At 34.7% G+C, this 144,179-nt stretch overlaps 4 protein-coding genes across 4 annotated transcripts in view; 1 reads left to right on the forward strand and 3 right to left on the reverse strand.

Moving 5' to 3' along the window:
- Window positions 1-2,406: 2,406 nt before the first annotated feature.
- On the forward strand, window positions 2,407-11,869 carry LOC115927311 (cholinesterase 2-like). The gene is made up of 8 exons (XM_030993071.1): window positions 2,407-2,560; window positions 3,505-3,582; window positions 4,137-4,255; window positions 8,275-8,439; window positions 9,009-9,296; window positions 9,717-10,036; window positions 10,635-10,828; window positions 11,261-11,869. Exons 1-8 carry the CDS (start codon window positions 2,419-2,421, stop codon window positions 11,350-11,352), a joined length of 1,398 nt encoding a protein of 465 aa, XP_030848931.1. The 5' UTR covers window positions 2,407-2,418; the 3' UTR covers window positions 11,353-11,869.
- Window positions 11,870-17,542: 5,673 nt separating this feature from the next.
- Window positions 17,543-30,001, reverse strand: LOC105441007. The gene is made up of 4 exons (XM_030992571.1): window positions 29,870-30,001; window positions 29,177-29,321; window positions 22,746-22,857; window positions 17,543-19,063 (listed from the first exon to the last, which is right to left on the reverse strand). Exons 1-4 carry the CDS (start codon window positions 29,966-29,968, stop codon window positions 18,811-18,813), a joined length of 609 nt encoding a protein of 202 aa, XP_030848431.1. The 5' UTR covers window positions 29,969-30,001; the 3' UTR covers window positions 17,543-18,810.
- A 1,016-nt stretch (window positions 30,002-31,017) lies between these two features.
- LOC115927649 (UNC5C-like protein) lies at window positions 31,018-73,146 on the reverse strand. Its single transcript, XM_030993773.1, has 5 exons — window positions 73,131-73,146; window positions 51,264-51,385; window positions 37,615-37,801; window positions 32,251-32,480; window positions 31,018-31,047 (listed from the first exon to the last, which is right to left on the reverse strand). Exons 1-5 carry the CDS (start codon window positions 73,144-73,146, stop codon window positions 31,018-31,020), a joined length of 585 nt encoding a protein of 194 aa, XP_030849633.1.
- Window positions 73,147-137,310: 64,164 nt separating this feature from the next.
- The window catches only part of LOC115927650 (calponin homology domain-containing protein DDB_G0272472-like), an 11,130-nt gene continuing 4,261 nt past the window's right edge, over window positions 137,311-144,179 (reverse strand). The window contains exons 5-6 of the mRNA XM_030993774.1: window positions 139,298-139,426; window positions 137,311-137,405 (exon numbers count right to left, since the gene is read on the reverse strand). Coding sequence (XP_030849634.1) covers window positions 137,311-137,405; window positions 139,298-139,426 — 224 coding nt within the window. The remainder of the gene's footprint in view (window positions 137,406-139,297; window positions 139,427-144,179) is intronic.

A 144,179-nucleotide genomic window follows, 5' to 3' on the forward strand; every position in this document is an offset into this window, starting at 1 on the left:
AATGTATGCAGTTAGGATTCTGTCTATTAAAATACTATTATTCTTATCAGGTGAATGAAATAGTTTGTATTGAGGCACTTCACAAAGACCTATGCATTAAATTTGGTTACATTACGAAAATGGCCTATTCATTCAGACAAGGGTTAATAGTCGAGAACGGTACAATAAATCGTCTTCGCGCGAGAGGGGGAAACTGAATTCAGATAAATAGGGCTTATTTAGAGTCGAAAACGGTACAACGAATCGTCTGCTTTCTCTAATAATTTAATTAAAACGTCAAAACTTCCGCGCTTTGCGCGGGAGGGGGGGGGGATTTATTCAGACAAGGGTACAATAAATCGTCTTCTTTTCCTAATAATTTAAGGAACGTCTAAGCTTCCGCGCTTCGCGCGGTAGGCCTATCACCCACACCCCCCTAATGAGCGCGCTTTGCGCGCTCTTTGAGTGATTCGCCTGCTCACTACTGCCCTCCCTAAAATGAGATCCTAGCTCCGCGCCTGTATTAAAATATATAGCTATGATGCTGACTAAGTTGACGAAATAATTCGTATATTTATGTCGTCAAGGAAAATGACCATTTGCGCATATATACGCAAGTACTATAGTCCGTAAGACAAACAATTTAGCCTTCGGCCCCGGGTATATAGGGTTAAATGTGTAAATATTGGGACATTTAATTTTGTCGGTAATTTGGGGCTAGTTTTGTCGGTAATCGTTGGCCTCTACACCCCCCCCCCCCACTAAAAAAGGTCTAGCGACGCCCCTGACCATTATACATCATTTTCTAAGTGATGGGACTCAAAATAAAGAGTTCGCATCTTCCTGACGAAATACTCAATCTTTATGTTACTACTTGAAAGTGTGTCGTCTTATTTCGGAGTTCATTATAATAAAACACAACAGTTTGCAGCTGTCAGTATTTCGAAATATGTCCAATTCTTTTACATTATGGTTGTCTAATTTGGCATGTGCGTGCATGTATGTATGCATGTATACATGTATGTACATGTGTTTGGGTATGTGTGTGTTTGTTGTGTGTGCGTGCGCGCGTGTGTGAGTGTGTGTGTGTGTGTGTGTTGTGTGTTTGTGCGTGGGCGATCGCGCGCGCTTGCGTAAATTAGTGTGGGCGTGTGCTCGTGCTAGTACGTGATGGCTATCACTGATCATCCCCCCACTCCTCGGTACGGATTTACGCCCCTGGTAGGGACTGTTTATTGTTAGCTATAATTATATAAGAGTGAGAGCCATCCTTCCCTCCCCTTCCCTACATTCTCCATCATTAAAAAGGTAGTACGTAAGTATACGCAGACTCGTATATAATGGCACAAGTAACTCATGAAAATACATGTATGACTAACCAGTGGTACCAGTGTTACGTGAACCAGTTAATAATGTATAAAATGAGAAAAGGGCCAAAGTTTTCAGTATTTTAATCAGTCACCAAAACTCCGTAATTCGACAGCTCTTGGTAACTAGTACTTTGAGCCTCTCGTTACAAATGTCATAGCATGTAGATGCACAAGCGCGTACGCAAAAGGTTGACCCAAAAAGGTGACCTTACCCCCCCCCCCCAACTGAACAAACTATCGGTCGGCTAAATTTTCAAATTTTCGGGACCAAAAAAGGGCTCTTATCCCCCCCCCCCCCCCGCGCTTATTCAGCGGCTGGCTGAGTCGTTGCGAAATTTTCGGCGCGATTCCCCCCCCCCCCCTCGAAAAAATCCTGCGTACGCCCCTGTAGATGTATATTATACAACATGCTCTCCTGAACCTCGTCGGCATATTACAGCACTATGACAATCATTAACATTTACATAAATATTACCTTATTCCAACTTACTATTAAATAGTAATTCAATGTACATACCAGGCGCGGATCCAGGATTTCTTAGGGGAGGGGGCCCACTTTTGTTTTTTCCTGCTCCCGAAACTTTGTAAATCGCGCCGGCCGAAAATTCGCTCAGCAACCCCCCCCCCCAAAAGGTAAAAAATCACGTGTTTTTACATGATTTCTTTCTCAAGGGGTGGGGGGGGGGGGCGGCCCCCCCCCTGGATCCGCCACTGGTACATACCACACATTAAGTACCAGATACTAGGTATACTAGGTATGGTACTATTGACTGATATAAATATGACAATAATCAAACATTGAAATGTAAGGGACATAATTCTCCTTGAGGGTTATAGGCCTAGAGGTTTATTCGTCATAAGTTTCTAGTACCTCCATCTTTTCGATAAACATTAATGTATCGTAGCAGCATCAGCCACGGTTTTAAATATCCAGAGTCGGTAACGTAGCTGTAATGGTGAGGATGTCTTTGCGCCGTCACCACGGGCAAGTAAAGAAACAAAAATGGCTAGGAAGAATCGAGTAACATCTATTTCTTTCGTAATATTACAGCCCAATTCAGCGGCTGTGATGGTGTGGATTCATGGAGAGGGGTTTTACGCAGTTGCAGGATCTGTATCTGAACAACTTCCTATACCATTATCATCTTATGGAAAAGTCATTGTCGTCTCTTTCAATTATCGACTTGGAATGCTGGGATTCTTGAATACAGGTGAGATAGGGCCTATATAGTGGAGAAGAAATGGACGGCGGGAGGAAAGAGGAGAAAAGGGAGATAGATAGATAGAGAGAGAGAGAGAGAGATATGGGGGGGGGGGTGAATTTATGATAATAACGATGCTGATACTATATACTACCATCACCGCCACTACTACTAGTACTAGGACTACTATTACCACTACTACTGTTGCAGCTGGTACATCTATTGTTTTCTAACAATAAGGACAACAACAACAACAACAATATTACTATTATTATTATCGTTATCATTAGACTCTATTATAGTTCTTGTCATTATTATTATTACTATTATTAATCTATTCAGTATCATTGTCATCATAATAATCATCGTCTTCATCATCATCGTCACCATTGACCATAATCAGTATATAAATAAAAGACGGAGGAGAAGAAGAAGGAAGAACGGGATAAATAGGAGAAAGAGAATAATTGGAAGAGAATGGTGAAGAAGAGAAGATTAAGGTTGTGGATTCGTCGTTTTGTATGTATATACCTATAAACCAACATAGGCCTAAAAAATATAAACATAAACAAATGATTATACTTCTCAGTAATAAAACAGGGGATAACTCTATTCAGAGCCATACATATGATGGATCCGTCCTTTCTATATCGAGGTCCAGAACAAAATGTGATCCGACACCCTCTCTATTCTTGCTTAGGAGGAGGAGGAAATGGAAACTCGCATGTGTCTGTCGTCCAGTCACAGCTCCAGGATTTGAGAAAAAGATTAATAAATAAATACATAAACAAAAATGTGGGGATGTCCCTCCTCCATCCCCTTTAAATCAACAATTGAACATCGTATAATCATTTCCTTTCACGAAGGTCATTTAAATGAAATAAAAGTGACATTTATATCTTCATTTTCAGAAAAAAGTTCGCCTTACTTCTAAATCATTCTGACTTTAACAGGTGACGGAGAAATTCCAGCCAACCTTGGTTTGTTTGATCAACGAGAAGCACTCAAATGGGTTCAAGAAAACATAGCAGGTATAAATCGAATGTTTCTATAACTATCAAAAGTGATAATATAATAAAACTGGAAGTATAATACTGGCTTTTCGGAATTTTAGATTTTCGAACCCATGGCGTTATACAGGAAAAAGATTAATGACTTAAACTGAATCTGGCGAACAATCAAATTCCATATCCGGCCCTTGGACTCCCGTGATCATGTTCCCGGGAGGAAAATTCACCCCTGCTTAGGAGTATATTTTTGTTTTTTTATCACTCCCCTCCCCTCCCCAATCCGAGGAAGTAAATTCGAAGAATAATGTCTGTGATCTCTGACGATCCTGCATTGATCTAGCCTTTAAACAAGGTCACATGTCTGATAGACTAAAAAGAGACTAATCGCGAAAAACTCGATCGCGCGTTCACTCTGGGTCTCTCGGTTCATCTCAGCCGCTGATTGGGGTGGAAAATAGCCAGAGTCACGAGGCCTTGTCAAAAGGCTAGCATGGAACCGACCATTCAGCCCCAGTACTGAGTTTGTCAAAGAACTTCATTTTCTTCTACTTTTATCAAACATTTAATCATTTCAGCTTTTGGAGGTGATCCAGGACGTGTAACTATATTTGGTGAGAGCGCTGGAGGTGCGAGTGTTAATTTTCATCTTGTATCACCGCTTAGTGCAGGACTTTTCAGAGGTGCTATACTGCAGGTGTGTCCCTTGCTCTCAGGGTGCTAGACAAGTTAATACTCCAGTCATACCAACAAGACCAACACCAAACCAAAAACAGATTTAACTAAACATTCCTTAGTCATCATTGGTCGGTTTGATGTCGGTTTTGTGATGTGACTGTGGTATCGTTATTATAATATTTTTTTAAGGCAGATTTATTTCTGCATTTATTAACAAAATCAAAATGAAATATACACAGAGCATTTCTTTCAATAAAATTAAAAGAAGAAAACAATGAAATTAGAACAGTTATACAATAATAATATATAAATGTGACAATAATTCAACTTGAATATTCAAAATAAATACATGCAGTAGACCAATCATAAGCAGTGAGCTTAAGCTGATGTAATATGTATATCGTAGAATGTTAAACGTATATATATTAATCAATAGAGAACGTTCTTATGCCAACTGTTGATGTGTTATTACTTAGACGACCCCTTTATTGCAATGACGACCTTCGTCATTGCCTTGTTTTCGTTCACATTCTGCCCCATTAATATTCTTGTTCTCCTCCTTGTTTTCCTCATCGTCCGGAAATCGTATTCGTTTTGCACGTAGTGCTTGTTATTCCTAGTTAGGTACTTTTCTCATGTCCTTTTCCTCTTAAATTTTGTAGGCATCATCTCTAGCATCTCATCAAGGTCACCTACTTTTTCGATTTTCGAAATCACTCATGCATGACCGTCAAGGCGCCATTTTGTCCGTTTCTGGTCCAATTTAAAGGCCTTTCTTTCTTCCTTCCTATCTCCTCTATCCTAGATCCTACACATTTGTAACAAATTCCTCTAGATAGTCTAAGAGATGTTCTTTCATCTGCGACGCATAACCTGCCCTTCAAAATGCCATCTTCGTACTCAAAATTCAAATCTGAAACCGACACCGTCAAAAATCTTTAAAATTGACCCCTACATAATCTAAAACTGCCATAACTTTCTCATATAAATTCCGTTTTGTATTTAAATCACACAGTATCTTTATCTCATAATTGCACATAGCCATGCCAAATTTCACGCTCCAATGGCATTGCAAAACATAAAAAGTGCCCTCTAAAGTTCTGGGAATTGGCTTTCTTTCTGTGGCCGTATCTCCATTATGGCTCGGCAAACCCGTACCCTTTTTTGGATTTAGATACTTGAAGATATGCCCTTTCCAGCCATATACAAAATTATATACCCTAACATTGACCGACTTTGCGAAAAATGCCCTCCAAATTCGCCATTTTCAAGAAAATTGAGAAATAACTTCAAATTGCTCTAAATTAGCGATCTTTATACCTACATCAATGAAACTTGGCAGACATATGTATCCATATACGAAACAACTGTCCGCCAAGTTTTGTAAAATTCGAATATGTCAGCGCAAAGTTATCGCCAAAAATGATGAATTTGCTATGCATTACGTAATAGCGCGTTTAATGCGTGCAATACATTGCGCGAAAATAACAATGGTGTTAAACTGACCGCAATGAAGTGCCCTTTCGAATGATACCAAGTATAGTATATGTTCACACAGAAAATTGTGAATAAATCGCATTTGAACAAAGGTCACTACAAGAATTCCGCCGAGTTTCCGCCCGAATCTAACACGTATCGGCTATGACGTCATTTTTTCAGACTGCTTTTCGCCCCTTAAACGCCTTTTTTTTCCTTGAAAATTTGCAGTGACATGCCGAGTTCCAATACGCAGGGCACCTCATGGCCGGATTTTTAAAATGTGTCAATAGGGCCATTTAAGACGCCATTTTGTCCTATAAATCTATTTTACATCACGTGTTTCGATAGGATTATCATAGAAAAAAAAAGAGTAGTTTACAATAACAATCATGAAATTTTCTTTCTAATGATACCAAATAAGGCCCATAAGGAGACATAAAGAGAGAGAGAAAAAACAATTTAACTCCGGTCATAATACAGATCCTGTACGTTTTCCGCTCATGCATTACACGCATTGTCTATGGGGCATGTCGGGTTCACGCTTTTGACCCCCAGAACGATCTGTATTGCAATGACGAACATGCACCAAATCCCCTTGGTTTTTGCACGCAGTGCTTGCGAGCCCTTTCTACGTCCTTTCCCCTATCCCAATTTCTTTCAAACTTCGTAGGCATAGTCACTACCATCACATCAAGGTCACTGTTGAGGCCTTTCTTTCGCCCAACCTATCTCCAATATCACAGAAGCTACAGACTTCGTACATATTGCTGCGGATAGGGCGAGAGAAGCTCTTTCGTTTGACACGTAGAAACATGGCGTCATTGCACGCACATCGTTGTGACACGATTGCATTTCTAGTTCTTCTTCTGTTTCTTCATCTCCTTCTGCTTCTCCTCCTCCTGCTCTTCCTCTTGTTCCTTCTATCTTTCTCATTCTCTCTCGCACATTAAGTGATAAGCGCTTCATACAATTTGTTTATTAACATCATTATTACATGTATAAGTCTCATACGACAAATGACATTTATCCATAAAATCCATGAAAAATCGCTAAATATAACTATATAGTCAGGTGGCTTAGCGTCAATTTTACCGATTATCGTTACTTGCCGGATAAAAGCACCATTTTTGGTACAGGACTCCCTTGGGACCTACTAAACGATATTAGGCTGGAGCTCCCCGCAACAAATTAAATTTAAGGGTGTGGGGGCGGGGGCGTCTTTTGGAGCCCCCAAATAATTTTATAACATTGATTTGTTGTTGTACAAACGCCATTTTTGGTACAGGGCTCCCTTAGGACCTACTGAACGATATTAGGGTAGAAGCCCCCGAAAAGAATATCATATAATGATGTGGGGCGGGGGCGTGGTCTCGTAGCTCCCAAATAATTTAGAAGGTAATATAACATTTATTTGTTGTTGTACAAATGCTATTTTTAGTACAGGGCTTCCTTAAGACCTACTGAACGATATTGGGGTAATGCCCCCGGCACGAATATCATATAATTTTGTCGGGCGGGGGCATCGCTTCGTAGCCCCTAAATAATTTAGAAGGTAATATAACATTTATTTGTTGTTTTACAAATGCCATTTTTGGCTAATGGTATATTGATACCAGAAAGCACCAATATTCAACGCCATATCAAGAGCTTCATCATTTTTAGATGAAATACGTTGAAAGATGACATAATGTCGTACGGTACGGAATTGCCCTTTAGTGATCCCTCGGTTATAACGGACAGTACGAAATGTTGTCGTGGTAGACCTTTAAAGTATGTGTCGTAGCCAGACCCTGCGACATGCCCTAAATCTATTTTGAGTGGTCACAAGGGCTACGACACATTAAAGATGGTTTAAAGAAGGGGACGCGTCAGAAAAAAGACATGTCGTGTGTGTGCATGTCGCAAGACATTTCAGTCGTTCGACAGTCGTGGGACCGTCTCGAGTTGTCGGGTATTGTCGGCCGGGCTGTTTTCACGTGATCAGGTCGTGGTTCACTCTCCCAACTAAATAATGAGGCCTGGTCTGTTGCCTGTCAAGTTGCTCTCGAGATTTTTTTCAGTGGAAAACAGCTCTACCGAATTTGTACCCAGGATGCCTCCCAAGAAGAAATATGTAGCAAGACTAACGCAAGATCTAACGCACGACAGAATAGCAATGTCGTGCGAGCCTCTTACGAAATATAATATTCGTGAGACAATCTTGCAACTGTCAGTGAGACAGTCGTAGGATAGCCTTGCAACAGTCGTAAGATTGTTTCACTTAACAAATTGTTCTGGTATCCACGACTATATATTTATCGCACGACAGTCGTAAGACAGACTCACGACACCCACAAGACATAGATACCACCAAAAAAGAAAATCGTCGGACAAAAAAGGTGCATGTCTAATTTTGCCTCACGATGGCAAGTTGATGCCACGGTTCTCCCGATGACCCATGATTTGCCCAAATTGTCTGTAGTGTCGTGGCACAAATGCGTCATTTTTTTCGGTGTGACCACGCCTTTAAATGGGAGGAAATGTGAATAAGAAACTGCACGATGTTTAACTTTATTCTAGAGTGGGAACGCCCTTTGTGAAATTGGTTATGCCGACCTCGTCGAGAAGACATTCGAGTTTGGAAAAGGAGCCGGATGTGACTTCAACAACAGCAAGGATCTTGTGGATTGTTTGAGAGGAAGATCATTGGAAGAATTGAAGGATGGATATATTTTTATGAACGTGGTATGTACTGTACATGTATTATGAATACCCTGTATGTTTCTAGGAAAGTATTATATATCGTTTTCTATTCAACTTTTTATAAACATTTTTTACCAAATTTGTGAAGATATTTCTGACAGCTACACTCTATGGAGAGTTAAATAAGATATACCCAATATTAGGCGAAAAAGGGGAACATGCATGTTCGTTCGGTAAAACATCATCCAATATAGGGTTTAAAAACTTTTTTTATTTTAGTATTAATATTGGGTAAATCCAACAGTTTCTGGAGCACTTCTTCTATAGTGTACATATGCGAAATTTGTGTGAGCATTCCACAACTTTGCATTTCAATGTTGATTAGCTATGATTGTATTAATGACGATAATCATCTTTGAATGGAATGTGGCATCAGACTTGGATAGAGCTGGGAGAGGGGGTCCCATAATGCACCTGCATTCCTACCCCTTTTTTTCAAGTTCAGAGGGGACACCTTTTTTGATCTATTTAACGATATTTGATGGTTTTGCCTTTAAAAAAAACGCGATAATTCGACGAAATAATCACTATTTTATAATTTCATCTGATAGCACGCACGTCATATAGAATTCACCCCCGTTGTGGATGGGCACTTTTTACACGACACACCACTCAAGCTGATGCAGCAAGGACATCTCAACGTTGATAACGTCCTCCATGGGGACTTACTCAACGAAAGGTTCTGTTTCACCATCTATGGCAGACTCGCTTCCCGTGGATACTTCCCTCCTCCTGTTTTATCTCTCGACGACTTCAAGAATCATCTTGCGAACTCCTTCAAGATTGATGATCCGCTTATTCAAGATACGATTGTCTTTGAGCTCTCTGACTCGGCACATGTATGTATACATCATTTATGATCTCTCAAAGCTGAAGCATAATATATATCTATTCCCGGTCTCTTTAATCCACTGTCGATGTAAAATTTGTTTATCGGAGAAGTCTGCCACCAGCGGAAAATTTCAATTAAGCTGATAGGACAAAGTATTTCCAATAATAAAATCATTTTTTGTACAGGTATTGGATGTTAGTTTTCTCCTTGGTCACTGGTGATTTTGTTCGAACGCTTGCGTAATAAAGTAATTTCTCGCAATAGCATAGATAAATTTCATAATGATTACCGATAAATCCGGAATCTGCGTACATGACATGACAAATTTGTCATTGTTCCTCATATCAATCCCTGTGTAGATTATAAATATTAATCTTAACAATGATGCAATGTCTGTAACTGAGGCATATTTTTTTTATAAATAAAGATTACAGGAGATAAAACTGACTACTTTAAGGAGTTGACAGACGCTTTCACTTCTATACTCCTTTGCCCTGTTAATCCGTTCGCCAATCTGCTGTCAACGGCGGGTAAAACGGTCTACCGCTACCCTACGACACACCACCCTTCTCCTCCGATATGGGCAGGACTAACTGATGAAGATGATATCCCGATTTTTGGGGGCGGTCCTCTACTGCATAAGAGGGAATATGTTCCTAGGGGCATGTCTGGATTCTCCGATGGGGCCGAGGAGGCGGCCTTTTCCAGACAGATCATGCGATACTGGTCTAACTTCGCAAAAACAGGGTAAAACTTTTATGCTTCTTCAGCCCAAAACGTTTTAATTACTTTAATTGGGCTTATCTTGATGTAGGTATCGGAAGACAGTTTTATATAGACATAGTTCTTTCGCAACTTCATAGGTCTATAAGTATAGAATTTAAAGACCTAGATCTCACAAAATTGTCATTTGTCCGGAGGGGGGGGGGGGGGGGGGGGGGTTGAGGGGGGCTGATTAAAACACAGCTAATTAGTTCACTTGGGGTGCTGGAGTTGTTGGTGTGCTACTATAAGTTGCTGGGGTACTGGGTTTCTGGGGCCGGTGCTAGGGTGCTGGAGTACTTGGATACGAGGAACGTGCTGGGTTGTGCTCGGTGAATGCTGAGGATACAGTAAAAGTTATGTAAAATATTTATTTTTTAATCGAAAAGAAACTATATATATTATCCCTATTATCAAATATCCCTTTGTCCACCCTGCAGCAGCTCCAGTGAAAAAACAATCGTTCCTGGGTGCCTGTGGAATAGTTTCACGACTGTCTCCCGTTTTTTGAGTTATGAGGTTTTTCTTGAAGCCCCCTGTAAAACATGGTTGTCCCCGATTCTCTCAATGATCTCTTTACCAGGAATCCCAATTTATCAACTCAAGATCCAAAGGAAGCCAATAACCCGCTCGATCTTGAGGAATGGCAACCGTTTAAATATGGAGAACGCTACAACGAAGAATTGGATTCTGGATTTCCTACAAAGGAAGGTGTGATGAAAGCCAAGGGATGTCACTTCTGGACCACAATCTTTCCGAAGATGATGGCCCAATCATGTGGGTGTTCATAGATTACAGTGATTTCTTATTTGCTTTATTTTCTTTCTTCATAGATATGCTTCAATATAGCCATGGTAGTTTCTTCATCTCATGTGTATGCATAATTTAAGAATTTAAATGACATGGTAATTTCCATGATGTTTTATAATCTAAACTTTAAGACGTGTTTATCTTTTTATGATTGCGACCTTTATTATGATTGATGATAAACTTCCGCATTGCAATAACAATTATTTTCTTCTGTTCGACATCTTTATATGACAACGAATAAAACCATAATCGTATTTAGTAAAAGACAAGAACAAATTCAAGAGCTTCTCCCCCCCCCCCTCTCTCTCACTCTCTCTCTCTCTCATATCTTCTGTGTGTTTGTCTCCTATTATACACGACTTAACTGATGACATCATCACTCATTTTCTTTATTTCTAGTTGAGCTGTCGAAGCTGAAAACGATGTTAGCCGACCAAGTAGCTGCTCATAGCACTGGAACATGCGATGGTGATTCTTGTCCGGAGCAGTGATGTCCGAAAAGCTCAGTGGTGGGGCGGGGGCTTGGTGGAGACGGGGCGGGTGTGCATGGAAGAGGAGGGGTGGTAAGTGATGCCAGGTAGAGTTGTCAGGCGTATGTTTTGTTTAACTACCCCAAAATACGCAATGTACGAGCTGTTTAATTCATAATTTAATTACAAATGGTATTTGAATGACTCTAAATTAATAGATAAATAGCTCTTTTTTATTTGAAATAAACAAAATTAAAGAAAGCATTTCCGCAGTTTTGGTTACATAGATTAAGCTACTTATGTAAATGATTTTGAACACGAATGTGATATTTCGAATCTTATAGAAATAGAAACAGGGGATAAAGTGAATGCTTTTGTTATGAAAGTTAAAGATTACTATCGTTTGTTGATACATAGAAAGTCAAAAGAACCAAATGTCATTTACTTCTGGAATTCTTTTTTAGATGTGGATAATGACTTTGTTTAGAAGAATGTATTTTTATTTAAATTAAAGCATATTTGTAATAATAAAGTTAAACAATTTAATTTCAAGATGATTCATAGGTTTATTGCCTCAAAAGAAAACTTATATCAATGGCAAATTGTGTACACGTTGACTCAACTTTTCACTTTATGTAAAATTGCACGGATGTGACTTTGTTTTGGAAAATAATATGTAATTTGATATTTAACCTATTCCAAAAAGAAAAACAAATAGACTAAAAGATATTAGTTGTAGGTAAAGACATTTGAAACAAGAAATATTCTCTTCTGAATATTTTTTTAAATTATGCGCAATATGCAATTTATAAATGTTACGTTAAGAAAATTATTAATGGTTCTGTTTATTACCCACATCCTTTTTTTTTCTTCAACTCATTGCTCAGAATATTTTTTAAATATGAATGTGTTAGCAAAGACAATAACACTAAGCTGAAAGAATTGTTAAATATACTTTTTTTTTAGCCTTTGTTATGTTTCACTCAATCATTGAGTTATTAATGGAAATATGTATTGAAATAATGGAAATAAAAACCTCGCTTGAGTATAAGAGAAAAAATACACGACTCAAACGAGTATTTAATTTATTTTATTTAAATTGGTACAAGGGTCTGAAAATCAGAGTATTTACTAAAACGATTGCATTCCCTGAGATCGTTTCGACAACTAACGGTCGTTATTTTCCCTCAAAATGACGTTTTGAAGCCCTTTCGTTTTGAGGGAAGTACTAAATTAGTGTTATCTTTCAAAAGCCTTTGGAATTTAACCTTTTCATTATTTTGGCCTGCAAATGGCACAGAGTACCTTTAACCTTACCTTAGTCCTAGTCCAAACCCTAGTCTTAACCCTAATCCTATAGTCCTAACCCCAAATCTTACTCCAAGCATAACCCCAATGTGTGTTTTCCAGCTGTTCTTAATAATATGCTGCACCAATACCCCCTTTATGCCCAACTGAAGCATGATAGTGGGTATGTAGTTTAAAAGTTTGGGTTTACGGTGGTACAGCTACCTATCAAGTTTAAGTTCTAAGTTTGAACAGGATAATGATTATGATTATATATAAAGCGTTATTTAAAATTTTCAATCCAAAGTGTAGAGAAAAATCGGACCACAGCAACATCGTCAGCAATGTACTCTATCGAACTTAGATCACCAAATAATCTTAAATAAAAGAGTGCATGTGTGATGTCTTAACTTGAAGAACGAGATGAAGAAGAAGAAGAGAAAGAATAAATAACATAAGAAGGAAGAAGGAAAAAAGCTGGTTATAATTAGTTGCTTTACCCGAAAAACCTGCATTTCACAAATTTGGTCTTCACCTCTTCTACCATCAACATAACCAACATCATCATCATCACCACCATCATGACTATCATAATCATCATAACCACCATCATCATGACTATCATAATCATCATCACCACCATCATCATAACTATCATAATCATCATCACCGCCATCATCATGACTATCATAATCATCATCACCACCATCATTATGACTATCATCATCATCATCACTACTACCATCAATACTATCATCATCACTGCTATCATCATCACCACCATCATCATCACTACTACCACATCATCATCATCATGACCACCATCATCACTACTATCATGATCACCGTCATCATTACCACCATCATCACCACAATCATCATTACTAGCATCATCACTACCACCACCGTCATCACCCTTACCTTCACCATCATCACCTTCATCTATATACAGTAAAGTTTTCAATGAATTTGTCGGCCAAAGTTAGCTTTCAGTATAACATTTGATAACATAGGCCTACATATGCAAATCATGTTCCATTGAAAAGCGTTCTTAATGTTTTGGTTCATACTTTGAAGCTGTTAAGTGTTTTTGTTGTTGTTGTTGATGGTTTTTTTTTTTTTGGGGGGGGGGGGATATTACATATTAACAATTATACAGTCTGGACCATTTTCAAGGTGAAATGTTTTATAAGTTTTTACTGTTCGTATTACAATTTCAACACAACAATGTGCAAACATGAAAACAAGATATTTCAACAATTAAACTGTAATATTTTCATTCATTTAAAAAGTTTACACTTCATTTACATTTAACTAAATAATTAAACCTCTTACCAAGTTTCCTACTTTTTGTAAGTATGTAAAAACATGACTTGTCCAGATTGTGCTTCTTGAAAATGTACTTTACCAAAGGTTACATCTAGAAGTAATTTAAAAAGGGCCCTAAGTCCACCCTTCATTCTTGAGTTCAGAGATCCCCCCCCCGACAAAAAAACACATCACATTTGCGGGGAGGATGACAAACTCACTTGTTAACTGTATATTCTATAACTTAAACAATATTGTTAACATTTTTGGTAATACAGTGCAAAAAGGATATGTACATCCGTAAGCTTATTGACACGATGATGGAACTGGCATAGAATATCCATAACTAAACAGCATATATGTAGGAAAGTAGAAATCTTAAACATATACGTTTGTAAAAATTGAACGAACTGGATAATAATAAAAAAATCTGGAAATCTTTAAAATCCATTCCCCAATAATTGCAATTAAAGTGTTCTCTAGGTGTGATGTGATGAGAACAACTCTTGCATTTGCTTTTATTGACGAGAGAAATACATTACCGGATGATAAGTGAAATGTAATTGTCGAATTGTGGAAATTCTCTCTAAATGTCTATTAATTTTCGCTTTCTTTGCCAGTTAAAGTGAATAATGCGAAGAAGAGTAATGAATCAATCAGCAGTTCTTCTCTCTCTGAGTCCTCCAAACTATATTAGCTATATCAACTATTTTGGTTATCAGGGTTATGACGCTAATGAAGAAAATCAATGATCCGGTCGTTGCCTGAATGTGGGTGTTAAACTCGTTTATTTCTTCAAATTATATTTAGGGAAACGTGAAAACCCTGCGAATCAATTTGAAAAATGACAATCATAAATTCAAGTACATAGACTCAAATAACATGTATAAGCAGTCATTTTGCAGGAACACATTCATCATTGACAACTTACAAATACGTGAGGCAACCACAGGGTTAATGATAAATGACCATTAAGATTTGTGGTTATATTGTTATATTGCATATTATTGTAAGCGCTGTGATATAGTGTACTATGAATAGCGTAGGTAAAAGCCTAATAATAATAATAATATATCTGTTGCAAACAAAATAAATGTTCCCAACCCCAAAATACTGAGTTGACGTTTCTTGCCTTTTCTGCCATGAGACATTAACACAACGACCCTTTGGTGAGGTGAGATTATGTAAACTGTCACAATAATATCTTGACAGTACATGCATATAATACTAATCATCTCATGGTTTTACCATACCACATTATGATATATCCTTAAAAGAACTTGGTGACATTCTTCAGATGAGAGAAAATTAGATAGTGACTTCAATGCCAGATGTACAATTAAAGATAATTTGAAAGTTTAAAGGTAAAGACCAGTATTGGAAACGCCCCAATTTCAAAAAATGAAATGGAAGCTCTCATTACCAATCATGTGAAAGAATATGTTTTGACTAATACATGATGATAACAAATTTGCCGGGAAACCGCCTACTAATTCATATATTTGGTAAATTTGTTTCTCTCATGGTCGTGTGAGAGATATAGGGTAGTCCCATATACATCTTTCTGTGTATAGTGCTTGTAACTTTACGAAGAATGGGCCAAATTTCTTATCATTTTGATGATTCCAGAACCTTGCAGATGCTAGATGCTAGATGATCAACCTTTTCTGATCGATTCCACAACGTTTCTTTCACAATGCAATCGCATGACCATTACTGGTCTTTACCTTTAAGTGAAAACAGACCATTATTAATGATAAAAATTGGGAAAAAACAGATCAGATCGATTCATTACTTCTACAAATATATTGTTATAATTAAATACAATTTTAGGTGAATGTAAATCGTCACAATTAAAGCGATGAATTGGCTCTATATACCATTCCAAACATTTAAGTGTTTACATATTTTTAAAAGCCTGTTTTATGTCTTATTTTCACGGAAAACGTTTGGGAAAATTCTAAAATTGGTTGGGAAAAGTTATTGTTAGAGGTTGTTGTACAGTGACGCCTTCAAAGAAAACAATAAATATCGTTGTGGTTTTAGATTGTTTTTCAAGACTTTTTGTATTTTAAAGGGTGATTACAGTAGAATAATATACAAAATTCATACAAAATGTACGCATTTTTTCAAACAAACTTCAACAATGCAAAACGGTTCACTTTAAAGCATTTTAAAAGTATATTAATGAACATTAATTTCAACAACTCTCCAACAAATGATTGATGCAATTGAAATTGGACTCTAATCCGGTCATTCTCAGCTGATCACTGCGCAACACCAACAACCGTACAGCTACAACACATCCTCTAGCTCCCCAGATCACAAATCTTAATATGACGCAACAGTCTGCTGAACTCAGACTGATTTACCAACTGATCGAATGAACAGAAGTCCATGACAGTTCACATCATTATCAATAACTATAAAAAAGGATTACAACATTCTTACAATGTATAAAATGAAAATAATTACTCATCGAATTCCTCATTTATATAATAAATTATTCAAAAACGGCAAAATCCTTATACAAATGATACCGGCACCAAATCGTGCACACTAAATATACAGTATTCAGTAATAAAAACCGAAAGAAACTCCTAAAATCAAGGAAAACAAATTACTTTTCCCCAGATAAACAGGTGAAACACAACACTAGGGCAAAACTCAGAACACGGCCCTGCACACATAATATTACCAAACCGTGAACAGATGCACTGTGCGCATGATATGCAATCTGCTATATAGATCAGACAGATTTCCACCTCCTCTAGCAACTGTACCTATCACGACTACTCTAATCGAACTATCCCTTCTCTCCTGTTTTAAATACAAAAACTCTCTGAATTAGAACAACAACATATTGAATATTCATGAAAACCTTACCTACTCATTTGTAAAAACTGTATACAGTGTATGTCAAAATATCGATTTTTCCTGTATTTGACCATTGAATTGTCCAAGAACTCATGACAGTTATTTTGCATATTGTGCAAAACTTTGCAGAAAAATCTGTGCAAAATATATATGGTGTACTCATTAAAGATTCACTATTATAATCTGCAGACTTATGCATATTAATCTAAACTAAAAGTGTGATAATATTTAAGACATATTCACCGGAGAAACATCATGGACTGTGTAAATCTTATGAACATACATAATATATATCATATATACAGTTAGATGTGATGTTATTGACATTATAACATCAATCATAAAGTTAATGTAGATGTAATGAAGATTACGATTAATCCAGTAACGCTAAATTACATTACTAATGTCAATTGGTTTGTTGTTTGGTTTAACCTGGCTGCTAGGAAAGCTTGTGTAAGTAAGCAACCAGGGGACCGACTGCCTAAAGTCCTCTTCCAAGGACTTGGTAATGAGAAGTAATGCCATATCAAAAGGTGCCTGCGCGTCGACTTAGAAAGTTGGATCTTCTGGTTACGAGACAATTTATCTACAACTGAGCCATCGCACACTCATTCCCAAGAGTTAATTTTTTAGTAAAACATATTTAGGATAATGGAAACGTATACATAACAATGAATCAGGGTAACTTGAAGAGTTTCTGCAATGAAATCCAATTCCATTTTGTGGATATTATTGGGCCTGCACAATAACATTTAGATTGAATATTTAGCGTAGATATGTGGAGTTACATGTAATTTCACGAAACTCGAAAAGCTGGATTGTGGTAGGGCAAACGTTCGATTTACGATCGAAACGAAAATCAAGGCTGTGGAGATTTATACACCTTTAAGGCCTGTTCCGATATGCCGCGGTAAACAAGCGCTACAACCACACCGCCCCCAAAACCGCGGATCAATGACAAGTATGTTAATGAACAGGTAGCTAGCTCTCACCTCTGTGTTATAAGATACGGAAATGTGAAGCGTGTTACACTTCTTTAATAAAGAATGATGCCGCTGTTTAACGCTTCATACCTGAACGAGGCTTCATTAGACTACAATACATGACATGATATGTAAAACCAGAAAATTAAATTTAAAATATGAAATATCGTAAAATGTTGTACAACTATGATTTATAATATAATTCTATTAATAAGAATGGATATCAACGCTAAATTCAATTCAATTTTGAGCGTTGATATATTTCTTGTTAATTATTATAATATCATTTTACTTTACGTTCGTATAATTGCAATACCTGTTAACTCCCCTTTTACAATGATGGTCCATTTATAACAATTACGTAATCATGGAATGTACAGTACACCTGAACATGTGGCCAAGTCAAAAGTGAAACGTTGCAAGTGCATTGTTATTGTCATCAGTGAATTCTTCATTTGTTTTGGAGGATGGACTAAGTTTTGGATTACAATCTCCCAATCAAATACGTCTACCAAAAACAGCACATTGTACTTCATGAATGATAACCTAATCAAAATCATTCAAAACATGTCTCCTTATCAAAGAAAAGGAGAATACAACGATGACATTCATGCATTGACGCATCAATATATATTATTGTCCAAAACCTGAAGAAGCTTGATGGGCTAAATATTATTTAACCTATTATTTAGCAGAGGGCCAAAATCGAAAAGAAGGGCTTGCTTGCTACTACTTCACAAACTAAACACACCTTCTCCATACGAAAAAGCCGAAAGTGCTTTTTTCTTCCGTTTTGATATTCCCTCGACTACTTTTGGCTAGTATCTTGGTAATTTAACTATACGATAGTAACTGGACATTTAGTTATTATAGTTATCTATTGTGTTTTTGGTCGTATTCGTATCTCCTCCGTCGCCGAACATAATTTCTCTGAAATATACGCACATTCTAATATGCATTCATGAGTGTTTGTGTGTGTGTTGATCAACATTTGTTCCCCCACATGGTTTCCCTTTTATCGGTATTAGTTACAGTAAATAATTAAACCCCCTAGATCAACTGCTCTCAGAACTTCATGTAAGTCAGCAACATCACGGTTTGATCTATCCATCCATTTCGCAAGGCATTCCCTCGTTGCCTTCTCATAGTCGCTCTTATACTTATCCAAAATGTTCCCGGCCTGGTTATGCTCGATTCCAAGCTTTCCGCTAAACTTGTTGTAAGCGTAGGTTGGAACGTGTTGTGCCAAGCTATTTAGCATTTCGTCGCTCACTTTCCTGTGTAGTTATATACAAAAAACATATATGAGTAAAAACAATTAAGATCGTAACGTTTTAACACATAAGTTACCTACCTATGTTTACAGCACTAAGTTTCAATGCAGTTATTTGTATTATTCTGTATCTTTTGGAGGGAATAGTTCAGTTCAGTTCAGTTCAGTTCAATTCATTAATTCTTTTCAAGAATTAAAACATTAAATCCGGAATGATTAATATATTTAGCTTTAATATCATAATATATACAACAATGGCAAATATACATAGAAAGAGAAAAAACGGAAACTACAAAAAAGTGTATAAAACTTAAATGGAGTAGTTCCCAGTAAAGGAAAAATACATGAAATGAACAATAGCAATAACAAAATACAAAATTATGTAGATTAATTAGTAACACACTACACCAACAAACACAAGCAATCATACAGGGAGGATGGGGGGGGGGGGGGTTAATTGTAATTGTAAATTTAAGGGAACAAAAATAATTTGAATAATCATCAATATTACCCTTTTCAACTTTGCTTTTATATTAGTTATATTTGTTGAACTCTTTAATTCCTCTGAAAGAATATTCCACACGCGTGTACCACTGTGTCTTCATGAGTTAAGTAAAATCTGTGTTTTAACTTTAGGATAATGACATTTTTACTTGAGCGAGTATTGTGAATATGGACCGATCTATTTATGTTGAACATTTAGGAAACATTGCAATGAGTAATATATTATGAATTGTACGAAACATTACTAATGCCATTTGCCATATCGAAGGTCGAGGGTTCGAATCCCGACACGGCAGTAATATCCTTTGGCAAGATATTCACCTACACCTGCTACTCTCCACCCAGGCGTTAAATGCCATGTATATCATTTATATTTAGGGGTTTTAAACGGAAGAATAATGGTCGTGAATGTGATCTAAAGCAAGAATTTGTGCATATTCTCAACATTTTCTTTTGTAATTTGTATAACGGTTCCAATTTCGTTGTTTCAACATTCGCCCAAAGATAGTGGAAAAAAAATCACGAACTTAACAAAGAATTCCTACAGTTTCTGAGACCTTGGAAAGATGGCTATTGAGACATAGTTCGAAGTCTAAGGTTACTCCAAGAAATTTGATTGTTTGGGAACAACTTAAAGGTACTATGTCCCTTTTGCAGCCAACCTCAAATTCTGTAGAACTTTGCAGGAATTATGAATATGTCATGTATGTCCCTATCTGTGAAATTTAAACGTTAGCAGTGTCCTCATATTCAAATAATGCATGGAAATCCATTTACTTGCTAGACTTCACTGTCAGACACTATTGAGTGACCGACTGGCTTTTTTCTTCTTTGGTAATAACATACATGAAAAGAGTTGTAAAGGGTACATGAGCATTTGTCTACATCAATTTGGCCAAGATTAAACTGATTGAATCTTTGCGCAGCATAAAACGTATGACCATTCAGTAAAATTGTCTGAAAATCAAGAATATTACTTTTGGGCTTTATAGCCCTAAAGTCGATTTGACAACTAATAGTCGTTATTTTCCCACTTGCAGACATTTTCATGCCCCACCTTTTTTAGGGAAGTTCTAAATTAGTATTATCTTTCAAATGCAGTTGGAATTTAACTTTTTCATTTTTTTGGCCTGCAAATGGGACATAGTACCTTTAAAGGGATTTGAATCATAAATAATCTTACATCGGAAATATTACGTTTTATATGTTCTTTACAAAAATACATAACATTAGTTTTATCATAATTTATCACCAATTCATTAGCATGAAACCAATTTATAATCTTAATAATTTCCTCATTTGTCTTATTTACAAGAATATCAAAATCATTATGAGAAGCAACTAAATTAGTGTCGTCTGCAAAGAGGACAACTTGGAAAAATGAGGAGACATTACATAAATCATTTATATTCATAAAAAAAGGAGCAGGCCCAGTGTCTAGCCCTGGGGGACTCCACACCGGACCCCCCGTGATGACAAATAACATTATTGTGAGGAGTATAATGAAAACGGTCAGATAAATAATCCTTAAACCAATTAAATGCAATACCACGTACACCGAATTCAGCTAACTTAGAAAGTAAAATATTGTGATTAATTACACCATACGCCCTACTCAAATTGAGAAATATACCAAGTGAGTGTAAGGTATTATTCATATTATTAAGGACATGATCACGAAGGACAATAAGTGCAAGATCACATGAGGAATTTGATAGAAATCCATATTGAAAATTATTTAACAGATTATTTTTTATCAATATGACTAATAAGTCTATTGTACATCAACATTCTGTTCCCGTTTGAAAAGACAGGAGAGTAACGTTATTGGTCTGTTATTTGAAAATATATGACGATCTCCTTTTTTAAATACCGTAATGATCTTGCCAGTTTCCATGTGTTTGGGAAATTTACCAGAAGAAAGTAAAAGATATATTATATGTACAAGAGGCTAAGTAATAAAATATATAACTTGTTTGATCTCAAACCCCGCAATTTTCCTTGATTTTAGCTGTTTAACAACTTTAATAATTTCGATTTCATGTGTAGGGCTCAAACAAATGGAGTTATGGCAATGGTTTGAAAGATAAGAAGAAAAATGATCAGTAGAAGCTTTAGCAATGTTAGATTTAATCTTAGTAGCAATATTCGACCAAATGAATTAAGTTCCTTAACTATGATTTGGTTGTCAGTTATTTTAATATCATCTTCCATAAAGTAACTAGTCAAATATATTTATATTTTTGCCAAGTACATCATTAATAAAGCACTTTTTTTTTGGTCACGCAATTTGTAAATTTGACCGATCGACATTTCGTTCCGTTGGGGGGGGGGGGGGGGGGGTAAGGTCATCCTTTTTACGTCACCATTAGCATAATTTATTTTATTTTAATTTTGTAAATAACAAAACACAATGAGGGAGGTTCTTCCAAAACACACACACACACACACACATTTTGAGGGAGGGTGGGGTTCGACCCCGACCCCCCCCCTCCCTGCGTACGCGGCTGATGATAGTAGAGGGTTTTTGAGGGGTTCATTGTTCACAGTATAAGTAAGTTATTTGAAATAAGGGCAGGTGATCTGTAATATAACTCTACAATATCACAGACTGAATTGGAGAAGCGTGTATATTAGTTAGGATATTGTCGATAAGAGTTGCAGATTTTGTTGTAATTCGTGTGGGCTTGTCTATTAAGGGACGGAACGAGTTATCGTATAAATTTTTCACAAAATTATTGACACAATTATCGGAACTAACGTTAAAAAAATGTATGTTGAAATCGCCCATAATACAAATATTCTTATTTTCGCAAGGATTTTTTTGAAGACATTCATCAATACTAGCATTTAAATTCTGAATAGATATACAAGGGTCTCTATAGATATGGACGGTATAATTTCGTCGAATTCTAATCTTATTATGTTCTATGTTTTTCCCTCTTGTATCATAACAGGGACATGCCCTTACACCTTTCGACACACATCAGAATTGTAGTCACAATGGGCGTTGATAGAGACAATACAAAACCGTTGTACCAGAACGCAAACAAATCTCGTTATACCCTTTTGATCTAGGCTGGCATATAGTTGATATTTAAGAACAATATCGATATTGTTCCCTAAGTTTTGGCCTATCCCATGAATAAGATTTTAATCAAGAATCATTCGAATGCACCAACCTGGCATTAGAAGTACATGCGGATGCACCTTGAGGAGAAATGTCGACTGGTGTGGATGCTGACGGTCTTGGAGATGTGGAATTTGTGATCCCTTGTGATGTCTCGGTTATTCCTGATTTTAAGAGTGGGTAAATGTGTTAGTTTCGTAAAACTATGTAGACATTATATGTTAATTTTATTAGTTGAGTAATCCTGTTGCATTATAAATTTACGTACGATTCAGTTACACACATTTATATTTTGCATGGATTAAATCTTCTTACCTTACATATAAACATAACCTATTTGTATATGTGCATGTGGATGTTTTATTTAATTCTGTATGTAAAGCTTGTTAACCTATGGTTATGTATGTTGCGTCTCTTACCCTTGTGCCAGAATGTGTATATGGAGAGCTTGAATAACGTGTTTTTTTTAACTTTGTTTGGCGAGGAAAAACCAAGATTAAAAAGAGTATTATGTTATTAGATTATAAACAGAGATGGCTAAAAATGATGCATTTCCCATCATTAATGAATGCCCATGTGAATATGGGAAAAAAAGGCCTTTTCAGGCGGAAGAGGACTCAAAATGAAAGCAGTATTTTGAAGACGCTACCAAACATGTAGAAGGTAAATATTTTTTTTCTTGTAATTATCTAATTCCCGTCATAAAATTATCTGTATCGGAATTAAACCTAGAGTTGTTAGAAACATCGGCAAAAACGAGGGAATTCGGTTGAAACTATAACTATATGGGAAAATATTTGTTTGAATAATAAGTTTATTCGAAGTGAGAAAAAAATTTTCATCATGAAAATGTTGGAAGTGAAAAACATTTTCAGTTAGATAGTAATGGGAAATTAAAGTCAGAAACAAGATTGGATAATGTAGATGTACTAAAAAATTAGAAACTATACCAAGCACTCGTTTATCCATCCATGAATGAACCTGCATTCAATCTGCAGATGTTTGAGATTTATTGTATTATTACAAACGCTCCTTCTATTCCCTTTCCTTTTCTTCTCTGCAAGTCACTCTTTAATATTTTTATTTTTATTGTTGTATCTAAGTTGAGGGCTGCGGGCACGTCAAGCTACTTTGATTATTTATGTAGCCCTCCTGAATCTAATGTAGCCTATGTATTATGTATTCAATATATTTGTTTAATTTCATTTATTATCTGTACACTATTAGATACACTTGAATATTGTATCTAACCATATTATGTGTATGAAAATATATGATGAAAAAAAGAAAAAAAAAAGATGCAGAAACCAATAAATCAAATCAAATCAAATCAAATTACTTCCTCGAAGTTAGAAGTGGAATATAGAAAATACAGATTTAGATAAAGAAAAACGTCTTAATGAATTGACTTTTTATAAATTTTATTAAAAATATTAAAAAAAGATATGTAGACACAACTATTTTCAAAATTATATACAAATAATTAGTTAAAGAAATAAGTGATCAGAGGCTGGTGAGGGATAAACTAAAAAATAAACATAATTGTGATTTTTTTTGAAGAAAAAAATCATAACTATATTCAGTGATCATTTGATCATTATTTCGAGGGAATTTCAATTTAGATTATTGCACGGAATTGAGTACACAATTTCTAACTTATATAAATTTAAGTTTATTGATACTAACTTATGTTCATTAGGTAAAAGAGAAGAATAAACTTATACGCACATATTTTATACGTGTGAATTTACTCGGAAGCTATAGGAAACGTGCAGTCCTTTCTTTGATTTTGTTAATTTGCGAAAATTAAACTGGGAAGAGATACAATTCGAAATAGATTTTCCCCGATGGAGGAAAAATATAGTTAGTAAACAATGTATTAATAATAGTAAAATATTTACTGTTTCTAAATAGGAAAATTAATATACAGCCTACCGAATATGATATTTTAATCCAGATTGAACTGGATAAGTTATCAGAAAACAAGATAGCATTTCTACGTAATTCTTTAACGCTTCACCTGACAAAGTGGGAAAAATGGAATGTGAAGTGGTTGTCATGTAGTAATTTTGGAATATGTTTGTTTATAAAGCTGGGAGTGTCATGGTCGAGTGGTTTAAGGCGCTTGACTGGAGATGCGAAGGTCGAGGGTTCGAATCCCGACAATGCAGTAATATCCTTTGGCAAGATATTCACCTACACCTGCTACTCTCCACCCAGGCGTTAAATGCGTACCCGGTAGGATGTGAAAGTCCATGTGGTTGGCCGAGCAAGTGTGCGCTTGTAAAATGGCAAATGGCTGGAATGCTCCTCAGGGAGTGGAAAAAATGTGCATACATTGTGTGCGGGTAAGCTTGAATCCGATGATCGGGGTAATAATATATCTGTAAAGCGCTTAGGCACATCGTTGGATCGATGTATTGAGCGCTATATAAAGACGGAATATTATTATTATTATTTAAGCTTGGTATTGTTTTTGTTTATATACATTGCTTTAAATTGGGATACTAATTCGGCTATTTCCTTTTGATTTTGATTCTATATTTATTTCTGGGTACTAGATTAATCTAGACGACAAAATGGGTTAACAAGAAATATTAGTAATTACGCATATTATCCACCTGAGACGCCCTCTTACCCTCACATTCAGGCTCTAAATGTCAGAAGCCTATTTTTCTTTTCACTAGGTAGTTTCAGAGGGAGAGAAGTTAGGAAGGGACAGGAGGGTTGGGTAGGAAGGGGGAGGAGGGAGTGAGACTAGGTTACTTAGGCAGAATGCACGCGGGGAGAATGGGGGGGGGGGGCATATGAAAACGTTTGCTTGGATTTGTCTCATAAAAGAAGTTGACCACAAACTGACTCCCACACGGTGTTGAGTGTTCAGGGGTCACGGGCCACTGGCTTCATCGGGCAGGTAGTTCCATTATGTGAATGGGTAAATTAACTATTACAAAATGAGGGGACACATTACATTGTACAATAGGGACACATATTGTTTTATTGTGCAGAACATATTGGCTCTTTTATTGTCTTACTTATTGAATGAAACTATAAAAACCAAATTGCATTTTGTATTCTAACAATTGGAGTACAAGGAATAATAACAGGTGAATGAAATGCATAAACATTATTGCAAAGTTGAAACTTTGATTTGATAAGGTTATCAAAATTCAATGCTTGGAAACATTCAAAGTAACAATTACTATAAATTACAAAACGCTTAAATACAGCCCCGGCATATCACCTGAAGAGCTCTCCGAACGCTGCCGAGATGTGTGAGATCACAGTATGGGCATGATTTGCACAAGCAGACTATGCCCCATGACATCTCACACATTTTCAGTGCCTCTTACTTTACTACCGTCAGGCCAATGTATAATATATTGCTTCACTCTAAACCCCGCGCATGGTTTTATTTTGATGACAAATGCAGCCATACAAAAATAAAGGAATCTGTCACTTGTAAATAAAGCAAGACGCCATTGTATATTCAGCTGCGCACACCGCGGTATGTTCGGCGTTTCAAGAGGGAACAAATGCAGTCCTTAATATCATTCCGGTTTTTTTTTCTTCAATTTTAAAGTCTGGTTTCTTTGATTTTTAATTAACCCCTATCCTGTGTATTTACAAGCAAAAGATTTTAGTTATCAGAATCGGGTCATATCCCCTTTTGAATGGTTTTACATGCCATTAAATTTATATACACTTAACTCATTGTAATTTGACGACTAATAGCTTTGCAATTATGTTCATTCTTTATGGGATGTCGTCTGCTTGGGCAGTATTGGTCCATATTGTGACGTCATTAAAACATCGTTATTTTTATGGCGAATCTCTCGTATATCCCAGCTGCTATCTAGTTGTTTGTATTTATATTTGTATAAATCACCCGATATGTAATTGACCTACAACTTGTACGATGGCCATCTGTTAGCTTACCAGTTTCTACTGATACATTATTTGACATATTTGTGATTTTCTTTGAATTTCACCTTTACCAACACGAACCCATTTAACAGAATGTCGGAACGTAAATTAATTTGGCGCGGTTGGAAAATGCATCTTTCTACCCTGCGACTTTAATGGTACGATCCAGTAAATTAAAACAGTAAAATGGCTCTTGTTTTAAAATAACTCATAAAATAAAACCCAAAACTTCAGTGATATCAGACAAAATATGTTATTTTTTACTAATAATTAAAAAAGATGTATAAACATTGTGAAAGTGTAGCATTTTACGATAAACGACACCGATTTAGCGAAGATGACGTCATTATTACGTGTTTATGTGCGCTTGCATCAGGGAATTCAAGGTCAAAAGGTCAATTCAGACGCTGATAAGTTATTGGTCAAGCCTTTTTGTTTCCTTTATTCCGACAAAATTATACAATCAATAAAAACAAGTTTAATACCAGAAGAAAGCAAACGATTAGTATTTTCATAAACCGCTTGCCCCAAAGTCGTTTGACCTCAGTGAAATGAGTGAGAGCTCGCGAGAGCGGCCAAAGTGTGATTGAAACTCACTATTTGCTCTTCTCCAACGCAAAAGAGACGACATTGTGCTTGATAAATATATTTTTTCCGACACAAGTACAGAAAATTTGCATATGGTCTTTTTATATTATACATTACGAAATGTTACCCGAGTGACTTCCGGGCACCCCAATGCTGGAAAGAAACGCACATTTTAGAAAACTTCACTTTTTCATGGAAACATGCTTATTTGCTCTATGCACGCAAGTCAGATTAAGCGGATGATACAACGTTTCCATATTGGGGGTCAGGGAGAACATTTTCATTTTTCATTTTCATCTTCCTTCAATGGTATGAGTTGTAATATATTTGTTGCTTTTGATATTTGAATGTAGTGTTTATAATTATTATGTTATAAAAATGAGAGGGAAAGGGAAAGAAAAAGAAAAGGAAAGAAAGAGAAAAGAAGAAAGAAAGATAAAACAAGAAAAAGAGGAAGGAGATGAAACAAAGGAAAGGAAATAAAGGAAAGAAAAGTAGCCAAGGACAAGAAGAGAAAAAGAGAAAAAGGAAACAAAAGAAACGGGGGTGAAAGAGAAAAAAAGAGAGAGAGAGGGGGGGGGGATGATGGATGGAGTCGCCACGTCCAGGGAGCGAGAAAGAAACGCATAGATAATTATGTGGCTGTGTCGGGTCCGCTGTGTCGGTATTCTTGCTCAATCATAGTGTATTATATCCTGCATTAAAAATTTGTTGGCTTTTGATTGGTTGAGAGCTCGTCACATGACCAGAAATGTTTGAACTATTTTTAGAAAGTACTATATGAGAGTACTATTTCGGTTTCCTATTTGGGAGGTGAAAAAAAGATTTAATTTTTTTTTTTAATTGAATCAATTTTTTTTTTTCAAATCTTAATTTAATGAAAACAAAATATTTTAAATCTTTTTCGATAAAAATTGACATTTTTTTTTGTTCTAAATTTTTATTTTTAAATATAAATTTTTGATGCAGGATATAAAACAAATATGCCATGCCTTCTATTCGAAGTACTGGTAAACTATGGGCCTCGGTGACTCCAAAAGTACCATTTGCTTCGGGGCTGCGCCCCTCAGCAAATAGTACTATTGGAGTCACCTCTTGCGCATAGTTTTAACCAGAACCTCTCAAGGCAGTGTATATTTGTATACTATATCAATGCAGCAGTTTAAAGTCGGTGAGATGTATTATGTCGGTCGGCCGGCAATATTTTTCCCTACGAACTGTGACTTTTTTGGGGGACAAAAAATTATTTTTGAAAATTTAGACAATGATTAAAAGTCGGTACAACGAAATCTTCTTTTTTCTCTAATAATTAATGAAAGGTCAAAGCTTCCACGCTTTGCGCGGGAGGGAGGGAACTGAATTCAGACAAGGATTAAGAATCGAAAACAGTACAACGAATCGTCTTCTTTCTCTAATAATTTAATGAAACGTCAAAGCTTTCGCACTTCGCGCTCGGGAGAGGGAAACTGAATTCAGACAAGGATTAAGAGTAAAGAACGGTACAACGAATCGTTTTTTTTCTAATAATTTAATGAAACGTCTAATCTTTCGCGCGGGAGGGGGCGGGGGGGGGGGATGAAGGGACTGAATTCAGACAAGAATTAAGAATCAAATAAAGTTCAACGAAGCGTCTTCTTTCTCTAATAATTTAATGAAACGACAAAGCTTTCGCGCGGGAGGGGGAAAACTAAGAATAATTTAGCTATAGGGTTCATTTTTTTTAAATTGGGACATTGACATTCGTATATTTTTCGGTAATTGTTGGCTAGTTTTGTCGGTAATCGGTAACCTCTACACCCCCACTGATGAAGAATGTCTAGCGACGCCCCTGGCCACAAAAGGAAAGATTGTAACGTTGCTATCAATGTTAACTACCACGGCAACATAACCCAAGAGTTTATCAAATGTACGTTTCCATGGAAATGATCATCAGTGGTTAGTTTTATGCAACGAGACCCAGATACGTACCAGAGTATTTCACACCGAAGGCATGTTCTTCGTTACAATGAAGATGCATGTTGATCTTGAAAGGTACATTGGCATCGCTGGTCCCCTTTACTAGGAAATTAACATTGTTTCGATCCAATCTATAGATATCATCTAGCGATACGGTCTTCATTGTGAAATGGAAACACACACAAAATACAGAAAATAAATATTAAAGATATAAGTCAATTAGAAAGAGCTATTCTGATAGCCTATGCATACAGAAATATAACTTTTGTTTAATGTAATTTCCCATTTTGTTTGTTTTGTTGATGAGAGCACGTTAAATTAATTCTCTTGAATCCTTGGGGATCGCGTTGCACCAAAAAACATAATTAATAACAATAAAGGTAAACAAATCTTTACGTTAGTTACACAGTTGGCAAATTCTCCTGTTTTGGTCACCATGAAGGCAAAGATTTGATCGTATGAAATGGCCTATTCGTTTTGCATTGGTATGACATAAGTATTGGGGGAAATGAGCGAAGAACATGATATCATAGAGCTTATATAAAATAATTCTAAGGAGTAAGGATTAAGAATCCAGAGTTTGTAGTAATGATCGATCATTGCTTCGTTCCTTTCACCTCCAACCTCCATTGAAGATCACATTATTACCCTGCATTTTAAATCATGCGTTCTGAAATATAGCCAGTGTATAAATTGTTCAAGTACCTTTTCGTTCTCGGTGCCATGACCGCTGTCGACCTCCCATCTGATCTTCAGCTCGCCTGTCTTCCAGAGCACGAAAAGGTTTTTTCTTGTCGGAGCCATCTTTTGATAACGGAGCCTTTTTTCTTGTTTTTCGATGAACTAATTATATCGTTTTTGTACAGAGAATAAATAAAAAATGGAAAAAAGGACGAAGGAGGAAGCATTAAATCTCTTTATCTTAACACCATCGACTACATAAATTTATCCTGTATTTCCTTTTTCAAATAATTTAGCTTTATTAAAAAAAAAAATTAATTTTTTTTTTTTTTATATCCCATTTCTTGTGAAATTCGAAACATAAGAATGAAAGGTGTACTGTTGAATAAAAACCTTTGTTGAATACGTTTGGGTATAAGCTTCAATATTTCAAATTCTCGAAAGGATATAAATCGGCACAAATCAATTCTTCATATATTTGAAGAAAAACTCTCTCTCTCTCTGTATTTAGATGTGTAACAAATGATACAAGAGAGAAAGAAAAAAAAAAGGCGTTTTAGACATTTCTGTTAACAGACTTTTTGTTCATATTGGGCTTCTTGAAGTTAATCATATTAAATCTAGATTTATAAATTGCTTAGATATGGAGTGCTGTCTCTATGTGCTTTACAGGTAAGTTCACTATTTGTACCCGGTCACCAGATTCATTAAGGTATATATTAAGCACGATTTCGATTCCCTGGCGAGTTTATCATCACCATGAGGACAAATAGCAATTTCGAGTTAAATCGAAATGCCATATAACAGAATTGTATCCATTATATCTGTATATAATACGCAAATAGTTCCATTGTAGTAATACACTGTCGCTAATATTTATAGGTGGAATATTTTTGTTTTACCCCAATTTATAGAATTATTTAAAAAATAATTTAAAAATGATAGATATAGATAAAAGTATACATTTTCAGATTTTATTGAATAATAATTTGCAAATGTGTGTTTTGCGTGACTGCTAAAGCATGTGTATGCTTCTATGCTTATCAAATAGGAGACCTACACCCTAGCATAAATGACAGCAATGAGTATTAATTCCCCACAAAAGGGCACTAATAAAGCACATCGACACGGTTTTGATCCTGGGGCCTCACAGTTACGAGGCCATTAATTTGTCACTGAACCATGATTGTACGCATCGGCGGCTAGGGTAGGGGGCAGTTTCCATAAATAAAAAAAAACAAAACAGAAAGTGCAATAATTTTTCAATAATTTATTGCATTTTACCCCGGTTCCCAACATTAAAAAATCCTCTGTGTGCCCATGCCTTGAGCCATAATGCATGGCCATCCAGAGTTTCTGTGTATGTTGGGGACCGGGGTAAAATGCAATAAATTATTGAAAATTTATTGCATTTTCTGTGTGTTTATTTATTTATGGAAACTGCCCCCTACCCTAGCTCCCGCTGCATAAAGTCATGGTTCAGTGACAAAGCAATGGCCTCGTAACCGTGAGGCCTCAGGATCAAAACCGTGTCGATATGCTATATTAGTGCCCTTTTGTGGGGCATTAATCCTCATCACTGTCATATATGACTTAAGGGCGTAGGTCCCCTATTTGATAAGCGTGGAAGCATACACATGCTTTAGCAGTCACGCAAAACACACATTTGCAAATTATTATTCAATACAATCTGAGAATGTATACTTTTATCTATATCTATTATTTTAAAATTAATTTTAAAATAATTCCATAAATTGGGGTAAAACAAAAATATTCCACCTATATGAACGACAGTGTAGAAGTATTGAAAAACAGGTAACATATCTCTGAATATAGGGACACGGGGCGGTATTAATTTCTCCTTACAATACAAAATGATGATGATGATGATGATAATAATAATATTGACGGTGACAATATAATAATAATTACTATAAATACTACTGCTTCTACTGATGATGATAATGATAACCGATTATGAGCGGGAAAGAAAGTGGGAATAGAAGGTAATTTGGAGTGGACTACAAAAGATTAGTTAAACAAAAATATTAAAACAAGCCCATTTCATAACTTAAACCACTTATAAAAATCATTTTTAAAAACAACTTTTGCTATTTATGTTTTATACTGAATGTATATTTTTCACAATATTATAATTAATAATAATAATAATAATAATAATAATTACATTTATAGAGCGCTTTATACAGACGTTTCTAAGCGCACAGGTGGTACTGTCTAACTTATAATTATTCAACATGTTCAAAACCGTAAAAGCAACAAAATACTACTAATACAATACAATACAATACAAATCAGTTGAATGGAATTAACTACTTGTGTGCGCCTCCAGTAAACTATAACTGATAAAAAAGGTGGGTTTTGAATGTTGGCAAATTACTCACATCTTCAGTCCCAGGAGTATCATTGTACAGACGTAGATGACAGTATTTTGAATGGAGGTGACTCATTGATTTTGGAAGGTAGGGCGTAGAAGCGACACGTTTTCCAATGAGGTTGTCAGAAATTACCATGAACATTTCACAAATTGAGAAATTTGTAATGTAAACTTCAAAGACATCCTTTCCTACAATGCACCTAGGTGTTCCAGTTGATGACATTTCTTTCTTTATGACTACAAACGTGCGGATGATGTAAATGGAGAGAGAGAGAGAGAGAGAGAGAGAGGGGGGGGGGAAGCATTATAAAAGAGTAACACGAATAAAAACATGACACCCATCACCATTAAATCATCACTATAAATAAATAAATAAATCGAATGAAACAGACTTTGAAATGTGGGTTCACTGGAAGATTTTTTTCTTCAAACCATGGTGCAGTGTATCCACACAACGTTTGCAAATGCGTTAACAGTATGTAACACAAGTGATGACAGTGCATTGTGTACCATTGTCTCAATAATAATGTTCGTATTATGTCCACGCCGGCCGCGAATTTGCGATTCCCAAAAGGAAACATTTTGAGCAACGTGATTGGTTAAAAAAGTTATAAAGACACGCCCACATCGACGCGAGCCATCTCATCATGGCGGTGCGAATGTGTCTGGGGCCAGGTCCGAGTGAACCATCAAATCTTCAAAATGATTTTCCAAATCTGCATGCAAGTAGATATTTAGACCCTGTATTTAATTATTTTATTATAAAGACGCCATGACCAGATCCGTGTCTATGACTTTTGGAAAGATGTTTGCATGAATGGGCTGCACATAAACAATGGATAACAGTGGGCCTGTATGTGCCTGTAGCTAGCTCGCGTGTGAAGTGCATTGTACCTAACAACACGGATACTTACAACACGGATACTTACAACCCCACAAACGACTTATATCCCGACACAGCTTCCTCGATTCTGTCCCACCACCTGAACAGAATCCTCCACCATCAGTCAAGCCCGTACTCATCAAAGGTCTTAACCTGAAGTGGCCGGAGTGGCAATGCCTAAATCGAATGCGGACGAGAATGGGACGGTGTAAGGTCAATATGGCAAGATGGGGCTATGCCCATGAAGGAGATACTCTCTGCGACTGCGGAGAGACTCAGACGATGGACCACCTCTTGCAGTGCGGCGGAACGGGTTGCACAGATGAAGACCTGTCCCTTGTTAATGAAACGGCCATTGCAGCAATCGAGCGATGGAAGAACTTAATTTAATTTAATTTACTTCTAAGTTAAGGAACTTTACATTACTATCTTGATCTAAGGAGACACGAACGAACGAACCTAACAACATAGCGTATGGGCAGTCCTGAGTGTTTTGTTGAGCCTAGCCATGCATTGTATGAACATAGACAATAACACAAGTTACATGTAGAGTTAGATGATAGATCTTTTAAGTTAGATACAAGTATGTTCTAATGAAATATAGATATCGATTGGGTGATTTTTTTTTTGTAGATATAGACCCTAGATCTATAGACCTATGATAAAAAAATAAAAAATGGAACATTATTTATTGGGGGAGGGAGGGGGAGGGGGGGGGGGGGTCTAACTTTACTAGTCTAGATGTCTATGTATAAATGAGAGCTTGAGTCTGAGGGGAAAAAGGGGTTGCAGAGAGGCCCAGCAGTTGTTCTAATAATCAGAGTTTGATGAAAGAATTAGGCATTACAAAATTTCCAGGTCAGAAATCCTCAAACAGATTAAAATGGTAAAACTAGAGAAAGTTTCCAAAATTAAATTAATTCATCTCGACTATACATGTAGATCTAGTCATGAGTATTGTTCAAACAGGATAGACTACAGGATATCACATTTTTGGAGGCCCCCCCCCCCATGGACTCGAGTGATCAAAATAACCCAATGGGATTAGGGTTAACACACACAAGCTTAACCTTCAAGTTCAGTATGGACCAGAATATGTCATGAAAGCAGCTGACATAGCAAACTGCCCTGACTTGTACTTTTGCCACAGGTACTGGTCATTTCAACAACAACAAAATCTACAGAAGTGCACATTTGTTTGAAATGAAAATGAAATTCTTTCAGTGTACATCAAACATGATCATATGCAACAATTCTACTGAAGGGAAAATGGCACTATTAAAGTACATTTCGATTTTTTTTTTTTTTTGGGGGGGGGGGGGGGACCTGTGCCTTTAATGCAAGAGGGTTTATGGTCTGATTTCCTAAAAGTTTGATATGAACTTGCCGACATATCAAATGAAATATGTGGGGCGGTCTAGGGACACCTACAATCACAACACTTATACTGCTGTAATTGCTCTAGGTGGATAATCATGACCTATAAGCCGAAATGGGTTTTTATTATTTGTTTAGCATGTATAACTATTGATTTTGTCAAAATTCATTTTCCAATGACTTTGTCATATGGCTTTAGCTTAGTCCCACCCCAGTGGGGAATAAAGGAAACCAAAACCCTCAGGACAACTCAATTTTAATGAAAAGAGGGGACAGAGAGAAGCAATTTAAAAAAGTTAATTCAAAATCTGTTGAAAAATGAGAGAGTTATGAAAGTTTGTAGTCTCAGTTGAGTTTCTATGGCGATCCTCAAATTGGCAATATTGATTTAAAATGGCAGGCTTTTGTGGACAACTCTCCATTTGTTTTGTATTACAATTTTCAGATTTTCTCCATTTTGTTTTAAGATGCTGCTTCTCTCTTTGTGAACCCAACATATGTTGTGTAAAATACATTTTCCCCATGATATATCTTGAGCTTAGGAGACAAGCTGTCCCTTGAGAGAAAATGGAGAAAATCTGAAAATTGTAAGCCGCTAAAATCAAACTCACTGCTGTTTTTGGTAGAAAGAGGGTAACATTCGCTGGCTTGTCCTCACCTCACTCACACAACCCAGATCACTCTCTCCCAACCATTAGTGATGATTGGTCAGCTCTTTTCAGACAGATTCTGCAGAGACTTGATGACATAGAAAAGAAGGCAGATGAATGGCTGCAGCTTTCTCCATCTTGCTCATGCTCCATGAGTCAGCCGAATCTCTCGAAGCAACCAAGCCATCCTTCAGAGAGAAACACCGTCCAGACCTGGTCCAGACCGTTACACAAACCACACCGCACCCAACATCTTTCTCATCAGTCGGTACTCAGACGACCAATGAACTTCATCAGACTAGAACGCATCGATCGGTATCCTCTGTAAGTCTGCACACCTATCCAGCGATGCCTTCTGCGTATCCCGATGATCTCAGCACTAGAATACTCCAGTTCCAGCAGCAAGACAAGGAGATTGAGCAGATCAAGCAAATTGTAGCAAGTCATCAGAAACTGACACCCAAGTTTATCCAACAATTTCATCCAAGAATTCGTCGATATCTATGGCAGCTTCCCCGCTTCACGGTCCACAACGGCATCCTCTCCCGCACGAAGATGGATGTGAAGACGAAAGCTATAGTCCACCAAGCAGTCATCCCTGGAAGTCTCATCCCGCATGTCTTGTCGCTCATCCACAATCATTTTACGTCAGGCCATTTCAACATACAGCAAACGCTAGACCAAGCCAAGTCCGAGATGTTCTGGCCATTCATGCATAGAGACATAATGAATTTCTATGGGTGCCTGCAAACTATGTGCACCCCTCCTCTCTCTTGTTTTCGTACTTCCCCTCTCTCTTTCTCTCAACTTGCATGTGCTCTTTTAAATTTCCTCTTCCTTCTCATTCCCGTCACTTTTTTTTTCTCGCCTCGAGTCTCACCGACCCATCTCTCTCTATGCGTTACTGATACACACCTTCAGTAGCAGAATTCTAAGGCATGTGAGTAGTTTGCAGGCACATATACAGAGTCTGAATCGTGAGACTACAGTAGGCCATTTCATGTAGATAGACTTCCCTCAGACTAGCCTTTAAACAAGGCCACGTGCCTGATAGACGCCGAGCGACTAAAAAGAGACTAATCGCGAAAACCTGAATGAACGTCAGTGCGAATTGTCCAGACCTGTGGACTTTATCAATCTGGTTTGGATTTCTTATGTTAACCCTTGTTTCCGACTGGAACTCGCTTCAGAAAACGTAGTGTCCAATCAGCGAACGTATCCTCGCACGACGTCAGCATATAGTATCCATCACACACACACACACACACACACACACACACACAGTAAACTCTACGTAGTGCGAACATGGACCTACCTGCCTACTATACGTACGTGCTAAGACCACTGACCTCTACATGGAACTAATCACGAACGAAGCCAACTGGGAGATCGCCGTTCTGATTGGTCTATAAATCCAAAGTAGGCGTATTGGCATGCTAATATGTATCTATGAATAATTCATGCGGAGCAGTGAAACCCACTTTGCAAAAGGCCTCGTGACATTCGTCACTCGGTCGCGCGTTCACCCGGGGTATCTAGACTCATCTCAGCCGCTTAGCCGGAGTCACGAGGCCTTGTCAAAAGGCTACCCTCAGACATGATATCTTTCGTAAAGTGTCAAATTAGAGTCTGTGCTTGCAGACTGACATTGTGAGTGTGTGTGTGTCTGTGTCAGCTGTGAGCGAGCCCGAGCGTGCAGTAAATGACGTAATATTTATTTCTTCTCTCGACCAATCACGTTGCTCATAAAGTCTCCCATAGCTGAATGGTTTGGGAATCGCAAATTCGCACCCCGGCCCCCCCCCCCCACTCAGAGGTCGGAATGACCGCATGGGTGTTGCCAAAGTGTCCGGTAAAGGGGTACTTTTCGTGTGACAATGTCCGGCACGAAAATTGTAAAAAAAAGGGGGTGTATTTGACTTTTCACCCGGAGATTTCTTTAAAAAGGGGATTTTTTTCTTCTTTTTCTCTCTCATCTCTTTGGACTCCTGAGAAATTATTCCGAATTTAAGGGGGTACATAGAGCATTTTTCCTGATTTAGGGGGGTCTCCAAGGCAGGAAAAGCCCGCGAAAAGCCCTCGAAAGTGGGTTCGAAAATGTTGGCAGTCCTCAGATAGGGGGTGCTTTCAAAAAGAGGGAACAAGCATAAGCGTACCCTAAATAACACTGAGTGGGGGGGGGGGGGGGCGGGATGGCCACACTCTATTTCACTCTCCTCAGATTGATTTCTTATTGTCTCCACAGTGTATTATAACTGTTTCCGAACGTTGGGTCTACAATGAGTGTTCCCATAGTTTCCAACCTCCGTCTTTCTCTATCCCTGATTATCCACAATACTAAAGTTTCCACACTGTGTACTGTTTGCCCCTTGTCCATACCTTCTTCACACTGTAGTATCATTGTTTCTGCGGAATGTGTTTTAATCGTTTTCACAGTTTAGAGTTAAGGTATTACACTCACTTTTCGTATCGCCATTAGTGAAGTGCATGGTGACTTTGGCTTTGGAGGGGTCTGTTAACACTGCACAGTGAGGGATGACCAACTTTAAAGGCTTCTCAAACGTGGTCCCCGATGGTTCACATACTACACCAGGAGAGACAATAGCTTCATTCTCGGCGAAAAGGACCCTTGACGGCTGATGCAGAACCTGAGAGATATGACAATAAATCGGGTGCATAAAAATAGGTATTACTAGTATATCTATCAAATCTTACACTGTTTTTTAGTATTCCAAAAAGAGATTTGTGATGACGTCATACTTTACCACTATGAGTGGTGAAGTTTGACGTCATCAAAAAATCTATTTTGTTCATAACATAAGGACCAGAGCAATTTAACACTGAGTTCCTACAGGAAATCTATTTATTCAGATGGTCATATCTCAGTCAATAGCTTAACATATTCAATTGGCTTTCGACATTAGGACATTAAAGAAAATATTGAGAAATTCAAAAATAGATTTGTATGATGTCACAGCTTCGGTACTCTATAGGCTACAAATATGAAGAGCTTAAATCAAGCAAAAATGAAACAAAACAAAATAGAAAAATTGGTATTACAAGACCGACAAATAGCAACGACAACAGATATTTTCTAAAGCTTTTTGTCTTGCCCTCTTCGGAGTAAAATGCAGAAATTAACAGAAATGTTGTTGATGTTGGAATAGAAATGGCGCTCTTCAATCTTTAAAAAAAAAAAAGCGCCACAAAATGTCCATATTAATTGCATCAAGATGAGTCGTTATAATCGTTTAATTCTGTCCCATTTTAGCGTTTTCTTTAGGCATCGAATATCTGGTCCTTTCCGCATCGTAAAATTGTATTCTTTTTAATTTGAATTTTAATAACTTTCTTCTTCTTATTTCCGGTTATTTCTCACTAAATCGTTTTATTAACTTAAAAGCCGAACAAAAGACAATACAACCGGAAAAGTCAAGAAAAGCAAAACAGGCGAAAACAGGGCTGTGACTTTTTGTCGTAAAAGTAAACGCAAAGCAAGCCGTTGATTGGCATGGGGCTGTAGCAACGCTAGCTAGAATAACACAAGGTTGCTTACGAACTATTTCTTATCCTTCTTTTTTCCTTCTCAGATTCAAGTGATAAACCCAAAGAGAAATAAAAAGAGAGGAGGGGGGGGGGGAGGTGACATCCCACCAAACGAGAATCCAGGATACACCTCACATTTTTGGTAATTATAAAATCATCTTGTACAGTCCAGCATAATATGAAGAGAGAGAACGAGAGAGGCAGCGAGAGGGAGAGAGAGAGAAAAAAGGGGGCACCTCAAATGTATGCCATTACAGCGTCCTATAAGGCTACGCAATACTTTCATGGTAATCCCTTTATAGTGGGGTACGGTTTGTCACTGAAACAGCTCCCGTAGGATTTTTGTGCCAAAGTTGATTTTTTTTTTTGCTGGTTTGGCCTCAAAAGGGTCCCAATTGGCCAAAAATGATGGGGTGCAAATTTTCAGACCCCTCCTTCATTTCCTGGGGGTCCTAGACCGGGAGTCAGGAGAGGGGGTCAACCTAGCTGGGAAGGAATTTTCATGTGTACAGTTGTAAAGATCGCATAGCTCCACATAACAAATTGACCGTCTGGCATGTTCTAAGTGGTGGGTGTGGCCAGGGGGACGCCCCCACCGAAAAAGTGGCCCTTTTGACGACAAAATAGTATTATGTAAAATATATTTTAAGGAAACCTTGAACCACCATAAGTTTGGTGTCATATAAAAGAGAGTTAAATTATTTACATTTTGATACCAATTTCAAAGAATTTGGGATTAATGAACATCGCAAATTTAAGTAAGAAACATTTTGATTTTTTTCGAAAAATTGAATTTTTAGAAGTTCTTCTCCTGTACTCTGGGATGTTTCAGGAAATGTGGACATTTGCAGTTGCCTCCCCCCCCCAAAAAAAAAAGCATAAATCATATGGTCTTTTTGAACATGTTGCTGAAATGACATGATTTTCTGTGATTTTTTCTCTTTTTGGGAGGTAAATTATACTTTTGTATGCCTTGGTTGGAAAATGACAAGTCTCCCAAATTTACAATTAGGCAAAAAATGTGCTTATTTAGAAGCCTTCATGTCAGGGCCTACAGAACGGTAATGCTCGAGCCCTCCTTACTTTTTTGAAAAAGAAAGAAAGGGAGAAAGAAAGAGTGAGTGACCTGCCAGTGTAACATAACAAAATATGCTCTTCTGACCGTAATTAAATACCTAAAACCCCTGAGCTTCCGGGGGCTCCACACCCTGGACCTCACCAAGGGCCCTAAGACGGGTCCCTGAATTCTCATCTGACCATAATTAAATGCCTTAAACGCTGAGCTTCATGGGACACAGCCCCTGGACCCTACTTCAATTAGTGACCTGCCAGTGTCACAAATAGCTATCGATTAGTTTCTGCCCTACTCATTTGTAAATGCTTGAGATATTAGTTGTTTAGTAACTATTCTGATATATCTACCAATCTCATATTGCTAAAATGGGTTTGTATGTAAGAATCGGGGATGACGGGAAATCCTTCAAATTCCCCCTTGTAGAAGAGGGGGGCCCTCTATCACTTGAAGCATTACAGTCAAGATATTCCTCTGCCAAAGGTTTGGTTTATACAGATGTTGGAGAAGAAGAGGTGATAGTGCCCGCGGTTGGTGGGGTCATCCGGCCCCTTGGACAATGGAAAGCGACATGTTATCGCCCTCTTTTCCCAGAGGAGAAAACTGATGGTTATGAAAGCGAGACAGTTCAAAACTTGACAAAGCTCTTTTTGAGGCCCCCACCTTATCTTGTGCTGGCGCCGGAAAAAAGACTTCCTAATTTTGATGGGGCAGGTGATGTCCATGATTTTGTTACGGCCATGGGGGATGCATTCAAACATTACAATGTTCCTTCGACTCGACAAGCCACCTTTCTTTTAGATTATCTTAGAGGGCCGAAGGACGAGGCCAAGGCCATTGTCAAAGGTGGTGGCAATGTCGAGGAGATGGTCGACTTCCTCAAGTCATCATACGCAGAAGTGATACCTGTAGGTGAACTGCAACGCCGATTTCTTGAACGGAGGCAGGGGACAAGAGAATCTGTTCGAAATATGCTGTCGACCTAGAAAGGAAGTTCCTGAGCTTGACATCAAGAAGCTCCTACCTGTATGCAAAACCTGACGCTTTGATTACAGAACAATTCGTTGAGGGCCTTAAGGACACATTCTTGCGTAACACCTTAAGAGATATGTATGAGGTGAAAGACGAGATGACCTTTAAGGAACTGCGAGAGCTCGCAATAAAACGCAAGCGCAGATCACATCCCTGGACAACGAGGTCCTTGAAGCAGTAAGGGCCATGACTAATGAAGTAATAAGGGCAGTAAGGGAGATGATGCAGTTTAATCGCCATCGGGACAGCTTGCAGGTGAAACCAACCTCTTCGGGGCCTACGCAGAGGGGTCCTTGCTTTAATTGTGGTGCCTTTGGACACTTCGCAAGAGAGTGCCCCCAACAGAAACGCAGGAGGGGCACCAACACAATGTTTTCCTGAAAGTGCTCCTCCGTTGAGGAATGAAGCAAGTCCATATCCATTCCGCAATTATAGACAAGAACGTCCTTTATACCCAATAGGACCTTTGATGTCTGGGCCGTACATGGTAGAAGGTCAGTATCCCACTTATTCAGAACAACGGATTCCTCTTCAGAGCTTTCTCAGAGATAATCAAATGGAAGGACCACTTCCTGGGCCATGGGAGAGAGGTGCCCCTCCGCATACGAGACCACCTAATCGAATGGAAGGATCGCTTCCTGGGCCAGGGGAGAAAGGTGCCCCTACGCCTACGGGACCACCCCGCAGCCAAGGCCCCAGCTTTGCATCTGGAGGGGGGCAAGATAATAGGCAGTGGAAACAGGAACACGGCAAAGTGGTTGGCAATGTTTCCAAAGTGAGTGCAACGGCAGGGGACGGTGAGGAAAGAGGATTCCTATCCAGGGCGGTTGGAAAGTGCTATTCAGTGGAAGTGGAATTCGGTACGGTTCAGGTTCCCTGTCTTCTTGATCCAGGATCACAAGTGACGACGGTAGGAGAATCCTTCTTCAACCAACACCTCGGGCCAGCAGGCTTTACGTTAAAAGATATCCCTTCTTCTTTCACATTGGTCTCTGCTGGTTATCAGGCCATCCCATATGTAGGATATTTTGATACTGATGTATCTGCCCTTGGACATTGCATGTCTTCAAGAATAGTACTTGTGCTCGCAGAAGTAGAGGCCAAGCGAAGGGGTCAGAGCCTAATGGGAATACTAGGGATGAATGTTCTACATGAATGCTGGAACCAATTGATAAGGGGCGAGAAAGATCATTTCTTGACAAGAATGCCGTGGCCAACCACGGATACAGCTTGGCAAAAGGCTCTTCAGGCAGTCGACGAACAGATGCAGTTGACTCAGAAGGAGGGTGTTATCGGTAAAGCTTATGTGAAGCCTGATTCATGAGTCGTAACATCAAGCTTCGTTCAAAGTGGGGAAGGAGCTCAGAGAGGCAAGAAGGGAGTCAAGTCATATGTTTCAGAGCACCAGTCACAGTTGCGAATGGCTAGAGACATTGCAACGAGGAACGCTAAGGCTGCGGTGGAGGCACGTAATGTACTCCAGGCCCGGAAGGTTTTTGAGAAGCCTCTTGGAGTAGGCCAGTATGTTCTAGTCCGACGACATGGATTAAGAGGTCGATCATATGGTGGTAAAGCAGCCCTTTCCAGATCGCCCAGTCTACGTAGTAAGGAGCCATTAGGGCAAGGAGAGGGTCTTACCTTACACAGGACCCAGTTGAAACACTGCCCCTGGCTACCAGGGGGAGATGTAGACAAACAGTTAACAGAAGATGAAACTGAATCAGAAAGCCAAACATCTGTTGGTTATGTCCTACACTACCGCCAACGTCCAGTTCAAACCGAATCTCCCAGGAGCCTTTCGGGAGGCACTAGTAGCTCTTGGGATTCCTCCTCTGGACCCTCGGGTAATGTAGATGAAAGCGCTTGTGAGTCTGAAGTCAGTGTCTCTCATGTCGCTAGTCCTTGTTTCAGTAACAATGGTATTGAATTGGAAAAAGTATCAGTGGTGGCACTGACCACCAATCCTTTGTCTCCAAAGGAACAACGGCTGGAGCACAGGAGGTACCCTAGAAGAGCTACCCGTGGCGTACCACCCCAGAGGTATACAAACTCCACTTACACTTAGAGGAGATTAATTTGACCTGGCATCGATCGCATTGAATTCTTCAACCTAATAACGAGGAAAAGGAGATACCTAATGCCTAGATTACTCATAATATAGTATATTATAATGTTGTATTGTAGTGTATTATAATTTAATATATTATATATTATATTATATTATATTGTATTGTAGTATTGGATTATAATATATTTTTGGTGATTATGTTTGTGTTCGGTTTCGCCTCAATACAATAGTTTTGTATACTAAAGACACGAGTGAAAGTCCTGCGTATGGAAAAGACCTTTAATTGTGACTTTATATAAACAACCAAAAATACACCTATACATGTATGTATCTTTCGAAAGGTAACGTGATAATTTGTTTCTGCATACTATAAAGATGTTGTTTCCATCTTTATTTGACCCCTCCTCACCCCCAAACAAAAAAAAAGTGGGGGAGGGGGGAGAGGTAGGCTTAATCTGAATATATTCCTTATTTATCCTTTATTATCTTAGAAGTAACTTTTGCAAGACTGTAGTGAATTTCACAGTTAATCTATTCCTGATTTATACATTATTATCTTAGAAGTAACTTTTGCAAGACTAGTGAATTTGACAGTAGGAGCTATGACTGATGTATTATTTACGTGTCGTGTATCATTCAAATGTCGTGTATCATTCAAGTATCGTATACCTTTGCCAGACTGTAGTGATTTTGACAGTAGGAGCTATTTTTCGATTGTGTCATGCAAGTGTCGTATACAGATTTGATATCTATATAATGCAAGCTGCTAGACAATTTTAAGTTACATATTGTGACAAGGGAGGTATATATTTTATGTATTACTTATTTGTCTTTCTTTGTTATTGTTGTTACCTAGAATAAGTCGAATGCTAATAATGTATCATTTTCTTGCTTTGATTAGAAGACTTAAAGCTATTATACGGAGTCTCTCCCATTCTTAGCCGATTTATATTTCTATGTTTTGTTATGAAAAAAAAGAAAGAAGGAAAAAAAGGTTGGTGATAAATAAACGAAACGAAACAAGCAAACATGCCAATTAGGACGATAGCTATTTTATAAAGTACCTCCCAGATTGATTGAGGTAGTATATAAATGTATGTTCTATGGAGATTATTCCTTTTAATTGATTTTATAGATATTGTTAATAATACATTTGATGTTGAGAAATGGTTTTTGTAGCATTATGAGTCATCAAGGGACGATGACTATTTAAAGCGGGGAAGGATGTAAGGAGGTCGTTGGTGGCGGGCTTTAGAACCGTGATTTTCACCCCGTTTCCACCCCGCTTATAGGTAAGCAAGGCTTAGTTTTTATGTGTGTTTAAATTGTTATATATGATAATATTGCTACTATGTTTTGTTCATATCCTGGTTTAAACGAATTAGTATCATTATAAGGCTTAAAAATATGTTCAAAGAACATGATATTTGTTAACAGAAAGGTGTAATTTAAGGCAATATTGTTGTTACGTAATGCTCAGAGGGTGTGACTTCTCAATGTACAAGTAGATTACACGTAGAGGAAATGGATGCGTAGGCTATACCTGTACGGGTACGGGTACGTGTAGAATGCATTTGTGCGTACGGTCAATTGGGCCGCCTTGGAGTAGTCGGGAACTTGGGCGCTAATGAATATGTATTCGTTTTTGGTGTAGAGAAACCTGATTAACGAAGAATTATGATCTTTTAAGTTTGATTAATTATGTAAGGAATTCGTTATTTATCCAGCTCATACACTTTGGGCATTTGCAATGTCTTAAATAAGTTAAAGTTAATGTCATTAACGATTCAAATGTTTTAGTGTAGTAAACACTGATTACCTATTTTTGTCATAATTCTGAAAGATGTGTCGTTGTTTATTTTTGTAATTGATAACTATCTATCATTAATTGACCCCGTTTCCACCCCGCTTATAGCGGTGTGTCCATACAGAATAAAGAGCACCAACTCTACTCCTCAGGCTGCCATTGTCGTCTGTATTGTCTGAGGTCTATCCCCACTCATTCCGGATACCCGTCACAATCTTCCCCCTACAAGAGGGTGGCTATTCATAACACGACATGCGGGACACTATTCATAATGCGTAATGAGGGTCTCTATTCATAAGGTTCATTATTCGTAAGGGTCGCTCTTCATAATAAGAGAAGGGGGTCGCTATTCATAATAGGAAACGAGGATCGCTTTTTAAAATAAAAGTAGAGGGTCGCTATTCATAACATGAAATGAGGGTCACTATTCATAATGCGTAATGAGGGTCTCTTTTCATAAGGTTCATAATGCGTAATGAGGGTCTCTTTTCATAAGGTTCATTATTCGTAAGGGTCGCTATTCATAATAGGAGTAGAGGGTCGCTATTCATAATACGAGAAGAGGGTCGCTATTCATAATACGAAATGAGGTTCGCTATTCATAATGCGAAATGAGGGTCGATATTCGTAATAGGAGTAGAGGGTCGTTATTCATAATAGGAGTAGAGGATCGCTATTCATAATACGAAATGAGGTTCGCTATTCATAATACGAGAAGAGGTTCGCTATTCAAAATACGATATGAGGGTCGCTATTCGTAATACGACTAGAGGTTCGCTATTCATAATGCGAAATGAGGGTCGATATTCATAATAAGATACGAGGGTCGCTATTCATAATACGACTAGAGGTTCGTTATTCATAATGCGAAATGAGGGTCGCTATTCATGATACGAAACGAGGGTTGCTATTCATAGTACGACTAGGGGTTCGCTATTCAAAATACGAGGAGAGGGTCGCTATTCATAATAGGAGCGGGGTCGCTATTCATAACACAAAATGAGGGTCGCTATTCATAATATGAAATGAGGGTCGCTATTCATAATAGGAAATGAGGGTCGCTATTCATAATAGGAGTAGAGGTTTGCTGTTCATAATACGGAATGAGGTTCGCTATTCAAAATACGATATGAGGGTCGCTATTCGTAATACGACTAGAGGTTCGCTATTCATAATGCGAAATGAGGGTCGATATTCATAATACGATACGAGGGTCGCTATTCATAATACGACTAGAGGTTCGTTATTCATAATGCGAAATGAGGGTCGCTATTCATAATACGAAACGAGGGTTGCTATATTTATAATACGACTAGGGGTTCGCTATTCAAAATACGAGAAGAGGGTCGCTATTCATAATAGGAGCGGGGTCGCTATTCATAACACAAAATGAGGGTCGCTATTCATAATATGAAATGAGGGTCGCTATTCATAATAGGAAATGAGGGTCGCTATTCATAATAGGAGTAGAGGTTTGCTGTTCATAATACGGAATGAGGGTCTCTATTCATAATAGGAGTAGAGGTTCGCTGTTCATAATACGGAATGAGGGTCGCTATTCATTACATGAAATGTGGGTCGCTATTCCTAATATAGCGTTAGGTTCGCTATTCATAATTCGGAATGAGCTTCGCTATTCATAATACGGGATAAGGGTTGCTATTCATAAAAATGAAAATGAAATAAGCAAATAACAAAATTTTAATCAGAAAGCAAAATAATTAATAGGGGACACCCCACGGCTGTAGCGTAGGCGGGAGGGGGCCACATGGCCCCGAATATTTGTAGAAAACATTAATTGAAAACAAATTGAAAACATTTCTGAACCAAAGAAAAGAAAAAGGCATGCCCCCCCCCCCCCACCAGTCCAACCATTCGGCCTACCCTCCCTGCAGTATTTCCGTGGTACAAGTACATATTACCGACAATTCTCGTCCAATTACTTCATAGATGGCGTAGGCTATATGTGTTTCACGGGGGGGGGGGGTGCGGTTGGGGTGTAGCAGTGTTGCCATCAAGGGGTTGATCTATCATGTCCCTTACCTTCAGCAAAGGAAGAAAGCGACAAAAGGGGGGTTGTAGGCAGGGGCGTCGCTAGACCTTTTTCATTTGGGGGGGGGGGGGGGGGGGGGGGGGCACCGAGTACCGACAAAAATAGCCACCAATTATATATTAACATAATATATTAATGCCAATGACCCAATGTTTACACATTTAACCCTAAAAATCCGGGGCCAGGAGCTAAATTATTTTCAAATCCCGCCCCCCGCTCCACGCGGAAGCTCTGACGTTTCATTAAAACATTAAAGAAAGAAGACGATTCGTTGTACCGTTTAATACTCTTAATCCTTGTCTGAATTCATTATTCCCCGCCCGCGCAAAGCGCGGAAGCTTTGACGTTTTATTGCATCAATATAGAGAAAGAAGACGATTCGTTGTACCGTTCTCGACTCTTAATTTTTGTCTGAATTCTGTTTCCTTAAAATATTAGCGAAAGAAGACGATTCGTTGTACCGTTCTCGACTCTAAATTCTTGTCTGAATTCAGCTTCCTCCCTACCGCGCGAAGCGTGGAAGCTTTGACGTTTCATTAAAATATTAGCGAAAGAAGGCAATTCGGACGATTCGTTGTACCAATTCTTAATCATTGTCTGAATTTTCAAAAATGTTTCTTTATCCGATAAAAAAGTTACACTTCGTAGGGAAAACAAATTACCGACAAAATACATCTCACCGATCTCAAACTTCTACATAAATATAGTATACGAGGATCGAGCAAGAATACCGACACAGCAACAAAATATCTATGCGTATCTTTCTCCCTCGACGTGGCGACTCCACCAAACGTACCCCCTCTCTCTCTTACTCCCACCCCTCTTCTCTCAGACTCTTACCCCCCCCTCTCTCTATTTCTCTCTCTTTCATCCCCTGTTTCTTTTGTTTCCTTTTTCTCTTTTTTCTTCTTTTTTTCTTTTGCTCCTTTTATTTTTATTTTTCCCCCTTTCTTTCCTCTCTTTCCTCTTGGTCTTTTTTCGCTTTCTTTCTTCTCTTCTCTTTCATTTCTTTCCTTTCTTTTCCTTTTCTTTTCTTAACCTTTCCCTCTCCTTTTTCCCCTCCCCCTTTTCTCAGTTTCCCCGACAGCAGCGCAATTTTACCGACAATATTCTGACAGGTGGGGGTGCGGCACCCCCACACTCCCTTTAGCGACGCCCCAGGTTGTAGGAGTTAGATTATATACAATATTCAAGCTTTTCGGAAATATACAATATTGCACGATTTTTTTTCTCCTCATAAGTGAGGAAGTAAGATTGTCAAGATTTTTAGTCAAATAAGATACGATTTTGCGACCGTAAAGCATTATGCAAACGGTGGTGTCCCCTATATTATGTCTTTTTAAAGTAGGCCTATAATTTCTTTTGAAGGTATTACACAGTTTTGGTATGGGTCATGAATTTAGTTCAAATTAACATATTGGAAGCCTATGCTTTCCTACAATATTCATTGATCGTTGTCACGGTTGAAATCAAGTCTAAAGTGATGAAATTATAAATTATAAACTCTTTATGTTGTATAGCTCCCTCTCAAGGTCAAGATATTAATTTAGCTATGAAACAATGTTTCTTGACTAAAATCGACCGATTAGCTATTCCCGTTTGGAAATTATATATCACAACTACATATTCTGAGATTTTCATGGTCGCAGCTACCATTGTACGGCCATAGACGCTATTTGAAATTTATCAAAATATACCGGGAGCACCGGTAAATGTTTATATTCAATTTTTCTCAAAAACAGAAGAGTTTTAGGGGCTAATTTTTTTAGTGCGTATTATACATCCACAGGGGCATCCAAATATATCAAAATTGTAAAGATTCACTATCCACCCAATTTTCAAAATTTCCCAAAACTTTGTTTTACCTTTAAGCTTTGATAATTATATTAAAATACATTTCCATAATCTAGGTAATAAAGGAAACATAACACACACACATAATCCTATCGTAATTTGTCCCCCTTGTGCGAAATCTACCCCCCCCCCACTCCTCCCCTCATCTAATAGTCAAACTTAAGAAAATTTACTTTGGTGACAAGAAAGACCATACAAAAAAGACAATAAATGCTTGATTCATATTCGGATTGTATTAACTCTTTGTACGATTCATGACGCAAAAACCCTCAAGGTCCGAAAGTGTTCGAGCCCCCTATCCCCCCTATCCGGACAGAAGGTAGGCTCGTGGTCCGGCCCAACCTTGCTATATAATGTGTAGGTTTATAAGTCCTACTAAAAGCTACTTTCTACTAAACATAAATGTCGTGTAAACAATGACAATTTCTGAAATTGCAAACTCAGTCCTCAAATAACTATGAAAATGGGCCTGCTTGGTCTATTTAATGTCGCATTGGCATAGACTGGATAAAGACTAGTCGGGGGCAAATTACGATACGAATATATGTGTTCATGTTTTCCTCTTGTCTTCGTTACCATAAGGGCGGTAGATGTCTCTACACAATTATCAAAGATAAAAGGTGAAATATACCTACTTAAAAACAAGACAAATATTCAGAGCCATGTGTCGCCTTGGGTGGGTCCTTCGTCCAATATTTCCCTTTGTTATGAGCATTTTGGATATTGCTTAGGCCTATTTCATTTTATGAATAACAACCCTCATCCCGTATTATAAATAGCGACCCTAACACTATATTATGAATAGCGACCCTCATTCGTATTATGAATAGCGAACCTCTACTCCTATTATGAACAGCGAACCTAGTTTCGTATTATGAATAGTGACCCTATTATAAATAGCGACCCTCATTTCGAATTATGAATAGCGAGCCTTTACACCTATTATGAACAGCGACCCTCTACTCCTATTATGAATAGCGACCTTCATTTCGTATTATGACTAGCGACCCGTATTTCGTATAATGAATAGCGAATCTCTACTCATATTATGAATAGCGACCCTCTATTCCTATTATGAATAGCGACCATCATTTCGTATTATGAATAGCGAACCTCTACTCTTATTATGAATAGCGAACCTCAATTCGTACTATGAATAGCGACCCTATTATGAATAGCGACCCGCTATGCCTATTATCAATAGCGACCCTCATTTTGTATTATAAATAGCGAACCTCTACTCCTTTTATGAATAGCGAATCTCTACTCATATTATGAATAGCGACCCTCTATTCCTATCATGAATAGCGACCATCATTTCGTATTATGAATAGCGAACCTCTACTCCTATTATGGATAGCGAATCTCTTCTCACATTATGAATAGCGACCCTCTACTCGTATTAGGAATAGCGACCCTCTACTCGTATTAGGAATAGCGACCCTCATTTCGTATTATGAATAGCGACCCTCTATTTCTATTATGAATAGCGACCCTCTTTTCGTATTATGAATAGCGACCCTCTTTTCGTATTATGAATAGCGACCCTCTACTCGTATAATGAATAGCGAACCCCATTTTGTATCATGAATAGTGACCTTCATATGAATAGCGATCCTCTATTCGTATTATGAATAGCGACCCTCATTTCGTATTATGAATAGCGACTCTCTACTCCTATGAATAGCGACCCTCTCGTCGTATTATGAATAGCGACACTCTCGTCGTATTACGAATAGCGATCCTCTTCTATTATGAATAGCGACTCTTAAGAGTAATGAACCTTATTTCGTATTATGAATAGCGACCCTGTCGTCCTATCATGAATACGGACCCCTGATTTCATATTATGAATAGCGGTCCTTATGATTAATGACCCTTAATATGATTTATGAATAACGACCCTCATCTCACGTTATGAATAGTGGTCTTCATGATTAACGAACCTTATTTCTGTATAAATAGTGACCCTCTTTTACCATTATGAATAGCGGACCTGCAGGTATGGGAAGTTCCACGTTACGAATAGCGGTCCTTATGAATAGCGGTCCTTATGAATAACGGTCCTTATAAATAGCGAATAGATCCCAGTGATAGGGTTATAATGAATAATAATGAACGTATCTTGGAGCCCATATAGTGTCGACCTATTGGCAGTCGGTCTAGGTCTTGTCTTAAAAAACATAGATTTAACCGTAAACCTTTTTTTTATCATATTTATATATCATATTATTATTATTATATATATATATTATATATATATATATATATATATATATATATATATATATCATTCCAAGCTCTACCCATATTTGTTTACTTCAATTTGGGTGGCTGTCGCAAAAGGATATCTTTCCATCATTTGTAAACATCAATAACACACTCTTTTAGTGGCCACAATTAAACTGATTGAACCTTTGCGCAGCACAAAGCGTACGACCTTTTGGTACAAGGGTCTGAAATTAGACTATTTACTAAATAGATTGCAGTCCCTAAAGTTGATTCGACAACTAACGGTCGTTTTTTTTTCCACAAAAAGACATTTTCAAGCCCCCTTTTTTTTTGGGGGGGGGAGTTATGAATTAGTTTTATCTTTCAAATGCCGGTGGTATTGAACCTTTTCATTCTTTGGGCCAGCAAATTGGACCTTGTACCTTTAAGAGAATCTCACTATTTACCTTTAGCGTAATCTTACAACTCTGTTGTAGCGCAAAGACGGGTATGCAGAGGCTGATTCCATGGTACGGTAGTCGGATGGTGCCCCCTCTTGAATCAATTGTCTCAGTTGTCACGCCTGCTCCTGGATATTAAAATTCAAAGTATAACAATCATCATGAATTATTTTGCTCTGTTTGATTAGAGTTTAATGTCTGAAAATTGTAATATAAACGTGAGCTTCAACTTTTGAATTCTGTAAAGAGATAACACAAGTTCCTATGCACTACACTCATGCTGTCATGCATTATGCACAAAAACGGGTCGTGAATAGACTAGTGACGCACAATTGTGAGTAATGATAATGCCCGCTAACACAGCCCATTTACATTTTTTTTCTCTCAAAACACTATTACTTTACATTACATGTATTACATTCATAACAAAAAAAAATTAAATGCCACCTCATTTAGAAATATCAAGTGAGCTATAGACTACTGCTTTACATTGCGAAGGGCAAAAGTAAAAACTTATGTATGATAAAATTTGTTTCTTTTTCTTTACTTTCAAGCAAGACACTTCTTTTCTTTTTAAAGTTTTATGTAACAATAAGTCATTTTATTTGTATCGTTCCTTCTTTTAACTCGTACGACTTCACTTAATAATTGACATGCTTCGTGAGTCCAAGCTTTATTCATTATTTGCCACCGACACCCATCAAATTAAAGAACTACAACACATATTCATCTAAGTAAAGTAATTCAATCCTGTACACACAATAATCATCCGTTTATAGAAGATGAATTAAAATTGTAAAATCGAGTTTTTGACTCAAATGAGCCGTGAAAAGTATTTTTCGATCCTACTTTTCCTTGTAACAGTGGCGGATCTAGCCGGCGGCAAGAGGGTTGGGGGGGGGGGGGGGGGGGGGGGGCGCGCCCGGGCCCTTTCGCCCCCATGGTTCTGCGCCTGCCTTGTTATTCAATTTAATTCAATTCATTTATTTGATATATTTATTTCTGTTTGATTTTCTTTTTCTTTATCCACTTAATATATGAAAAAAGATACATAATATTGCGTATGAACGCATTTGACAAATATAAAAAAAAAATGGACATAGTAAAAGTAGTTGAAAGCACAAGTAACATAAATTGAGTGGGAATCAGATTAAAGATCTCTTTAAAGATCTTGTGAATTTTACCCCATTGTGATATAAACATTGCATTTAATATTGATGCATGTAAAACAACAAGAAAGAGAATACATAAGCGGCTGGGTCATATAAAAACGAGAGAGGGAGATAGAGAGATAGAGACAGACAGAGAGGGAGAGGAATACAAATTGAGGGAGAGAAAGGCAAAATGAAAAGTAAAGTTAATGCATATGATGAAATTAGACCCAAATCAGAGTAATAATAAGAAAACCCATACAAACTAGGGGTATAACAGTTAACATTGAAATAAACAACCAACAATCGGTGACTAAATGTGAATAACAAGCAAAAGCCGTTTTTGTACTGTGTCTTGAAAACGTTCTGGGAGCGTGCAGTTTTTTAGATTAGCTTGCAATGCATTCCATAGTTTGGGACCTGCAGGGGCGGCTGAGCGAATTCCAAAGTGGGGGGCACCAACAAAAAAGGGCACTTTCTGGAAAAAAGGGGCACCTTCAGTGGGAAATCTCAAAGCGAAAATATACAATTTTTTTGACATTGGTATATACCCCTACATTGTGATTACATTATCAGGGATGATTTCAATATTTGTTTCTCTTCATACACCATACAAGATATCGCTTAAGCATCATAATTTACAGTTGGGTGTGATGTCTGAATATGCATTCACGAGCGAGCGAAGCGAGCGAGAAAAGTTTTTAAAGATCTGTGAGGTCGCAGTGCGAAAAATTACATCTTATAAAGAGGGAAAAAGCCAATCGTGATGGGGTTATAAGCACATTCTCATAACGGAAGACTGAAAATACCTTTGATAAGTAACATAATTATATCATCTTTAAATGCGAGCGAGCGCAGCGAGCGAACTTTGGGGGAAATTGCTCTTAGTCGCCTTAAAAAAGGGGCACGTTTAATGATTACATGAAAAGGGGACAATTATCGAAAGAAAAAAGGGGAAGTTGCCAAAGTAAAAGGAGCATCTCTCAGTTTTGAATAGGGCAATTATCAGAGGTGAAGGGGGCACTTATTAAAAGTGAAAAGGGGCACTTCTCGTACCTGAAAAGAGGCACTTACTAGAGATTAAAAAGGGCACTTATTCAAGATAATTTCAAGATTCATGAGAATGGAATATGGACACTTATTGCAAAGGGAAATGGAAACATGTCGAAGGAAAAGGGGCACGTGTCAAAAATAAAAAGGGCACTCGTCAGAGGTAAAAAGGGGGAAGGGGCACTTTTACTAAGTAATAGGGGCACTTGTCAAAGTAAAAGGGAAACCTTTCCTATGTAAAAGGGGCACATCTTACAAAATAAAAGGGGCACTTTTCCTATGTAAAAAGGGGGACTTTTGCGGTATCTGAAAAAGTGGGGGGGGGGGCGCCTCTGGGGACCTGCATAGTAAATGTTCTTTTAAGAAACTGATGTTCTTGCATATGGGATGTGAAATTCTGCATTTGATCGAGTACAATGGCAGTGGATTGCAGAGTTAATGGAAAATAGCGTGTCGAGCATGACAATATTGCAATATATAATGAAGGGATAAATGAGTGTCTAGTATAGAGATAACAAAGTATTTTTTTAGGCAGGTAGTTTAACTCGTTCATAACACCAATATTTCGTGAAATTGTTGTACATATGCAATTTACATCGTCATGCCAAACGCAATTTCTCATCAATTTGAATTCCTAGAAACTTTGTGTTAACTATCGTGATGTCAGAGCCTTTAAGATATACCTTATAGTTGGAAATATCAATATTTCTTTTGGTAAAAATCATCATATGAGTTTTGTTTGCAATAAGTAGTAGCTTGTTAAATTTGAACCAATGGGTGACATTTTCTAGTTCGAGGTTTAGAGTTTGAATAAGGTTTACTTCATCTTTGTTTGATAAAGAAATAGTAGTGTCATCTGCAGAGAGGACACAACTGATTTTGGAAGAAGATTTATGAATTACTCTTATAAATACATTAAAAAGAACAATGAAAATGCAATAATTTTTCAATAATTCATTGAATTACCCCCCCCCCCCGAGTCCCCAACAGAAGAAAAATTATGTGTACCTATGCCTTGAGCCATAATGCATGGTCGTACAGAGGATTTTTTATGTTAGGGGCCGGGGTAAAATGCAATGAATTATTGAAAATTTATTGCATTTTCTTTGTTTTTTTTATTTGTGGGAACTGCCCCCTACCCTAGCCCCCGCTGCGTACAGTCATGGTTCAGTGGCCAAGCAATGGTTTCGTAACTGTGAGACCCCAGGATCAACCCCGTGTCGATGTGCTTTATTAGTGCCCTTTTGTGGGGCATTAATCCTCGTTACTGTCATTTATGACGTGAGGGCGTAGGTACCCATAGTTGATAAGCATAGTAGCATACAAATGCTTTAGCAGTCACGCAAAACAAAAACTGGCAAAATTATTATTCAATAAAATCTGAGAAGAAAATGTATACTATTATCTAGATCTATTAGGAATAAATCACTGCCAAAATAATTCCATAAGTTGGGGTTAACAAAAAAAAAATCCAATTATATGAGCGACAGTGTATTAGAAAAAGTTGGGGGCCTAGAATTGACCCTTACGGAATTGCGCCCCCTTACGGAAGTGCCCCCCCCCCACGGGGGGGGGGGCACGGGGCGGCCTCCCTGTTTTTTTTTTTTGGTAAGAATTATAACCCCCCCCCCCCCTGAGCGAAAAATTGGTCGGCGCGATTTTAACATTTTCGGGGTCAAATAAAAAATTAAAATTATGCTAACTATCCCCCCCCCCCCACTGAACAAAATATTGGTCGTAGCGATTTTCGTATTTTTAGCCCCCCCCCCCCTATCGAAAAATCCTGGATCCCCACTGGTTTTTATTGTAAACAGTGAATTGCTTTCGGTCATCTAAGTAGCTCTGAAACAATTTCAAAGGGATACCCCTGATGCCTAAACATGAATAGCTTTGCTACTAATATTTCATGATTTAAAGGGATCGTTTAACAATGTTAAATCTGAGATACACGGCCCTACGCGTTATCAGTGTCTGTGATATGGTGTAATATTGAAGCCCTAAAAAAACTGCGCTTCAAAATGATCAAGAAGTGCCTCAAAAAAGTAAAAATCTTTGAGTGACCGGTTTTACCATACTCTTTTCCCCGAAAGACTGTAGTGTTATGAAAACCGTCCGGCGAACGGTTTTCAAAATTTGTAATTCCAATCATAAATATCTTGATAATCAGACAAGCGATCGGCTTGTAAAAGTCATGGGGTTCCTGACTGAGCTAAAGGTTTATAATTATTATTGCAGCATGAGCTAAATCCAGAATTTTGTTTAAGAATCTGAGACAAAGTTACCGGATCCCTTTAAGCAATCATTTGAAAGGTCCAAAAAATAAAAAAGATAGATATATCTTTAGCCCCCATAGCTCTTGTAATGGTATGAATAAATTCAATAAGAGCAGAAGAGGTTAAGTGTTTAGACCTGAAACCAATTTGATTAGTGAAAAGCAACTGAAATCTTTCAATAAAAGTGACAAGTCGATTGTACATGCATTTCTCAAGAATATTTGAAAATATAGAGAGGAGAGAAAAATGGGCCGATAATTTGAATACAAATGATACAACTTTCGATTCCATGTATAAGTTCATTAATTATGAACTCTTTCGAATTGTTTGATGAAGTATTAAATATGAATACAAGTAAAAGAATTTAGAAAGATGACCAGAATATATAATGATTTAATAATTTGATTAAGATGTATACTTACGACCTATGAACGAAGACCAAGTGCAAAAGAAAGTAAATAAAGATAAATATCAGAGTGACCTATATAAACAAATGTTGCTAATCTGTTTAATTTCTCTGTCTATGTGGGGGAGTAAAAAATATCAGTTGGAATAACGATGTCCATGGTTTTATTTGTTTACCCGACATTTCTGTTTACAATGGTTAGTCAAATATTTCGTTATCATTGTGCACGAATATTGCGTCATACCAAAACCACTACACACCTGTTTATTAAAGGGATCGTTTAACAATGTTAAATCTGAGATACATGGCCCTACGTGTTATCAGTGTCTGTGATATGGTGTTATATTGAAGCTCTAAAAAAAATGATCAAGAAGTGCCTCAAAAAAGTAAAAATCTTTGAGTGACCGGTTTTACCATACTCGTTTTCCCCATTAGACTGTAGTGCTATGAAAACAGTCAGGCGAACGGTTTTCAAAATGTGTAACTCCAATCATAAATATCTTGATAATCAGACAAGCGATCGGCTTGTAAAAGTCTTGGGGTTCCTGACTGACCTAAAGGTTTATAATTATCATTGCATCATGAGCTAAATCCAGAATTTTATTAAGAATATTAAGAAATAAGAAAAGAGGGGGAACAGAGAATTCCCTAAAATGTATGAAACATATTTATTATAAGAACTTACTTTCAAAGCTTTCATCTGTAAACGAAGATCGGTGAAAGCAGTGAAAGTCAAGAAAATTAGTATGTTTCCGTCACAATTGTCAATAATGATAATGCCCTATTATGAAGCCAATTTACATCTTGTTTAAATACACTGACCTAAATGAATATATGGTGCTCATGACAATGTCCATGTTTTTTTTTTTAAACCTGGCATTTATGATTTCAATGGTTTAACAAACATTTCATTATCATTGTGCACGAATATCTATTCTTAGTGAAGCACTACAGCTGCTGTTCTCTAAAAGGTAACCTTTTTCTAATTTTATGCATGTACTAGTTATTGACATGTTCTATGTTTCCAAACTACACTCATTATTTACCACTGACACCAATCAAATTAAAGAACTACAAGACATATCCATCTAAGTAAAATGAATCAATTATATACACATAATAAACATCCATCAGAAAAAATATGCAAATTGTAAAATCGAGATTATGAATCAAATGAACAATTCAAGGTATTTTTAAAATCAACATTTCCTTGTTATAATAAACCTTTCGGTTAATTTATTCATGAATTATAAACACATAATTTTAAAAGTATTAGGAAACGTGAATACAAGGAAAACAGTTCAAAAACATGACCAGAATATATATAAAAAAGCCATAATTGGATGAAAAGTTATACTTACCAACTTTGAACGAAAAAACAAGGGCAGAAGAAAGCAGATAAAGAAAAATATTAGAATGACCTAAATAAACTTATGGTGCTCATGACAATGTCCGTGCTTTTTTTTTACCTGGTATTTATGTTTTCCATGGTTTAGCAAACATTTCTTTATCATTATGCACGAATATCTGTTTTTAGCGAAGCACTACAGCTGCTGTTCTCTAAACATTAATTTTTTTCTAATTGTATGCATGTACTAGTTATTGACGTGTTCTATGTTTCCAAACTAGACTCATTATTTACCACTGACACATATCCATCTAAGTAAAATAATTAAATTATATTCACATAATAATCATCCATCAGAAAAAAAAAGTGCGAATTGTAAAATCGAAATTATGAATCAAATGAACAATTCAAGGTATATTTTTAAATTCAACATTTCCTTGTTATGATAAACCTTTCGGTTTAAATATATATAATATTATATATATATATATATATTTATATACATATATATATATATATATTAATGAATTATAAACTCTTTCATAATTTCAAAATAATTAAGAAACGTGAATACAAGGAAAACAGTTCAAAAAGATGACCAGAATATTTGAAAAGGCCATAATTGGATAAGAGTTATACTTACGAGCTATGAACGAAAGCCGAGGGGAAGAAGAAAGCAGATGAAGAAAAATATTAGAATGACCTAACTGAATTTATGGCGCTCATGACAATAACCATGCTCTTTTGTTTAACCGGGCATTTATGTTTTCAATAGTTTAGCAAACATTTCTTTATCATTGAGCACGAATTTCTATTTTTAGCGAAGTATTACAGATGCTGTACTCCAAACTGTAATCTTTTTCTAAATTGTATGCAGGCACTAGTTATTGACATGTCTTATGTTTCCAAGCTACACTCATTATTTACCACTGACACCAATCACATTAAAGAACTACAACACATATCCATCTAAGTAAAATAATTCAACTATATACACATAATAATCATCCATCAGAAAAAAAATGCAAATTGTAAAATCGAGATTATGAATCAAATGAACAATTTAAGTTATTATTTATCAATTCAACACACTTCCTTGTTACAACTAACCTTTCGGTTAATATATTCATGAATTATAAACTAATTCATACTTTTAAAAGAATTAGGAAAGATGAATACAAGGAAAACAGTTCAAAAAGATGACCAGAATATATGAAAAAGCCATAATTGGATGAAAAGTTTTACTTACGAACTATGAACGGAGACCAAGGGCAGAAGTAAGCAGATAAAGAAAATATTAGAATGATTTAAATAAACTTATGGTGCTCATGACAATGTCCATGCTCTTTTTTGTTTACCTGGTAGTTATGTTTTCAACGGTTTAGCAAACATTTCTTTATCATTATGCACTAATATCTTTTTTTAGCGAAGCACTACAGCTGCTGTTCTCTAAACTGTAAACTTTTTCTAATTGTATGCATGTACTAGTTATTGACATGTTCTATGTTTCCAAGCTACACTCATTATTTACCACTGACACCAATCAAATTAAAGAACTACAACACAAATTCATCTAAGTAAAATAATTCAATTATATACACATAATAATCATCCATCAGAAAAAAAATGGAAATTGTAAAAACGTGATTATGAATCAAATGAACAATTCAAGGTATTTTTCAATTCAACATTTCCTTGTTATAAAAAACCTTTCGGTTAATATATTCATGAATTATAAACTTATTCATAATTTTAAAAGAATTAGAAAACGTGAATACATGGAAAACAGTTCAAAAAGATGACCAGAATATATGAAAAAGCCATAATTGGATAAAGAGTTATACTTACTAGCTATGAACGAACGCCAAGGGCAGAAGAAAGCAGAAAAAAGAAAAATATTAGAATGACCTAAATAAACTTATGTTGCTCATGACAATGTCCATGCTCTTTTTTTAACCTGGCATATATGTTTTCAATTGTTTAACAAACGTTTCTTTATCATTGTACTCGAATATCTATTTTTAGCGAAGCATTACAGCTGCTGTACTCTAAACTGTCATCTTTTTCTAAATTGTATGCATGCACTACTTATTGACATGCTCTATGTTTCCAAGCTACACTCATTATTTACCACTGACACCAATCAAATTAAAGAACTACAAGACATATCCATCAAAGTAAAATAAATCAATTATATACACATAATAATCATCCATCGGACAAAATGCGAATTGTAATATCGAGATTATGAATCAAATGAAAAATTCTAGATATTTTTTTCGATTCAACATTTCCTTGTTATGATAAACCTTTCGGTTGATATATATATATATATATATGAATTATAAACTCTTTCATAATTTTAAAATAATTAAGAAACGTGAATACAAGGAAAACAGTTAAAAAAGATGACTAGAATATTTGAAAAAGGCCATAATTGGATGAAGAGTTATACTTACGAGCTATGAACGAAAGCAGAGGGCAGCAGAAAGCAGATGAAGAAAAATATTAGAATGACCTAACTGAACTTATGGTGCTCATGACAATGTCCATGCCCTTTTGTTTAACCTGACATTTATGTTTTCAATGGTTTAGCAAACATTTATTTATCATTGTGCACGAATATTTATTCTTAGTGAAGCACTATAGCTGCTGTTCTCTAAAAGGTAACCTTTTTCTAATATTATGCATGTACTAGCTATTGACATGTTCTATGTTTCCAAACTACACTCATTATTTACCACTGACACCAATCAAATTAAAGAACTACAACACATATTCATCTAAGTAAAATAGTTCAATTACATACACATATTAATTATCTATCAGAAACAAATGCAAATTGTAAAATCGAGATAATGAATCAAATGAACAATTCAAGGTATTTTTCAATTCAACATTTCCTTGTTATAATAAACCTTTCAGTTAATATATTCATGAATCATTAACACTTTCATAATTTTAAAAGATTTAGGAAAGATGAATACAAGGAAAACAGTTCAAAAAGATGACCAGAATATATGAAAAAGCCATAATTGGATAAAGAGTTATACTTACGAACTATGAACAAAAACCAAGGGCAGAAGAAAGCAGATAAAGAAAAATATTAGAATGACCTAACTGAACTTATGGTGCTCATGACAATGTCCATGCCCCTTTTTTTTTACCTGGAATTTATGTTTTCAATGGTTTAGCAAACATTTCTTTATCATTATGCACGAATTTCTATTTTTAGCGAAGCACCACAGCTGCTGTTCTTTAAACTTTATTTTTTTTTCTAATTTTATGCATGTACTAGTTATTGACATGTTCTATGTTTCCAAACTACACTCATTATTTACCACTGACACCGATCAAATTAAAGAACTACAAGACATATCCATCTAAGTAAAATAATTCAATTATATACACATAAAAATCATCCATCAGAAAAAAATGCAAATTGTAAAATCGTGATTATGAATCAAATAAACAATTCAAGGTATTTTTCAATTCAACATTTCCTTGTTATAATAAACCTTTCGGTTAGTATATTCATGAATTATAAACTAATTTATAATTTTAAAAGAATTAGGATACTTGAATACAAGGAAAACAGTTCAAAAAGATGAACAGAATATATGAAAAAAAAAACATAATTAGATTAAGAGTTATACTTACTAGCTATAAACGAAAGCCGAGGGCAGAAGAAAGCAGGTAAAGAAAAATATTAGAATGACCTAAATTAAGTTATGGTGCTCATGACAATGTCCATGCTCTTTTTTTTAAACATGGCATGTATGTTTTTAATGGTTTAGCAAACATTTCTTTATCATTGTGCACGAATATTTATTTTTAGGGAAGCACTACAGCTGCTGTTCTTTAAAAGGTAACCTTTTTCTTATTTTATGCATGTACTAGTTATTGAAATGTTCTATGTTACCAAACTACACTCATTATTTACCACTGACACCAATCAAATTAAAGAACTACAAGACATATCCATTTAAGTAAAATAATTCAATTATATACACATAATAATCATCCATCAGAAAAAATGCGAATTGTAAAATCGAGATTATGAATCAAATGAACAAGTTAAGGTATTTTTTTCAATTCAAAATTTCCTTGTAATGATAAACCTTTCGGTTGATATATACATGTATATATATATATTTATGAATTATAAACTTTTTCATAATTTTAAAATAATTAAGAAACGTGAATACAAGGTAAACAGTTCAAAAAGATGACCAGAATATATGAAAAAAAAACATAATTGGATTAAGAGTTATACTTACGAGCTATGAACGAAAGCCGAGGCCAGAAGAAAGCAGATAAAGAAGAATATTAGAATGACCTAAATGAGCTTATGGTGCTCATGACAATGTCAATGCTCTTTTTTAACCTGGCATTTATGTTTTCAATGGTTTAGCAAACATTTATTTATCATTGTGCACGAATATCTATTTTTAGGGAAGCACTACAGCTGCTGTTCTCTAAACTTTAATCTTTTTCTAATTTCATGCATGTACTAGTTATTGACATGTTTTATGTTTCCAAACTACACTCATTATTTACCACTGACACCAATCAAATTAAAGAACTACAAGACATATCCATCTAAGTAAAATAAATCAATTATATACAGATAATAATCATCCATCAGAAAAAAAGGCGAATTGTAAATCGTGATTATTAATCAAATGAAAAATTCAAGGTATTTTTTAATTAAACATTTCCTTGTTATAATAATTCTTTCGGTTAATATATTCATGAACTATAGACTAATTCATAATTTTAAAATAATTAGGAAAAGTGAATACGAGGTAAACAGTTCAAAAACATGACCAGAATATATGAAAAAGCCATAATTAGATAAAGAGTTATACTTACTAGCTATGAACGAAAGCCGAGGGCAGAAGAAAGCAGATAAAGAAAAATATTAGAATGACCTAAATGAACTTATGGTGCTCATGACAATGTCCATGCTCTTTTTTCTAACCTGGCATTTATGTTTTCAATGGTTTACCAACCATTCTTTATCATTGTGCACGAATATTTATTTTTAGGGAAGCACTTCAGCTGCTGTTCTCTAAAAGGTAACCTTTTTCTAATTTTATGCATGTACTAGTTATTGACATGTTCTATGTTTCCAAACTACGCTCATTATTTACCACTGACACCAATCAAATTAAAGAACTACAAGACATATCCATCAAAGTAAAATAATTCAATTATATACACATAAAAATCATCCATCAGAAAAATATGCAAATTGTAAAATCGAAATAATGAATCAAATAAACAATTCAAGGTATTTTTCAATTCAACATTTCCTTGTTATAATAAACCTTTCGGTTAATATATTCATGAACTATAAACTAATTCATAATTTTAAAAGAATTAGGAAACTTGAATACCAGGAAAACAGTTCAAAAAGATGAACAGAATATATAAAAAAGCAATAATTGGATAAAGAGTTATACTTACTAGCTATGAACGAAAGCCGAGGGCAGAAGAAAGCAGGTAAAGAAAAATATTAGAATGACCTAAATTAAGTTATGGTGCTCATGACAATGTCCATGCTCTTTTTTTAAACCTGGTATTCATGTTTTCAATGGTTTAGCAAACATTTCTTTATCATTATGCACGAATTTCTATTTTTTAGCGAAGCACTACAGCTGCTGTTCTTTAAACTTTAATTTTTTTCTTATTTTATGCATGTACTTGTTATTGACATGTTCTATGTTTCCAAGCTACACTCATTATTTACCACTGACACCAATCAAATTAAAGAACTACAAGACATATCTATCTAAGTGAAATAATTCAATTATATACACATAATAATCATCCATCAGAAAAAAAATGCAAATTGTAAAATCGTGATTATGAATCAAATAAACAATTCAAGGTATCTTTCAATTCAACATTTCCTTGTTATAATAAACCTTTCGGTTAATATATTCATGAACTATAAACTAATTCATAATTTTAAAAGAATTAGGAAACTTGAATACAAGGAAAACAGTTCAAAAAGATGAACAGAATATATAAAAAAGCCATAATTGGATAAAGAGTTATACTTACTAGCTATGAACGAAAGCCGAGGGCAGAAGAAAGCAGGTAAAGAAAAATATTAGAATGACCTAAATTAACTTATGGTGCTCATGACAATGTCCATGCTCTTTTTTTAAATCTGGCATTTATGTTTTCAATGGTTTAGCAAACATTTCTCATTGTGCACGAATATCTATTTTTAGGGAAGCACTACAGCTGCTGTTCTCTAAACTGTAATCTTTTTCTAATTTTATGCATGTACTAATTATTGACATTATTATTATTATTATTATTATTATTTATTCGACCATAAAAACACATTCAGCATGTACAGTGTATATAGGTGTATACAGAGTGAAATAGGAAAAATACAAAGTAAGATAAAGAAGGAATAGCATGTGGGTCAGGGTGCACAAAAGCGAAATTCTTCCCTGTTGCCCGGGGGCATGTGCACCCTCACATGCCATTCCGAGACATAATAGAATATATTGCAAGGTTCACATTATATAAGTATACAAAATAATTACAAACAATCATTCAGAAAATCATGATTAAATTAAATTTCGATAAATGCATTAAGAGGATATGAAGCTGCAATGAATAGAGTGCTTTAAGATTTGTATGCAGAAAAAACTTAAAACTTAAAATAACCAGAACACAATTAACATAAATCGTCATTATTCAATTGATCCAACGGTGTCTCATTCAAAGAAATTCTAATTAAAAAGAAAAAAGAAGAGATGTGTAATTGTTCAAGGTAAATCTGACCAGCAATTTCTTGTATATAACAAAAATATACATATGAATAGAGCGTAAATATTGTTTTGGGCTATACAGTCAAGGAAATTATAAAACGTCATGTACCACAATAATGTACAATTTTTGCAGAAATTAAAGGTGCAATAAGCATTAGGATTGATAATCATTCACAAAATATTGAGTAGGGCCTATGGTGTTATCATTTAAGAAGAGTGGCATAATGTGGATATGAAGCTATCAATGTGGACCATTGTTCCAGGTTCAATTAATATAATCATTGTATCATTGAAAGAGAAAAAAAAAAAAGAAAAAAAAAAATTAAACAAGTAACATTCTGAATCCAGTGTTTCAATAAGTTCTTGGATATTGATAAACAATGATTATTAAAGAAAAGGAGGAATCCCCCACTCTCAGTGAGGAAGCCCCTCTCAGTTTGAAAATTAGTTAGAATCGAGAAGGGACCGATTCATAGAGAGTAGAAAGGATGAAAGCGAGGAGACCACCGATGCATCCCTAACCTCTAACGGTAATTCATCCCATACCCGAGGAAATCTCCGGGAAGCGGACAGGGACAGGGCCTGTGTTCGTGATTGCTGATGAATGAAGGACAGTGTAAAGAGGCGTCTCTTGCTAATGGCTATGTTTTCTATTAGTGTTTCACAGTCACAACAAAAGTACAGACATTTGAAGGTAAATGAACATAAAAGATAATCTCTACGAGCTGACAAGGTAGACCAGTTGAGAACCCTTAACCTTTCTTCATACGGCATTTCTCCTCTTCTCTGTTTAAGAGCAACGCGCGTTGCTATACGTTGGATTCTTTCTAATTGTTGTGTTTGTTTTAGGGTATTGGGATGCCATGCAGGGATGCCATATTCAAGTATTGGCAGTACCAAGGCCTTGTAGAGGGCAAATATAGCAGAGGTGGACGAACCACGGGCTACAACTCTTATAAACCCAAGAAGACGACAATTGCATCAACCTGAATGTTCCAAGAGAGGTTTGAACCTATTACAATACCAAGATATTTGTAAGAAGTGACAGAAGAAAGCAGTGTGTCACCCAGGGTATAGACGGCATTTTGGATGTTCCGCTTCCTAGTTATATGCATCACTTTCGTTTTGGATGGATTGAATGACATGCCATTTGTAATTGCCCATTGATGGAGTGAGTCTAAGTCATGTTGCAATTGCATTTCATCATCGTGTGAACGAATTGTACGAAACAGTAACATATCGTCAGCAAAAAGAAAAAGATCGGAGGAAACATCAGAGATAACATTGTTGACAAATAGATTAAAAAGTAGCGGTCCAATTACACTACCCTGGGGCACACCAGAAGGGACATTACTCCAAGAAGAGAGAGAACCCAGGAACATTACTCTTGTTCTATGTTACCAAACTACACTCATTATTTACCACTGACACCAATCAAATTAAAGAACTACAACACATATTCATCTAAGTAAAATAATTCAATTATATACAAATAATAATCATCAATCAGAAAAAATGCGAATTGTTAAATCGAGATGAGGAATCAAATGAACAGGTTAAGGTATTTTTTTCAATTCAACATTTCCTTGTTATGATAAACCTTCCGGTTGATATATATATATATATTTATGAATTATGAACTCTTTCATAATTTAAAAATAATTAAGAAACGTGAATACAAGGTAAGCAGTTCAAAAGATGACCAGAATATATATATTAAAAAAAAGCCATAATTAGATGAAGAGTTATACTTACGAACTATTAACGAAAGCCGAGGGCAGAAGGAAGCACATAAAGAAAAATATTAGAAGAACCTAAATGAACTGATGGTGCTCATGACAATGTCCATGCTCTTTTTTTAACCTGGAATTTATATTTTCAATGGTTTAGCAAACATTTATTTATCATTGTGCACGAATATCTTTTTTTAGGCAAGCACTACAGCTGCTGTTCTTTAAACTTTAATCTTTTTCTATTTGTATGCATGTACTAGTTATTGATATGTTCTATGTTACCAAACTACACTCATTATTTACCACTGACACCAATCAAATTAAAGAACTACAACATATATTCATCTTAGTAAAATAATTCAATTATATACACATAATAATCATCCATCAGAAAAAATGCAAATTGTAAAATCGTTATTATGAAACAAATGAACAATTCAAGGTATTTTTCAATTAAACATTTCCTTGTTATAATAATTCTTTCGGTTAATATATTCATGAATTATAAACTAATTCATGATTGTAAAAGAATTAGGAAACGTGAATATAAGGTAAACAGTTCGAAAAGATGACCAGAATATATGAAAAAGCCATAATTGGATTAAGAGTTATACTTACGAACTATGAACGAAAGCCGAGGGCAGAAGAAAGCAGATAAAGAAAAATATTAGAATGACCTAAATGAACTCATGGTGCTCATGACAATGTCCATGCTCTTTTTTTAACCTGGCATTTATATTTTCAATGGTTTAGCAAACATTTCTTTATCATTGTGCACGAATATTTATTTTTAGGGAAGCACTACAGCTGCTGTTTTCTAAAAGGTAACCTTTTTCTTATTTTATGCATGTACTAGTTATTGACATGTTCTATGTTTCCAAACTACACTCATTATTTGCCACTGACACCAATCAAATTAAAGAACTACAAAACATATCCATCTAGGTAAAATAATTCAATTATATACACATAATAATCATCCATCAGAAAAAAAAGGTGCGAATTGTAAAATCGAGATTATGAATCAAATGAACAATTTAAGGTATTTTTTTAAATTCAACATTTTCTTGTTATGATAAACCTTTCCGTCGATATATATATATATATTTATGAATTATAAACTCTTTCATAATTTCAAAATAATTAAGAAACGTGAATACAAGGAAAACAATTTTAAAAAATGACCAGAATATATGAAGATCCATAATTGGATGAAGAGTTACCCGTAAGAGCTATGAACGAAAACCAAAGACAAAAGAAAGCAGATAAAGAAAAATATTAGAATGACCTAAATAAACTTATGGTGCTCATGGCAATGTCCATGCTCTTTTTTTTTTACCTGGTATTTATGTCTTCAATGGTTAAGCAAACATTTCTTTATCATTATGCACGAATTTCTATTTTAAGCAAGCACCACAGCTGCTGTTCTCTAAACTTTAATCTTTTTCTTATTTTATGCATGTACTAGTTATTGACATGTTCTATGTTTCCAAACTACACTCATTATTTACCACTGACACCAATCAAATTAAAGAGCTACAACACATATCCATCTAAGTAAAATAATTCAATTATATACACATAATAATCATCCATCAGAAACAAATGCAAATTGTAAAATCGTGATTATGAATCAAATGAAGAATTCAAGGTATTTTTTAATTCAACATTTCCTTGTTATAATAAACCTTTCGGTTAATATATTCATGAGTTATAAACTAATTCGTAATTTTAAAAGAATTAGGAAACGTGAATACAAGGAAAGCAGTTCAAAAAGATGATTAGAATATATGAAAAAGCCATAATTGGATAAAGAGTTATACTTACTAGCTAAGAACGACAGCCGAGGGCAGAAGAAAGCAGATAAAGAAAAATATTAGAATGACCTAAATAAAATTATGGTGCTCATGACAATGTCCATGCTCTTTTTTACCTGGTATTTATGTTTTCAATGGTTTAGCAAACATTTCTTTATCATTATGCACGCATATCTATTTTTAGCGAAGCACTACAGCTGCTGTTCTCTAAACTGTAATCTTTTTTTAATTGTATGCATGTACTAGTTATTGACATGTTCTATGTTTCCAAACTACACTCATTATTTACCACTGACACCAATCAAATTAAAGAACTACAAGACATATCCATCTAAGTAAAACAAATCAATCCTATACACATAATAATCATGCACTAGAAGATATATATAACTTGTACGATAAAGATTATGAAACAAATGAGAAATTTCAGATATTTTTCAATTCAACATTTCCTTGTTATGATAAACACATAGGTTGATATTTACATATATTCATGAATAATAAACTTTTTTTTATTTTTTTAAATAAACAGAAAATGTGAGTAAATGGAAAACAATTCAGAAAGATGAACAGAATATATACAGAAGTCATAATTGGCTAAAGATTTGTACTTACCTCCTATTAAAGAGAACCAAGGGCAGAAGAAAACAGATAAAGAAAAATATTAGAAAGACCTATATAAATGAATATTACTCATCTTTTTTTTTTTTTTTAATTAGTCATTTTCTTATAAATTTTACGCCTTTACTAGTTAGTGACATGTTCTATGTTTCCAAACTACACTCATTATTTGCCAACGACACCAATCAAATCAAACAACTACAACACATATCCATCTAAGTGAAATAATTCAATTATATACACATAATAATCATCCATCAGAAAAAAATACGAATTGTAAAATCGAGATTATGAATCAAATGAACAATTTAAGGTATTTTTTCATTTCAACATTTCCTTGTTATGATAAACCTTTCGGTTCATTTTGATATATATATATATGTATATATATATATTAATGAATTATAAACTCTTTCATAATTTGAAAATAATTAAGAATATATGAAAAGGCCATAATTGGATGAAGAGTTATACTTACGAACTATGAACAAAAACCAAGGGCAGAAGAAAGCAGATAAAGAAAAATAATAGAAAGACCTAAATAAACGAATGGCGCTCATGACAATGCCCATGCTCTTATTTTTACCTGGTATTTATGTTTTCAATGGATTAGCAAACATTTATTTATCATTGTGCACGAACATCTTTTTTTTAGCGAAGCACTACAGCTGCTGCTCGTTAAAGTTTAAGTCTTTTTTCTAAATTTTATACATTCACTAGTTATTGACATGTTCTCTGTTTCCAAACTACTCTCATTATTTACCACCGACACCAATCGAATTAGAGAACTACAACACATATCCATCTAGGTAAAATATTTCAATCCTATACACATAATAATCATCCACTAGAAGATGTATAAAAGTTGTACAATCAAGATTCTGAATCAAATTAGCAATTTCAGATATTTGTCAATTCAACATTTCCTTGTTACGATAAACATTTAGGTTGATATATACATATATTCATGAATTATAATCTCTTTCTTATTTTTAAAAGAAACAGGAAATGTGAATAAATGGAAAACAATTCAGAAAGATGAACACAATATATACAGAAGTCATAATTGGCTAAAGATTTGTACTTACCTCCTATTAAAGAAAACCAAGGGCAGAAGAAAACAGATGAAGAAAAATAGTAGAATGACCTATATAAATGAATAGTACTCATCTTTTTTTCTTTTTTTTTAAATTAGTCATTTTTTATAAATGTTACGCCTTTACTAGTTATTGACATGTTCTATGTTTCCAAAATACACTCATTATATACCACCGACACCAATCCGAAAAGAGAACTACAATCCATATCTATCTAGGTACAATATTTCAATGATATACACATAATAATCATCCATCAGAAAGGATATCGAAAAAACCAAGGAAAGAAGAAAGCAGACGAAGATCATTATTAAAGCGACCTATAAAAACGAATGATGCTCATCTTTTTCATTTTTCTTTCTTAGTGGGTAGAACGAAATCATCAGCTTGAAGCCTTAATGACAATGTCATGCTTTTTTTCTACCTGGTATTTATGTTTTAAATGGTATAGCAAGCATTTCTTTATAAAGGTAAACGAATATCGATTCTTAGCGATGCACTACAGCTATTTATCAATAAAGTTAGGTAAATAAATCAAATCCAACTTGTTCCGAACCCCCCCCCCCCCCCAAAAAAAAAAAAAAAAAAAAAAAAAAATATGTATTATTTCTCTAATATGTGCAAGGTGCTTCTCTTAATTTTTCATTTTAAATGATAATTAGTCATTAATTTTCATCGTATCTTTTTCTCACTTCAATGTCTTCGCTGGTATTTGACTTGGTCTTTTTTTTTCCAAAGGACACTCATTATTTAATTTCATTATTGTGTCCATATAGGTTAATTGTTAATATTTACCACCGACAACCATCAAATTAAAGAACTACATGACATTTCCATCTATGTTAAATAATTAAATCCTCAAAATATAATAATCATTTATTACAAGATAAATTGAATCTGTAAAATCGAGATCATGAATCAAAAAGGAAATGTAAGGTATTTTTTTAATTCAAAATGTCCTGGTTATAATAAACCTTTCAGTCATATATATTTTTCGATGAAGCATTAAATATGGATACAAGGAAAATGATTTAGGAAGATGACCAGAATATATAATTGGCTGAAGATTTATACTTACGAGCTATGAACGAAAACCAAGGCAGAAGAAAGAAGATAAGGAAAAATATTAGAATGACCTAGATAAACGAATGGTGCTCATCCTTTTTATTTCTCTTTCTTCGTGGGGTCCTATATGTAATCATCAGTTGGAAGCCTGAATGACAATGTCCATGCTCTTACTTTTACCTGGTATTTATGTTTTCAATGGTTAAGCAAACATTTTTTTAGCATTGTGCACGAATATCTATTCTTAGCAAAGCACTACAGCTACTGCTCGTGAAGGTTATATATATATATATAAGTTGTAAAGTCAAGATTATGAATCAAATGAGTAATTTCAGATATCTTTCAATTAAAAATTTTCTTGTTATGATAAACCTTTCGGTTCATACATATTTTCATGAACTATTAACTTTTCCTTAATTTTAACAGAATCAGAAAAAAATGAATACAAGGAAAACGATTCAGAAAGATGACCAGAATATATACAGAAGTCATAATTGGCTAGAGATTTGTATAAACGTCCTATCAACGAAAACCAAGGGCAGAAGAAAGAAGATAAAGATCAATATTAGAACAACATATACAAACGATTGATGCCCATCTTTTTTATTTCTCTTTTTGGTAGGGTAGTATGATATCATCAGTTGGGAGCCTTAATGACAATGTTCTTTTTGTATACTTGGTATATAAATATGTTTTCAATGTTTTAGCAAACACTTCTTTTTAATTGTGCACTAATATCTAATATAAGCGAAGCACTACAGCTACTGCTTGTTAAAGTTAAATATTTTTCTAAATTGTAAGAATTCACTAGTTATTGACATGTTCTTCTTTTCCCAACTACACTCATTATTTACCACTGACACCAATCAAATTAAAGAACTACAACACTTATCCATCCAAGTAAAATGATTCAATACTATACACATACAAATTATACAATACAAGACATATACACTATCGCTCATAACGTTGGATTTTTTGTTACCCAAATTTATGGAATTATTTTGACAATGATTTATTCTTAATAGATCTAGATAATAGTATACAATCTCAGATTTTATTGAATAATAATTTGACGAATTTTACGAACTCACTAGTTATTGACATGTACTATATTTCCAAACTACACTCATTATTTACCACTGACACCAATCAAATTAAAGAACTACAGCACATATCCATCTAAGTAAAATAATTCAATCCTATACACATAATAATCATCAACTAGAAGATATATATAATTTGTAAAAATCAAGATTATGAATCAAATGAGCATTTTCAGATATTTTCTTGTTATGATAAACCTTTTGGTTCATACATATTTTCATGAATTATAAACTTTTCCTTATTTTTTAAAGAATCGCGAAATGTGAATACAAGGAAAACGATTCAGAAAGATGACCAGAATATATACAAAAGTCATTATTGGCTAGAGATTTGTACTTACGTCCTATCAACAAAAACCATTTGCAGAAGAAAGAAGATAAAGATCAATATTAGAAAGACCTATACAAACGATCGATGCCCATCTTTTTTATTTCTCTTTCTTCGTCGGGTGGTATGAAATCAACAGTTGGAATGACATTGACCATTTTTTTTAACCTTGTATTTATGTTTTCAATTATTTAGCAAACATTTCTTTATCATTGTGCACGAATATGTATTCTTAGCGAAGCGCTACAGCTACTGCTCGTTAAGCTTTTTTAAATTTTATTTTTTATTTTAAGAATTCACTAGTTATTTACATGTTATATTTTTTTCAAACAACACTCATTATTTACCACTGACACCGATCAAATTAAAAAAACTACAAAACATATCCAACTAAGTAAAATAATTAAATCCTTTACACCTAATAATTATCTATTAAAAGGTATATATAAGTTGTTAAATCAAGATTATGAATCACATGAGTAACTTATTCATGACAATTTTTTTATGAACTACGTAACTTTACAATTAGACTAAGACTTCAAAATGGAATGGCAGAACTTAAATGACCAGAATATATGAAAAAGCCACAATTGGATGAAAAGTTATACTTACGAGCTATGAACGAAAACCAAGGGCAGAAGAAAGCAGATACAGAAAAATATTATAATGACCTATATAAACGAATGGTGCTCATGGCAACGACCATGCTCTTATTTTTACCTGGTATTTATGTTTTCAATGGTTTAGCAAACATTTCTTTATCATTGCTCACGAATATCTATTCTTCGCGAAGCACTACAACTATTGCTCGTCGAGGTTAGGTAAATAAATCAAATCCAATTACATTCCGTAACCTTAAAAAATATTTTAAAAATAGTAATTTCAAACTAGATAGTTAGTAGTTAATGTCGTTATGAGGTACAGTTTATACAACACCCATACATGTTTATAGTTGGAGCTTGGATACATTCATGAACGTTTATAATCCAAGTTTGTACTAAAGCAAACACTATGATTAAAAAAAAGAAATTTTAATGGAAATCCCCAACATTTATGCAACATATTCATCGTTAGGACTTACTTACATACTCGACCATTTTGAATGAGAACTACGTGATTACACTAATCGAATATTTGTTTCAACTGCAAGAGCAGATTTACAAACTTATGCGTGATACAATACGATTCTATTTCTTTACCTTTAAGCCGGTTGTTTATTTATTTTTTATTTTTTTAGATTAGTCATCTTTTTTCAATTTTACGACTTTACCAGTTATTGACATGTTCTAAGTTTCCAAACTACACTCATTATCTACCACTGACACCAATCAAATTAAAGGACTTCAATATATGAAGAATGTATAATTGACTGAAGATTTATACTAACAATCTATCAACGAAGACAAAGGGTAGAAGAAATCAAATAAAGATAAATATTGAGATGACCTATATAAACAAATGATGCTCATCTATTTCATTTTTCTTTCTTCGTGGGGAGTATGAAATCACAAGTTGAAAGCTAATGACGATGTCCGTGCTTTTATCTTTCCTGGCATTTATGTTTACAGTGGTTTAGCAAACGGCAGAACTTAGCGTTTATGAGTCAGACAATATTTTTCTATTTATTTGCTTGTTATCTACCTCTCTTGTTTTATTTTAGTTTAGTGTAGAAACATGACATTTCCTAATATCGAACTTCTCTCATTTTCATGAACTGACAAGTTATTGATATGTTCGATGTATCCAAATTTATTGATTACTTTAATACTACAGACACTCATCAAACGAAAGAAATACACTGCATGTCCCCCATGTTAAATTAAGAGGTCATTTATTCATACTTATAATACATGATAAGATGGATGCAACTGCAAAGTGCAAACACGAGATTATAAATGAAATAGTAATATAAATTTATTTTTGTCCCTTTGAATTGCCTGATCACTAAAATTCTATCGATTTCAATAATTTATGAATTTTAACCTTTTGCATAGGTTCAATGAAACAAAAATGTAATTAAAAGGAAAGAAATATCAGATGGACGATCAACATAATTATATAAAATAACCATGATTGGATAAATTTGCATAATGTAAACGAAGATCTAGAGAATTGAAAATAGAGTGAGGGGACAATTATAAGAATATTTTTTATTATATCTCATGGACACTAACGAATGTTCAATCATCTAGAGCCATGAAACCCATTTGATAAGATACAATAATCAAAATTATAAAAAAGGTTATCCAAAAGTTCTTTGAAAATCTCGCCCTTGTTATTATTATTGTTACTATTATCATTATTTTTATCATTATTATTATCTTTATTATGATTATCATTATTTTTTGAATGATGATGATGTTGACGATTATTATTATTATTATTATTAATATTCTTATTTCTCCACCTAATATCCCTCTTCTTCTCCTTCTTATCTTCTCTTTCGTTCTTGTTTTGCTTAGCTGATTTAAAGTTTTGTTATTTTCCCCATGTTTTCTTTTCCTGATCATTTTCCAATCATATTTTGAGTAGTTTAAGTAAAAAGGAATTAACCGCGGATTTGCTTGCCTTTATTATTCATGGGGACACTTGCTGCTTGTTCCTCTGCCATGCCTACATTGATGTGAAGTTCAGATGATAAAGGACAAAATAATGTTAGGCCATGTAGAAAAGCATCGTTCAACGAACAATTTAAGAAAGAAAAAAAACCTGTTATAGACTGAAATAAATGATTTATCACTGGCGGAACGAGGAGGGGCTAAATCGCCCCTCCCCTTTTGGTTGCTGGTGGCCTAAGAAAACGAGGAAACGAAAGAGCAACGGAATAAAAAAAGAGAAGAAAAAGAGAAATGAATGTAAATGATTAGAAGACATAAAAAGGAGAGATGTATATATATATATATATATATATATATACTTAGATTTGGTCTATTCCTCCATTAGTCTGTCTTATCCAATATATCGTCGCTGTTTTCACGAAGTGACGGTAGTGAAAAAAAATTGCATTCACTTTGCGTTACGATTTTCCTCACTACCGTCACTTCGTGAAAACAAGGACGATATATACGGCTGTCCTGGAGTAACGGGTGAACAACGTTTAGGATGGGATGGAAACCCCACCCTATATCAAGCTTTGCGTAACGCGTGCATACTAAATCAGTTGCGGACCGGGGGCGAATCGGAAAAAAAAAGAGAGAAAATAAAGATAAAAGAGGGTGAAAAACATGACAAACCATTTCTTAATACATTACATGCAACGCACCTCCACACCATTTTTATCCTGTCCAATAATACGAACAAGAAAACAAGTTTTCATCATGTTACAGTGCCTATAACAAAATGTACTCAAATTTGGTAGCCGTTATTAAAAAGCAATTTCCAATATGAATTTGAAATCTATTTCATGATGATGAATAATCTGTTTTCTACCTAATGATACGCTGTTCATAACATTTCTGTCAGGGGGTAACTGAGCATCAAAGTCTTTAAAAAGTGTTGTCAAAATCGCATTGTACCAAGTTTTGGCTAACGAAAGGAATATGGGTCAGGTCATATGCATGTACTTCTTTGGTCGTATGTAAGTTAAACTATGCCTCGTGTGTCAGTGCTTTATTGTTTCAAACGATGCATTGTATTTCGGCTTTTACACAATTTTGTTTCAACGTACTGGATGATCTCTTACTATTTTGAGCAGCCAACTAAACTTCTAGTCTTATAATATCTAAGTTCTCTCTGCTCACTTGTCTGATGTGCCATTTCACTTTTGTAAATATTCATTTGGTACTTAAGCTCCCACGTTGAGCTTTAAAATGGCCATTATATCAGCCCCTCCCCTTCACTACTGCATATGAATCAGAGACCTGTTGCAACAATGACATGAGTGTACTTTTCTTTACCTAGCTACCGCTCAAATTCATTAGGATTTTTTTGCAATACTTTTATGTCGCATTTGTGTGTAACTAACAATTTTGGAAACACAATGTTTTTGAGCGATAAAAATGTTATTGTGAGGTTCGCGGTGAAACCGCGTATTCTTTCGACAGGGTACAAGTTCTTTCAATTCGTGAAGATCAATGGTGATATTTCATTATTCGTCCGTACGTTAATACTCCGCTCGATCCTTGTATACAGCTAAGCTGGAAATGAAATGCACACTTCTGCTTGCTATTTTTATTTTAACAAACACGCTGTATTTCTTTAATCCTTGATATCTTGAGGATATTCTGAAATGTTCATACATTATTAGAACTGTTTCGGATGGCACGTGACTCACACAAGTATATTATTGATACATATATTCTCAGTAATTAATTGCTGTCCAAACCAGGGCTCGCGCTCCTCCGTTCAATTTGGTGTCGTTGTTTGTGTATCTCGCATGCATCGTGTTCAGCGCGGATGTATATCACTATGCGGCTGCAATGCGGCTTGTATAGTTGTACGAAAGCGTGAGGAAATGCACCAAAATATACGCTGTTTATTGATGTGCAACATTTGAACATCGGAACAAGTAAATGTTAGTTTTTAGCCTATTTTTTGAAAAAATTGAAACAACCCACGGCAAACTGTTAACGAAATCGAACGAAAAAGAGGCTTGGCCCACGGCCAAAATACATACACGGAGATATGGCTACTGTGGCACACAGTGTTATTAGTTGCACTTGAAATATAAGGCTACTTCGCGTGTTGCGAAGCAGGAAGCAATAAGTAAATAGTTGTGTTGACCAAAATGTACGAAAAACAACAATAAAATCAACAAGAATTAGTTCTAATGTATCCACTTAAATTTATTCTAAACGTTATTGAAGCATTAAGTAGTTATGCCTACCTTAAACACTGGATCTTCGTCTTTCAGAATGGCGCTTGTACTAGCCCTATCACCTACATGTACGTTGACAGATTATAATGATGTTATAGAGTTATAATGGAAAAGTTCTTCACAATTGTCATGATTATGCGCCTAAAGTTTGTAAAGACCGCATTGTGGGAGGTATTGTGGACGGTATTACGGAGCAGACGAAAAACACGTCGATTAAAACCGGTAACAGTGAACTGACACTTTAGGATTTAAAAAAAAAATGATTATGATATCTATAACCGTAATAGAAGATTTTCCTAATTGAAACATTTTGTATTTTACATTTATAAGGTTGGGTTCAGAAATGTACGTAAATTGGGGCCTACACTTCTTTATTTCTTGCCATTCCTCTCTATTTCTTTTTCACTCCCATCCCTTCTCTCTTTATCCCTCTCTCTCTTTATCTCTCCATCTCTCTCTCTCTCTCTCTGCTCTCTCTTTCTGCCTTTTCCTCTTTCTCCCTTCGTCTCTCATTGCTCCTCTCTGTTTTTCTCTATCTCTATCTCTCTTCCTTTCTCTCTCTCCCTCTCTCTGTCTCTCCCTCCTCCTCCCTACGTCTTTTTCTTCTGGCGATGTTTTACAATACAGCAGTCTTTAATTATCTGTTATTCTGACTGTGACCAATAATAGCTAAAGACTTCCAATTTTCTTCATGTGCAATATGTTTATACCTGTACTGTGCTCATGTCACACTTGTGATTAGCACATTACCAAGACTCTAATATAATACTTTTTTGGGGGGTCGGAGATCTAAACAGAAGAACCAATTCAACAAGATTTAACGATGCGGTTATACATCTTAACCAGATAGAACAAGTATCAGAAAGGGAGAAAAAGACAATTGAAGTGGACAGAGGAAATGAAACACAGTCAGATAGAGAGATAACTTAGTGTGTGAGAGAGAGAGAGAGAGAAAGTTAGAGATATGGGGGAGGGGCTCAACGCCCCATTGTATACTCTTTAAGCGGGACTGCACTACTTGTAGCTACTTGCGCCCTCTATATAGCAAACGATCCCTAAGCGGTACCCGTTGGTCCCCCATGACCCCCTTTTTCTTATGTTAATTGGGAGCTGATTTGATGAGATAACCACCTGTCAGTGACCATGCAGGGAGGTCTAATCCCTCCCAGCCAAACTAGTGCAGACAGACTTTAAATGCATGTAGTACGCGATTACCATAGTCTGCCCAGGTTCACTGGGAGGTCTGTATCAAGATATTGATAAAACTGTGAGATAATACCAGTGGCTTGTGTAGAAGCCTCCAGTTGGGCCACGATTTTGCGAATGAGTGGAAAATATCTCTGTTTTCAAAGGATCCAAAGCGACATACAATCATATAATAGCTGGTGTAACTCAGGCGATAAATTTCTGAGCCAGTTTAATTCCTTTGTGCTGTTTTTTTTTTTATTCCCGAGGGTCATAAACGAGCTGCTTGTCTATGATCGATGGAGAAAGAATGCTTTTATGTCAGCAACACAAAGGTAATAAAATTTCAGATTTCAGCTAGAGCATGACAAGTTCTTTGTCACTCACTTCACGGTTGAACTCAGGTGAGCATCCCATTTTTCATTCACTTGAAAGAAAATCCCTTTGGTGGTTTTGCTATTCATGAGTTTTATACGACAGGCTGGTAGTATAACAACCCATAGCAACGAGTTGAAGCCCGCGTTTTGCTAGATTTAGCAGGTATGAAAGCAACCGAGGACATCGGGAATTCTGGACAATAGGTTTGCCAAGTTTAATATTGACATTGTAGCGCTATTTACCACAGACGAGACGGCGAGACATTGTACCCACCAGAACTTGGGTTGAAGTAGTTACACAGTGTTGGCAAATAACATTGCAAGAAGTTGTGCCAAATAAAAAAAAAACTTAATTTGACTGTAAATACAATTGCAGGAATTATGAAATAATAACTATGTAGCGGATGACTACAGATTCAGAAGGACACTTATATGTGTTAGTTATTATATATTCATTTGTCATGGCAACACGTGGATAGTTAAGCCATTTCCGTATATTGTCGAAATACGACAAATAATCTTTGCAAGATTATATCCATATTTAAACCATTTATATAATTTCAAGAGATTTCAATATAGCTGCCAGAAATCATCTTGACAATTATAATTTTAACAAAACATATGACTGCATGTACTATGCAGATCGCTGCAGCGTGCTTCACTATGTGAAATATTGTAGCACTACCCCCCCCCCCCCTACACACACAAACACAAACAAAATGAAAAAAGGGCTGGATAATTTCGAAAATGTCTACAACTAAGGAAAATTTTAAGTACAAGATGATTATGATAGATTTCAGCTCTTAGTCAGTATAATAATAATACTCTGTTTTTATATAGCGCTTATTACAATCCCTATAAAGTGCTTCCAAACTAAGAGATTATTACCCCGGCTTTAGCTGTGCTGCCATTATCATCGCTATGTACCAGCTGGACGCAAACTCTTCCAATATCTAGACCTAGGTTTAGAACAAAGAACAGTTTATAACAAATCTACTTCCCACTCTTGGATGTCTCCCATTTTTCTTTGCTTTAGTGTCTCTCTGGTAAACTTTAGGATTGTCTAAGATAAAAAGGTGTAATCTGTTTTGCATCCATGCCACATGCACCTACCCGTTTGTGCAGATCAGTGCTAAACCTTTAACAAGTAGTCGTTGGCCGCATAGTCAACCTATAACAGGTATACATGCATGCAGCCTCAGTGCGCCTAGTCATAGTTCTGGGGGAGTTTTAGGACATCTGCAGAATAAAGAAATGAGTGTTGCAGCGGCGTGAAACTTGTATAGCGCCATCAGTGGCGATAGAAAATTTGTGCAACAGAAAGCCTGGTCAAAGGCGTCAGACTTTATGTTTGTAACCACAGAATTCATGATTTAGCTCCGGATGACATTAATAGTTGTTGAGATACATAATTACTGTAGATAATTGATGTACTGTCAAATATGGGGAAATAGTTTGAACACCTAAAAAACCTCGAAGGAGGGGGGGGGGGGGGGGTAACAATCGCCCCTCAAAATCCAACAAAATAAAAAAAAAATGTTTCCTTTTTGTTGCCGGGGGGGGGGGGGGGGGATGCATAGATAAAACACAGATAAAGGGTGTCTTTCAAATTATAAAACACCCCCCTGTTTGCCAGTGGAGGGGTGTTTGAAAACCCCAAACATCCCCCTCGCTACGCCAATGCGTGTAAATTAGGCCTACATTGCAAAGGTTTCCCAACTACTTTCGAAAACTAATCTTAAGGCAATTCCAATGACCTTGTACATCACCTATTAAGATGTGTAAACATAAATTTCAACCTTTTAAAGTCACGGCAACCTTACAACAAATTGTAAAGTTGAGCGTCACCCCAGTCTCAAATTAATCACAGAAGATTAATTTTAAATCACGTTTGCTTTCTTCAACGGTCACATTTGTGTCTAAATTTTGCGAGCGAGCAAAGCTCGCGAGCCAAAAAAAATGACCTTTTTAAAAAAAAATATTAACACATTATTTTGTAATCAACACACAAGCTATGATATATAATGATGTATGCGGGCACTTCCCCACCAAATATACATTAATACACAAAAAACATATACTCGGTCACCTCGATGCACCTTCAATAATAATTACATTTATAGGGCGCTTAATTAATACAGGCGTTTCTAAGCTAATATTTGATATCGTGTAACTCAGTTTATAATTCAACATGTTCAATAGCTTACAACCAACCAAATAAAATACAATATTTCTAATGCAATACACTTCAGTTGAATGGAATTAACTACTTGTGTGCGCAAATTTCTCCATCTTATTCTTCTTGCTCTTCTTATTCTTCCCCTTTTCCTTTCTTCTTCTTCTTCTTCTCTTTTTTTTTTATCTTCTTCTTCGTCCCTTCACTATGTCTTCCCCGTCTCTTTTTCAAAATTACATCTATTTTTTCATCCTCCATAATGTTTTGTTTGTATTCACAATGTGAAAAGGTATACCTTGCATGTTTGTTTCCTTATTGTATCTGTTTTTCTTTTGTTACGATCATATATGTATCGCATACATTTCGGGGTCAAAGTACTATTCGCTCTTGTCGACCCCACATTCTCATTATTTGTTTTTGTCTAATTCCTTTGTGATAGTTTCTATTGATGATGATCTGTTGTTCATAAATATATTTAATACGTTGTTTTGATTGAGAATGAAAATAAATGCTTTATTGAACTGATGATTGAATCAATGAATAAGCTTATCATAGAAAGGAATAAAAAAGGCAAACAAAAATTCAGTCGTTTGTTTGCCCCCCCCCCCCTTTTTTTTGGTTTGTTTACTGATCCTTAGCCGCTCATATAGTAAACAGGCGGTTTTAGCGAACATTTTTTATCTTGCACTTTTTCATTTCATTTGTACAAGAAAAAACAACAATTTTGATTTCTTTGTAAGACTGCATTATTTTCTGATAATCTTTGCCTTTTCTTTCGAAAATTGTTGATCAATGGTCCAAATCACTCTCTTTCTTTTCCTCTCTTTTACTCTCTCCTTTGTGAACATGCAGTTTAATCAGCGACCTCTGACATCATAAAATGGCGTCCAAATTTATGGAAGAAAGAGATGATGCTCAACTTAGACCCAGAAAGGGTCATGATAAGGCGTGGTCATGTGACAAGCACGATGAGCCAATCAAGTTCTATTGCAACTAGAGCCACGTGATACCTATATGTCATCCATGTGCAACCAAAGATCACAGTCAGAATACCTGTAAACTAGGGGATATTGAAGACGTCATTTTAGAGATGAAGGGAGAGCTGGAACATAAATTGTCCGAGATTAAAGAAGCTAAAGAGCGTTTAAAGGTCCAACTCGAGTCACTAAGCGACTCCCGCGATACTTGGGCTAGTAGCTATTTGCAAGCAATCGAGTACGATGTGCTGGACACTTTCGAGAAACGATTGAGAAAAGAAACAGAAGGACAGGGGGAGGAAATTCGTGGAATCAACCTAGAAGCTGACGAGGAAATCCAAATCATAAACGACAAAAGAGATGCTCGCATTAAGAAATGCAAGGAAAATGGTGAGCAACGAGAAAAAGATATTAAGGAAACTCGTGACAAAAATTTCGCGGACGTTGACGCGATAGCTACGACCGATAGGAACAGCATGCGCGATTTGAGAATAAAACACACGTTCACGTTCAACGCGGTTGAGGACATCACCCGCAAAATTACTGTGATACAGCGAGATGACAAAGTGATGGTAACTCAGAGCCCACAGGTCATTGCATCGCTTGATGAGATTTTGGATGTTTGTGCTGATTGGGAGACTGTCGACAGGCTGGCCAGAATGAAGGATGCCGTCAAGGGGGTCAGGTTCATCAAGGGTGATGACGTAACTGGGAAAGGCTACACGAGGATCGCTGGCTACATTGGGAAATGGGAGCTTGCTTACTCCGTCCAGCTTCCCCCATCGGTTGAGGATGCATATCTTGATGGTATGATCTGCGACAATGAGGGCGCCACATCAGCGTTAAATACCCGTGGATTGTACGTGACCGACTTCAGCAAGGGCCACACTGAGAAGGTGATCCAGTTGACAGATGCTACGTGCATAGTATCGTGTGCTCCCATTTCTCCTGACTTGGTAGTGTGCGGCAAGTGGTTAGACCTGAGAAATCAGCCATCACAGGTTCACATTTCACTGTACGACAGACGATGGGAACTCGTCCGGAACATCGACATACCGAGAAACACATCTGATTGGTGCACATGGATTTTCGTTGATGTTGACCGGAACTGCATGATCCTTGCTGTAGAGCGATATCAACCAAATATCTTCGTCATCAATCCGGATGATGGTGGAATCGTTGACACTCTAACCGTTAAAGGCAAGGTCTGTGACCAGTTGAGGGCGCTGTCTTCAGGTGGCATAGCCTTGCAGACGGACGCAAATGAATACACCATTATCTCTCACCAAGGCATCCCAAAGGCCTCCATCAGCAGAGATGAGTGGGCCGAGTCTCGGTGCGGTGTTGACAGAGAGAGCAACACACTCTTCGTCACATACCTTGACGAGGAACTCAAAGCATGGTCCGTCGATCAAGTATCTAGCGATGCTGCAATTGATGCAAGGAGAATCGTATCTTTCGAGAAGTCGGACCGCACTCCTTACACCAGTCCTAGCTACGTCACACCATCGGGTAGACTGGTCTGTTGTAACGGTGACAAGCTGTTTGTCTACAAAAAGTCGTTTGCAATATAGATCCTCCATTAGAGGGAAATCGGGCGAGTGGTACGGTAGAATAAGGGAGTTTACAGATACAATCTGCGCATGGGCAGATAAAGGTCAAATGGTAAAACCCACAGAGATGAATACTGGATATGCGCTCATAAAAGTTATGTAACATTATTCATTTATGCACCAACGGTACATTCTATGATACGCAGGTGGACGTATTCTTTTCAAGAGGTCAAACAAAAGGTATTCATGAAGCATATCTAGGACTTTGGCAGTTATTATTCTAAGATGCTCAAAGTGGAACTTCTCCATGTGCAAAAGATCTGTGAATATTTGGGGTCATTTGTACCATGTGCTATCTGTAAACTCCCTTATACGACGTACAGTCGGTTATTTAAATTATAGTTAAGTTCAGTTTATGTTATGCTAATTTAAATATTGGTAACGACAACGTTTTATTATCTTGATAATTCGATATCGTGTGGAGGTGTCCCGTGGTGTAGTGGTTAGTTCACTTGACTCTCAATTCAAGGGTTGATGGTTCGAATCAAAGCTCGGCACTAATATCCTATGGCAAGACATTAATCCACTTTTGCTACTCTCCACCCAGGATTAATTCGGGGTAACCGATAATATGCTAGAGCGCTACATATTATTTGGCCGCCAGCTATGAACACGGTACTTATGCTGGAGCGCCCGGAATTCACAATTGTTATTATCTTATTTTGCGCCGAATTGTAATGTTCTTAATGTGCATTTCACGCATAAAAATTGATACAGTGGAACCTCATTATAACGAGCTCTGATAAAACGAGGTATCTGTTATAACTGATTTTGTTGGTCACAACTATTTTTTATTCTTTTGTTTGTTTTACCTGAAATGACTAGAAAAAGGGAGGGAACATGTCCAATGACGAAACCGACATAAATGCAATAATAATATTTGGAGTAAGCGAAATGTACGACAAAATACTGAAAAATAATAAATCAACATTAAAATACACATAACATCCCCCCGTTAAACTAAAAAAAAATACATATATTTATGTGTGTGTATGTATGTATTCATATATGGAAAGTTCAAGTTTTATTTTTGACCACGTAATTTCTTACCTCTGTTTAATGCTGTTCATCTTTTTACATGTAATATTATATATTTTATCATATATATATTTTGATTGTCTATTTTGTGATAGAAATACGACCATATACGAAATTAGTAGATCATTTATTGTTTTTTTACCATTACTATTAATCTCGATGTAATCAAGTATTGTAAAAGGCATTAGTTTTCCCATGCTCACCGTCTCCCACGAGTTTGGAATAGGAATAGGGTCGAGCTGTCGTGAACATCTAAATTTGGTAATCATAAAACATATATATATATATATATATATATATATATATGTATATTGTCTTAATATCATGTTATATACATATATATATATTTTGTTTTCTTCCTTTTATTTGAAAAGAAAAGGGGGAACAATTTGTATCAAGTATTACGAGTAATATAATCTATTCTCATCCCTATATCATATTTCAGGTGAGACTTGCAGTAGTATGTTCATTTGTGTCACTCTTGGTTATTGTTATCTTTATTCTTACTCTATATTATCTATGTTACACTATAACTTTGAAATTTGTTATCCAATGTACACAAATTGAGAATGATCCTATCTGTTTGGACTGAAATCAATAAAATTTGAATTTGAATTTGAATTTGAATACGCGTACCCTAAATAACACTGAGTTGGGAGGTAGGAGGGGAGGAGGGGGGGGGGGGCTCGCCATCGTTGTTTTAGTTTGCGCCTTTTCTGTTATATCATATAATTCGTATGTGCAAATGAGGGCGCTGCGCAAAAATAGACACTCTCGCATAATTGAAATTTCATCTGCAGCTAAATGTAATGATATATTATACAAATAATTCATGTTAGCGAGTGCATTAGCGCATATTATCTGTCAAGTCAAGTCAGGAGACATTATATTATATTTCAGAACAATTTCTTATTATTTACATATTTTCTCAATCTTCCCCTTATCTGTTTCTCTGATTACTATGCTTCTAGAAGTGGAGTTGCCCTTTAAAAATATTCAAAAAGTATCTTGGAAGATGTATTGATTTTCGGAAACATCAGAAGGATATTGAAACATACTGGGATGCAGAAAGCGAATTGCATCTATTAGTTATTGATAGGTAAGACAAACATCACGGATTTCCCTACCAAACAGCACGCAATTAAATCAAATTTGCATTCTGACTATTCAAATACTATTCTACGTGACAGTCTGACAGGTGAATGGAAACATGCGTATCGAGGCACTTACAAAATATGTATTTATTTTTTAAAGTCACATCAGGAGAATGGCTTATTGAAAGCATATTTGCGGAAAGTTGGCCTCATCTTGCCCGTCTTTCGTATTTGTATTTTGTGTGTTTCACTGTCAGTTGTCTCATTTTCCAAATTTTATAAGCTTGACAACAGTTCAAAATAAAAGGTTTTAGACTCGTACATTTTTTTAAAGAGAAAAAGAACAAGAACGTACAGGTTTACACAGTTCAATACGTTAAAAGATATACAAGTTTATTTAGGAAATGCTAAACATGCACTTACAAGTTACGTCACACTAAATCAAATGTTCTTGACTGATGCATTTTTTTAATGTAAAAAGAGTACGTACATGTTTACACAATTAAAATAAGTAAAAACATAAACAATTGTATTAAGGAAACGCTTAACATACGCGTACAATTAACAATACACAAACTAAATTTACTCGACTCATGTATTTTTTTCTTCAATACAAATTAAAAGAACGTACAAGTTTTCACAGATTTAATACGTAAAAAACATATACAATTTTATTTAGGAAATTATTGACATACACGTAGGCCTACATGTTACAGTACACTAAATTAAATCTTATCGACTCATTCCTTATTTGTTATAAATAAAAGGGAAAAAGTACGTAGAATTTAAAAGACAAAATATGTAAAACATATACACTTTATTCAAAAAATACTTAACATAGACGTGCAAGTTACAATACACTATCCTTTATTTATTGAAATTATATCCAGACCTTCCTATTTGATACCATTATATTTTATGTTTATTTCTACAATTTTCTAAATACGATACCTGAATGAAAAATAACATGTAAACGTAAGGTATAATAGGAATATGCAAACAATAATACAGTCACTTGGCATGTCAAAATGTGAGTTACATATAATATACATACACATAATAACGAACTTCATATTCTTATACTAAAGTCTTATGAATTTATAGTATTATCCTCACTTTGTGCATAAGTGCAGGAGACCATCATCGTAAGCTAGACTAGGATGGCGGCGTTATAGTCTGATAATATATAGACGTTATATTAAACAAAGGGATGGGGGGGGGGGCATTTCTCCTATAACTCCTTTAAATTAAAATATTGCATGCCTTAGGGAGACACTAACAACAACAACAGTTTTCCACACTACCGTTCACTACCAACCTACCTCCTCCCCACCCCAGATGCATAATTTGACCAAAAAGTCGGTAGGGAATGTGAGGTCTTGAGTGCCTAATGACTTCCAAATTTTATGTAGTATTGATTTCCAGATACTCAAATACAAACGATGACATACATTATACTGAAAGCATATAAACATGATGATGATGATGATCATAACGATACAAAAAGATATAAATCAACAACCACTGCTTAGCGATTTCCCCAAAGACATATTAAATTCTTTGAGGTCTTAAGTGCCTAGTGACTTCCAAATTTTATATTGTATTGATTTCCAGATACTCAACAACAAACGATGACATACATTATAATGAAAGCATATAAACATGATGATGAAAATAACGATACAAATTAGATCGAAAACAACAAGCAATGCTTGGGGATTTCCCCAAAGACATATTAATTTCTGGTTAAGGGCTCTCATCATTGGTTGCTGTTACTACAAAAAACTACTCCCCCCAACCAAATATATATATACAGAAATGTAACAAAATAAAGTTAAAAATGTGGCAGAGATAAACAAAAATAGTCAGATTGTTCAAAATATGATTGTACTATAGGAGGCATATCATCAAGATGACAATGTAAGGCAATTTCGACTACATATAATTATTGCTAATATGTTTCTATACAACCCCTGTATGAAACAAATCTATTTCATTATTATTAATTAAACAAAATAAATATGCAAGAGCGTATTGGAGAGAACCTCGCAAGATATGTCGAGGTGTCGCCAATTCGAGTTTCACTGATGACAACAACTCATAACATTCCTACTTTCAATCGAACATTGCTTAACCCTCACTGGTTTATTTATCTCGTTTTCTGCTTTTACAGAGACCAGATAATTATCAGGGCTCAAGGTTCAAAGTTCAAATATTTATTTCCGTTTTCAAGAAGCATGTGGAAGCACATGGGTAGAATTATGAACTACATGGACAAGATTATACAAAAGAAAAGAGATCAGTGGGTGTAGACCGCATGAATCAAGGACAGTGTACCTCTTTTCGTAAAAAACTTACAAAAATACTCTCAGGTGAAAACCACGAATTATAACCATGTAATTATATAATTGTATATAGCAACCAGTCTCGTTTTTTAAATTAATATTATACACAAATCTTATTTATAGGATTTGGAAACCCATCATGTATTTTTCAATAATCCTTATTTTAGGCTTTAGATAACGAGAGTCAGACTCGACTAGCACATGTGCTATTTTTGACTCTATTTTACCATCGATCACAAACTCATTGTAAATTGTCATTTATTGTTTTACTCTTGACACTAAATTTACTTATAACTATTTTTTAACATTTTTATAATGTACATGTATATCGCTGTAGAACATGTATTCTTTATAATTCATGTCATGTATTTATGTTGTATTGACATTGTCATTGTACATTTATATATATCTTTTGTTTCAATGTTTTCAATGGTGGTGAATAAATTTATTCAATTCAATTCAATTCAAAAACATAAGTAGTACATAGGAATTAAAAGTATAAGGAGAGAGGCTGAGCGCGCAATCTTAATTAACACCAATTTAGATCCATCTTGTGATGACCCGTTTGCTTATAAATATAAAACACCAAACCAACTATTCTTATAACGTTGCAATAAAGATAATTTATTTAAACAAAATTGAATAAAAGTGAATGTCTTATTTCTATACCAAGAGTGTTCCAAAATTCGGGACCGTCATAAATAATCGAGTTCTGAGCTAATAGAGTTATTAAAAGGGGCAAATGAATTTCATTCGACTGTCTAGTTGGTTAATTATGAACCGATTGATTACAACGAAAAAATCAAAAGCTGAAAGCTCTGGTGGTAACATATTATTATCGTATTAATACATAAATTGACCTAATTGATACATGTACAAGTTGTTAATCTTTAATAATCTATTATTACAAAAAAATGGGTCTGTATGGGAGCGTATAATAATAATGATAATACGAATAACCCTTTTCTATCTGACAACAATTCGTGCGTATTCACCCAAGCAAGAAGACCATAATTCACGTATGGCAATATTAAAGATGAGTATAACATAAACAAGGACGAAATTGGGGGATAAGTTTTTAATCCATTTATTACCCCCATTTTTCGCGAAATGGTTTTACAAATATTATCAATATGACATTTTCATGAAAGCTTATTATCGACAGTTACTGCCAAAAATTGAATATGAGGCACCTCTTCTGACACATTATTATCAACAAAACAATATTTAATAGCAAAGAATCTATTGATTTACTAAAAAGGGCCAATTTAGTTTTCTAAAAATTTAAAGATAATTTGTTAGGTCTAATCCACTGAGAAATCTTTAATAGTACAATATAAATATTTTCTAATAAAGTAAGTGGTTTCCTTTTGATAAGGTAACCAAACAGGAACACCATAGTCGAAAATTGGGCGACAAGGTGAACGGAACTATTTCTTAAGGATTACTGGATTTCGAGTATTGGCAGTGCGACTCAATTTAGAAAATTTAGTTACCATGCTCCTGTGTAATCATTTTCTTCGCAATCCTCTTCAAATTCTTTCTAGCCAGGGAAGAATCTGCCCCTCAGGTCCAACAGCTTAGCCCTGGTGAGAGCGTCCTTCAGTCTGCACTGTTGCTCTATTGGCGCTATTTCGGCTCTCCAGTTCGAGAGCATCTGATAGGTTCCTCTAGCCGTAAGTCGACCTTCCAACCTGTTTGACTCGTGACACCGTAACTGTGACCCTATTGTGACTTCCAGAGCTTGCATTAATCTGTCAAGGTGTTCATCAGTCTCGATTTCTTGGGCGATATCGTAGAGAAGTGTGTTCTCCAACCTTAGTGGGAAATATGGTAGCCTTGAGAAAACATTGGAATATAAGGGGGAAACTTAAGATTATGCGAGCAGGGCGAACTCCGTGTGATAATAAACTACAACTCGCCCACCCTTCTCATTCCATTTACTCTATAAAAATTGAAATAATGACTAAATATCTGTATTTAGATATCGTCCCATATGGGTGAAACTATTCTTATTGCGCAAACAAGACGGGTCGTCATATTTTGCATTTGGTGACTATTAGAAATACCTAAGAATAGATGACAGCTGATTTTGCAAGTTGTAGATTAAGAATTATTCTCATTTTAAAACGCCTTTAACAGTTATTTCGGTTGTTCATCGAAATATATAATTACACGAGACTTTAACAAAGAGACCATATCCATCTAAGATACTAAAAACGAGATAACACTTTTTACACATGTCTCTTTTAAGAGTCATATTAGTCCAGGTATTATTTTGGGATATACCGAGTCCTGTCCCTATATCGCTCGATTGATGCCTTAGACCTGTTTCTAACTCTAGAACATAATGCAATGGAATCAAACTTCTCCTTTAGATGTTGTTGTCGGCTAGGAAATTAAGGTTATTATTGGGAGCACTGTGGTATCTTGTTGCAGGCTCTTCACTCGCATGTACGAGAGGTGCTCAGTTTTAACATATTTGGATATTGAATTTTTGCCACATATGCCTCTCTTGACCCACATGAATTAAACGGATCGCTTAAATACTTTGGTGATATCAGTGGGGCAAGGCCTACTCTGACTAATTAAAGACCCTAACCGGGTTTTAAAGTTCCTCAAATGAAGTATCTAGAAATTATCTCTATCATTAACATGAAAGTTTGTGCAAAGCTTTACTTAGAAAATCTCCGTCGGTTTATATGTACGAGTAAACAAATGATAAAACGCTCATTTTGTATATAACACAAGAGGTGAACATATCACTGCCGTTGCAAAATTCTAATTTGAAAAGAAAAATGGCTGCAATATTACTTATAATGGATATATATTTGCAATGCTTTAAACAAAAGTTTGTCATCATATATGTTTTGTTCGCGCGTTTTTTTCCCATTTAAAAAAAAAAAAAAAATTTTTTACTTTGCGAATCTCTGCAACATCCTGTCAGACCAAAATATTATCATTACTAATACTGTACTTTTGTTATGACTCACTCTGATCCGATTCGTGCCCCATGTTTCCTCTTCAAAGACGCCGATGGCTCTGTAGACGAAGATGTGCCCCCCTCTGGTTCTATTGAAGTTGTAGTCGACGGCAGTTGACTGGAACAAAAAGACAGGTATTATTAAAGTTGGTTACAGTTTCCGAAGTATTATCCCTATCCCTATTCTAAATGATACCGTATTATATTTTAAGTGTTTAATTGCTAGGGAGCCTTTGCTAAACAAACCATATATTGTATGGATATGGAAGGCTGCCAAGGGAGCTGAATTCAAACCCAAAGGATTACTTGGTAACCCATTCATTGTTGCACGAAGTATTGGAATAATGTCTGGTAGATCAACATGACATGTTGAAATGATATCACTGCGACTGGAAACGGGCAAGGGTAATTTCAGTTTCAAGGATCAATCTACCTTACATTCACTGTCTTTTGTTTCACGCATTCAGCTACCGCACATAAAAAGGAAACTTTTCAGTGTTTAATACAGAGGTAAGATATTGGACTTGACAGCGAGATAGGTTGAAAAGTGTTATACCCTGTGGTACAGCGTAACCGTTAGCTCTCTGATTGTCCGCGGTGCGAAGGCGAAAACCTAAAGCCTCGGTCACAATTGCCATTACGAACACCGTACGAACGATTTTCAGACCTTGGAAATTCGGGAAGACCATGGAAAAACAGGGAGATTCGTACGAACCTTTGTGACTGTAGCATAAAATGCTGCCGAGAGATCCCTTTAAGGAGAGCTTACCATATAAGTAAGGAGTTAAGACATGCTACAACATAACATTCTTCATTTGTTCAAGGGCAGATGTACATAATTTGGGAGATTTAAGTTTTTTTTTTATCAAACGTGATTTTGTTCATTTTCAAGTTATCACGGAATGGTTTATTCCACAGTGTCAATAAATACTTACAAGTTAGTAGCTTTATCACCATCTGAATAAAGACAAATAAATACATGGCTAGATAGATTATTTAATAAATATATAGATAAATAAATAAATAGACAAAAATAGATTTTAAAAAATGATTATCGAAATTTTGGCTACAAAAGGAAAGATTGTATTAAACGTTGCTATCAATATTAACGACCATGGCAACATAACCCAATAGTTTATTAAATGTACGTTTCCATGGAAATTATCATCATCAACGGTTAGTTTTATTCAACGAGACCGAGATACGTACCAGAGCATTTCGCATCGAAGGCATGTTCTTCGTTACAATGAAGATGAATGTTGATCTTGAAACGTACATCGGCATCACCGGTCACCTTTACTAGGAAATCAACAACGTTTCGATCCAATCTATAGATATCATCTAGCGATACGGTCTTCATTGTGAAATGGAAACACACAAAATACAAAAAATAAACATTCAAGAAATCAACCAATTAGAAAGAGCTATTTTGATAGCCTATGCATACAGAAATATTACTTTTGTTTAATGTTATTTCCCATTTTTGTTGTTGTTGATGAGATCATGTTAAATTGATTCTCTTGAATCCTTTGGGATTGCGTTGCACCAAAAACATAACAAATAACAATAAAGATAAATAAATCTATACGTCAATTACACAGTTGCCCGATTCTCCTGTTTTGATCACTATGAAGGCAAAGATTTGTTCGTATGAAATGACCTATTCGTTTTGCTTTAGTAATACATAAGTATTGGGGGAAATGAGCGAAGAAAATAATATCATAGAGCTTATATAAAATAATTATAAGGAGTAAGGATTAAGAATCCAGAGTTTGTAGTAATGTTCGCTAATTGCTTCGTTCCTTACACCTCCCCCCCTCCATTGAAGATATAACATTGTTACCCAGCATTTTAAACCATGCGTTCTGAAATATATCCAATGTATAAATTGTTCAAGTACCTTTTCGTTCTCGGTGACATGACCACTGTCGACCTCGCATCTGATCCTTAGCTCGCCCGTCTTCCAGAGCACGAAAAGATTCTTCCTTGTCGGAGCAATCTTGCGATAGCCGAGCTTTTCTTCTTCTGTTTCGATGAACTAATTATATCGATTTTGTAAATGGAAAAGAGGACGAAAAAAAAAGAAGCATCAACTCTTTATCTTAACACCATCGACTTCATAAATTTATCCTGCATTTCTTTTTTCAAATAATTCAGCTTTATCTATAAAAAATTACAACAAAGTTTTTCATATCCAAAGTAAACTTGATTTTCTTGTGAAGTTCGTAACACAAGAATGCAAGGTGGACTGGTTGAATACAGAAATTGTTTTCCTGTTGGGGACCGGGGAAAAATGCAATGAATTATTGATAATTTATTGCATTTTCTTCTTTTGTTTATATTCGTGGGGACGGCGACGTACCCTAGCCCCGGCTGCGTACAGTCATGAAAGTGGCTAAGCAATGGCCTTGTTACTGTGAGCCCCCATGATCAAAACCGTGTCGATGTGCTATATCAGCGCCCTTTTATGAGGCATTGCTCCTCATTACTGTCAGTTATGACTTAAGGACGTAGGTCCCCTAGTTGATGAGCACAGTAACATACACATGCTTTAGACCACGCAAAACAAACAGTCACAAATTATTATGCAATAAAATCTGAGAATGTATACTATTATCTAGATCTATTAGGAATAAATCAATGTCAAAATCATTCCATAAATTGGGGTAAAAATTATTATTCCACCATTATGACCAACAGTGTGTAATTACAATTATCAAACAACCTTAATTACATCAGATTGTGAAATACACTACGTCTTAACATATATAAAAGATATAATGATAATAATGATACTAATTATAACAAAAATATATTGACGACGACAATATGATAATAATGACAATCAATACTACTACTCATACTAAAGATGAAAATGATTACAGATTATGAGCGAGAAAGGAAAAGAGAATCGAAGGCAAAATGAAGTGGACTAAAGAAAATTAATTTAAAAAGAAAGAAACAAAGCATGCCCCTTCCATAACTTCACCCACTTAATATGAATAATTTTTCAAAATAGCTTTTGCTATTCAAGTTTTATTCTGAATTCATATTTTTCACAATACTTCAAATGTTGGCAAACTACTCACATATTCAATACCAGGAGTATCATTGTACAGACGTAGATGGCAGTATTGCGGTTGAAGGCAACTCATTGAATTTGGAAGGTAGGGAGTAGAGGCGACACGTTTTCCAATGAGGTAGTCAGAAATGACCATGAACATTTCACAAATTGAGAAACTGTCAATGTAAACTACGAAGACATCTTTTCCTACTACGCACCTAGGTGTTCCAGTTGATGACATGTTTTTGTTTATGACTGCAAAGGTGCGGAAGATGTAAATGGAGAGAGAGAGAGAGGGATGCATTAAAGAGTGGCACGAAGACAAACAAAATACCCATCATCATTAAATCATCATTACAAATATACATAATGAATATATCCAATTGAACCGACTTAAAAACGTTCGTTCACTTTAACACAAGCAATGACAGTACGATGTGTTATCATTGTCACAATGATAATGTTCGTAGTGTGTCCAAACTCTGTTTCACTCTCCACAGTGTGTTAAAACTGTGTACGAACTTTGTGTCTCCAAACAGTGTTCGCATAACTATACAGTGTGAGTCAAAAAAAGGTTTACACCTAGAAAATTGCTAATTATTTCAGAAATCATCTATAAACAGTAAATTAGTATACATCTTATGAAAGAGTGGTTTATTCCGAATCATTTGATTTCATTTTGTGTGGTATGTGTTCGCGCTTGTATAAACAGGAGGCATTGTTTGCGAGAGTGCAAAAATCGACTTGCGCCAAAGTTGCTTATGTGATGTTTGAATAAAATAATCGGGATTTGGGTATTAATTCGGTCTTTGCAGATCCGAATAACATCTCGAACAAATTTAATCATGCCACACATATCAAATATCAAATATCAACGAACATTTGTGCGCGTGTGTGTGTGAGTGTGACGTTGCTTCTGCAAAAAGCATATGCAATGCCAGATACAAAGCGTTTCATTTGATACATTTAACTTCTCTCACTCCGCTAATCCCAACATAATACATAATGTAGGCATCACTTTGGCGCAAGTCGATTTTTGCAGTCTCGCAAACAATGCCTCCTGTTCATTCAAACGTGAACGTATACCACACAAGAATGATACCAAATGATTCAGGACAAAACACTCTTTCATAATAAGATGATTCTTTTAATAATTAGCAAAGTTCTAGGTGTAAACTTTTTTTTGACTCACACGGTAGATTCTAAGCCACTGTCTCTCTCCGCCCCCCTTTCTCTCTCTCTCTCTCTCTCTCTCTCTCTCTCACACACACACACACACATACACGCACTCTCTCTCTCTCCATCTCTCCCTGTTTATCCACAATACTAAATGTCTTTCCACTCCCTCTACTCCATATACTTACACTGTCTTCACAAAGTTTTCACACTGTGCTTGTCCATTGTCCATACCTTGTAGTGACTTGACCTTAGAAGAACTTTACATTTGTAAATATTATTACCTTGACTTTACTGGTGCCGGTTTCAACAGGTGTTGCTACGAGACAAGATATTTCCTTTATTTAGGTGACGAATTCCCTAAACCCTCTTCAGACTGAATCATCATTGTTTTCACACAATGTGCTTTTATTGTTTTCACACTTTAGAGTTAAGGTATTACACTCACCTTTCTTATCGCCATTAGTGAAGTGCATGGTGACTTTGGCTTCGGAGGGGTCTGTTAACACTGCACAGTGAGGGATGACCAACTTCAATGGCTTCTCAAACGTGGTCCCTGAAGGTTCACACACTACACCAGGAGAGACAATAGCTTCATCTTCGGTGAAAAGGACACTTGACGGCTGCGACAGAACCTGAGAGATATGACAATAAATCGGGTGCATAACATTAGGTATTACTAGTATATCTATCAAATCTTACACTGTTTTTTAGTATTCCAAAAATATATTTTTTTGATGACGTCACACTTCACCACTTTTTGATGACGTCATACTTCACCACTGAGTGGTGAAGTGTGACGTCATCAAAACAAAATCTATTTTGTTCATAACATTAGGACTAGAGCAATATAGCACTGAGTTCCTACAGGAAATTTATTTATTCAGATGGTCATATCTCAGTCAATACTTAACATATTCAATTGGTTTTCGACATTTGGACATTAAAGAAAATATTGAGAAATTTTAATGATGTCACAGCTTTGGTAATCTATAGTCTACAAATATGAAGAGCTTAAATCAAGTAAAAATGAAATAAAACAAAATAGAAAAATTGGTATTACAAGACCGACAAATAGCAACGAAAACAGATATTTCTAAAGATTTTCGTCTTGCCCTCTTCGGAGTAAAATGCAGAAATTAACAGAAATGTTGTTGATGTTGCAATAGAAATGGCGCTCTTCAATCTCAAAAAAAAAAATTGCGCCACAAACTTTCTATATTAACTGCATCAAGACGAGTCCTGATAATCTTTTAATTTCTGTCCCATTTTAGCGTTTTCTTTCGGCATCGAATATCCGGTCCTTTCCGCGTCCTAAAAGTTGTATTCTTATTTATTTTCATTTTAATAACTTTCTTCTTTTTATTTCCGGTTCTTTCTCACTAAATCGTTTTCTTAACTTAAAAGCCGAACAAAAGACAATACAACCGGAAAAGTAAAGAAAAGCAAAACAGGCGAAAACAGGGCTGTGACTTTATGTCGTAAAAGTAAACGTAAAGCAAGCCGTTGATTGGCATGGGGCTGTAGCAACGCTAGCTAGAATAACACAAGGGTGCTTACGAACTCTTTCTTCTCCTCCTTTTTTTCCTTCTCATATTCAAGTGATAAACCCAAAGAGAAATAGAAAGAGAGGAGGGGGGGGGGTGACATCCCACCAAACCAGAATCAGGATACACATCACATTTTTGGTAATTATAAAAGCATCTTGTACAGCCCAGAATTGTATGAAGAGAGAGAAAGAGAGAGAGAGAGGCAGAGAGAGAGAGAGAGAAAAAGAGGGGGCACCTCCCATTTATACAATTACAGCGTCCTAAAAGGCTACGCGCCATACCTTTATGGTAATCCCTTAATCAACTTGTAGAGCCCAGATAGGTATAGAGAGAGAGAGAGAGAGAGACATGCATACATACAGACATAGACAGAGAGGGAGAGAGCGAAAGAAGGGGGAAGGGGAACTTCCTCTTTTAAATGTACTATGCCCCATTTGCAGCCAAGAACTTTGCAGGAATAATGAATATGTCACGTATATCCTATCTGTGACAGTTGAACGTTAGTAGTGTCCTAGTGTTCAAATTATGCAAGGAAACCCGTTTACTTTTTATACTTCACTGTCAGACACTAGTGAGTTACTGTCTGATTTCTTTTTTTCTTTGGTAATAAAATGTATAAAATGAGCTGTAAAGGGTACATGAGCATTGGGGAAAGATTTCATTTTGTGACAGCCACCTAAAATAGATAACAGCTCTAGCTAACATTCTAAAAGATGAATAATAATGAAGATTCGTTCTTTATTATTCATTATATAACTCACTTTACAAATCCAGCCATCTGATAGGTCGAAATTGGAGTCGTGATTTTAGCCATTCCCATATTTGCCAAAACCGGTTAATAGTCCGAGAGTGAGATCCCTCAAAAATCCGGTTACCATGAAAATAGTAAATGTTGCTGCGATACCCATTGGTTTACGTGTTAAATTGTTCTTTCTGGAAAGCGCACTGGTTTACGTGTTAAAGATAAATATCAGTTCTGGTCATGCGATTGCATCGATAAAGAAACGTTGTGGAATCGATCAGAAAAGGTTGATCATCTAGCATGAGTATTGGTGTGTACTGCACTGCAAGGTTCTAGAATCATCAAAATGATAAGAAATTTGGCCCAGTCTTGGTAAAGTTACAAGAACTGTACACAGAAATATGTATATGTGACTACGCGACTTGTGCGCGACACGTGCGCGATATCTATCAGGTCCAAATAGATATAATAATTTACCAAATAGACACTGTATAATGTATATCAATTAGTAGGCGGTTTCCCGGTATCATCACGTACTATTCAAAACATATTCTTTTATACGATTGGTAATAAGAGCTTCCATTTCATTTTTTTGAGAGGGGGGCGTTTCCAAAAATGGTCTTTACCTTTAAAATGTTCTTTGTCGAATTCGCAGCGCGGCTACCTTAAAGTTTTTGGCAATTTATTTGGTTGCTACACTTTGCACACAGTGCAAGACGACCGTAATGACGAGATGACGGCTTATTGGAAATATAGAGATAAACCTGCTCTTTCATATGACACCTCATTTTTTGAGTATCACCTTCAAGTTCAGGATCACAAGCAATAAAGGTTTCCATTCTCGATTTCGAAATAATTTTTTTAATGCACGTAGATCTAGACTGCATAGGGATATATGCGTGCAATCTCAATGGCAAGGATTTTAGCACACAAACTCGAGTGGTGCGCGATCAGACACCCTATTAAGACTAGGTCTCGATAGCGTATACAAACTTGATTACCATAATTGGTAAGTCCCACATGTATTCTATGACCCGTTTTTGTATCTCTCTCTCTCTCTCTCTAATTGCCATATCGTTTGACTTTGGCGATCATGCTGTTCCACAACCCTCGGCTCCTAGCCTTCTGTATTAATACCACTCCCAGTTCTTTCACTCCTCTCTTTCAACAATTTCTGCAGACTTTCCATTCAAAGTATCCTCCTTCTCTAGGCCTTCTTTACGTGTAATGTGACCCATGAACTTCAACTGCCTAATCAAAATCTCACATATAATTTTCCTTTGCACTTCAGCTCGTGTAAGAACTTTCTCATTACTAACTTTGTCAGCACAGGGGATTTTCACCATTGTTCTTATAAACCACATTTCGCAACTTTCCAAACGCTTTTTAGTATATAAAAGTTATAATGACTGCTTTAATATTCGAGGCATAGTTACATCCGGGAGGTTACATCGTGCTATCACCACTCGGCACGCCTCGGGGTGATAGCACGATGCAACCTGCCCTTGAGCGTATAAAACAACTATGTCTCTCATAGCAGTTATTATTACTAGGGTGATCACACTGCCTGTGCACACATTCTGCCCCGCGAAAACACACACACAGCAGTCAGTTGGTAGAAATAGCAATTTTTGTAAATTTATTTTTAAAAAAAAACTAAACAATATTTTTAAATTTTTATTTCACACATATTTCAAGCATACCTTTAATTACAATTCTGTGTAGTTTCATTGTTTTAGGCATGTGGGAAATATGTTAAATGATTTAATTAGAATATTGTCTTTTCAGCCATTGTGAGACATGGCCCGCTGATCGCCCTTTGACTCGCACTGCTATTCTGCGTGGTGAAAATGCACCTCAATGTATACAACTCCCCTACAAAAAATGCAATATCCTCATGTGTTTTACTCATTTAGTCAATTTATTCTTTACACTCAAGGTAGCTACAACAATATCGGTGTCACCAAACTTATTTTCACTCTGAAAGTCAGTCCCTGTGGAATGTTATAGCCTGTTGAATGGCTTCTCGGAAAATCGTCATAAATCCTCAAATCTGACATTTAAAAAAAGAGAAAAGTATACGGAATGTAGCTGAAAGTTTGCAAATTCTTATCATTTGATCGCTTTTTCTGAATAATTTGTGAAACATATGAGGAAATAGCTGTGACGGTGATCCGAGTAATTTCCATCGCAATATTTTATTGGCATTGCAAAAATATTTGGAATTTAATGTTAATATTTGGTGTAAATATGATCAATAAATATATGATTTAAAAAATGCAAATAAAATGAACAGTTTGACTTTCCTATATATATATATATATATATATATATATATATATATAATTAGCTGAAATGACCTAATTTGCATATTTGATGAATATTCATGATTTTTATTTTCTTCAAATAAAATATATTTCCATACCTGTCTGATATACATAGGTTTCACTGATGTATCATGTTCGGTTTTGATTTGATTACATATTACTTTTTCATATCTGCAGATTCGCAAAAATGGCAAAAATTACTTATTTTGTTGGCTTCTGTTTTCAAAACGGTAATAGATATATGAACTTTATTTTTTAGCACAAAGATGATATTTTAGTGTCTGATAATTTAATTCATTATTTGTGTCCGAGAAAGTGATGAATTAACTTGTTATCTTTGTCAAATTTTTTCATTTTTGCCAATTTGACCATTTCTAGCAGGTTTTTCGGTAATTTTGCGATTCCAAAAAAATTGTATAAAATCACAACGCATTGACCAATTTCAATTCTGTTTTTTGTTTTTTTGAAGCTTTCATAAAGCTTAATCATTTGCAATCATGAAATAACATGTGTTTGTTGTACTTTTTTAAGTGCGCTATACCTATTATTACTATATTTTATAACCCTATCAATGACCCTAACGGTTATAATAATAATAATAATAATAATAATAATAATAATAATAATAATAAAAACGTTACTTATAAAGCGCTTACCACCGAAGTCTCTAAGCGCTATAGCGCGCACATGGTAACCATTAGGGTTATAGATTTAATAGGGTTATAATGAATAATAATGAACGAATCTCGGAGCCCATATGGTGTCGACCTATTGGCAGTCGGTCTAGGCCTTGTCTTAAAAAACCTAGATTTAACCGTAAACCTATGTCATCATATTAATGTATCATATTATTCTTAGATATATATCATTCTAAGCTCTACCCATATTTGTTTCCTTCAATTTGGGCGGCTGTCGCAAGAGGATCTCTTTCCACCATTTGTAATCATCAATAACCCACTCTTTTAGTGGCCAAAATTAAACTGATCGAACCTTTGAGCAGCACAAAACGTACGACCTTTGGTACAAGGGTCTGAAAATCAGACTATTTACTAAATACATTGCAATCCCTGAAGTCGATTCGACAACTAACGGTTTTTTTTCCCCACAAAAAGACATTTTCAAGCTCCTTTTTTGGGGGGGGGGGGAAGTTTTGATTTAGTATTATCTTTCAAATGCCAGTGGAATTGAACCTTTTCATTCTTTGGGCCAGCAAATTGGACCTATAGTAACTTTAGGAGAATCTTACTATTTACCTTTAGCGTGATCTTACAACTCTGTTGTAGCGCAAAGACGGGTATGCAGAGGCTGATTCCATGGTACGGTAGTTGGATGGTGCCCCCTCTTGAATCAATCGTCTTACTTGCCACGCCTGTTCCTGGATATTAAAATTTTGAGTGTAATAATCACCATTAAAAAAATTGCTCTGTTTGATAGGAGATTCATGTCCGAAAATTATACTCAAAAGGTGGGCTTCAACGTTTTATTCTGTAAAGAGATAACACAAGTTCCTTTACACTACACTCATGCATTACGCACCAAAACGGCTCGTGAGTAGACCAGTGAAGCACTTGTACCTGCTCCCCTTAGAATAGTGCACGCATTTTTGCAATGACGACCTTCGTCATTGCCTCGTTTTCGTTCACATTCTGCCCCATTAATATTCTCCTCCTTAGTAGTGTTTTCCTTATCGTCCAAAAATCCCATTCGTTTTGCACGTAGTGCTTGTTATTCCTAGTTAGGTGCTTTCCTCATGTCCTTTTCCATTCAAATTTCATAGGCATAATCTCTAACATCTCTTCAAGGTCACTACATTCTTCGATTTTCGAAATCACTCATGCATAACTGTCCAGGCGCCATTTTGATCGTTTCTGGTCCATTTTAAGGCCTTTCTATTTTCCTTCCTATCTCCACTATCCTAGATCCTACAAACTTCTAACAAATTCCTCTAGATAGTCTAAGAGATATTCTTTAATCTGCGACGTATAACCTGCCCTTCAAAATGCCATCTTCATACTCAAAATTCAAATCTGAAACCGACTCCGTCAAAAATCTCTAAAATTCTTGAAAAATTGACCCCTAAATAATCTAAAACTTCCATAACTTTCTCATATAAATTTCGTTTTGTATTTAAATCTCACAGTATCTTTATCTTAAAATTGCTCATAGCCGTGCCAAATTTCACGCTCCAATGGTTCTGCAAAACATAAATAGCGCCCTCTAAAGGTCTGGGAATTGGCTTTCTTTCTGTGGCCGTATCTCCATTATGGCTTGGGAGAACCGTACCCTTTTTTTATTTAGATATTTGAAGATATGCCCTTTCCAGCCATATACAAAATTGTATACCCTAACACTGACCAAATTTGAGAAAATTACGCTCCAAATTCGCCATTTTCAAGAAAATTCCAAAATAACTTCAACTTGCTCTAAAATGGCGATCGTTATACCTACATCAATGAAACTTTTGGTTTTTACACGCAGTGCTTGCGAGCCCTTTCTAGGTTCCCCTATCCCAATTTCTTTCAAGCTTCGTAGGCATAGCCACTACCATCCCATCAAGGTCACTGTTGGGGCCTTTCTTTCGTCCTACCTATCTCCAATATCACAGAAGCTACAGACTTCGTACAAATTGTTCTGGATAGTCCGAGAGAAGCTCTTTCGTTTGACACGTAGAAACATGGCGTCATTGCACGCACATCGTTGTGATACGATTGCATTTCTAGTTGACTTTGTTAACGTACGTCGGGCTTCATGTTATTTTGTATGTTATTTTGTGTTATTTCATAATTTTGAGCCATTAACCCATGAAATGCCGGGTGAGGTATTGAAGGTTGATTTGAATACGTTATAGTTGCACAAAATACATTTGTAGGTGTTTGTTTTACAAACACTGTTTGCATTTATAAATCAATTGTATTTCATGTGATTTCCAAATTACCTTATTTTGATTTTTTTAAATGTAATTGTTTATTGAAGATAAAGTAAGAGATCATCAGTTGGAAGTCGTAATGGCAACTCTACTCCATTGATCTTTACCTAGCATTTACGTTTCCAATATGGTTTAGCAAACATATCCTTATCATTGTGCATAAAAATCCCTTCTTACCGAAGCACTGCAACTTCTGCTCATTAAAGTAAGATAAATAAATACAATCCAATTCCATTCCGAGACCTCACAAAGATGTACAAATACATTTCAAAATTAACGTCGATACCCAACCATTGTATAGCTGTGAGCTTTAATACATTCTTTAACGTTATCTTCGTCCAAGTATGTACTTAGGCGCAAACTATAATTAAAACGAAGAAAAATCCCCAACATTCATTACAAAAATTCATGATTAGATCTAAATTGCATACTTACTACCTGAGAACGAAGATCGGAGGGAAGCAGTAAAGAGATCAAGACGATTGTAAAAAGACAGTAAAAATAGTCTCTTTTGGTCACAATAATATTGTGAGTAATGATAATGCCCTCAAACGCAGGCCATTTTAAAAAAGAATGTCAACACACTATTACTTTTAATGTAATACATTCACGAAAAAGAAAAAATTAAAATGTCACCTTAGTTATAAATAACTTGTGAACTACGTGACATTACTTTAAAAATATTGCTTTATATTGCAAGGAAAAAACTAGAAACTTATGCGCGATAAAATTTGTTTCTATTTCTTTACTTTCAAGCAGTATTTATGTAACAATAAGTTCCTTAAAAAAACTTGTATGACTTCACTTAGTAATTGACATGTTCCGTTTTTTAAAAAGTTTTATTCATTATTTACCACCGAGACGCATTAAATTAAAGAACTAAAACAGATATCCATCTAAGCAAAAAAATTCAATCCTGTACACATAATAATCATCCATTAGAAGATAAATTTAGCACACTTCACACACTAAATTCCAAATTGATTTCGAATTTTGGCCTTCCCCCTAAGAAATCCTGGATCCTGCTACAACACCCTTTTATTAAATTTTGATCATTAAAATCAGATCAAGTTCTAATCCGAGACTTAAATAAAGATACTAAATAAAACATTTAGAAAAACAAAGGTTGGTAGTTAACAACTGAACATCAGTATGTGGTACCTTTTATACAACACCCTAGCATTGTAAAGCTATGAGCTTAAATACATTCATGAATGTTTATTTGTTCCAAAATTTGTACTATGGCCCCCAAATATTAATAAATATGAAAAGAGGAAAAAAAGAGAATTCCTAAAATTTATGCAACATATAAGAACTTACTTTCAAGTTTTTCACCTGTAAACGGAGATCGATAGAAGCAGTGAAAGTCTAGAAAAATAGTCTGTTTCGATTACAATTGTGAATAGTGATAATTTCCTACTATGCAGCCCATTTACATTTTTTTAAATACACTATTGTAATAATACATGTAATATATTCATGAAAAATACAATTAAAAAATTTACCTCATTCAGAAACATCATGTGAACTACTAACAATACAAATAGACTTAGATTTTAAAGGGAAAGTCCACCCCCAAAATAAGTTTGTTTCGATAGAGGCAGAATAATAAGAAAATCAGGTGAGTGAAAGTTTGAGCAAATTCTGAATGAAAATAAGAAAGTTATGAATTATTGAAGTTGTGATCAATCAAATACAAATTAGCAACTCTGTGACTTATTATACGAGCTCTCCTTCATTTGCTTTGTGCATAATATTCCATAAAATCATGTTTTCTTCGTTATTGATGACGGAATATATATTTGTTCCTTGCAGGGGGAGTATAGAAACATATTTGCAATTATTATATTTAGGGTGCATGTATGGTTGCAATTTTTCTTGAGGGAAAATGAAAATTTTAGATTTTTTTAGTACTGAGCAAATGGAAGTTGAGCTCGCATGATACGTCATAGAGTTGCCAATTTGTATTTGATTGATCACAACTTCAATAATTCATAACTTTCTTATTTTCATTCAGAATTTGCTCAAACTTTCACTCACCTGATTTTCTTATTATTCTGCCTCTATCGAAACAAACTTATTTTGGGGGTGGACTTTCCCTTTAAAATGCAACAGCTGAACTGAGAACTCATTCGTGAGAAAATACGTTTCTATTTTTGTAATATGTATGTACAATGCTTCTTTTCTTTCTGAGTATAGTGTTACGATAAATTATTTTGTTTTACGAACCTTTTTGTAACTTTGATGACTTCACTAGTGATTGATATCTTCCATGTTTCCGAACTATGATAAACCTATCGGTTCATATATACATATTCATAAGTTACAAACTTTTTCTTATTTTTAGAATAATCAGGAAATGTGAATACAAAGAAAACGATTCGGAAAGATGACCAGAATATATGAAGAAGTCATGATTGGCTAAAGATGTATACTTACGATCTGTAAACCAAGACCAAAGGCAGAAGAGAGCAGATAAAGATAAATATTAGAATGGCATATATAAACGAATGGTGCTCATCCTTTGTTAAACATTATTTCTCTTTCTTCGTGGGTTAGTATGAAATCATCGGTTGTAAGCCGTAATGACCATGTCCATGCTCTTACTTTTACCAGTTATTTATGTTTTCAATGGTAAAAAAACATTTATTTATCACTTTGCACGAAAATCTATTCTTAGCGAAGTACTACAGTTACTGCCCGTTAAAGTTATTTTTTCTGAAATTCACTAGTTATTGACATATTTCATGTTTTAAAACTACACTCATTATTTACCACTGACACCAATCAAATTGAAGAACTACAACACATATCCATTTAAGTAAAATAATTCGATCCTATACACATAATAATCATTCACTAGAAAATACATATAAGTTGTATAATCAAGATTATGAATCAAATGAGCAATTTTAGAGAGTTTTCAATTCAACATTGCCTAGTTATGATGAACAGTTGGGTTGATATATATTTATATTCATGAATTATAAACTTTTTCTTATTTTGTGAGAATCAAGAAATGTGAAAACAAGGAAAACGATTCAGAAAGATGACCAGAATATATGAAAAATTCATAATTGGCTAAAAATTTGTACTTACATTCTATGAGCAAAACCAAGAGCAGAAGAAAGCAGATAAAGATAAAAATTAGAATAACCTATATAACATGTTGTACTAATGGCAATGTCCATGTTCTTATTTTTACCTGGTATTTATGTATTCAATGGTTTAACAAACATTTCTTTATCACTGTGCACGAATATCTATTCTTAGCGAAGAACTACAGCTACCGCCCGTTAAAGTTATTTTTTCCTAAATTTTACGTATTCACTAGTTATTGTCATGTTCCTTGTTTTACAACTACACTCATTATTTACCACTGACACCAATCAAATTGAAGAACTACAACACATATCCATTTAAGTAAAATAATTCGATCCTATACACACAATAATCATCCACTAGAAGATACATATAAGTTTTACAATCAAGATTATGAATCAAATGAGCAATTTCACAGAATTTTCAATTTAACAATTCCTTTTTATGATTGCCATTTGGGTTGATATATATTCATATTCATGAATAATAAACTCTTTCTTTTTTGTAAGATTCAAGAAATGTGAAAACAAGGAAAACGATTTAGAAAGATAACCAGAATATATGAAGGATTCATAATTGGCTAAAGATTTGTACTTACGTTCTATGAGCAAAACCAAGAGCAGAAGAAAGCAGATAAAGATAAAAATTAGAATAACCTATATAACATGTTGTACTAATGGCAATGTCCATGTTCTTATTTTTACCTGGTATTTATGTATTCAATGGTTTAGCAACATTTCTTTATCACTGTGCACGAATATCTTTTCTTAGCGTAGAACTACAGCTACTGCCCGTTAAAGTTATTTTTCCCTAAATTTTACGTATTCACTAGTTATTGACATGTTCCATGTTTTACAACTACACTCATTATTTACCACTGACACCAATCAAATTGAAGAACTACAACACATATCCATTTAAGTAAAATAATTCGATCCTATACACACAATAATCATCCACTAGAAGATACATATAAGTTTTACAATCAAGATTATGAATCAAATGAGCAATTTCAGAGAATTTTCAATTTAACATTGCCTAGTTATGAAGAACATTTGGGTTGATATATATTCATATTCATGAATAATAAACTCTTTCTTTTTTGTAAGATTCAAGAAATGTGAAAACAAGGAAAACGATTTAGAAAGATAACCAGAATATATGAAGGATTCATAATTGGCTAAAGATTTGTACTTACGTTCTATGAGCAAAACCAAGAGCAGAAGAAAGCAGATAAAGATAAAAATTAGAATAACCTATATAACATGTTGTACTAATGGCAATGTCCATGTTCTTATTTTAACCTGGTATTTATGTATTCAATGGTTTAGCAACATTTCTTTATCACTGTGCACGAATATCTTTTCTTAGCGTAGAACTACAGCTACTGCCCGTTAAAGTTATTTTTCCCTAAATTTTACGTATTCACTAGTTATTGACATGTTCCATGTTTTACAACTACACTCATTATTTACCACTGACACCAATCAAATTGAAGAACTACAACACATATACATTTAAGTAAAATAATTCGATCCTATACACATAATAATCATCCACTAGAAGATACATATAAGTTGTACAATCAAGATTATGAATCAAATGAGCAATTTCAGAGAATTTTCAATTTAACATTGCCTAGTTATGAAGAACATTTGGGTTGATATATATTCATATTCATGAATAATAAACTCTTTCTTTTTTGTAAGATTCAAGAAATGTGAAAACAAGGAAAACGATAAAAGAAGATTACCAGAATATATGAAGAATTCAAATTGGCTAAAGATTTGTACTTACGAACTATGAACGAAAACCAAAAGCAGAACGAAGCAGATAAAGAAAAATATGAAAAAAACTATATAAACGAAAGGTGCTCATGGCAATGTCCATGCTCTTATTTTGTACCTGGTGTTGATATATTCAATGGTTTAGCAAACATTTCTTATCACTGTGCAAGAATATCTTTTCTTAGCGAAGGACTACAGCTACTGGCCGTTAAAGTTTTTTTTCTCCTAAATTTTACGTATTTATTAGTCATTGACATGTTCCATGTTTTACAACTGCACTCATTATTTAGTACTGACACCAATCAAATTGAAGAACTACAACACATATCCATTGAAGTAAAATAATTCGATCCTATACACTTAATAATCATCCACTAGAAGATTCATATAAGTTGTACAATCAAGGTTATGAATCAAATGAGCAATTTCAGATATTTTTCAATTCAACAATTCCTTTTTATGATTGCCATTTGGGTTGATATATATATATATATATATTCATGAATTATGACTCTTTTTTTTTGGTAAGAATCAAGAAATATAAAAAAAGGGAAAACGATTCAGAAAGATGACCCGAATTCATAAAGAATTCATAATTGGCTAAAGATTTGTACTTACTTTCTATGAGCAAAACCAAGAGCAGAAGAAAGCAGATCAAGATCAATATTAGAATAACCTATATAACGAATGCTGCTAATGGCAATGTCCATGGTCTTATTTTTACCTGGTATTTATGTATTCAATGGTTTAGCAAACATTTCTTATCACTGTGCAAGAATATCTTTTCTTAGCGAAGAACTACAGCTACTGCCCGTTAAAGTTATTTTTTTCCTAAATTTTACGTATTTACTAGTTATTGACATGTTCCATGTTTTACAACTACATTCATTATTTACCACTGACACCAATCAAATTGAAGAACTACAACACATATCCATTTAAGTAAAATAATTCGATCCTATACACTTAATAATCATCCACTAGAAGATTCATATAAGTTGTACAATCAAGGTTATGAATCAAATGAGCAATTTCAGATATTTTTCAATTCAACAATTCCTTTTTATGATTGCCATTTGGGTTGATATATATATATATATTCATGAATTATTAACTCTTTTTTGTTGTTGTAAGAATCAAGAAATGTGAAAACAAGGAAAACGATTCAGAAAGATGACCAGAATATATGAAGAATTCATATTTGGGTAAAGATTTGTACTTACGTTCTATGAGCAAAACCAAGAGTAGAAGAAAGCAGATAAAGATCAATATTAGAATAACCTATATAACAAATGGTGCTAATGGCAATGTCCATGTTATTATTTTTACCTGGTGTTTATATATTCAATGGTTAAGCAAACATTTCTTTATCACTGTGCACGAATATCTATTCTTAGCGAAGAACTACAGCTACTGCCCGTTAAAGTTATTTTGTCCTAAATTTTACGTATTCACTAGTTATTAAAGGTAAAGACCAGTTATGGTCATGCGATTGCATTGTGAAAGAAACGTTGTGGAATCGATCAGAAAAGGTTGATCATCTAGCATCTAGCATCTGCAAGGTTCTGGAATCATCAAAATGATAAGAAATTCGGCCTATTCTTCGTAAAGTTACAAGCACTATACACAGAAAGATGTATATGGGACTACCCTATATCTCTCACAGGCCATGAGAGAAAACAAATTTACCAAATATATGAATTAGTAGGCGGTTTCCCGGCAAATTTTTTATCATCATGTTTTAGTAAAAAAAACATATTCTTTCACATGATTGGTAATGAGAGCTTCCATTTCATTTTTTGAAATTGGGGCGTTTCCAATACTGGTCTTTACATTTAACATGTTCCTTGTTTTACAACTACTCTCATTATTTACCACTGACACCAATCAAATTTGAGAACTTCTACACATATCCATTTGAGTAAAATAATTCGATCCTATACACATAATAATCATCCACTAGAAGATACATATTAGTTGTACAATCAAGATTATGAATTAAAAGAGCAATTTCAGTCAATTTTCAATTCAACATTGCCTAAATATAATGAACATTTGGGTTGATATATATATATATATATATTCATGAATTATAAACTCTTTCTTTTTTGTAAGAATCAAGAAATGTAAAAACAAGGAAAACGATTCAGAAAGATGACCAGAATATATGAAGAATTCATGATTGGCTAAAGATTTGTACTTACGAACTATGAACGAAAACCAAGGGAAGAAGAAAGCAGATAAAGAAAAATATGAAAATAAACTATATAAACGAATGGTGGTCATGGCAATGTCCATGCTCTTATTTTGTACCTGGTGTTAATGTTTTCAATGGTTTAGCAAACATTTTTTTTATCACTGTGCACGAATATCTATTCTTAGCGTAGCACTTCCACTTCTGCACGTTAAAGTTAAATTCTCTTCTAAATTTTACGTATTGACTAGTTATTGACATGTTCCATGTTTTACAACTATAGTCTTTATTTCCACTGACACCAATCAAATTAAAGAACTACAACACATATCCATTTAAGTAAAATAATTCGATCCTATACACATAATACTCATACATTAGAAAAGATATATTTAAGTTGTAAAACCAAGATTATGAATCAAAAGAGCAATCTTCGATATTTTTCAATTAAATATTTTCTTGTTATGATAAACATTTAGGTTGATATATATATTCATGAATTATAAACTCTTTCTTATTTTTAAATAAGTCAGGAAATGTAAACACAAGGAAAACAGTTCAAAAAGATGACTAGAATATAAAAAGAAGCCATAATTGGATAAAGAGTTATACTTACCAACTATGAACGAACAATAAAGGCAGAAGAAAGCAGATAAAAAAATATATATTAAAATGACTTATATATAATGAATGGTGCTCATAGCAATGTCCATGCTCTTATTTTTTTACCAGGTATTTATGTTTTCAATGGTTTAGCAAACATTTCTTTATCATTGTGCACGAATATCTATTCATAGCGAAGCACTACAGCTACTGCCAGTTAAAGTTTTTTTTTTCCTAAATTTTACGTATTCACTAGTTATTGACATGTTCCATGTTTCAAAACTACACTCATTACTTACCACTAACACCAATCAAATTGAAGAACTACAACACATATCCATTTAAGTAAAATAATTCGATCCTATACACGTAATAATCATCCACTAGAAGATACATATAAGTTGTACAATCAAGATTATGAATCAAATGAGCAATTTCAGATATTTTTCAATTCAACATTGCCTAATTATGATGAACATTTGAGTTGAAATATATATATATATAAACATTCATGAATTATAAACTCTTTTTTTTTGGTAAGAATCAAGAAATGTGAAAACAAGGAAAACGATTCAGAAAGATAACCAGAATATATGAAGAATTCATCATTGGCCAAAGATTTGTATTTACGTTCTATGAACGAAAACCAAGGGCAGAAGAAAGCAGATAAAGAAAAATATGAAAATAAACTATATAAACGAATGGTGCTCATGGCAATGTCCATGCTCTTATTTTGTACCTGGTGTTTATGTTTTCAATGGTTTAGTAAACATTTCTTTATCACTGTGCACGAATATCTATTCTTAGCGTAGCACTACCACTTCTGCACATTAAAGTTAAATCTTTTTTCTAAATTTTACGTATTCACTAGTTATTGACATGTTCGATGTTTTACAACTATACTCATTATTTACCACTGACACCAAACAAATTGAAGAACTACAACACATATCCATTTAAGTAAAATAATTCGATCCTATACACATAATAATCATCCATCAGAAAATATATAATTAAGTTGTAAAATCAAGATTATGAATCAAAAGATCGATTTTAGATATTTTTCAATTCAATATTTCCTTGTTATGATAAACATTTAGGGTGATATATATATTCATGAATTTTAAACTCTTTCTTATTTTGTAAGAATCAAGAAATGTGAAAACAGGGAAAACGATTCAGAAAGATGACCCGATTTCATAAAGAATTCATAATTGGCTAAAGATTTGTACTTACTTTCTATGAGCAAAACCAAGAGCAGAAGAAAGCAGATCAAGATCAATATTAGAATAACCTATATAACGAATGCTGCTAATGGCAATGTTCACGGTCTTATTTTTACCTGGTATTGATGTATTCAATGGTTTAGCAAACATTTCTTATCACTGTGCAAGAATATCTTTTCTTAGCGAAGAACTACAGCTACTGGCCGTTAAAGTTATTTTTCCCCTAAATTTTACGTATTTACTAGTTATTGACATGTTCCATGTTTTACAACTACATTCATTATTTACCACTGACACCAATCAAATTGAAGAACTACAACACATATCCATTTAAGTAAAATAATTCGATCCTATACACATAATAATCATTCAGTAGAAATTACATATAAGTTGTATAATCAAGATTATGAATCAAATGAGCAATTTCAGAGAATTTTCAATTCAACATTGCCTAGTTATGATGAACATTTGGGTTGATATATATATATATATTCATGAATTATAAACTCTTTCTTTCTTGTTAGTATCAAGAAATATGAAAACAAGGAAAACGATTAAAAAAGATTACTAGAATATATGAAGAATTCAAATTGGCTAAAGATTTGTACTTACGAACTATGAACGAAAACCAAGGGCGGAACAAAGCAGATGAAGAAAAACATGAACAAAAACTATATAAACGAATGGTGCTCATGGCAATGTCAATGCTCTTATTTTGTACCTCGTGTTCATGTATTCAATGGTTTAGCAAACATTTCTTTATCACTGTGCACGAATATCTATTCTTAGCGAAGTACTACAGCTACTGCACGTTAAATTTATTTTGTCCTAAATTTTACGTATTCACTAGTTATTGTCATGTTTCTTGTTTTACAACTACACTCATTATTTACCACTGACACCAATCCAATTGAAGAACTACAACACATATCCATTTAAGTAAAATAATTCGATCCTATACACATACTAATCATCCGGTAGAAGATACATATAAGTTGTACAATCAAGATTATGAATCAAATGAGCAATTTCAGATATTTTTCAATTCAAAATTACCTTGTTATGATGAACATTTGGGTTGATATATATATATATATTCATGAATTATAAAATCTTTTTTTTGCTAAAAATCAATGAATGTGAAAATAAGGAAAACGATTCAGAAAGATGACTAGAATATAAAAAGAAGCCATAATTGGATAAAGAGTTATACTTACAACCTATGAACGAACATCAATGGCAGAAGAAAGCAGATAAATACAAATATTAGAATGACATATTTATAACGAAAGGTGCTAATGGCAATGTCCATGCCTTTATTTTTTAACAGGTATTTATGTTTTCGATGGTTTAGCAAACATTTCTTTATCATTGTGCACGAATATGTGTTCATAGCGAAGCACTACAGCTACCGCCCGTTAAAGTTATTTTTCCTAAATTTTACGTATTCACTAGTTATTGTCATGTTTCTTGTTTTACAACTACACTCATTATTTACCATTGAAACCAATCCAATTGAAGAACTACAACACATATCCATTTAAGTGAAATAATTCGATCCTATACTCATAACAATTATCAACTAGAAGATACATATAAGTTCTAAAAATCAACATTATGAATCAAAAGAGCAATTTTAGATATTTTTCAATTCAATATTTCCTTGTTATGATAAACATTTAGGGTGATATATACATATTCATGAATTATAAACTTTTTCTCATTTTGTAAGAATCAAGAAATGTGAAAACAAGGAAAACGATTCAGAAAGATGACTAGAATATAAATAGGAGCCATAATTGGATAAAGAGTTATACTTACCACCTATGAACGAACATCAATGGCAGAAGAAAGCAGATGAAGACAAATATTAGAATGACCTATATATAACGAAAGGTGCTCATGGCAATGTCCATGCTCTTATTTTTTTACCAGGTATTTATGTTTTCAATGGTTTAGCAAACATTTCTTTATCATTGTGCACGAATATCTATTCATAGCGAAGCACTACAGCTACTGCCCGTTAAAGTTATTTTTTTCTTCTAAATTTTACGTATTCATTAGTTATTGACATGTTCCATGTTTCAAAACTACACTCATTATTTACTACTGACACCAATCAAATTGAAGAACTACAACACATATCCATTTAAGTAAAATAATTCGATCCTATACACAAAATAATCATCCACTAGAAGATACATATAAGTTGTACAATCAAGATTATGAATCAAATGAGCAATTTTAGAATATTTCAATTCAACATTGCCCAATTATAATGAACATTTGAGTTGAAATATATATATATATATAAACATTCATGAATTATAAACTCTTTTTTTTTGGTAAGAATCAAGAAATGTGAAAACAAGGAAAACGATTCAGAAAGATGACCAGAATATATGAAGAATTCATATTTGGGTAAAGATTTGTACTTACGTTCTATGAGCAAAACCAAGAGTAGAAGAAAGCAGATAAAGATCAATATTAGAATAACCCATATAACAAATGGTGCTAATGGCAATGTCCATGTTATTATTTTTACCTGGTGTTTATGTATTCAATGGTTAAGCAAACATTTCTTTATCACTGTGCACGAATATCTATTCTTAGCGAAGAACTACAGCTACTGCCCGTTAAAGTTATTTTGTCCTAAATTTTACGTATTCACTAGTTATTAAAGGTAAAGACCAGTTATGGTCATGCGATTGCATTGTGAAAGAAACGTTGTGGAATCGATCAGAAAAGGTTGATCATCTAGCATCTAGCATCTGCAAGGTTCTGGAATCATCAAAATGATAAGAAATTCGGCCTATTCTTCGTAAAGTTACAAGCACTATACACAGAAAGATGTATATGGGACTACCCTATATCTCTCACAGACCATGAGAGAAAACAAATTTACCAAATATATGAATTAGTAGGCGGTTTCCCGGCCAATTTTTTATCATCATGTGTTAGTAAAAAAACATATTCTTTCATGATTGGTAATGAGAGCTTCCATTTCATTTTTTGAAATTGGGGCGTTTCCAATACTGGTCTTTACATTTAACATGTTCCTTGTTTTACAACTACTCTCATTATTTACCACTGACACCAATCAAATTTGAGAACTACTACACATATCCATTTGAGTAAAATAATTCGATCCTATACACATAATAATCATCCACTAGAAGATACATATAAGTTGTACAATCAAGATTATGAATTAAAAGAGCAATTTCAGTCAATTTTCAATTCAACATTGCCTAGTTATAATAAACATTTGGGTTGATATATATATATATATATATTCATGAATTATAAACTCTTTCTTTTTTGTAAGAATCAAGAAATGTAAAAACAAGGAAAACGATTCAGAAAGATGACCAGAATATATGAAGAATTCATGATTGGCTAAAGATTTGTACTTACGTTCTATGAACGAAAACCAAGGGAAGAAGAAAGCAGATAAAGAAAAATATGAAAATAAACTATATAAACGAATGGTGGACATGGCAATGTCCATGCTCTTATTTTGTACCTGGTGTTAATGTTTTCAATGGTTTAGCAAACATCTTTTTATCACTGTGCACGAATATCTATTCTTAGCGTAGCACTTCCACTTCTGCACGTTAAAGTTAAATCCTCTTCTAAATTTTACGTATTGACTAGTTATTGACATGTTCCATGTTTTACAACTATACTCATTATTTCCACAGACACCAATCAAATTGAAGAACTACAACACATATCCATTTAAGTAAAATAATTCGATCCTATACACATAATACTCATACATTAGAAAAGATATATTTAAGTTGTAAAACCAAGATTATGAATCAAAAGAGCAATCTTCGATATTTTTCAATTAAATATTTTCTTGTTATGATAAACATTTAGGTTGATATATATATTCATGAATTATAAACTCTTTCTTATTTTTAAATAAGTCAGGAAATGTAAACACAAGGAAAACAGTTCAAAAAGATGACTAGAATATAAAAAGAAGCCATAATTGGATAAAGAGTTATACTTACCAACTATGAACGAACAATAAAGGCAGAAGAAAGCAGATAAAAAAATATATATTAAAATGACTTATATATAATGAATGGTGCTCATAGCAATGTCCATGCTCTTATTTTTTTTTACCAGGTATTTATGTTTTCAATGGTTTAGCAAACATTTCTTTATCATTGTGCACGAATATCTATTCATAGCGAAGCACTACAGCTACTGCCAGTTAAAGTTTTTTTTCCTAAATTTTACGTATTCACTAGTTATTGACATGTTCCATGTTTCAAAACTACACTCATTACTTACCACTAACACCAATCAAATTGAAGAACTACAACACATATCCATTTAAGTAAAATAATTCGATCCTATACACGTAATAATCATCCACTAGAAGATACATATAAGTTGTACAATCAAGATTATGAATCAAATGAGCAATTTCAGATATTTTTCAATTCAACATTGCCTAATTATGATGAACATTTGAGTTGAAATATATATATATATAAACATTCATGAATTATAAACTCTTTTTTTTGGGTAAGAATCAAGAAATGTGAAAACAAGGAAAACGATTCAGAGAGATAACCAGAATATATGAAGAATTCATCATTGGCCAAAGATTTGTACTTACGTTCTATGAACGAAAACCAAGGGCAGAAGAAAGCAGATAAAGAAAAATATGAAAATAAACTATATAAACGAATGGTGCTCATGGCAATGTCCATGCTCTTATTTTGTACCTGGTGTTTATGTTTTCAATGGTTTAGTAAACATTTCTTTATCACTGTGCACGAATATCTATTCCTGGCGTAGCACTACCACTTCTGCACATTAAAGTTAAATCTTTTTTCTAAATTTTACGTATTCACTAGTTATTGACATGTTCGATGTTTTACAACTATACTCATTATTTACCACTGACACCAAACAAATTGAAGAACTACAACACATATCCATTTAAGTAAAATAATTCGATCCTATACACATAATAATCATCCATCAGAAAATATATAATTAAGTTGTAAAATCAAGATTATGAATCAAAAGATCGATTTTAGATATTTTTCAATTCAATATTTCCTTGTTATGATAAACATTTAGGGTGATATATATATTCATGAATTTTAAACTCTTTCTTATTTTGTAAGAATCAAGAAATGTGAAAACAGGGAAAACGATTCAGAAAGATGACCCGATTTCATAAAGAATTCATAATTGGCTAAAGATTTGTACTTACTTTCTATGAGCAAAACCAAGAGCAGAAGAAAGCAGATCAAGATCAATATTAGATTAACCTATATAACGAATGCTGCTAATGGCAATGTTCACGGTCTTATTTTTACCTGGTATTTATGTATTCAATGGTTTAGCAAACATTTCTTATCACTGTGCAAGAATATCTTTTCTTAGCGAAGAACTACAGCTACTGCCCGTTAAAGTTATTTTTTCCCTAAATTTTACGTATTTACTAGTTATTGACATGTTCCATGTTTTACAACTACATTCATTATTTACCACTGACACCAATCAAATTGAAGAACTACAACACATATCCATTTAAGTAAAATAATTCGATCCTATACACATAATAATCATTCAGTAGAAATTACATATAAGTTGTATAATCAAGATTATGAATCAAATGAGCAATTTCAGAGAATTTTCAATTCAACATTGCCTAGTTATGATGAACATTTGGGTTGATATATATATATATTCATGAATTATAAACTCTTTCTTTCTTGTAAGTATCAAGAAATATGAAAACAAGGAAAACGATTAAAAAAGATTACTAGAATATATGAAGAATTCAAATTGGCTAAAGATTTGTACTTACGAACTATGAACGAAAACCAAGGGCGGAACAAAGCAGATATAGAAAAACATGAACAAAAACTATATAAACGAATAGTGCTCATGGCAATGTCAATGCTCTTATTTTGTACCTCGTGTTCATGTATTCAATGGTTTAGCAAACATTTCTTTATCACTGTGCACGAATATCTATTCTTAGCGAAGTACTACAGCTACTACACGTTGAAGTTATTTTGTCCTAAATTTTACGTATTCACTAGTTATTGACATGTTCCATGTTTCAAAACTACACTCATTATTTACCACTAACACCAATCAAATTGAAGAACTACAACACATATCCATTTAAGTAAAATAATTCGATCCTATACACGTAATAATCATCCACTAGAAGATACATATAAGTTGTACAATCAAGATTATGAATCAAATGAGCAATTTCAGATATTTTTCAATTCAACATTGCCTAATTATGATGAACATTTGGGTTGATATATATTTATATATATATTCATGAATTATAAACTTTTTTTTTTTTTTAAGAATCAAGAAATGTGAAAACTAGGAAAACGATTCAGAAAGATAACCAGAATATATGAAGAATTCATCATTGGCTAAAGATTTGTACTTACGTTCTATGAACGAAAACCAAGGGCAGAAGAAAGCAATTAAAGAAAAATATGAAAAAAAACTTTATAAACGAATGGTGCTCATGGCAATGTCCATGCTCTTATTTTGTACCTAGTGTTTATGTTTTCAATGGTTTAGTAAACATTTCTTTATCACTGTGCACGAATATCTATTCTTAGCAAAGCACTACCACTTCTGCACATTAAAGTTAAACCTTTTTTCTAAATTTTACGTATTCACTAGTTATTGACATGTTCCATGTTTCAAAACTATACTCATTATTTACCACTATCACCAATCAAATTGAAGAACTACAACACATATCCATTTAAGTAAAATAATTCGATCCTATACACGTAATAATCATCCACTAGAAGATACATATAAGTTGTACAATCAAGATTATGAATCAAATGAGCAATTTCAGAGAATTTTCAATTCAACATTGCCTAGTTATGATGAACATTTTGGTTGATATATATATATTCATGAATTATAAACTTTTTTTTTTTTTTTAAGAATCAAGAAATGTGAAAACAAGGAAAACGATTCAGAAAGATAACCAGAATATATGAAGAATTCATCATTGGCTAAAGATTTGTACTTACGTTCTATCAGCAAAACCAGGAGCAGAAGAAAGCAGATAAAGATCAATATTAAAATAACCTATATAACGAATGTTGCTAATGGCAATGTCGATGTTCTTATTTTTACCTGGTATCATGTTTTCAATGGTTTAGCAAACATGTCTTTATCACTGTGCACGAATATCTATTTTTAGCGAAGCACTACAGCTATTACCCGTTAAAGTTATTTTTTCTAAATTTTACGTATTTACAAGTTATTGACATGTTCCATGTTTTACAACTACACTCAATATTTATCACTGACATCAATCAAATTGAAGAACTACAACACATATCCATTTAAGTAAAAAAATTCGATCTTATACACATAATAATGATCCACTAGAAGATACATATAAGTTGTACAATCAAGATTATGAATCAAATGAGCAATTTCAGAGAATTTTCAATTCAACATTGCCTAGTTATGATGATCATTAGGGTTGATAAATATATATATTCATGAATTATAAACTCTTTTTTTTGTGGTAAGAATCAAGAAATGTAAAAACAGGGGAAACGATTCAAAAAGATGACCACAATATATGAAGAATTCACAATTGGTTAAAGATTTGTACTTACGTTCTATGAACAAAACCAAGAGCAGAAGAAAGCAGATAAAGATCAATATTAGAATAACCTTTATAACATGTGGTTCTAATGGCCATGTCCATGTTCTTATTTTTACCTGGTATTTATATATTCAATGGTTTAGCAAACATTTCTTTATCACTGTGCACGAATATCTATTCTTAGCAAAGCACTACCACTTCTGCACATTAAAGTTAAACCTTTTTTCTAAATTTTACGTATTCACTAGTTATTGACATGTTCCATGTTTCAAAACTATACTCATTATTTACCACTATCACCAATCAAATTGAAGAACTACAACACATATCCATTTAAGTAAAATAATTCGATCCTATACACGTAATAATCATCCACTAGAAGATACATATAAGTTGTACAATCAAGATTATGAATCAAATGAGCAATTTCAGAGAATTTTCAATTCAACATTGCCTAGTTATGATGAACATTTTGGTTGATATATATATATTCATGAATTATAAACTTTTTTTTTTTTTTAAGAATCAAGAAATGTGAAAACAAGGAAAACGATTCAGAAAGATAACCAGAATATATGAAGAATTCATCATTGGCTAAAGATTTGTACTTACGTTCTATCAGCAAAACCAAGAGCAGAAGAAAGCAGATAAAGATCAATATTAAAATAACCTATATAACGAATGTTGCTAATGGCAATGTCGATGTTCTTATTTTTACCTGGTATCATGTTTTCAATGGTTTAGCAAACATGTCTTTATCACTGTGCACGAATATCTATTTTTAGCGAAGCACTACAGCTATTACCCGTTAAAGTTATTTTTTCTAAATTTTACGTATTTACAAGTTATTGACATGTTCCATGTTTTACAACTACACTCAATATTTATCACTGACATCAATCAAATTGAAGAACTACAACACATATCCATTTAAGTAAAAAAAATCGATCTTATACACATAATAATGATCCACTAGAAGATACATATAAGTTGTACAATCAAGATTATGAATCAAATGAGCAATTTCAGAGAATTTTCAATTCAACATTGCCTAGTTATGATGATCATTAGGGTTGATAAATATATATATTCATGAATTATAAACTCTTTTTTTTGTGGTAAGAATCAAGAAATGTAAAAACAGGGGAAACGATTCAAAAAGATGACCACAATATATGAAGAATTCACAATTGGTTAAAGATTTGTACTTACGTTCTATGAACAAAACCAAGAGCAGAAGAAAGCAGATAAAGATCAATATTAGAATAACCTTTATAACATGTGGTTCTAATGGCCATGTCCATGTTTTTATTTTTACCTGGTATTTATATATTCAATGGTTTAGCAAACATTTCTTTATCACTGTGCACGAATATCTATTCTTAGTGAAGCAGTACAGCTACTGCCCGTTAAGTTATTTTTTCCTCAGTTTACGTATTCAGTAGTAATTGACATGGTCCATGTTTCACATCTACACTCAATATTTACGACTGACACCAATCAAATTGATGAACTACAACACATATCCATTTAAGTAAAATAATTCGATCTTATACACATAATAATCATCCACTAGAAGATACATGTAAGTTGTACAATCAAGATTATGAATTAAATGAGCAATTTCTGAGAATTTTCAATTCAACATTGCCTAGTTATGATGAACATTTGGGTTGATATATATATATATTTTTATGAATTATAAACTCTTTCTTTTTTGTAAGAATCAAGAAGTGTGAAAACAAGTAAAACGATTCAGAAAGATGGCCAGAATATATGAACAATTCATAATTGGCTAAAGATTTGTACTTACGAACTATGAACGAAAACCAAGGGCAGAAGAAAGCAGATAAAGAAAAATATTATAATAAACTATATAAACGAATGGTGCTCATGGCTTTGTCCATGCTCTTATTTTGTACCTGGTGTTTATGTATTCAATGGTTAAGCAAACATTTCTTTTTCACTGGGCACGGATATCTATTCTTAGCGTAGCACTACCACTACTGCACGTTAAAGTTAAATCTTTTTCCAAATTTTACGTATTCACTAGTTATTGACATGTTCCATGTTTCAAAACTACACTCATGATTTACCACTGACACCAACCAAATTGAAGAACTACACCACATATCCATTTAAGTAAAATAATTCGATCCTATACGCATACTAATCATCCGGTAGAAGATACATATAAGTTGTACAATCAAGATTATGAATCAAATGAGCAATTTCAGATATTTTTCAATTTCAACATTTCCTTGTTATAATAAACCTATCGGTTCATATATACATATTCATGAGTTACAAACTTCTACTTATTTTTAGAATAATCAGAAAATGTAAATACAAAGAAAACGATTCAGAATGATGACCAGAATATATGAAAAAGCCATAGTTGGATGAAGAGTTACACTTACGGCCTATGAACGAAAACCAAGGGCAGAAGAAAGCAGATAAAGATCAATATTAGAATAACCTATATAACGAATGTTGCTAATGGCAATGTCCAGGTTCTTATTTTTACCTGGTATCATGTTTTCAATGGTTTAGCAAACATGTCTTTATCACTGTGCACGAATATCTATTTTTAGCGAAGCACTACAGCTACTACCCGTTAAAGTTATTTTTTTGAAATTTTACGTATTTACAAGTAATTGACATGTTCCATGTTTTACAACTACACTCAATATTTATCACTGACACCAATAAAATTGAAGAACTACAACACATATCCATTTAAGTAAAATAATTCGATCCTATACGCATACTAATCATCCGGTAGAAGATACATATAAGTTGTACAATCAAGATTATGAATCAAATGAGCAATTTCAGAGAATTTTCAATTCAACATTGCCTAGTTATGATGAACATTTGGGTTGATATATATATATATATATATATATATATATTCATGATTTATAAACTCTTTCTTTTTTGTAAGAATCAAGAAATGTGAAAACAAGGAAAACGATTCAGAAAGATGGCAAGAATATATGAAGAATTCATGATTGGCTCAAGATTTGTACTTACGTTCTATCAGCAAAACCAAGAGCAGGAGAAAGCAGATAAAGATCAATATCATAATACCCTTTATAACGAATGTTGCTAATGGCAATGTCCATGTTCTTATTTTTACGTGGTATTTATGTATTCAATGGTTAAGCAAATATTTCTTTATCACTGTGCACGAATATCTATACTTAGCGAAGCACTACAGCTACTGCCCGTTAACTCTTTTTTCTAAATTGTACGATTTCACTAGATATTGACATGTTCTATGTTTCCAAACTACACTCATTATTTAACACTGACACCAATCAAATTGAAGAACTACACCACATATCCATTTAAGTAAAATAATTTGATCCTTTACACATACTAATCTTCCGCTAGAAGATACATATAAGTTGTACAATCAAGATTATGAATCAAATGAGCATTTTCAGAGAAGTTTCAATTCAACATTGCATAGTTATGATGAACATTTGGATATATATATATATATATATTTATGAATTATAAACTCTTTCTTATTTTGTAAGAATCAAGAAATGTAAAAACAAGGAAAACGATTCAGAAAAATGACCAGAATATATGAAGAATTCATGATTGGCTAAAGATTTGTACTTACGTTCTATCAGCAAAACCAAGAGCAGAAGAAAGCAGATAAAGATCAATATTAGAATAACCCATATAACGAATGTTGCTCATGGCAATGTCCATGTTATTATTTTTACCTGGTATCATGTTTTCAATGGTTTAGGAAACATTTTTTTTTATCACTGTGCACGAATATCCATTCTTAGCGAAGCGCTACAGCTACTCCACGTTAAAGTTATTTTTTCTAAATTTTACGTATTTACAAGTTATTGACATGTTCCATGTTTCAAAACTACACTCATTTTTTACTACTGACACCAATCAAATTGATGAACTACAACACATATCCATTTAAGTAAAATAATTCGATCCTATACACATACTAATCATCCGGAAGAAGATATATAAGTTGTACAGTCAAGATTAAGAATCAAACGTGCAATTTCAGATATTTTTCAAATCATCATTTCCTTGTTATGATATTTTTCGGTTGATATATATATCTGTATATTCATGAATTATAAACTCTTCCTTAATTTTGAAAGAATCTGGAAATGAGAATTTATGAAAAACGATTCACAAAGATGACTAGAATATATGAAAAAGCTATAATTGGATAAAGATTTATACTTACCCACTATGAAGGGCAGAAGAAAGCAGATAATGAATCATATTAAAATGACCTATATAAACGAATCGTGCTCTTCCTTTTTTTATTTCTCTTTCTTCGTGGATTAGTATTAAATCATCAGTTTGGAGCCTTAATGACCATGCCCATGCCCTTCTTTTTGCCGTGTATTTATGTTTTCAATGGTTTAGAAATCCTTTCTTTATCATTTGGCACGACTATTTATTCTTAGCAAAGCGAAACAGCTTCTTCTCGTTAAAGTTAAATCTTTTTCTAAATTATACGATTTCACTAGATTTGACATATTCCATGTTTCCAAACTTTACTCATTATTTATCAGTGACACCAATCAAAATTGAAGAACTACAACACATATCCATCAAAGTAAATAATTTCAATCCTATCCACATAATAATCATCCACTAGAAGATATATATATATATATATATATAAGTTGTAAAATCAAGATTATGAATCAAATGAGCAAATTCAGATATTTGTTTATTCAACATTTCCTTGTTATGATCAACTTTTCGGTTCATGTTTATTTTCGTGAATTATAAACTTTTTCTTAGTGTTAAATATAGGGTGATCACACTGCCTGTGCACACAGTCTGCCCCATGCACATACACATACACACATACACCCACAACAGCAGTCAGTTAGTAGAAATAGCAATTTTCGTAAATTTATTTAAAGAAAACTGAACAATATTTTTTAATTTTTTGTATTTCACATATCTTTTAAGCATACCTTTAACTACAATTCTGTGTAGTTTCATTGTTATAGGCATTTTAGAAATATGTTAAATTATTAATTAGAATATTGCCTTTTCAGCCATGTGTGACATGGCCCGCTGATCGCCCATTGACTGTTATTCTGCGTGGTGAAAATGCACTTCGATGTATAAAATTCCCCTACAAAAATGCAATATCCTCATGTGTTTCACTCTCTAAATCAATTTGTTATTAACAATTAAAGTAGCCACAACTGTACTGGGGTCACCAATTTTTTTTTTCTTCTAAAATTTAGTCCCTGTGGAATGTTATGGCCTGTTGAATTGAATGACTTCTCGGAAAATCGTCATAAATCCTCAAATCTGACATTAAAAAACAACAACTATACTGTGATGTAGCTGAGAGTCTGCAAATTTTTATCATTTGTTCGGTTTTTCTGAATAATTTGTGAAACATATGAGGACATAGCTGTAACGATGATCCAAGTAATTTCCATCGCCATATTGTATTGGCATTGCAAAAATATTTGGAATTTAATGTTAATATTTGGTGTAAATATGATTTTTAAATATATGATTTTAAAAAATGCCAACAAAATGAACTGTTTGACTTTCCTATATATATATAATTAGCTGAAATGACCTAATTTGCATATTTGATGAATATTCATAATTTTTTTTTTCTTAAAAAAAAAAAATATTTCCATACCTGTCTGATAAACAGAGGTTTCATTGATGTATCATGTTTGGTTTCGATTTGATTACAAATGCGCATATTAATTAGACGGACTTAGTTATTTTCACAATTTGTTCATATCTGCAGATTCGCAAAAATGACTTATTTTGTTTTCTTCTGTTTTCAAAACGGTAATAGATAAATGAATTTTCTTTTTTTTCTTTTTTTACCACAAAGATGATGTTCTAGTGTCTGATAATTTAATTCATTTTTTGTGTCCAAGAAAGTGATGAATTAAATTGTAAACTTTGTCGATTTTTGCCATTTTTGCCAATTTGACCATTTCTGGTAGGTTTTTCGTTAATTTTGCGATATCAAACAAATGGTATAAAGCACAACGCATTGACCAATTTCAATTCTGATTTTTGTTTTTTGAAGCTTTCATAACGCTTGATCATTTGCAATCATAACAAAAATGTGTCTGTTGTACTCATTTTTAGTGCGCTATACCTATTATTACTATATTTTATAACCCTATCAATGACCCTAACGGTTATCATGTGCGTGCAGGTTTAGCTCGCACATGGTAACCATTAGGGTTACAGATTTAATAGGGTTATAAAGAATAACAATGAACGAATCTTGTAGCCCATATAGTGTGGACCTAAGGGCAGTCGGTCTAGGTCTTGTCTTTAAAAACCTAGATTTAACCGTAAACCTATTTTATCATATTAATGTATCATATTATTATTAGATATATATCATTCTAAGCTCTACCCATATTTGTTTCCTTCACTTTGGGTGGCTGTCGCAAAAGGATATCTTTCCACCATTTGTAATCATCAATAACCCACTCTTTTAGTGGCCAGAATTAAACTGATTGAACCTTTGCGCAGCACAAAACGTACGACCTTTGGTACAAGGGTCTGAAAATCAGACTATTTACTAAATAGATTGCAATCCCTGAAGTCGATTCGACAACTAACGGTTGTTTTTTCCCCACATACCTATTAAAAGAATCAGGAAATGTAAATACAAGGAAAACGATTCAGGAAGATGATCAGAATATACAGAAGTCATAATTGGCTACAGATTTATACTTACAGTCTATTAATGAAAACCATGGGCAGAAAAGAAAGAAAGGATAAAGAAAAATATTAGAAAGACCTATATAAACGAATGGTACTCATCCCTTTTTTTCTTCTTTTAAATTTGTCATTTTTTTTTAAATTTTACAACTTTACTAGTTATTGACATGTTCTATGTTTCCAAACTACCATCATTATATACCACCGACACCAATCCGAAAAGAGAACTACAATCCATATATATCTAGGTACAATATTTCAATGATATACACATAATAATCATCCATCAGAAAAGATATGCAGCGAATAAAAATATAAAAGCGAATGGTGCTCATGACTTTTTTATTTCTCTTTCTTCGTGGGTTAGTATGAAATCATCAGTTCGAAGTTAATTACCATGTCCATGTTTTTTTTTTTTTTTTTTACTTGGTATTTATTTTTGCAATGGTTTAGCAAACATTAGCGAAGCACTAGAACTTCTTATTTTTAAAGTTAGGTAAATAAATCTAATCTAATTTCATTCTCAGACCTCACAAAAGATGTAAATATAAATTTAAAAACAGATGGATGACTTCGTTAAGAGGTACTTTTTATACAAATCCGAAGCATGGTATTGCTGTGAGTTTGAATACATTCATGAACGTTTACTTAGTCCAGGTATGTACTTAGGCACAACATTTAATTAAACAAAACAAAAACGAAGATAATTCCCCATATTTATGAAACATATTCATCATTAGATTGACTTTCATACTTACCATCTGTGAACGGAGATCGGTGGGAGCAGTGAAGAGATCCAGGAAAATTACAAAAAGACAGTACAAGTAGTCTCTTTCGGTCAAATTTTAAATATTAATAATGCCCTCTTTTATAGCCCATTTATATTTTTGAAACACTATTACTTTACATAATATGTAAGATATACATGGCAAGAGAATTAAAGTAACACCTCATTTAAGAGTATGATGTGAATACGTAACTATTCGAATCGACTATTGCTTTAAACGGCAAGAGCAGAAATACGTTTCTATTTCTTTACTTTCATGTAAGGTGCTTCTCTTTTTTTCCTCAGTTATATGTAATAATTAGTCATTTATCTTTATCGTATCTTTTTCTCACTTTAAAGACTTCACTAGTTATTGACATGTTCTATGTTTTCAAACTACACTCATTATTTACCACCGACACCAATAAAAATAAAGAACTACAACACATATCCAAATAAATAAAATATTTCAATCATATACACAAAATAATCATTCTCTAGATGATATATATATGCTATACAGTCAAGATAATGAATCAAATAAGCAATGTCAGATATTTTTCATATATCAAATATATCTTCATCATTGTGCACGAATATATATTCTTAGTGAAACACCACAACTACTGCTCATTAAAGGTAGTTAAATAAACCAATTAAAATTTTATTTTGAAACCTAAATACTGTAATTTCAAAACAGATGGTTAGTAGTTAACGTTGATATGGGGTACTGTTTTTAAAATACCCATACATCGTATAGCTATGAGCTTGAATACATTCATGAACGTTTATATAGTCCAAGCAAACAATATTATTTCAAAAAGAGAACAACCGAACGGAAATCCCCAACATTTATGGAACTTACTCATCATTAGATCTTACTTGCATAATTACCGTCTGCTAACGGAGATTGGTGGAAGCGGTGAAGAGATCAAGAAAATGCCCCAAAATAGTACAAATAGTCTCTTCCGTTTACAACCGTGAATAATGATAATGCCCTCTTACATAGCTCATTTTGATTTCGTTTCTTCAAAAAAATTATTGCTTTACATTACAAGTAACTTATTCATGACAAAATTTGTATGAACTACGTAACTTTACAATTAGACTAAGACTTCAAAATGTAATAGCAGAACTTAAATGACCAGAATATATGAAAAAGCCACAATTGGATGAAAAGTTATACTTACGAGCTATGAACGAAAACCAAGGGCAGAAGAAAGCAGATAAAGAAAAATATCATAATGACCTATATAAACGAATGGTGCTCATGGTAACGACCATGCTCTTATTTTTACCTGGTATTTATGTTTTCAATGGTTTAGCAAATATTTCTTTATCAATGCTCACGAATATCTATTCTTCGCGAAGCACTACAACTATTGCTCGTCGAGGTTAGGTAAATAAATTAAAATCCAATTACATTCCGTAACCTTAACAAATATTTTAAAATAGTAATTTCAAAATAGATTGTTAGTAGTTAATGTCGTTATGAGGTACAGTTTATACAACACCCATACATGTTTATAGTTGGAGCTTGGATACATTCATGAATGTTTATAATCCAAGTTTGTACTAAAGCAAACACTATGATTAATAAAAAGAAATTTTAATGGAAATCCCCAACATTTATGCAACATATTCATCATTAGGACTTACTTACATACTCACCCATTTTGAGTGATAACCACGTGATTATACTAATCGAATATTGGTTACAACTGCAAGAGCAGATTTACAAACTTATGCGTAATAAAATACGATTCTATTTCTTTACCTTTAAGCCGGTTGTTTATTTATTTATGTATTTATTTTTTAGATTAGTCATCTTTTTTCAGTTTTACGACTTTACTAGTTATTGTTATGTTCTATGTTTCCAAACTACATTCATTATCTACCACTGACACCAATCAAATTAAAGGACTTCAATATATGAAGAACGTATAATTGACTGAAGATTTATACTTACAGTCTATCAACGAAGACAAATGGTAGAGGAAATCCAATAAAGATAAATATTGAGATGACCTATATAAACAAATGATGCTCATCTATTCCATTTTTCTTTCTTCGTGGGGAGTATGAAATCACAAGTTTAAAGCCTTAATGACCATGTCCATGCTTTTATTTTTCCTGGCATTTATGTTTACAGTGGTTTAGCAAACGGCAGAACTAAGCGTTTATGAGTCAGACAATATTTTTCTATTTATTTGCTTGTTAGCTGCCTCTCTTTTTTTTTATTTTAGTTTAGTGTAGAAACATGACATTTCCTAATATCGAACCTCTCTCATTTTCATGAACTGACAAGTTATTGACATGTTCGATGTATCCAAATTTATTGATTACTTACTACAGACACTCATCAAACGAAAGAAATAGACTGCATGTCCCTTATGTTAAATTAAGAGGTAATTTATTCATACTTGTAATACATGATAAGATGGATTCAACTGCAAAGTGCAAACACGAGATTATAAATGAAATAGTAATATAAATTTATTTTTGTCCCTTTGAACTGCCTGATCACTAAAATTCTATCGATTTCAATATGAATTTTAACCTTTTGCATAGGTTCAATGAAACAAAAATGTAATTAAAAGGAAAGAAACATCAGATGAACGATCAACATAATTATATGAAATAACCATAATTGGATAAATTTGCATAATGTAAGCGAAGATCTAGGGAATTGAAAATAGAGTGAGAGGACAATTATAAGAACATTTTTTATTATATCTCGTGGACACTAACGAATATTCAATCATCTTGAACCATGAAACCCATTTCATAAGATACAATAATCAAAATTATAAAAAAGGTCATCCAAAAGTTCTTTGAAAATCTCGCCCTTGTTATTATTATTGTTACTATTATCATTATTGTTATCATTATTATTATCTTTATTATGATAATCATTATTTTTTGAATAATGATGATGTTGACGATTATTATTATTATTATTAACATTCTTATTTCTCCACCTAATATCCCTCTTCTTCTCCTTCGTATTTTTTCTTTCGTTCTTGTTTTGCTTAGCTGATTTAAAGTTTTGTTATTTTCCCCATGTTTTCTTTTCCTGATCATTTTCCAATCATATTTTGAGTAGTTTAAGTAAAAAGGAATTAACCGCGGATTTGCTTGCCTTTATTATTCATGGGGACACTTGATGCTTGTTTCTCTGCCATGCCTACATTGATGTAAAGTTCAGATGATAAAGGACAAAATAATGTTAGGCCATGTAGAAAAGCATCGTTCAACGAACAATTTAAGAAAGAAAAAAAACCTGTTATAGACTGAAATAAATGATTTATCACTGGCGGATCGAGGAGGAGCTGAATCGCCCCCTCCCCTTTTGGTTGCTGGTGGCCTAAGAAAATGAGGGAGAAAAAAAAGCAACGTCAGGAAAAAAGAGAAGAGAAAGAGAAATGAATGTAAAAGATTAGAAGACAGAAAAAGGAGAGATGGATATATATATATATATATACACTGCTGTCCCGAGTAATGGCTCGGCAACGTATGGAATGAGATGAAAATCTCACCAAATCTCAAGCTTTGCGTAATTTGTACATACCTTTATAAATCAGTTGCGGATCGGGGGGGGGGGGGGCAAATTGGAAACAAACAAAAAAAGCGCAACATATATATTCAATCCTGTCTAAATACGAACCAGAAAATAGCTTTCAACATTTTACAGCGCCTATAAAAAATGTGTACCCAAATTTGGTAGCTCTCATTGAAAAGTAATTTCTAACATGACTTTGATATCTATTTCATGACGACGATAAGCTGTTTTCTATCTAATGATACGCTATTCATAATATTTCTGTCAGGGGTGACTGAGCATCAAGGTCTATAAAACGTGTTGCCAAAATCGCCTTGTACCAAGTTTGGGCTAATGGAAGACTATGGGTGAGGCCATATGCATGTGCTTTTTTGGTCGTATACAAGTTGAACTATACCTCATGTTTCAGTGCTTCATTGTTTAAAGGTATAGAGTACTTTTGGAAACGCCCCCTTCTCCAAAAATGAAATGGAAGCTCTTATTACCAATCATGTGAAAAAATATATTTTAACTAATAAGTGGTGATACAAATTTGCCGGGAAATCGCCTACCAATTGATATATTTGGTAATTATCATGTCTATCCGGCCTGGATAGATATCGCGTAGTGCCATATACATCTTTCTGTGTACATTGCTTGTAACTTTACCAAGACTGGGTCAAATTTCTTATCATTTTGATGATTCCTGAACCTTGCAGTACTCACCAATTCATAATTTTTTATGCTAGTTGATCAACCTTTTCTGATACATTCCACAACGTTTCTTTCACAATGCAATCGCATGACCAGAACTGGTCTATACCTTTAACATGATGCATTGCATATAGGATTTCACAAAATCTTGTTTCAATCTATAGGATGATCTTTAATTATTTTGAGCAGCCAACTAACTTCTAGTCTAATGATATCTAAGTTCTCTTTGCTCACTTGTCTGCTGTGCCATGTCACTTTTTTTTCAAATACCTATTTTTAGACACCGTGAGCTTTAAAATAGCCATGGACTATTTGGTATCGACCCCCTCCCCTTCGCCACTGCATATAAATCAGAGACCTGTTGCAACATTGACATGAGTGTACTTTTCCTTACCTAGCTACCGCTTATATTTTCTGGTTCCTGATAAACCTTATCGACCAATCCATGGAAACTTATAACAAATATGCCTATGACAAATATTCTACTTCTAATCAAATAAAGTAGCTATACAGGTAGACCAATAGGATTTTTTTTTGCAATACTTGTATGTCGCATTCGTGTATAACTAAAAAATTTTGACACACAATGTTTTTGAGCGATAAAAAGTTGATTGTGAGGTTCGCGGTTAAACCATGTATCCTTTCGACAGGGTTCAAATTCTTTCAATTCGTGAAGATCAATGGTGATATTGCATTATTTGTCCGTACGGTAATGCTACGCACGATACGGAAAGCTTGGCCTGGAGACGAAAAGCACAATTATGCTTGCTATTTTTCAGTTTGACAAACACGCTGTATTTCTTTAATCCTTGATATCTTGAGGATATTCTGAAATGTTCAAACATTATTAGGACTCTTTCTGAAGGTACTTGACTCCTAAGCGTATCTTATTGTAGACATACATATATTCTCCGTAATTTATTCCTGTCCCAACCAGGGTATCGCGCTCCTCAGTTCAATTTGGTGTCGCTGTTTGTGTATCTCGCATGCATCGCGTTCAGCGCGGATGTATATCACTACGTGGCTGCAATGCGGCTTGTAGAGTTGTACGAAAGCACCAAAATATACGCTGTTTATTGGTGTGCAACATTTGAACATCGAAACAAGTAAATGTTAGTTTTTAGCCTATTTCGGGGGGGAAATGGAAACAAACCGACGGCAAACTGTTAACGAAATCGAACGAAAAAGAGGCTTGGCCCACGGCCAAAATACATACACGGAGATATGCTTACTGTGGCAGACAGTGTTATTACTTGCACTCGGAGTATAAGGTTATTCACGTGTTACGAATCAGGAAGCGATAAGAGAAAAGTTGTGTTGACCAAAATGTACGAAAAACAACAAGAAAATCAACATGAATATGTTCAAATGTATCCACTTAACTTTTTCCTAAACGTTATTGTCGCGTTAACAATTTATGCTTACCTTAAATATTGGGTCTTCGTCTTTCAGAATGGCGCTTGTACTAGCCCTATCCCCTACATGTACGTTGACAGATTATAATGATGTTATAGAGTACTGTCATAATGGAAAATTTCGTCACAATTGTCATGACTATGCGCACAAAGTATGTAAAGCCCGCATTGTGGAAAGATTAAGGTTCAACTGCTATTCGGGAGCAAACGAAAAACATGTCGATTGAAACCGCAAACCTGTACAGTGAAATACAACTCTCAAGGGTTTTTATTTCCAATGTTTTGATTATGATATATATATATATAACCGTGATTGAGGACTTTCCAAATATTTTTTTTTTGTATTTTACATTTATAAGGTTGGGTTCAGAAATTTACATATAGGGGCCTACAATTCTTTATTTCTGGTCATTCCTCTGTATTTCTATCTCTCTCCCATCCCCTCTCTCCTTATCCCTCTTTCTTTATCTCTCTCTCTCTCTCTCTCTCTCTCAGTGCTCTCTCTCTCTCTGTGCTCTCTCTGCCTTTTCATCTTTCTCCCTTCGACTCTCATTCCTCCACTTTGTTTCTCTCTCTCTCTCTCTCACTCTCTCTGTCTCTCTCTCTGTGTCTCTCCTTCCTCCTCTCCACGTCTTTTTCTTCTGGCGATGTTTTACAGTACAACATTCTTTAATTATCCGCTTTTCTTACTGTGACCAATAATAGCTAAAGACTTCCAATTTTCTTGTTTCTCTCTCTCTCTCTCTCTCTCACTCTCTCTCTGTCTCTCTGTGTGTCTCTCCTTCCTCCTCTCCACGTCTTTTTCTTCTGGTGATGTTTTACAGTACAGCATTCTTTAATTATCCGCTTTTCTTACTGTGACCAATAATAGCTAAAGACTTCCAATTTTCTTCATGTGCAAAATGTTTATACCTGTACTGTACTAGAAGATAGAAGAACCAATTAAACAAGATTTAATGATGTAGTTATAAATCTCAACCAGATAGAACAAGTATCAGAAAGGGAGAAAAAGACAATCGAAGTGGACAGAAGAAATGAAACACAGTCAGATAGAGATATAAAGTAGTGAGAGAGAAAGAGAGAGACAGAGAGACAGCATAATGAAAACTTTAGGCCCGATTTGGACAAAAAAAAATCCCTTACGCGTCCGTTGCATTCACCTGAACGTTTTGTTTACTTCATCACGCTACAGCGGTTCAGTGAGCAGTGGTTGGACTGCTCCATTACAGTAAATAGGAGTGTTTGTTGTAATTACTATTAAAAGCCCGGGGGGGGGGGGGAGGGGTAAGCAGACATTTTTTTCTTTTTTGGTCTCGAAATTTGAAAATTTGACATTATGTTCCGTTGGGGGGGGGGGTAAGGTCACCTTTTTTAGGTCAGCCATTGGCATTTAAAAAAAAAAAAAATTGTACAAAAAAAAAAGAAGAAAGGGAGGGGGGTTAAAAAAAAAACATACACAAAACATACACATAAACAAAACTTATGTGGGGGGGGGGGGGGGTTAACCCCAAACCCCAGCCCCCCTGCGTACGCGCCTGCATACTATCATAGCTGGTGTAACTCAGTCGATAACTAGTTTTGCATACACGTTCATTTTCTGAGCCAGTTTAATTCCTTTGTGCTGTTTTTTTTTTATTCCCGGGGATCATAAACGAGCTGCTTGTCTATTATCGATGGAAAAGGAATGCTTTTGTGTCGGCAACAGAAAGGTAATGGAATTTCAGATTTCAGCTAGAGCATGACAAGTTCTTTGTCACTCACTTCACGGTTGAACTCAAGTGAGCATCCGATTTTTCTTTTACTTAAAGGGCCACTTTAACCAAAACAGGCTAAAAAAATGAAGAAAAAAAACATCTAGACATTTTTTTGACGGAGATTCCGAACATGACAATGAATTTTATTATAAATCATCAATAATTCTGGAATGTAGCTTAAAAATAACGACTCAGAACGTTCAGAACCCCAACCAAAAAAATTCGGAGCTGTATTGCGCAACTGTTTATAATGTCACTACCAGAGCCTCTCCGGTAAAAAGGAGGGTGATTTAGGCTTTAAATGTCTTTAAAAAGGCAAACTATGACAGTACGTTTCATTTAGGAATTACAAAGAGATTGTAAGATCCTTAGTTGTAGCACAAATCGAACATGCCCTCAATGACGTCAAATGCGTCAGCAAGGCCACGTAAACTGTTTTACCCCTTTTCGAGGGGCGTAGCACAGCAAGCTTGAGAACTTTGAAAATGGATGGTTATTATCATTTTTTGGTCAATACAGAGATTTTCTGAAAAATCAGAGGCTGGAATATTAATAAGTAGAGGTGTATTCTTGTTTTAAAAGGCTTTGTTAGTTGGGTTAGAGTGGCCCTTTAAAAGAAAATTATTTTGATGGTTTTGCTATTCATAAGTTTTATACGACAGGCTGGTAGTATAGCAACAAATAGCACCACTTGCTGAAGCACACGTTTTGCTAGATTGAGCAGGTATGAAAGCAACCAAGGACATCTGTAATTCTGGACAATAGGTTTGCCAAGTTTGCTATTGACATTGTAGCGCTATTCACCACAGACGAGACGGCGAGACATTGTATCCACCAGAACTTTGGTTGAAGTAGTTACACAGTGTTGGCAAATAACATTGCAAGAAGTTGTGCCAAATAAAAGAAACCCTTAACTTGACTGTAAATACAATTGCAGGGATGATGAAATAATAACTATGTAGAGGATGACTACAGATTCAGAAGGACACTTATATGTGTTAGTTATTATAATATTCATTTGTCATGAGAACACGTGGATAGTTCAGCCATTTCTTTATATTGTAGAATTACGACAAATATTCTTTGCAAGATTATATCCATATATAAACCATTCATATGATTTCAAGAGATTTCAGTATAGCTACCATAAATCATCTTGACAATTATAATTTTAACAAAACATCGTATACTACTGAGCTACAATCTTATTTGTATGACTGCATGTACTATGCAGATCGCTGCTGCGTGCTTCACTATGTGAAATATTGTAGCACTACCCCCCCCCCCCCCCGCCCTACACACACAAACACAAACAGAATGAAAAAAGGGCTGGATAATTTCGAAAATGTCTACAACTAAGGAAAATTTTAAGTACAAGATGATTATGATAGATTTCAGCTCTTAGTCATTATAATAATAATACTAAGTTTTGATATAGCGCTTATTACAATCCCTATAAAGTGCTTCCAAACTTAGAGATTATTACTCCGGCTTTAGCTGTGCTGCCATTATCATCACTATGTACCTGCTGGATGCAAACTCTTCCAATATCTAGACCTAGGTTCAGAACAAAGAACAGTGTATAACAAATCTACTTCCCACTCTTGGATGTCTCCCATTTTTGTTTGTTTTAGGGTACGTTTATGCTTAATTTTGAAGGCAGAATGAGCGATTTGAAACTCTCATCGTAAACGCTCATCGTAATCGCAGTTCCACGGTGTACTGTTTAAATGTTCACTTCTCTGGCAGAAAGCCTGGTCAAAGGCCTGATGTTTGTAACCACAGAATGATACATAATTACTGTTGAGAATTGATGTACTGTCAAAAATAAAACACCCCGATGGGGAAGGTGGGGGGGGGGGGAGTGAACACTCCTTTTCCCCCCATCAACATCCATCCCCCCCCCCCCCCCCACACACTTGAGCAACAAAATAAACAAAATGTTACCTTTTTTGCCAGGGGGGAGGGAAAGGCATAGATAAAACACAGATAAAGGGTGTCTTAACAATTCTAAAACAACCCCTTTTTGCCAAGGGGGGGGGGGGGGGAGGTTTGAACACCTATAACACCCTCTGTTTGCCAGGGAAGGGGTGTTTGAAAACCCCAAACATCCTTCTCGCTATGCCAATGCGTGTACATTACATTGCAAAGATTTGAAGATGTACGCGGTCCCAACTACTTTCGAAATAATCTTAAGGCAATTTCAATGGCCTTGTACAATTTCTTATATGGTAACAATTTTGTTGATAATCAACACACAAGTTAAGATATATCATGATGTATGCGGGCACTTCCCCACCAAATATACATGAATACACAAAAAACATATATTCGGTCACCTCAATGCACTCTTAATAATAATTACATTTATAGGGCGCTTAATAAGTATAGGTGTATTAGTCTAAGCCAATATTTGATAGCGTCTAACTCAGTTAATTATTCAACATGTTCAATAGCTTAAAAGCAACCAAATAAAATAAAATATTACTAAAGCAATACAATTCAGTTGAATGGAATTAACTTCTTGTGAGCGCAACCAGTATACTTTTAACTTATTAAAAAGGTGGGTTTTGTGAAGGGTTTTGAATGATTTAATGTATAGGGAATTTTGAATACGGGATGGGAGTTTGTTCCAAAGGACGGGAGCGATCGATGAAAGGCATGGTCACCATAATAGGTTTCTGTACGTGCGCCGTGCATGCAGGAAGATGAACGGAGGGATCTGGAAGAAGAGCAGGATCGAAGCGAAACTAGGTCATGAAGATATTTAGAGGCAAGGTTATGTGTTATTTTGTATGAAAGAAGTAGATCTTGAAAGTAATGCGAGAATGGACCGATAGCCAATGACGTGAATGAAGAACACCGGATAAATGGTCATGTTTCCTTCTTAATGTGATCATTCTAGCTGCTGAATTTTGGATTCGCTGGAGAGGAGATATATGAGAATTTGGAAGGCCGGCAAGGAGGAAATTGCAATAGTCCAGATTGAAGGAGACGAAGGCGTGGACAAGTCTTTCAATGGAGGCTTTTTCAAGCAGTCGCCTGATCTTTCTAATTTGGTAGATGCCTAAAGATGCAGATTTGCAGACGTTTTCGATGTGCTTTTGAAGAGCAAAGGTGTTTGTCCAATGTAATACCGAGGTCTCTAACCTAGTCAGAGGTCACTAGTTAACCCTCATCACTTGTCAGATCTGGTAGAGACACCGTGCTGCTGAACTGTGAAGAAAAATGGATCAGTTCTGACTTTTCGTTGAGACAGAGTCTGATATTGGCTGACTAGACCTTGATGTTCATAAGACAATCTTTTAGTGAATTGACAGCGTCGATGTTACCATAAGGTGACATAGTTAGATGAATTTGAGTGTCATCCATAAATAGCGTAGTTCACACCCTAATGACGATTGATGGTTCTTGCGAGAGGACCAGTGTAAAGAAGAAATGGCAGAGGGCCGATGACGGAGCCTTGGGGAACTCCGCAGCTGAAATTAAGGGTAGCTGAGCAGGTTCCATTGAGTATTACACTCTATACGGTCTTGTAGGTATGACTCGATCCATTGGAGGGCAGTCCCTGAATAAGTGTAGTCATTTGCAAGACGCTGTATAGCAGCACGGTGTGGTCGAGCGAGTAAAACGCCACGGAATAGTCCAAAAGAAGTAGAACGACCTCATTACCATTGTCAACAGCAAGGAGTAGATTGTGATACGCGGACTAATTTACAGGGAGCAGATGATTACTGTCCAAGGTATACATTGGTTGGTTAGCCACAATCTTTTCCAAGAGCTTGCTTACAAATGGCAAATTCTAATAGGGCCGTAATTGCCAAGGACATTTGGTTCTAATTTTTGAGGTACTCACTGAACTGATTTGCGAGTTCAGAATCGAATTAGTGTTCGGTACAACACGTGGTGGTTATTTTACCTGATTGCTAAGAAAGCATAAATGCTTGTAAGTAAGCAACCAGACGGCCGACGGATATAGGTCCTCTCCGAGGGACCTGGTAATGAGGATTAATGCCTTACCAAAGGGCACTAGCGCATCGACTTGGTTTCGATTCCGGGTCAGCGGATTACGAGACCACTGCTCTATCAACTGAGCTATCGCGCCTCCTAGAACGATATACAAATAAAAGACTGAATAGAAGTGGAGAGTTTCTTCACGATGTTGAAAATCTGTTTAGAGTCAGCATTTCAATTCAACGTTCCTGTGTTATGATAAACATTTCGGTTCATATATATTATTTTCAAGAGCGGTACAACGAATCTTCTTCTTTCTCTAATAATTTAATGAAACGTCGAAGCTTCCGCGCTTTGCGCCGGAGGGGGAGGGGGAAACTAAATTTAGACAAGGATTAAGAGTTGAGAACGTTACAACGAAACGTCTTGTTTCTCTAATGATTACATGAAACGTAAAAGCTTCCGCGCCTCGCGCGGGAGTGGGGAAACTGCATTTAGACGAGGATTAAAAGTCATGATGGTACAACGAATCGTCTTCTTTCGCTAATGATTTAATTAACCGTAAAAGCTTCCACGCTTCGCGCGGGAGGGGGAAAACTAAATTCAGAAGAGGATTATTTTCGAGAGCGGTTTACACAAAACATACACATAAACAAAACTCAAGGGGGGGTTAACCCTCCCCCCCCCCCTCCTCTGCGTACGCGCCTGGTAAGAGTGAAAGTGAAGTATAGTTTGGGCTCCAGGGCTAAATTAAAAAAAATCACTAAGGGAAGAATATTATGGCGTAACCGGGCTCTGCCAGGGTAGCGTTCTGCCTTGCAGTCTCTCAAAACCCGGTTCACGCTCTCGACAATCATTCATCAACGATCGCTCAGTGGGCTCTCACAAAAGTATATCGTGTAAGAAAGAAACGTGGACTAGCTCTCATTTTACTTACTCCCGCAACCACTAAATGTATGACATGAACTGAAGAAACAACACTTATACAGTATCTGCAGTTCAAGTAACTTTATCTCGTTCCTTGTAACGTACTTGTCGCAACGACAGCTCAACGCTGACTGCCTGAAATCTTACGATGTACATGAATATATTTCACAATTATCTGTAACGCCCTCTACGTCTTACTACATACTGGACCGATTATGCTACAATATTAACACGAAACATATTTCACGAACACTTGTCGTTTATCTTTGTTTTGTCTTGCTTTGTGCATTTCAATTTAGAATGGCACTTTGTTCGTGCTTTAAGTAAATAAAACATTAGAAGTTAACATGCAATTTATAATTCTGTCAACTTCATATTAGAGTTTTAAAGTTGATCGTTATGTTTTTGCCCTTTCGAGAGCATTTACCATTTAAATATTCATAGTGCCTTGATTTGAATAATGCAAGTTGAAACGTATGCATGCTCCCACCCGCCTCCCCTTCTCTCTCTCTCTCTCTCTCTCTCTCTCTCCCTCTTTGGTTCTCTCTCCTATTCTTTAGTTCTCTCTTCATTGCTCTCTCTATTTTTCTCTCCATTTCCCCCTCCCTCTTTTTAAATACTTCTCTTTTCAATACACAAACAAGTCTATCGCAAATGCTCCTCTTTGTTACATATACATGTACATGTATTATCATTTATGAGTAAATACCCCTCCCCTTCAAACTTGCATAATCTTCTACTAAACAAGTTCAAGGCGAGGGTAAAATCTTTGTCCCCTCCCTCTGGTGTAGAATGCATGCCCGTACCCGTTGATGACAAGGGGTTCAATTATGGCTGTATAATAATTATACCCTCCCGACACCTTGATTGACTTCCGAAAAACTTTACACATAAGAGAGATATCAATGCTATACGTATATTCCAATCATTTATTGAACATTTTGTGGCAAACTCTATGATTCTCTTGTAAGTAAAATTATATTAAGCCGAAGAACGATCTGGTAGAGAAATACAAATTAGTGATATATTGAGAATACAATGAAATGTTACTAGTAGCTTACATTATAACCAAAAGTCATGTCACTTTATTTCTTACATAATTTGCAGAGTATCATGTAAGCTACATAAATGTACATTGAAATTTACATGATGACAATTGCATATGACTTAAAATATCAAACACAATTTCTGTGAACGACTAGCATTTCCTTTGTGCTTTACAGCCAAAAATACATTTGCAATTCTAGGATACACAAAAATCAAGAGTTGTCTGATTTAGGATGCCAACTAAGCCCAAACGATATTTTGCAGGCAGATAATGCCTGCATACTGTACATGCGATTAACGTTTAATTACGATTAAGCAAAGCGCATTTCTGTATATAGTACTAACGATCGATGTAGCAAGCGAAAAGTAATACATTTCCATCCGTTCAGTATTTTTTTATTAACATATCAAGAGATTATGGAATTTCCTTTCATAGTAAATATTTGCATTTCCAGTTTATGACCACATCTCTGTACAGCCAAATGAGTTTCTGCTAATAAGCCATCTGGTTATATGTTCTACCGTATTGGCCTACATCTACCATTCCTACATCTAAGTATTTTTTTTTATATAATCTGTGTATTTTTCCGTTTAATCTAAATATTTTGAAAATAATATTTTAGGAACTGAACAATATATCAGTTAAAATAAATTTAAGGTTTGAATATCAATAATGGTACTATGAAAAACGACATAAGATTAAGAATATGACATATGAAAATATGATATGGATACAAATCAGAATTATAATGCCAAACATTACAAAGCTTCAACTCAAAAGTATCATAGGAAAACATGTAGCAAATATTATACAGCAATTCCATTTCATAATGGTAGGGTACCTGGTATGCAAGGTATAAAAGGTTTTATAAGAGATGTTCTTAAAATAAATTCATGAAATATTAACCATTTCTTTATCTCTCCTTTTTTTATTTTTGTTTTGTTTTCTTAATGACTGCATACTGTACATGTGATTAACGTTTAATTACGACCAAGCACAGCGCATTTCTGTATAATTATACATAGTACTAACGACTGATGTATAGCAAGCGCAAAGTAATACATTTCCATCTATTCAGTATTTTTTTTTATTAACATATCAAGAGATTATGGAATTTCCTTTCATAGTAAATATTTGCATTTCCAGTGAATGACCATTTATGTACAGCCAAATGAGTTTCTGCTAATAAGCCAACTGGTTATATGTTCTACCGTATTGTCCTACATCTACCATTTCTACATCTAAGTCTTTAAAACAAAATATAATCTGTGTATTTTTTCGTTTAACCTAAATATTTTGAAAATAATATTTTAGGAACTGAACAATAGATCAGTTAAAATAAATTTAAGGTTTGAATATCAATAATGGTACTATGAAAAACGACATAAGATTAAAAATATGACATATGAAAATACGATATGGATAAAAATCAGAATTATAATGCCAAAGTCATGTCACTTTATTTCTTACATAATTTGCAGAGTATCATGTATGCTACATAAATGTACATTGTAATATACATGATGACAATTGCATATGACTTAAAATATCAAACACAATTTCTATGACCGACTAGCATTTCCTAAGTGCTATACAGCCAAAAATACATTTGCAATTCTAGGATACACAGACATCAAGAGTTGTCTGATTTAGGATGCCAACTAAGCCCAAACGACATTTTGCAGGCAGATAATGCCTGCATACTGTACATGCGATTAACGTTTAATTACGATCAAGCAAAGCGCATTTCTCTATATGCATAGTACTAACGATTGATGTAGCAAGCGCAAAGTATACATTTCCATCTATTCAGTATTTTTTTATTAACAAATCAAGAGATTATGGAATTTCATTTTATAGTAAATATTTGCATTTACAGTGTATGACCACATCTTTGTACAGCCAAATGAGTTTCTGCTAATAAGCCAACTGGTTATAGGTTCTACCGTATTGGCCTACATCTACCATTTCTACATCTAAGTCTTGTTTTATTATATAATCTGTGTATTTTTCCGTTAAACCTAAATATTTAGAAAAAAATATTCTAAGAACTGAACAATAGATCAGTTAAAATAAATTTAAGGTTTGAATATCAATAATGGTACTATGAAAAACGACATAAGATTAAAAATATGACATATGAAAATATGATATGGATACAAATCAGAATTATAATGCTAAACATTACAAAGCTTCAACTCAAAAGTATCATAGGAAAACATGTAGCAAATATTATACAGCAATTCCATTTCATAATGGTAGGGTACCTGGTATGCAAGGTATAAAAGGTTTTATAAGAGATGTTCTTAAAATAAATTCATGAAATATTAACCATTTCTTTATCTCTCCTTTTTTTTTTCTTTTCTTTTTTCTTAATGCCTGCATACTGTACATGTGATTAACGTTTAATTACGACCAAGCACAGCGCATTTCTGTATAATTATACATAGTAATAATGACTGATGTATAGCAAGCGCAAAGTAATACAATTCCATCTATTCAGTATTTTTTTTTATTAACATATCAAGAGATTATGGAATTTTCTTTCATAGTAAATATTTGCATTTCCAGTGTATTACCACATCTTTGTACAGCCAAATGAGTTTCTGCTAATAAGCCAACTGGTTATTTATTTCACCGTATTGGCCTACATCTACCATTTCTACATCTAAGTCCTTTGTTATATAATCTGTGTATTTTTCTGTTTAACCTAAATATTTTGAAAATAATATTTTAGGAAAGGAACAATAGATAATAATGGTACTATGAAAAACAACATAAGATTAAAAATATGACATATGAAAATCAGAATTATAATGCCAAACATTACAAAGCTTCAACTCCAAAAGTATCATAGGAAAACATGTAGCGAATATTATACAGCAATTCCATTTCATAATGGTAGGGTACCTGGTATGCTTTCACCACGGTATAAAATGTTTTATAAGAGATGTTCTTAAAATGAATTCATGAAATATTAACCATTTCTTTCTTACTCCTTTTTCTCTTTTTGTTTTGTTTTACATGCTCTCAAATCATTAAAAACAGTTACATATACTTTTGAGATCTGGTCAAGCAACTGTCTGAAAAACCCCAAGAGCTGATTGTGTTTCATATAAACAGTGTTGTATCCCTTATTGTGACGGCATCACCGACATGAGAGGAAATCGACTCAATCAGTCTTGCTGAATGTTACATGCTCAGCCCACATGGATGTATGGATGTACTTACACACACACCCACACACAAACTCACACCCACACACACACACAAGCACACATGGAATACCATGTGTATGAACACATCTTTGTACAACCAAATGAGTTTCTGCTAATGTTATAGTAATAAGCCAACTGGTTATTAAGTTCTACCGTATTAGCCTACATCTATCATGTCTCCATCTAAATCTTCTTATATAATCTGTGTAATCAAAAACATTAAAAACAGTTAGAGATATTTTCAGGTCAAGATACTGTCTTTAAAAAATAAGTGACTCTTGTTTGAACTATGTTTCAAAATGGCGGTAGATACAGAAATAACAACGAGCGTTGCAGCTTTTTTTAAATTTAAATAATTCGATTCTTCTGCTTTGAATTAATATTTCTTTTAAAGACCGTCAATACTACTGGGCCAGAAGGGATTAGACCACCCAGCCAGGTCGCTATCTCATCAACTCAGCTGTCAACTAACATAAGAAAAAGAGGATCATGGGGGACCGACAGGCACCGATTGGAGAAGTTTTTTTTATATAGAGGGAGCAAGTAGCTACAAGTAGGACAGTGGGGCTTTAAAAAGTACAGTGACATGGAAAAAATAATATTATAGGATTGATCAAGCATAATATTTTGTTGAGAGATGTGTAACGATAAATTGAAATTGCTCAGGTTATAATAAATGACTCTTGTAATAACTACTAAAATCAATCGAATTTCTATATCCAGATATTTGCCAAAAAGAACATTCAAATCTTCATTAAAAACATCCCGCTCTGCATGCAATTCGTGTAATATTTATACAAAATTAACAATGTTGAAATTATACATGCAGTGTTTGGATATAATATGGTTGGGTTAATAGTTATAAAGGTTTTGTCTATGACTCTCTCAAACCATTCAGACAGTTGATAATGTATCTGAAAAAAGTCAGCTGGATTTACTTGTTTTCGATTGCGACGTCTTACGTCCACAGATGCTTCACCAGGCCGACCATGCCAACGTTCCTCGACCACGTCACCGCGTTCATGGGTCAACAATCATTTGCTCTGGTAAAGGGTCCTGGAATGGACCTGAAACGTCGCAAGCTAAACTAATGTAAGTAAACTTTA

The sequence above is a fragment of the Strongylocentrotus purpuratus genome, unplaced genomic scaffold (genome assembly GCF_000002235.5).
Source record: "Strongylocentrotus purpuratus isolate Spur 01 unplaced genomic scaffold, Spur_5.0 spur5_scaffold_20, whole genome shotgun sequence".
Classification (NCBI taxonomy): domain Eukaryota; kingdom Metazoa; phylum Echinodermata; class Echinoidea; order Camarodonta; family Strongylocentrotidae; genus Strongylocentrotus; species Strongylocentrotus purpuratus.

Bases quoted from the DNA above. Each gene is read 5' to 3' on its own strand.
- LOC105441007 (XM_030992571.1), bottom strand. From the start codon at position 29,968: ATGGCTCCGACAAGAAAAAACCTTTTCGTGCTCTGGAAGACAGGCGAG. The intron at 29,322-29,869 runs GTACTTGAACAA...TTCACAATGAAG, and splicing joins ATGGCACCGAGAACGAAAAG to ACCGTATCGCTAGATGATAT. The intron at 22,858-29,176 runs GTACGTATCTGG...TCTTAAAATCAG, and splicing joins CTTCGGTGTGAAATACTCTG to GAATAACCGAGACATCACAA.
- LOC115927649 (XM_030993773.1), bottom strand. The intron at 32,481-37,614 runs GTGAGTGTAATA...GCACGTTTGTAG, and splicing joins CACTAATGGCGATACGAAAA to TCATAAAGAAAGAAATGTCA. The intron at 31,048-32,250 runs GTGAGTAATTTG...CCCCTACCCTAG, and splicing joins ATACTCCTGGGACTGAAGAT to CCGCCGATGCGTACAATCAT.
- LOC115927311 (XM_030993071.1), top strand. From the start codon at position 2,419: ATGGTGTGGATTCATGGAGAGGGGTTTTACGCAGTTGCAGGATCTGTA. The intron at 4,256-8,274 runs GTGTGTCCCTTG...ACTTTATTCTAG, and splicing joins TCAGAGGTGCTATACTGCAG to AGTGGGAACGCCCTTTGTGA. The intron at 10,037-10,634 runs GTAAAACTTTTA...TCTCTTTACCAG, and splicing joins TCTAACTTCGCAAAAACAGG to GAATCCCAATTTATCAACTC.